This window comes from Anas acuta, chromosome 13, assembly GCF_963932015.1.
Source record: "Anas acuta chromosome 13, bAnaAcu1.1, whole genome shotgun sequence".
Lineage (NCBI taxonomy): Eukaryota > Metazoa > Chordata > Aves > Anseriformes > Anatidae > Anas > Anas acuta.
Window position 1 is genome coordinate 21,462,560 of NC_088991.1, and position 142,181 is coordinate 21,604,740.

The window sequence follows — 142,181 nt, forward strand, 5'->3', positions numbered from 1 at the left end:
CCAGCATAGAGCAAGTGCAAAATAAGCTCCCTCTAAAACACATTTCATGTGAATGTTCAATATTCAGCAGCAGCTGTTTTGTTTTCCAGATTTGCTCCTATTATATATACCACACTACTTGTTAATGTTGACACACTGACCTGTCAAAATGATCCCTGCTTGCTTATGGGTCTATTGAACCTGTTCAAGCATTTTTAGCAGGACAGCTTTTAACTTGGATCAGAGCTGGAAGAACTAAGCTAGGGAGCAAGGACACATGTAGATTTACTGGCACCTCTGTGGGGACAGTAACCTCCAAGGTAGCCAGTCTCAAATGGAGACAGAATAAATAGCACCTTCAGTCTCAGGCCAGCTGAGACATAGCTGGGCACTAGGCTAGCCCATGGCTCACTTACCACCAAACCGAATGGAGGTGGCACCTAAATTCTCCTTTCCTCTACAGAATGGCACAGGTTCACCTATGGACTCAGGCTTCACTAACTGAAGTCAAATTCCTCCTGGAACACCAGTGTGCACTTTCCCAGAGGTCTTACCCTTCAGTTAGCCCTAGCTCCCTCTCATTTAATCTTTTTCTCTTGCCTGCTGTTGTGATTTGAAAGCCTTCTCTCCCTCACTCACAGAGTAGCTGCTTGTAATCCAACTTCCCTCTGCTTCTCCAGGGCTCCACATTAACTCAGTGCTCCAGGCATTCCAGCTCACACAGCACAGGAGCAGAGCAGGAGGGAACTCTCAGTCTCTCCACTAACATTAAGTCAATTCTCCCCACTGTACTGGAACTTTGTCAAGTGAATCGATGCACTGGAACATAGGTCTTAGCCATAATAAGGAGAAAGAAAACTGGCCCATGTTTCCAGGTAGTGGCGTATAATGTGGATGATGATCTCAGCACTAACTGTTTCAGGCAAACCACCCTTTACTAGTTCTTTCCATCCAAGTCTTGGCTCCATTCATTTTGCCTGAGATTTAGATCTATTTTTGGAAGTGTTAAAAATATACAGGGAGTTGCCAGCCATTTTTATTCTAGTGCAGGAACATTATATACTGAAGACAGTAGTCATGTCTCCTGCTTGAATTGCTTTTTTTTTTCCAGATGAGCACCAAACCCTGGCACATAACAGTGTTGTTTAGGTAAGTGTAGGTAAGCTGTTTCTACGCTAGGACATGGAGTAGACTCAAAACCCAAACCAAACCAAACCAAAAAAAAAAACAATAACCACCCACAAAATCCAGAGCACTATTTTGCAGGAGATGCCAAGGTCTGAAGTATAATCTGGGAATGTTTATGTTACCTCTCCCACCCAACTGATTCACTCACAAGTGAAGGGAACTCCCTCCCACCCTGTTAACACTACGAGGTGTGATCTACAGTCAGGGTTGCATGGCTGTGGCAAGCAGCCCCTGGGCAACACTAACTCCCCCCCACATTCTGCAGTCAGTTCTTCTCTTTCCCACAGTTGAACACAATGACGCACCACATAGCACACACACGGACATGACAGATGGCATAATTTATTTTTCCTAGGCTTTTACTAAATACTCCGTTGCCATTGCATCTCTGATCCTAAAATGCAGAGAATTAAGGCATTTGGGATATTTGTTCCAGAAGAGTGAATAGGTAATAAAAAAGAGGAATGGATAGGTTGGATAAATAGATAGATAGGTGAATAGCAGATGGATAGGTAGGTAGATGCATAAATACATACATATGTACACAAACAGTTCATAGCTATTCTCCTCTGTCCCAGAAGTAGCTGCCATTCAGTAACAGACATAAGGAGAATAGTCCTGATTTGACTGCTCTCTTTCATGGTAATTCTCTCTTCATAGGGAACACAGACTTAACTTTTTAAAGTCCAGCCATAACATTTTTTCTTTGTCTTGCAATTTTTCTCTCACTCAACCCACTTCTGATTTGGAGGTTTCTGTTTGTTTGCTTGAGTGATTGATTTTAAGAAAAGAAAATCCCCTGAGTTAAAATGACAAGGAAAAAAGCCCCCAGAGTCAAAACTAGTCTCCCAAGCCCAAACATATTTTGAGATGATCCCCAAGCCCAAGGTTGTCTTTTCCCACCCCCACCAGAAACCTTCACCCTCAGCAGCGCTGGAGGTAGGGAGGAATAGCTGGTGTTTGTACAGTGCTTTGAAAACACATAAATCCTCTGGATAATTCTCTTTTAGAAACCACACAGCCATCAGGCTACCAAAGTTCCTCCCAGTGAAAGGCTAGTGCACAGCTAATCATTAAGCAAAATGGATGGCTCCTCAAGAGCACATGAAATATCAGAAGTCCTCACTGCTGCCAAGGAGCTAGATGATCTGTTTGAGGTCTGAGTCACAACATACCAAATTCGTGTTTGTGCATGGGTCTTCTGACTTTCTGTGATAATCTCAGCAAGAAGCAGGGACTGGGTCAGGCTACCTCTTCCCTGAATCACAGCACAAGGCTCCACTAACAGGTCAGCAACTCTCCCTGGGCTCAAAGTGCAGCATCCTTTCAGAGGGATGGCAGGGAAAACAGCATGCAGCTGCTCCCTACAGCACCAGTTACTGTCATATTGGTGCAGGGTGCAAAAGGGAAGGGAAGGGAAGGGAAGGGAAGGGAAGGGAAGGGAAGGGAAGGGAAGGGAAGGGAAGGGAAGGGAAGGGAAGGGAAGGGAAGGGAAGGGAAGGGAAGGGAAGGGAAGGGAAGGGAAGGGAAGGGAAGGGAAGGGAAGGGAAGGGAAGGGAAGGGAAGGGAAGGGAAGGGAAGGGAAGGGAAGGGAAGGGAAGGGAAGGGAAGGGAAGGGAAGGGAAGGGAAGGGAAGGGAAGGGAAGGGAAGGGAAGGGAAGGGAAGGGAAGGGAAGGGAAGGGAAGGGAAGGGAAGATATCCACACGTAACCAGTTCCAGGAGCTCAGGTTCATAAAAAATGCTGAGGATATTAAAAACTCAAGATTAAATCCTAAAAGCTGGTAATATTTCTTCACTATAACCTAATGAATACCAAATTCTTTACTGGTACAGTTCCAGAGTTAAAATAACAGAAATTTTGGCTCCACGTCTATGAAAGTGTTTAAACTACCATTAAACTCTAAAGGAAGATTTAGTTCTAAACTTTATGCTATATTGTATATTCTCACTGAAGTCCACACTACTGATGGTATTCAGTACTTTAAAACTACAAGCCAGTCTCTAGTAAACAATTAGGTATTGCATAAATCATGAGGTTTGGCTTTTTAAATAATTTTGTCATTTAATAGTTGTTTTTTTCTCCCTTGTATGTGACATATATCAACATTATAAAGAAAAAACATATTTTTTTCAGAAGTGAAGCTGAGATTCTAAGCTGGTCATAGGAGTCTAATGGGTAGATTTCTATTTCAAGTAAAGATTTTTATTTTAGATAAAAGCAGCAGAAAAAATGAGAAATTTGTCTCCAGCTCTCCAAGTTATTAATCAGAAGTTTTTTACTGTGTTCACTAGGAGTTGAGGAATGATGTAGCAGTAGCTTGTTGGGTTGATACTCCTCCACTGTGACATTTATTTATAATGGTGGACTTGGCAGTGCTAGGTTAAAGGCTGGACCAGATGATCTTAGAGGTCTTTTCTAACCTAAATGATTCTCTGATCCTATGATATGTCCACCTTCTGCTAAAGCTGATACCCGAAATGCTAACCAACTTCCATAGGCCTTGTTTGCCTTTGGCAGCAATGAAACCCTAATGCAGCTGTAATGGTAGGGTTTCCTTCAGTTCACATCCATGCTGCTTTTTTCCTCAGGGGATTCACACCAACAAGATTAAAATTGCATAGCTGAAATATACAAAGCCCCTTTTTTTTCTCTTTTTGGCTAGGAAAAATCAACAATAAGGAGAGCAGAAACCACAGCCCATTAGCTTTTTCTTTGCTTACTGGCATTCACCCACATGGTTGTGTTTGCCTTAGATTATTCTGCAATAGGAGCTGCTGACAATACAGGTGGAAGCACAATGGGCTGCCCCACAGCGCTCCTGAGGTGAAAAGAAAAACAGGGGGTTGCCTGTGTTCCCAGTGAAGACTTACAAAGTTACCTGCTTTGATCACTGATGCATGGAAGATCTGTTTATTATGGAAGTAAATAATTTTCTTTCACCTCCATACCTGTAGGAAGTAGCTTTATTTTTGCACTTGCAGTCATGTGGAGAGAAAGTAGGATTGTGAGAGGCCTCAAAATATTGTCCAGCAGTACCTGATCCTTGTTTTGTGGACCACTGGTGGACTGCAGAACATCAGACAGGCACACATTGTTTCACACAAAAGCAGACAAATTACAAGCAATATGGGAATGTTTACAGTTGAGCCAAACTGGTACTTTGCCTTTGAATGAAAAAATAAAAATAATAAATTTAAAATAAATAAATAATGGCAACACAGCAAGAAAGGATATAAGATTCTTTTACCCTTTGATTAAAACAATTGAGACAAACTGATCAAATCCAGTTCTGTGCACTATGGTGGGATTAACTACCTACCCAAATCGTTGAGAAATCTAGTACTGACCCAAGGCTTCATAGAAGTGTTGCCAAAACAGATTATTCCAGCCTTAAGGAGTTATTTTGCCTACATCCTGTGAAAGGCAACATGATATAGTGAGGGGCTGTGGGGAGGAAGAGAGAAGGTTAAAGATGGTGAGGAGGTCATAGATGTAATTACTGGAGACTGAGGAGGCTGAGCTTCAAAAGCCTTTCAGGGGAACTTGAGGTGGAAGACTGAAAAGTGTGATTTATCAGACAGCCTCATGGGGATCATCGTTCCTTTCTTCGTTCCTAGGACTGCCTCCTCTTTTCTTTCACTCATTCCTTTTTCCTGCACTGTCACCGTTTATGAAGCCTTATAGACCACTCATACTGTGCCTTTGAAAGCTGTTGACCTACAGGCAACAGAGGCAGTTCTGCATAGGATCTTCATCTTTCAGAAATCTGAGGATTCAGGAAGGTTTTAAAGGAATTTGGTTTGAATATTTTCAGTTCAAGGAAAGAAAAAAGAAGTATAGTGAGAAAGTCCATTGCATGCTTAAGGGCAGGCTGGTCAATTAGGAGGTGCTAGAGGGCTACAGGTTTGGCTATGGGCACAGTTTCTCTCTCTCTTTCACCGTCTGAATGTCAGCATATTTCCACATGCATTGTTTTGTGAAGAAAAATGATGTAGTGAGAGAAGGAGAGGGCATTCCCTGCACTTCCCTGAAGGTAAAGCCTCTGCACATTGTGTGAACACAACTGATTTGCTCCAGATAGTTTTTCAGTTCTATATTGAAAATGGGGCATGCCCCAGTCCCAGACTTGGCATGCAGATCCTGGCACTGCCACCAAAGGGAAGGGAGGACTGTGTTAAAAACTGAACTCACTTTGCCAAAGAGCTCCTAGGGCTTCCACTGTGCACTGCAGGGCCTTGCTATTTCATTGCCTGCAAAGTGGTCAGCACTGTCAGGAAGATTGAAGTAGGATAGTTGAGCTTGCCTTACAGGTAGTAATATGTAGTGGGCAGTTTTCTGAGAGTCCATTCATGTTTTTTATTTTTCCTATTACTTGATGCATTTGTAGTAGCTGAATGCCTTTCAGAAGAAGTATAGGACTAGGATAGCACAGGGTAGAACAGAATAGCTTGGAACAGCACAGAAATAAGCCTGCTCTTATCAGTGGTCATCATGTCCTCATGCATTCATATTTGCAATGTCAACATAGTAAAGATTTCAGGCAATGTCATTTCAGTAGGGATTTGATTTCAGCAACACAAATACACCATTAGAGCCATTCCCACAACAACCAACACAGGATCTGAGGGTACCAGCATAGCCTGCCTAGATAATTTGAGCTTTCTTGGAACATAAATATAAACCCTGCATTGCCCCACTACAACATGCAAAAACAGCGAAGCGCATCACTGCATCACACTGTGTTTCATTAACCTACTCCTGAGCTGACACCTTCCCTCTGAGGACAACAGATTGCTTTGAAAGAGTGCTTCATTAATTAGGATTACTGCAATTCTTCCTGCTTGCTTCAGTTTCCCAATTAATGCTTAATTACTGGGATGCTAACAGTCCTAATTAGCAATTGCAATGTACTTTGAGGGCCAAGAGTGGGAAGAAAAAAAAAAAAAAAAGATGATGGCATTATTCAGCTTCCCAGAATTCACTTGTTATTGTGGGTATTCTGAAGGATTGATAGGGAGCAACAGCTGCATTTCCTTATACAGAACTAATTTATTTCTTATTAGTCAAACCACTGGTCCCTGGGGAATCCTCTGAGCATGTGGAATCTTATGGTGGGAGAGCATTAAAAACACTGTTAGAAACACTAAGGACTTATAGTAATCACAAAAGGTTTAACACTCAGGTTTCTGCCCAAGATCCTGGATGCAGGGTGCCGATCCACTCCCTTTGTTCCAGCACTGCTGCTTGTGGTAAATAAACAGGGAACATAAAGCCTAGTTTCTCTGGACAAATAAAAATCAACAAGAAGAAAACAGATACTGATTACAAGTGGCTGGCTGACAAACACTGAGTAGCTGACAAACACTTTAAATTTCAGAACAAAGATGGCAAAGGTGTATGCTACTTTAACTGCACATTTCTGCACAGGTGATGCTCAGTCCACATGTCTGATGGCTGGTGCCAATATTGTGCAACACAGCAAGGAAGTTTCAAAGCAATGATATACTCATCATGTGTGAAATTCATCCTATCTGGAGACTTTTGAGCCTGACTTTTGGGACCTTTTATTTTTGGCCAGAAGAGGCTGTTCCTTAGATACATACAAAACATGCCAAAAAAACAGTGCCTTCCTACTTTTCTGGGGTGCTGAACAGCTGATCTCTCAAGACATTCCTTGGTCTTGGAAAACCTGACCCATTTCTCCCCTAGATATAAACATAGACACTGACTTACACAAACGCTTTTGGCTTCTGACACCCACTTCAAACAGAACAAAATTAAGAAGCTGCTTTGGCCACCACACATGACCACAGAAAACTCTTTCTTTCCCATTTTTTTCCCTGCTTTCCATGAAGATGCACATAATTTTGTATTAATTTAAATGGTATATGTCTCAGCGTTCAGAGTTTTCTATGCCACACGATACAACATATATCCTGGCTTGTCAACTTGAAAATGTTAAATAACCCCTTCCAGCCCCCAAGACCCAGACCTGCATGGTCTAACATAATTTATTAGTCCTACAACCATACCCTGCCATACTTGTTCACTCTCTTCCCTAGGCCTCTGCAAGCCTGCAGCAGATCAAAACACAAATACACTCGTAAACTACAAAGACTGAAAAGCCAACACCTTCCCTTTCTTCAACACCAACACTTTCTTTCAGATTACTCCTTGAGATTCATTTCTTGAACATAGACATTAATTTTATACCTATCCACTTGTCAAGTGAATCTTGCCCAAGGACTTTGGGACGCCTAAAAGATCATGTGTGATAACTGAATCTACATGTATATTCAAATTACCTGAATCTTCTTCCAAGTCCCATGAAAATGGCCTTAATCAGGCACGTTGATCTTCTGTTATCTCTCTGCTTGAATTTTGTTACTCACTTGTGTTCACATACCTAGATGCAGAGTGCCTTTGGGTTTCAGGGAGTCACAGTTACTTAACATGCTTATTCAGAGAAAGACACTGATCTGTACAGCCACACTAACCAAACAGAGTCCAAGGGCTCTCTTCTTAGGTAACAAGTGACTTTCTTTTCCCTTGTCTGTGATACCATTCAAGGACATTCACCATTTTGGATGCTAAGAACAAAATACAGAGAAAGTGTCCTGCTTCCCGCTAAGAAATGTGAAAGCTAGAGACACAAGAATCCAGCTTAATGAACTCTTTTAGTGAATATACAATACAGAGGTATAAAATCTTAAAATAGGCTCCTTTGGTAATATTTTTTCTTCTTCTAAGTTAGCAGATAGATGATGAAACAGCTTGAGAATGTTTTGCAGTTCCCTATTGTGACCTTTAATAATGTCAAACCAGCATTTACAACATTGTCTGGAGAAGTTCAACCAAGAAATCTTGGCTAGCTTCTTCAACACAGCCTAAACCTTCTGGTTTGTGCAACATTCATTCAAATAGATTTTTAGGCAGCTTTTAAAGAGTCATATTTCCTTTCTTCATTGATAGCTATGGGATTGTCCCTGGAAGGAGGTATATTTGAGGTATTGATCCCAAATCTGCCCTAATGTGAAGAACTAATATGTCTTTTTCATGTCTCAGTGACTACATCATCAACACTGGGGCAATGGTTTTCACTGTGAGTCTTAGGGCTTCAGGTAAAAATGTACATTGAATGTTGAACAACGCCCAGATAAGCTGTGGATGCCCCATCCCTAGAGGCATTCAAGGACAGGTTGGATGGGGCTTTGAGCAACCTGGTCTGGTGGGAGGTGTCCCTGCCTATGGCAGTGGGTTGGAACTAGATGATCTTTAAGATCCCTTCCAACCCAAATCATACTACATGTATGATTCTATTCTCTAGTACATTCTGGTTTGCCAAACCATATATGTAAAGTGTGTCAGTTTCTCTCTGTTGCATTTTCTTGCAGTTTCTACTTTACAGTATTTAGAGGAAGTAGACTAACAAAATATATAAGGCATTTATTTCTTTTCAGAGGACTTCCTTGAACACAGGCTAGGTTTCTGTGAACACTAATACCAGATCCACACAGTTCTGGATCACTGACAGTAAACCTTTCATCTGGAGCAGGCAAAGATATGTCTGCATGATTAGCCAGGTCATTTTGAGTTTTGCTGACTTCATGCTTTTACGCTAGCACTCTTCAGCAGAGATTACCTGACATAAATCTACAGGTGGACAGATGATGTTTGATCAATTTCCCTGGGACAAACAAATTCAGCAATGTTTTGTTGTTGCTGTTTTAAATAAATTTGAACCAGATGAAAGACCCTCATCTTGTCTCTCTCTTTGTATCACTAGGCTGAGGTGTTTCCAGTCAGATATTATAGCTTTAAAACTGGATTTCCTGCACTGATGAATGACTGCTCTTACAGATTCTCTTCCATTTTGTTTTTGCCTGGCTTTCCACAATAAATGTAGTCAAACTTTCCAGGATGATTCACTGTGGATATGAGCAGACATTATCCTGTACAAATCATTGGGAATCAAACATACGTTGCTGTTCTCCCACCCTGGTCCTCATAGTACATACTAATATAACTTCTACTTTGTCATTGTTACTAATCTGCTCTCTGCGTTACTTTTTATTTGTCAAAAAGGATCAAGTATTTTCATAAAGTCACCATGATATTACAGCACATTACTCTGCCATTTTTATCTTTGTCATACCCAGGAAACATGGCATCGTGCCACAAAGCTGAAACAGGAAGTATTTGTCATCAAAGGCTAGCTGTGTCAAAAACCTTGTGACACTAATCTGCCCTGCAGAGAATGTAAGTAGCCTGCAGTGAATACGTACAAAGTGAAGAGCAACATTGTGTAAAGCAAGTCATTCCTGTGCTGTGGGGATAAAATGAGACAGAACCAGCCTGAATCTTTTCCTACATGAGAAGAGATCGATATCCTAGAAAAACACAACATGACATCTTAGATGAACATTCACACCACACCAAACCCAGCAGCTACCGTCATACTGCAATCATCTGTCTATCATCAGGTACGCATCCCTGCTTCTTGTTCCTCTGCCATGTGGCAGGCTGCATGTTTTCATATGACTCAGCAAAAATCCCCGAGCCAAAACTAATGCATGCTAGATCTGGTAAATTCAATGCTTAGAAGAAGCATCCTCTCCTCCCCTCCATTGCCAAGCCAACATGACAACCTCAGCCCTCAGATGAGGTACAGAATAATAGAAGTAAATTCAGGGCCTCAGTGCCCCACAGCTATCACAGTGGTATCAGAACAATTTGCTCTTCTGGTGCCATGCTTCTGGGTTCCTAGCTCTTGATTTCAGTGGACACAGGGTCCTGTCATAGCTGTGCATAATCTTAAGTTCACTTAAGTTCCCAGAGCTGCACCCTGCGGTATTGGCAATGAATAGTAAACTACTTAATGAGTGATAGTCATCTTGTATATATAGCTTTGAAAGGAGCTCAGCATGGTAAAGAAATGAATGGCTTGGTTCTCCTATCCAAAAATAGAGCATGTGGGACAACCCACTTTGTATTCCAGTAAGTCCAAGTAATAACAGCAGAATTTATACACTGTTTTTATATTTACCCAGTAAACTGCAAGATTATTCTGTTTCTTTTTAATGTCAGTCCCAAGCATGCTTTATTTACTAGACTTGCTTTTATCATTCTTCTCTTGGCTGACTGGCTCCAGATTTCTAAAATATACCTCATGGTAAAACAAATATAATTTGCTGATCATATTTAGCAGTATGGAATTAGTATAAAACCACAATAAGAGAAAACATTCTATTCTGTAAGGTAGTGTTTCATTTAATCTCAGTGCTTCCATTTGTTTACATATAAAGTGAAAATAGTCATTTCTCCTGTTTCAAGAATAAAAGTTACACTATAATTATTGATGTTTGCAAAGCATTTGGCAGATGTGCAAGGGAGGGTATGAGTCTAAATGATTACAATTATAGTACTGTGATTCTGAATTTTATTACCCTGCTTATGAAAATACAAATTTTGCAGATATCTCACTGTGGTCTTCCTGAAAGGCTGGCCACAGAAACTGTGGCTGAAGGGTGTGGTGTGGAATCAGCCTAATTATTATGCCTCTCAGAAAAGCTGTGAGAACCCATCACTGTGAACCTAATCTGTTCTTCCTTACAGTGGTGCAGACTGAGAACAGTGATTCAGGATTAACAGTAACTGAGACAAAAATCTGCCCCTTTGAGTCAAATTCCAGGATAGTTCGTGTATCCAGGCTCAAAATAGCTTGGCTCTTCATTTTTCAGACAAATGCCTCTTGATGTAATGCACAGGAAAGGAGGAAGAACATTTCACTGGCAATATCTGCTATATTCAGGGTTAGCTTCACCTTTCAAAGTGATCAAATTTATTCCATATTGGTCTGTTTTATATAATCCACAGTTTTTGACTTAACTATCCTGTCTGTAGAGTGGAAGTAGAGGTGGGTAGTATAAAAAGTGGATGCCCAGAACAATGAACTGGCATGACTGTAGTGAGAGTGTCTGTGGAGGGGGATTTACCTCTGCTTGTCCTCAGCAGAAAGCATTTATTATATTTCAGCTCTGCTTCTCAAGCAGAGCCAGTTCCAGGCATCAATATGCCATGAGGCATAAACAGTTCCCCTGTAGGAAAAGTAAAAGCAGTTTTTCCTGTTTGTGAAATCCCCACATTGCCAAGAACAAGAAAGCTTTCGAAACTCGATCTTTGCTGCTCACAGGGCTTCACTGCCTTATAGGGTCTGAATTCCCTGGATTCACACTGGGGGCGGGCTGGGAATGCTGGCTTTTCCTCCTTCTGGGTGATTCTGGGAGGCCCGCAAATGATGTCATGGTACATTTTAGGCTACAATAACAGGAAATCATCAAGTGTTTATACTGGCAGACTGGGCTGTGATGTGATTTTCCTCCTGTTCCCCCCTCCCTGCCTTGCCCCCACCATTGACTTCCTTGGTATAACTGTTTCCTCCGATTAAAATACTACAACACTAAAGAGGAAAAGGAAAGTGGGGGAGGGAGATGGGAAGGCATATATTGAAAGGATGGTTCCCCCAGTATCACACACAGAGCATTCCCCCCCACACACACATGCACACACTGTGTTAGTACAGCAGCCCCTCCACAAGTCAGAAACAGCCCACTGAGGCACCAGAGGATACACCTATTCCAAGTTGCAGACATGAAACTCTCCCTTCCCTAGCACAGATGAGTCACTGAAGAGATCTCTTTGGCAAAATTTTGGTTCTGCATTTCTCTGTGGTGAGGGAAACTGTGCCACACAGATACAACTGAAAGTATATAGCACAGCCTGATGGACTCTGAGGAGGAGGAGGCTATATTTTCAGGGCGTGAGTCAGAGGAAGGATGCAAATGACCAGTACCCAGAGGCCATACCACAGCATGAGGCCCACATCAGTTTTAGTCAGAGGTGCTTGAAGGTGATGGTTTCAGGCTGAGTTTCAGGCACTGCTTGGGCCAGGGATGCACAGCATAAATGTTACATGTTCTTTTCTTCCCAGCTTGCTAAGACAGAGAGAAGAATTGGGAAGATAAAAGGAAATTTCCAAAAGACTAGGGATCCCTGTAAGGAAAAAGAGGATCACTTCCAGCACTGGCTTTGAGGCAGTTCAAGTTTCCCCAAAGGATATGACATGAATATATCCTTTCAAATCATTTTTACTGCAGTGGACTAGCAGAGGTCACACAAACAGCTCTAAACTGGTGGAGTAGGTAAGGGTGGCTGCCTCTAAAGCATATATCAGGATGGCTGGAGCTGAAGGAGGATCTATGAAGAGACAGGTCATTTACAGCAATGTGAAAGAAAGTCTGAGGTAAGAAAGGTGGCAAATATAAAAGATGTTTCTTGTAAAGGAAGATGTGTACAAGAAGCATATCTCAAGATAAGAGTGTATGCAAACTTACCCTTCTGCAAGGAAATGCTATAGACACACAGGAGCCTTGCTTGAGCTCTCCTATCCCTTGGTTTTCCATAACATGGGAATTTCATAGCTCGCAATCATAAGAAGGTCCTAGTGTGAGTCTTACATCTAGCCACCCTTGTGGCTAAAAGTCTTTTCCGAAACCTTCAGCAACTGTCGTAGATTTGCACAGGGTTTGCTTTCTGTTCTAAAATCCTCATTTTCTGTGTATGTGTTTTATTTTTATATTTTTTTCTTTTTAGTGTGTGTTTGCTGTGAGCTTGTATGACTACAGCCAAGGCAGCAGAAAAGGCATCCCCTGAAACCATATGAGTGTCCTCTCCATGAAACCCTCTGCTAGAGCCTAACTATGTACTTCCTAGAAACAGGCTCAGGTAAGTTGGGGGACATGAAAGTGGGACTTGCAAAGTCCATCTCCTAGCTTCTGTCCCATGGTAGGGTTTGCTGTCTTAATCTTGGCATGAATTCTACTCATCCCAAAAAAATTTTTTTTGAGTTTGCTTGATCATAAAGTGGCACATCTGTTTATCCTTGCTGAGACTCTAAGTGGTTAACCAGGCCTCAGGCACAGCTGATAAAAATGAAGACAGAAAATGAACAGCCTATGTGAGGCCACACTTGTCCCAGTTGATGGAGGTCATGGTATCTTGGCTGATGCAATTGTGTTCTTCCCTTTTCTTCTGCATCTCCCACTCCTTTCTTGTCTCATTCTGCAAGGTCTAGACATGAATAGGGCAGAAAGGGAGAGGGTATCAGATTAAACAATTTCATTTCTATTGTTTCTTTCTTTCCATTCATGCAACATCAGCAACACTGGAAGCTTTAAATCAGGCCAAGAAGTCACCCAGGTGGAAAAGCAAAAAGCCTGAGACAATCACTCGGCAAAACTAGCCTAGGCTGCAGGGTCTGTCTTAGAGAACCATGGCTCTGTTTAGAGCACTAAGAAAGCGTAGATCTTCAGTTCACAAAACTTGAGAGTAGAAAGACATTAATATCTTTCAGAAAAAAAAAAATATATATATATATATATATATATATATACAGTCCTTGTCACTGACACTGCAAGTGTAAGTGTGGTTGACAGCAGTTAGTGGAAGGAACAGGCACCATGAAGATGTGACTTCACTGTTAAGTTATTCAGATACTTAACTGTGATCAGTGGTGGGATGATACAGCCAGCAGTAAAGCCCCTGGTGCTGTGTCCCCATTAATGTTATTACCTGAGACAGCTAATTAGAGCTGTGAGGGAAAGACCATCCTAGCAATGCTCACGCATTCGTTATCCTCCAGCATGGTCCTATCCTGCTCTGTAATAAATAGGAAGCTTTTGCCCCAGGCAGACAGCTGGGATCTCAAGCCCACTTAAACATTTACTTCAGACCCAAAATTGCTTAAAAATAAGCATGACTTCAAATGCTTTGTTGGTGAGGGATCAAGTCTTTCCTCTTTAGCTATCCCAAAGACAAATTGCAGTGGTCTGCAACTGGCAAGTTGTATGGACTAATTAGCTTAACTTCAGGAAATGCTTTAAAGATGACACCAAGCTGAGTGGTACCAAAGGAAGAGATGCCATTCAAAGGGACCTGGACAGGCTGGAGAAGTGGGCCCATGTGAACCACATGATGTTCAACAAGTCCAAGTGCAAGGTGCTGCACCTGAGCTGGGGCAATCCCAGACAGGTGTACAGACTTGGAGAAGAACTCATGGAGAGCAGCCCTGCAGAGAAGGACTTGGGGGTTCTGGTGGACAAACAGCTTGACGTGAGCCAGCAGAGTGCGCTTGCAGCCCAGAAGGCCAACTGCATCCTGAGCTGCATCAAGAGAGGTGTGATCAGCAGGAGAGGTAGGGGATTGTCTCCCTCTACTCTGCCCTCGTGGGACCCACCTGGTCTGGGACCCTCAGCATAAGAAAGATGTGGAGCTGTTAGAGTGGGTCCAGAGGAGGACTACAAAGATGATGGGGGGCTGGAGCACCTCTCCTATGAAGAAAGGCTGAGAAAGCTGGGGATGTTCAGCCTGGAGAAGAGAAGGCTCCAGGGTGAACTCACTGCAGCCTTTCAATACTTAAAGGGATCTTATAAAAAGGATGGAGAGCAACTCTTTACCTGGGCAGGTAATGATAGGGTATGGGGGAATAGTCTTAAACTAAAAGACCAATTTAAATCTTAAATTTGCACAATAAGCTTTCACCAGTGATGCTGCTGGCAATATTCAGAGTAGCTGAGAACATGACTTGTTCCTCTGAAAGTGTTCTGAGCTGTCTGAGGCCCCTCTCATCCATTTCATAGGTAAAGTAAGTCTGATGGCTTATCCCTCCTGTGAACTGCATCATACTCTAAAAAAGCCTTTTAATGGCCTTTGGAGGGGAAGGGAAAGAAGTAGATGGGGTTTGACTTTCCTGTCATGAAGCACTTCACTCAGAAATGTCTTGCAAGGGACTTGTGACTACTTTGCCTAAGCCTTGGGGCAGTTTGGGTCCAATAACTACACCATGTTCAAAGCACAGAGTTGCTACATCCCCAGAACATTCAGCAGCTTGGAGTATTTGGGGATGCTATGAAGTTAACACGGCTAAAACCACCAGAAATTCTGCCCATGAGGTGCAGACAATATTCAGAAACAGTTCATGGGATTAGGAGACAGAGAAAAGAGGGACGGGAACATTGAGCTTTTAACTGCTTTCCAGCTGTCAGTCTGGGGTGAAGGTAGGCATTAATATCATATGATAGTGTTGAATGGCCGCTGTGTAGCAAGCAGTCCTCTGAAGTTTGGATCCCATTCATCTTGCAACCTCTGCAACTGTCTCAGAAGACATAAGATCAAATTGCATCAGCTAACTTGCTGCCACTCTGTGGTGAAAGGGGTGGGGAGGTGTAGCATGAAATCATCTGGAAACTGATGTAAGAAAAGGGTGTGGGACATAACATGCTTGCCTGCCTTGGTCAGGCTACCAGCTGCAGCTTCAGCAGAGCCTCACTTTGTTGTTCCCTCTCAAAGTCTGACTTGAACAAGAAAACTGGTAACCAGGATGGCTCATTTTGCCTTGGTGCAGAAGGCTTTATTCTTCTTTTCTCTGATGCTCCTGATGAGTGGACAACACTAAGCTTGAAGTGGTTGGCTGGGACATGAAGCAGCCACAAAACACAAACTGTTACAAAACCAGTTTGGAAATCAAGATCAGATGAAAGTGTCAAAGGATGGGGGAGTCTAGAAGACCTCATGACTATGAATTTATTTATTGTGCATGCCATCATAAACACCTTGGTCCTTAACCCACTGTAAGACAATTTAGGTTTTATATATATATATATATATATATATATATATATATATAAGTGAAAGAGGAAAGAGTTTTGAAATAGGATAAGAAAGCAAGCACTGGGGATGAATGTGGCAACCTAGGAAGATAGTGACTTCTAAATGCAGAGTGCATGGCATGGCTGGTTAAGGAAATCACCCACATAAAAATAACGTCAGGGAGTCCACTACAGTCCATTGCCATCCAGACGTGCCCATTGCACTGAGAATGATCACATTGCATACCTAGTATGTACATCCATGTGATAGTCTGAAGGTAAGGTAAGGGAAAAACAGACCTTGTGGACGTTCAAAGTTCTTTGTAGTTCAGTTTTATTCTCCTCCCATTGCTCCCATCTACTTCTAGATCACCTGTGGCCTGAGATGTGACATCCCACTCCCATCTAAGCACGACACAAGAGATTACAAACCTGATCAGAGATTAAAAGCTGAACAGCTTCCCAGCATGGCCAGAGGGTAGACCATAGAGGTGGCTAAGCCTCAGTACTTTTCCTTTGTTGGACTAAGCAGAAGCCATTCAGGGAATTGTCTCACAGACTGCCCTTATGGTGGATGACAACAGCAGGCACCTTACCAGTCAAACACAACTGCTCACAGTGCAACTAAGAAGTTCCACGAGAGAGAGGAGCATAGTCTACAGAGGGGAAGAGTCATCTGCTTTAGCAAATCTGTATTGCCAACAGCTGGTCATTTTTTCCCATCACCTTTGCACTGCCTGTAGCTGGTGTTGATGAGTTTCTCAGTAACAAGCAACTCCTCATCTTTCCATGCTGAGGAGCAGTGGGGACATGAAAGGAGAAGGAGCTGTATCTATTTCATGCTCAGCACAAGTTAGCAACACTGGTCAGCATGTGAAAGGGAATTTTCTACTGTGAAATCCAACACCAGGTTGTTTTGAAGGAACATGCTGTTTTTACTGATATTCTCCCCTCTCACCCTCCCAAAATATATATTATTTTTCTGATCAATAAATATGGAAGGGTTTTGATGAGCCCAAAATGCCTCGTTACACTTTTCTTATTTGGAATATCATATCTTTATTAATATATTATTGTATTTGTATGTTAACAACATGTGAGCATTTCCTCTTGTTTTGCCTTTATTGCAATCAAGTGGCTTTACCTAATCAAAATGAGACAAATAGATACTATCAAAGTGAAATGTTTTATGGTTTATATATTAGTAATATATAGAAAGCTGCTTTTTCAAATTATCTGCTGATTGGACAAACCTCAAAAGAGACAACTCCAGCTTGTAGCCAAGATGATTATTTCTGTGTTTGTCACTTTGTAAATTGTCTGGATGATTATTCTCTGAAATTAACTACATAATTCATTGCACTGTTCTCTAAGTTAATCATATTTTTAAGTCATTGTTTTTCTTATATACATAGTGCTTCAACTCTAAGAAAATGAGACACTTTCCTCAAGGACACCATAATACCTACATTACTAAGATCATGAACAAGGCACTGAAATCTAACTAAAACTTGGCAGCTTAATAAATGACAATTTTCTGTATGCTTCTCTTTAACTGAAGAACAAATATTGATGAAGCAACTCTGCTTGCCACCAACACCATGCAGTTTTTTTGAGATATTCTTAAAGTACATATTCTTCCTCAGTTAAACCAGTGCTAAATTCTCTGCAGGGATAGATCCAGGGGAACTACAATGATCTCTATGTAGCTATCACATTGACTTTGACTTAACATTGCTGCTGTAAACTCCTGTTTTATGACAAATAGGAGTAGACACTAAGTGATGTGACAGGAAAGTACATTAGAACCTAAGTGGTGTTGTGTTACAGAGTGGTGAAATGCCCCATTCCGATGTGATGTTTGTATTGTGCTTCCTGTGCAGAAATGGGTCTGCAGTACATGTTTTGAGAGCACCCTCTCCTGGGGGCAGCGGTGAAAGCAGCTCTTCTCAATTGCAGAAAATCTCTCATGTGAAGCGTGTTAAAAGATGCATGTATACCAGAGGAGCAGGACAAACTCAGATCAGCACTGCACAAAACAAAACAAAAACAAACAAACAAACAAACAAACAAAACAAAACACTCCAGCACTCTGAACCACCTCCTAAATTTGCACCCAGTACAGTGTAACTGTCCCAGTGGATTTGACTTGGATCCTTAAAATGGGGTCATTGCCTATGTTTATACCATGGATCATTTTCCCAGACTGCAGAGAGCTCAAGAACAGGCTTGGTAAACCTCTGCTAAACTTTCGCTATTAATGTGAATTTCTAAGAAGACAATGTCCATAGAAAATAGAACACTATTTTGATCCAATTAAGAATAATTCCTATGCAGCCCTATGTGTGGCTTTGTCCTGTTGGCCCTCTCTAGTTGGTGCTCAGCAGAGGTGAGTGGAGAACACCTAGAACTTCCTTCCATTTCCAAGGTGTTTTCAGCTTCTCACGTGCTTCTTGTTTAAATGTTTACAATGTTTTTTCGTTTTCTTTAGAAGAAAACTAACTCATTTTAATTGGATTGGAATAGGGGGAAATTACCTAGTGTTTCAATTAAAAAAAAAAAAAAATTAAAATGTTATCCTGAACAGAAAAATCATACTATCAGAAAAAAAAAAAAAAAATGCAATTAAAATACAGCCTAAATGAAATTTAAACACAAAACTTATTGTACATAGCAGTTTTTATTTACCAAACAAAATAATCTTAACACTTCACCCTGCTGTATAAACAACAAGATGTGGGCTCTTTTCCATACCTCAACGATATTTGTTATTTCAAAACAAAACCTAGGCAACACTATCCAGTTAAAAGATAAATATTCATAATTTATAGCTATGCCTTTATAAGGTAAATGACATTAAAACTGTGCTGAGTACTGCAGATTATGTTCTTCTTCTTGAACAGGAAAAAAATATATATTTTTTACTTGGAGCCTTTATGTAGGACTCCTAGACTAGATAAAAATGATAAAAATGTAGAACATGCTGTCTCCTCCTTCAGGGCTGTCTCACATATCTGAAAAGCATCAGAACCTACTGCCAAGGCCTCTGGCATCAGAAAGCATGTTCAGTTGCCTATTTCCTATAATACATCCCTTGACAAGCATCACACGTGAGGCTTGACCCAGCATCCCCTGAAGTCAGTGTAGAACTTCTGCTGACTTCATTGAATGCAGGATTAAGAGTAAGGACTACAAGGGTGCAGGCATTGCTTTGTACTTGCTGCACGGGTATTCACACATAATGATTCTAAGCAGGTTAGAGTAATTAGTCATTCAGAAAATCTGAGCTACATTGGCCTCTGTTGCGTAGCTGTGTAAAGAACAGTGTTATTCGAGATCCCTTCTAAACTTGTCTTTATCTGTAGATACCTCTCATTTAGCATACTAATCCCCATGTGAGAAATGAGCCAAGAAGTAGCATTTCATAATCTTACCTTTGCAACTCTGCAAACATAGGAAAGGAGAAGAGACTGGGAAGAACAGAGACAAATTCATTGAAAACATGATGTTTGGTGGCTAGTGTCCAAAGCTCAAGTCTCAGACGCCAGAAAACAAAACCAGCCAATAGCACAGAAGAGGTGCAGAGGCCCCAATCTCTCATTCGCTGCCCTACCAGCAGTCTCTCTCTGTGCTCTAGGGAAAAACACACAAAAAAGAAGGCAACAGCTGCCAGTACAGATGCACTTCTGACTGCTCGGCCACCCACTGCTCTCCTAACAACCTCAAAGGGCCAGGGTGTTTGGTGAACACATGGAGCTCAAATGTCTTACAACCAATTAGAGATTAAATTTGCAAGCCATAGAAAGGCAGATAGAGCATCATTCTTTCTTAGCTGTGCCTTATTCAAATTTAAAAATAACATAAAAAACAACAGAAGCAAACAACCAACAACAACAAAAAAGACTCAACTCACATCTTCTTGACACAATCCCTCCTTTTTAATTGGTTTAAAGAGCTTTTACTTCATTTCTGGATACTCCAAAGCTTTTGCACCCCTTCATTTGAAGTGCATTTTTTGGACGTTAATTACACTGGGAAGAAGTCTGGCACACAGTTGTTGATCCCAGACAAAAAAAAAAAAAAAAAAAAAAAAAAAAAAAAAGCATGTTGCACTGCACATTAAATTTGCACATTAAATTTCCTTTCTGTTGATATTCCAACACTGTTTCTAGGTATCACCTCTGCTTATTTCAATCCCTCTGGAAAGAAGTCAGGAAAAAGAATTTCCCTCTTCCCAGCCACAGCAAGATTATTCAGAAAGGCTCTGGGGGCTCCTTTTTCAGTTATGCAAGAGAAAAGCAGTTTCAGGTCCTTTTAGAGAAAGTACTATCACAGTTTACCTCCTGGATTTTCTTTATTTTAATCCACTACCTACATTACCCTGATATATTGAAATCTCTTTTCAAAGAGGTTTTCTGTCTAGGCCTTTCTAGCTAAAACAGCAGTCTGGTTCTTCGTTCCTCACCGGCACTTCACCTGTAGGTACAAGTAACCACATTTGCCTTAACCATCCAGATTACTAAAGCACTACAGGGACACCACAGACAATCCTGTCCTCTTCTCTCAGCCGAAACTGCAGAAACTGGTATAGCAAAATGCTGCCAATCTTGGGTGAGTCATTCAGGACAACAAGCCATCTTTGCCCACCACTTCCCAGTTTTGCACTGAGCAACCTTATGGCCAGACATCATAAACAAAGCAATAGCACAAGCATAATTCCCCTTTGATTCAGACTCTGAAAGCACATGAAGCATGTGAAATCTGTGCTAGTTCGGCCCTTCCTTCCATTTACCTCTATTACAGCCATCAAATTCTTCACATCTTTCTTGCTGTCCAGAGAGAGTAAGAATGAAAAACTCCTTTAAATTTAATCTCTGATACATCTCTGAGGATACAGAAGCAGGAACAGGTAGTCTGATCAAGTTTGATGCATCCTATCTGTTCCACAGCATTGCAGTATATGGCTTTTACAGGCTTTGCATTGCAGTTGACTTCTGAAACCCTAAAAGAATTTGGAAAGCAAAACGACACGATGTTCCTGTACTCTGTATAAGAGCCCTTGATTGCAGTAAACAGCTTGTGATTTCAGAACATCCTTTAAGCAGCTGAAAAGTGCTACTCAATTTCCAGAGAATAGGGCCCTGCTCCAACTTTTGTCCCTGCCTCATACCTTCTGAGAGTTCACTTTCACTGCATGAGACACTGCAGGAGTTTGGCAACAAATGTCAAATCTGTTCCCTCAGCCTTACAGTTCTTCCGAGTAATGAAACTTTTGTTTCTTTTTGACCTACCAAAGAACACAGCAGACTTTTGGGGATGTGGGCATGAGGCTGAACTGATGTATTATTCAAAGATGGCATTTTAACAGAACTCATTCAGCTTTGCTGGACACTGAACTGCTTCAAATGCTGATGACTAAATCCATATACTAATGAAGTCTGAGTAACCTTCTTATTTTCCAGTTCCAGAATTTCTGTAGCACTTCTGTCCCATAATCTTCTATATTTAACAAATATTTTGTAATGGGCAGAATTTCTAGATTTTTTTTCTATTGACTCACATGGAGAAGCACGTTCTGAACTATGCAATCAGGTATACTCATGTTAGTCCAAAGTAGCATAGGCTTCATTAGCTGCACTTGTGCTAGAATATAAAAGGAATTTTAGCTATCCAGTATAAGCAGAGAATGCTCATAAAAACCTGTTGAGGATGATTAACAGTTCTGCAAACAAAAACTTGCTTCTGAATATTGAATAAAAAGATTAAGCTACTCTAAAATCCAGACAGTCTTGGGGAAAGACAGAACCAATCTACAGAAGGGCCTGTAGCTACTCAAAACAATCCTCAGTACTGTTGAAAACAAGGGTCTGAAAGACACCTCATTTGGAAGAAAAGTCCTTTTGAGTATTTGTAACAAGCATATCCACCCAGTTTCTTTGGCGTCAGACATTCATTAAGCAAAACTGTTGATGGAAATTGTCTGTCCTCTTTCTCTTTCAACTTACTAACAGGTATTTAAACTTAAGAGGGTCACTGTTATTCAATATTTTCCTATATATGGACTCCATACACTAAAGAACAATGGAGCAAGTAATCCTGGAAATCACTTCCATGCACGTGAGGGACAAGAAAGTCATCTGATGTTTTTGCTTCTCCTTCTGACTGACAAAAAAACAGGCAGACTTCATACCTCCTCAGCCTTCAAGCTACGTAGCTGATTCCTGCAGAGAATGACAGACTGTTCTTTTGATTTGTGGGATATTTTCTTGTAAAGAAATAAGATATCCAAAAGTCTGACCTGCATGGTTTAGCAGCTTCAGCAAGTTTTGGCATTACCTGCTTATATTCTATATGTTATATAGCAAATGGGTGAATAGACTAAAATCAGGATAACACATTACACTTACCTTTTCTGAATGTCAGGCTAGGTAAAAGTGTCCTTTTGTACATTGCTGTATGTTCTTCCTCAACAAGATAACATGCAAGAAGCTGAGGCACTAACTACAACATCAGTTTGCTCAGGATCATAAGGCCAGTTACATCCAGCAACAAAATCTAAGTCTACCCTTTCATCAGATAACAAAAGTTAAACATTTACATTCAAATAGAATGTTGTACTGTCACCCTTCACAAACATTTTTTACCTCTATATAGGCAGAAAATAGTACTTTCAATTTTTTGCACAACTTTGATTTTATGTCAATGGGCAACATAAATATACAATAAAGCAAATATTTTCTTAGTACTTTTCAATTTCTGTGCTGCTAAAAATTAGAGATTCAGCCATTCCCCAACTTAATCTCTCAAATACATTTAGAGAAGAGAAACAATGCAGCAGACAATGAAAAATTACCTACAAACTGTTTTTCAAAGAAAACGGTACACTGCAGAATTTTATATAAGTGCAGCCATAAAATCAAAGCTTTTACTAAAGAAGGGGGAGGTGAGTGGTCGTCCCCTTATTTTGGAAAATCCATGTGACTGTAGCCCATCCGTACAATGATGATTTTGACCTCCTGATGTACTCAGCTTAAGAAAGGGAAATAAGTCTGGAAAAAAAAAAAAAAAAAAAAAACAGGTGGATACATTAATCTAGGTTACATTACATAAACCATGACACTGATCAAACTCCAGAACACATCTAAAACTTGTATTTATAACACACACTATACAATTCATTATGGACAAATGCAGGAAAGAAGCTGTACTGCAATTAGAATTTTACTGCATCAGCACATGCCTTTGTTTATTACTGTGTCTGAGGAGCACTATCTTAAGAGTTCCCTATCTGCTTGTTTGGATGCAGGTCCCTATTCCCCAGGCATGCAAAATGATTTTCCAAAGTGCCAATTTTTGCAAGTTACAGCTGCATGAAGAAGGCAAGGTGGCACTCTCAGGAAGGTACTATCTGAAAGAAAATATTAACAGAAATACTTTTTCTGTGATCTCATTTACAAAGCTTATTTACCACAGTAGTAGAAGGATTGGATTTTGGTCAATTTCTGCTGTAGCTCAACTTCATTTTTATCCACTGCTTTTGCTTAGTCTTTATTCTCCTTAGTAACAGAAAAAGAATCAATCAAACAAACAAACAAAAAAGGTCCTTTTTTATTATGATTACTAATTTAAAAAATGTTAAATTTAAATGACATCTAATGTGATTTGACTCAGATCACACACCAAGCTCCTGGTAGGGCTGAAACCCCCCACATCTTGTGTGTAATACTCTGTATTTTCCAACGGGTCTTCCTAAGTAACCAGAACCTAAAGCTTAGCTTTGCTGCTTGCAACGTCGCTGCAATCAGCTCCCACGGGCTTCCAGTTCCAGCACGTTTTTCCCATCCCACCTTGCAGTTCTGTCTTCTCCTGGCCTCTAACATAAGCGTGTTCCTGGGATGGCACAAACTGACCGACGAGAATCACAGAATCATAGCAGATCCTGAGTCCTGAGTTGGAAGGGACCCACAAGGACCATCGAGTCCAACTCCTGGCACCACACAGGTCTACCCAAAATTCAGACCATGTGACCAAGTGCACAGTCCAAACGCTTCCTAAACTCCGACAGGCTCGGTGCAGTGCCTGCTTCCCTGGGGAGACCGCTCCAGTGCGCAACAACCCTCTCGGTGAAGAACCTCTTCCTGATGTCCAGCCTGAACCCCCCCGCCTCAGCTTGACACCATTCCCGCGGGTCCTCTATCTGGTGACTAAGGAGAATAGATCGGCGTCACTGGTGCCTAGAGAGAACAGATCAGCGAGAGAAGAGGCGATTGAAACGGGCTGCCCAGGGAGGTGGTGGAGTCACCATCCCTGGAAGTCTTCAAAAGACGTTTAGATGTAGAGCTTAGGGATATGGTTTAGTGGGGACTGTTAGTGTTAGGTCAGAGGTTGGACTCGATGATCTTGAGGTCTCTTCCAACCTAGAAAATTCTGTGATTCTGTGATTCTGTGAAACAAACAAAAAAAACCGCGTCACAAGCCACACGGCCCAGCGCCCACCCGCCCGCAGCCCCTGAGCAGCCGGAAGCGGCGCGCCCCGCCCCGGGCCGGGGCGGCCGGAAGGCGGGCGGGGGGCGGGGGGCGCGGGGCGGGCGGTGGCATGGCGGGCGGGCGGCCGTGGCTGTCCGGGCCTCGCAGGCGGCTGAAGCCGCTGCGGACGGTGGTGGCGTGGAGGGGCAGGGCGGAGTGGGACCAGGTGATGGTGGGGCTGTACTGCGGGGACGGCCGCCTGCAGCAGGAGGCGCTGGATCGGGTCTCGGCCTGGAAGAGCCGGTACGGGCCGCGCGCCGGTGGGGAGCGGGAGCGGGGAGCGGGAGCGGGGACCGGGAGCGGGGAGCCGTCGCTGCCTCCCGGGCCGCCCCCCGCGGTCCCTGAAGCGGCCGTGCGGGGCTGCGCGCCTCGGGCTGCTTCGGCACGGCCTGGCGGGGCCGGCCGAGGCGGCGTGCGCGACCGCGGGCGCCTCGTCCTGCGGGGCCCCTTCTCTGGGCAGTCGCCTTCGGACACGCGGGTGGCGCCGGTAATAGCGCGGGGCCGCGGGCGCCGGGGAAGGCAGGAGCCCTGCGTGCCCGCAGCCTCCCGGACTCGTTCCGCTCAGGACGGCGCGCAGCGCTGAGCGCGGCCGGGGCCCCCGCGTCGTCTTACTGTGCGTTGCCTCTGCTGCACCGTAAAGGAGGCCGGTCCGGTTACAGCGACTCGTGCTGTATGAGTGCCGTGAGTGCTGACGTTTGGCACGTCAGTAGGTACTCGTTTGACCTGCCTAGGAGCAGCTGTGCGATCGCTGTTCCAAGTAAAAGTCTTCTGGAAGAAGCCTTAGTGTCTTTCTGCATACCTGTTCTCGGGCTGCTTAGTACCACAAAGCACAAAAAGTATTGTGAAGACTACCCTTTTTGTAGGGGGAGTGTATTCTTGCGAGGCTGCTCATCATTTCTTTAATTTCTAGGTATGGCCCCAAAATGCCTCTTGCAGTGGATTGTACTGCTGAACTGATTCGTTGCAAGGTTCTGGATTCATCTGGCAGACTGAGGTCACACGAGCTCATCCTGTCCTATGGTCTGGCCCTTGTAAGGTAGGACTCTGAAGGCCTACAAGGAAAAGAGAGATCTGGGCAGAGAGCGTTATTCAGCTGTCTCATTCCACTTTAGGTCTTTGGGACTCCAGCGTTGTACGGTTTCTGGGGGATTTGACCTGGGGTTCCAAGTTTCTTTGCAGCTTTTGATAAAGTTATTTATCTTTTCTGTAACCTGCATGCAGATTTGTCAACCTGATCACAGAAAGGAAACAGAAAATGGTCAGCATTCCGCTGAGACAATTAGCCATAGAGGTAAATATTCAATAAAAGTTAACCAATAACTTCTTTATGTACAGGGAGCGTGTATGTTGGCTATTAATAACATCGGGAGGAGTTGTCAGGGTCATTATTTCATAAGCAAAATAATGGATACAGATGCCTGTACTCTCCAACTGCAAAGCTCTGAAGGTGCTTGATGTTCTTTAAAGTCACATTAGGAGTAACGAAGTCTGGTGATGTTCACTAAAACATTTTGAATCCTGTATGATTGAATTTTTAGATGCAAATAGTCCCACTTGACATATATGCCACCTATTTTTATTACTGAGAGATGGAAAAAGAGCTAAGTCTATAGTTAATAAATTCAATTCTTTGAGAACCAAGATAATGCATTAAAAGCACTTAGTTATATTTTCAGGCATTTTCATCTTGTTATTCTCAGTTGTTTAAGGTGAGTTTCTGTTTGGAGGATGGAAGATTCAGGGTGTAGTGGTAACTTGAGTTCTTTTTTTGTCAGGTGCGCTGAGCATCGTTTCTGGGTTTGAACAGCAAATATTGACAGGGATGAGCAGATAGTATTTGAGACTCCTAGATATGCAGCCTTGTCCAATGACTCTATATGCGAAAGGAGATTTTTTTTTTAATTTGTTTTTTTAAAAAGGTGCTGCTACTCACTTCTTAACACTGATCAAACTTGCAAATAGAGACCTTAATTTTTAAGTCAGTTATCCATGGGAAAAATGCAAATACAACTCACAGTGTATATGATCTGAGTATTTCATATGATGTGATCATATCTTCATTACAAACTGTCATGGAGAACAACTTCTCCAGCGTTTGTATGGATGCTAGGCCCCAGGAGGACCGGGGTCAGAGAGGAGGGGTCTCAGCCCACACTTCAAAGGGGAAGCTGGAGAAGTTGTTCTCACTCAGGAAGAGGTTGTCTGCAGCTTTGCAGAGCTGCGTATGGTTAGGCCCAGTGCCATGAGAGTTGTGTGGTGATGCCTGTAGCTGCTTTTGCAGGTGGATATCCCCATCTGGGTCGTGGATCTGCGCCATGAGCTGACCCATGGGAAGCTGCCCCGCCTGGCTCTGTGCCGCAAGGGTGAGTGCCACTGTTGGAAGGTGTGGGAGGGCCTCGCCTGCAGTGCACTTAGGCAGCAGTGTCCCCTCAGGACGCATCACAGCTGGTACAGAGCCCTGAGGGAAGCAGCCCTCCCTACTGGGGCCCTGCTGAGCGGGCTGCGGACTCATCCTTATGGGGAGCATTGTGGTGTGAAACACCTGTGAGGGTGTGCCGCAGCCTTGTGGGGGTAGCTGAAGCATGCCCATTGAGTAGCATGCAGAAGAGGAGGGGAAACCAAGGCCACGGAGGGGATGTTGCTCTTCACTCTCCCATGCCTTCTGTTGTTGGGAGAGGTGAGGCAGAATTCCAGTTTTTGGGAAGGGGAAAGTGCAACTGGATGTAGCCAATGTTAGGCTTTCAAAAAGGACTGGAGGTTCTCTAACTCTGTGGGAAGGAATGACCTTCCATTTGATGGGGCAGGTGTTCAGAGGTTTTCTCTTTCCCCTGAAAAAAATACTGGAAACAGTAGTTCAGCCCTAATGTTTCTTTACAGTACATAAAGTTCACATCAGGGAAGGAGGTGAATGCTCTTCCTGATGGTTTCAATGTACCCGAGACTGTGTTTAAAAAAAAATTTTTTTCTCCCCCATTTTTTCTACTGCATCTCCCCCTAAAAAAGCATTTTAGGGGGAGATGCAGTAGGTAATGCAACCCTGAGTAAATGACCAGCTCATAGCCTATGAAGGAATTCCTGGGAATTTGGGGTTAAACACTGAGGAGGCAGAGAAATAACCTTCGGCAGGGTCCTAAATTGAATTTGGTAGCAAAATAGTGTTGGGTTTGTCTGTCTTTGAAAGGGTTTTTATTTCCATTCTATCTAAGGTATGCCTACTGTAGTCTGCACCAAAAAAATATATTTTTGCTTTAGACGTTGTGTTGGTAGCAGACCTATAAAAGAATTGACTTGTTTTCTCAGTAGAGTGCAACTGCTGGGACTTCGTTTCCACTTAAATGTGGTGTAGCTTGAGTAAGGAGTGTCCAATCTTTTTTGTTGCCAAAAAGGCAGTGGGTAGGTGTTACCAGGGCTGCAATACTGGATTGTGTGGGTTTTTGTTTTGGTTTGGTTTTCTAAACTCACTCACCTTTTCATTAATAGAGTAGCATGTGATTTCAGGGTTTGTTAATGGTGTTTCTTTTTGCAATGCGAGTTAGCAATATGCCACCTGCGTTTTTTTGTTAAATAGGAAAGTAAACCTCACTGAGAAGAGAGTGTTTTATATTCTCCGTTAGGTTGTGATGTTGTGCTGGACTGGCTACGAAAGACATATTGGAGCCGTCAGTTGGGCAATAATTTGTGTGAAGAAAGTGAGGAGGAGGAGGAAGAGGAGCAGGAAGAGGAGCAGGAAGCGATGGGAGCAAACACAGAATTGGACAATGACACATGGGAAGTTCAAACCCCACAGCATGAGGCCTGTCAGAAGCACAAGGAATTCCATGGTAGGTGTCCCTGGAACAACAGCAGATAAAAAGAATTAGATCTGTCCCATCCTAGCAAAACAGTGTCATCTTTGATCCCTGACAATGGATAAAGGTATACCTTCAGCTCACATTTTGGGATTGTTTTATGGATCTTGATGGATTCTGGGGTAACTGACTTTTCTGACCTAAGTTCACTGAATTAGTCACATAAAATCTTTTACTTTATTGAATATACAGTATCGTAATCAGTAACAGTAGTGACACAGGGATGGTTTAAGACCAAACATTGTGAAAGTTAATTCTAGTGTCGTGACAGCCATAATTTTGGGATTGAGATGGCTACCAAAAAAGTAGACTATGTGCCTTTTGCAGACCTGAAAACATTACCAGATCATAATTTGAGCAGGAGCAGAATAAAGACAGTTCAGCTAGTTTCTATGTACTTAACATGTAGGCAGGAAATCACTAGATGCCAGTAGTATGTTAAAAACAACAATAACAACAACAAACAACACACACACAAAAAACACAGGTTACTCAACCAGAGCATAAGCTGGTAAGACATAAAGTGCAAAAACAATGGCAGAAGTTTGGTAAACTGTTCCACTGATTGCTTTTTCATCACCAGAAGTCTCTGAACCCTACAATCAGGAGCTTTACTCAACAGATTTGATTGACTTACTGGAGGAAGCCTACTTATGTTTTTTTTTTGAGCTGTCTGCATTTATCCAACTTGTTTTTGTCCACTGCTAGTGATAAAATACTGAACCCCTAGTTCAACACCACTTGATAAGATTTCCATTGCCAGAAAAATCGGGAAGTTGCAGGAGTCTTCAGAGTATTGTCTGACTAAGACAGAACTGCAGCTCACAGCTCTAGAACTGCAGAACTAAGCAGCTATAGAAGCTAAGCAGCTTCTATATACAAGAAAACATTGCACAGTTAATCTATTCCCTGCTTAAACTATATATTTATGCTTATTTCTAGAAAAAGTCAGAGATGTGCTGATATCCTACAAAGATGAGCAATTTCGGGTAAGTATAGTCTGACCTTTTCCCTTTGCACAGACAGAATTCTGTTTTACAGGTGTTATTTTGTAGAATCATAGAATATCCTGAGTTGGAAGGGACCCCATTAAGATCATTGAGTCCAACTTCTGGATTATGTCCAAATTATGTCCAACGTTCGTCACTTAAAATTGCATTTAGAAGAATTTACAGTGTTGGTAGGTAGGTTGTTGATAGAATGCAAACATCAGAAAAAAAATCCTCTAAAGGATAAATTTAAGGCCTGAAGTCACTGAAGAAATAACTCTAGCTTTCAATTCATTTCTCACCTACTTTTTGAATACTTGAGTGTAGGATTCTGATGGGATTCTAGCGGTTGCATTATTCAGCCGTCCCCCATCACTAGCACCACCGGTTGTTTTGTCTTTAAAGATTCTCAAATATTCCATTTTCACACTGTCAAGTCAGAATGGAGAGTGTTATACATGTATTTGCTTGCAGTTTAAGTGTGCTTTAAAGTAACTGTTCATAGCCAAACACCTGTTAGATGTACAATTCTTTTCCTTGCCTTCTGAAAACATATGGGGAGATATGAGAGAATTCTTTTCAATCTGTATAGCTCTTTGGTATGGAGGGCTTGTCTTTTTCATTCATGCTTTCTTATTGCAAAGACATTTAATAAAGTATAACATAGCACAGTTCAACAGTAAAATGACTAGGCATGCATTGGACCTCTTCTGTCATCTTAGAGGAAAAAGTGAGAATTTCATTACTGTTCCTGAGCAGAAAAACTAATTCCTATTTCCATAAATTCAAGGGTGTTTTTTATTTTGGATTTGTATTTTTTGGTCACTTTCCCAGGATTACTTTGTTTTGAGGGTAATGCAAAGTAGGGGAGTAGGAAGAAAGATTGTGTAGAAGGAGAAAACCTGGGCTTTGCTTTATTCTTAAAACTTCAAACGATAAAAGTTCCTGCATTCTTTCTTCCCATACTAGCTTTTCCTTCATTCTTTCCACAGTTCTGGGTAGGTTAAGACATTTATAGGAAAAACACAATTGTAATCAAAACTAAGTTTGTTTTCATCCCCTGGCAACCATGGGAGCATTTAATGACTAAGGCTTAATGAAGTAATTCTATCTGCCGTCGAGGGGTTTATATATGCCGGCCTCTCTATCCCATTAACAGTTGTTAATGAAAGCACAGTACCCTAAGACAACCTCAGTTTGAACCAAGTAATCTCGATTTCTAGGCCCCTGCTTTATTCTCTAATCCATATTCATTTATTAGATTCAGCCAGATAGCCTTCCTTTTATACTGCTACTGCATTATATTCAAGGATGTAATACGTTGCTTATTTTTAGAGGCTCCTTGGTCCTACCACCTTTTCAATGCAGTTTTTTTCTGAGTATGACATGACTTATATTAATTTCTAATATACCCCTAGGAAAGGGAACTTTGTGAGTCTTTTTCAAGTGCTCTTTATGAAGTACATATCACATGGGCATCTGGTTTTCATAGCAGCGCCTTTCTGTTGATCACTGGAGTATGTTTTTTGTTAACACTTGGATTTTTCCTTCACTCAGGTTATGCAGACAGTCCAGTCTGTTTCAAAGTCTCGAGAATTGTGGTCTAATTCTTCTTCAGAGGTGGACTGGATTTTGGCTCAGATCAAAGACTTGATGCAAGAGAACAGGTACATCTCTGATAAGGAGCTGAGGTGAAAGGTACAGTGCAGAGCTGAGCCTGTACACCTGTTGCACTACCTTTTCACTGTGTGTTGTTTAGCTGATCCTGGAAAAGGCAATAGGTTGATTTCCTCAACAACATCTTTGAGCACTGAGTTGTTAATCTCTGTTCACGAATAATGTTTCTCATGCCAGATGGTGTCCCAAGTGTGGGGTGCTGTCTCTCTTTTTACTCTGCTGACCCTCAGGCATGTCAGCATCTTCAGTGTCTTCAAAAGCTCTCCCAAGAACCTTGGATAGACTTTGATTTCATAGTAACCTTTAGAATTTTTCAAAATTGTAGGGCGATAGTTGGCCTCTTCTATATTTCATATCCTTCTACTGCTACAGGGATACTGCTGGATCCTATTGGACCTAGCGTGCTGACACTTTGTTATTGCTGTATAAATTTGCATGAAGACCCTGTCCCACTCCAACAAATGTAATCAGCGTAACTCTAGAGGGGAGAGACAATCAAATTATAAACTTGAGGCATATCTTATGATGTTTTGAATATAAATATATATATGTCATGCAAGCTGCCGATTAGCTTAAGCAGTTATCAGATCTTGTGCCAAAACAAAACACTGAGAAAGTGACTTGCACCTTGCCCATCAGTGGCTGAGCATGGACAAATGAGCAAGAAGGCATGAAGTTTCTGTATTGAAAAGCATACTTATTGAACATGGGAATTCTATAACACTTAAACTGTTGCTAGAAGGTTGGAAGGTATTGGTGGAAGCAAGCAATTGCACCTGTTTCTGATTCTGATACCCTTTCTCTAAGCATCCTCTCTGTTGGCCACTCTCAGGACACTGATGGACTAAAGTCTGGTCCAGTGGAGCTGCTTTTATAAAGATATTTGAGCCTGGCATCAATTACATGATAGAGAGGAAACAGATTGCCACAGTACAAAACGAGTTGTGAAAGGTCTGAGTGAGAACAAGAGACTTCAATCTTACGTGAAATGGATTTGATGGGGTATGTTCAAGCAAGGGGTGTAATGTCTTGGTAACAGTTAAAAGATCTTAGAAATACCCTTTTCATATAATGAAACTGAAGTGGTAAAGATCTTAAGGTAGTCATGTAGTTGGGGTCTTTCCACTGTTGCCTTGCTGGCATGCTCTCCTATTAGTTTATGTCTGCAAGACTTAATTGTCATGACAGATGCTTTTGACTCCATTTGTGGCTTTGAGGCACCTGTGCTTCCAAGTAGTCCTAATTTAGCTGCGAAATACCATGTGCTATTAGATGAAGAGAGGGGTTATGGTAGCTTCGTTTTTGAAACCCTTGAAACTGATGTGATATGTGAGGCTACAAGCACTTGGAATACCCAGCCACTTTCCAGGGCTCTCCAGTACTTGTTCTTTACTACCTGCATAGCCAAACCGTGATAACATTTTTCCCTTTCAGTAATTTCAATTTTCTGTGTCAAGTACCTCACACGCTACATCTTGCTTTGAATTTCACAGGTGATTCTCAGAACTCTTTAGGCTGAATTCACCGTCTCATATGTTCTTAAACTGTTAGAATGGACAGCTAGTGAATGGGATGGGATTCTGAGGCAGGGCTATTGATTAAAACTTCACTAGTGGCTATTGGGACTATCGGGAGGGCAAGGATGTGAGGAAGCTGCTTTTGAGTTTTTTCAGTGAAAGGATAATGGTATATGTGAGTATTATGACATAAGATCCTAATATGGAGATACTGTTCACCCCAAATGTGTAGTAAAAAGAGGAATTTCTCTTTGGAAAGACTCGGAGTATTTCTCTTTGGAAATATTAACTTTAATAAAAAACACCACCAACGACAACAAGCTAATATAAATAGCCAATTTTCTGCTTTGCAGTAGACTGAGTATCTCTAGAGTGTTTTCTAACTCTTAAGATACTGGTAGCAGTCTGACTGGAGGTGGTACTTGTGTACAGCATCAACAGTTATCACAGCTTGTGGTAAGTAGCTTCTCTGCTGATAAGGTTGGTTGTACTTTCCCCTCACTTCTGAAGGGTACTCTCGAGCGAATAGCAAATACTCTGAGAGCAGTATGGCAGGAGGATCCCATGTTAGCCTGCTTGTGCAAGAGTTTGTTTTCCTGCGATTAGTGTGGCACCTCTGCAACAATTTAACAGGCTTGAATTCAAGTGTGGCTTTAAGCTGTTTTAATCTACTTCTGTGGACTCCCGTTCTATTCAGCGTGATGTAACCAGAATATATGCATGTATATAGCAGCGTTTTTTGCATGACCATACAAAATACTCTGGTCTGGCAGATGTAGAGAAGACGTGTAAAGTAATCATCCCAACCCCAACTGCACCTCTAGCTTGGATGGAATATGTGCACTGTCGTGTGCTGATGAGCAGCTTCTGTTTATATGCTCCAAAAGTGCATGCTCATAAATCTGTTCTTCTGAAAAGCTGTTAATCTGGCTGAGTAGTTAAGATACCTCAGTGTTGGTGTTGTGATAGGTAGGCCTGTGTCTTTCCATGTTGGTAGGTCAAACGGAAGGGTTAGATTTTTCATCTTTAAAAAAGACCTACTTGTGGAAATATTCGGGATAGCTGTAAATTATAAACGAAACATTTAATTACTATACAATGTGTTGTGAATTGCACTACTTTGCGTTCATTTCTTGAAGTTAAAGTGATATTAGGATTAAATTGTTTCTACATCCTTCTTGCTTCAGGTGAATGTGATATCATGGATTACAGGGCAGCAGTAAATTGTCATGCTTAGGAGAAGATGCGTCCAAAATTACAGCAGTTAGAAAATTTGTCGTCTGTTTGTGAAACTCTCAGCTATGCCTCAACAACTTAATTCTATTTTCCACTGACCGTTCTCATACCAAAGACTTACTTTATCTGTTCTCAATCTCTGTTTTTGCTTCAAGTAGGCCTGGTGCTGCCATGCTTCACCTTATTTAAGCCTTTTTTACACCTACTTCTCCCATTTTAATTTTACAAGATGAAAATTATTTGCATGAATTTATTTTTTTTCCCCACAATGAGAATGTGCACCTGTTATATAGCAAAGACTGAATATTGTAATGCAGTGAGATCGCTACCTCAATTACGCATTTAAAAATACCTGTAAATGGGCTGTGTGTCAAAGCTGAGCTTGCATGGGAGAGTGGAGGGTAGATCCTGCTAACTGTTTGTCTCTTGCCATCTTGGCAGCCTGCTGTTGGAACTATGATGACTTATTCAGGAAGTTTTGGAGTTTCTTTCATGCAGCAGGGTCATTGTCTCAAAAACACAGCTTGCAATGTTCTCCTGTCTGGATGCTTAAGGAAGAATCTTTATATGATATGACTGTTTGTTTTGCAACATGCATGTGCTTTAACAAAGAAGCCAGCGCAAGGCTGTATGCTGGTTCGCATTAGAAAGTTGCTTGAATGATATGTTTCCGCTTGAGAGAGAAACTGATTTTTCAATTAATCTACATTTTCTAATGAAGACCTCACCTGTTGGAAGAGTTGCACTGTGCTGCATATTTCAGAGTAGTAACAGTTCAAAGGCCCCATTGCATCTGAACAAAGCATTTATATGCTACACTAGCTTACATAAAGATGTCATTACCAACAAGTGCTAAATCCCAGTAAGAACAAGTTGAGCTTGTTGAATGTGACATACAATCAACCAAATCACAAGTACAGTCCTCTTATAAAGGGTGAGACAGAGGCTGATTGGAAGCCTCAGAATGGTAGAGCAAACTCTAGGGTTTGTCACTCACTCCCCTACTTCACCCCTGAGCACCTACTTCATCTCATGCTATTTTATTTTAGCATCCAGCTGCAACTTTTTAAAGAACACAAGCTGTTATATTTATAGTTAATGGAAGGCTGTGCCTATATCCATTGTTTTAACCACCTACACGTTTTCTTTAAGAGCCTGGAATTATTAAAAGTAGTTCCCAGAAAGGATTCATACATGTGCCTTCTGCTTATTAATCATAGCATGTTAACTGTATTGAAAATGAGACCCTGTTACACTGGTTTCCATCAACCTTCATATTGCAACATAAATACAATATTATGTCATGGGGTTTCTCTTAAGTGCAGATTCATCTTACTCTAGAGGAAATTCTCCATTAAATGTTCTTATGGGAATGGTCACAGATTCACTTAGTCCTTCTGAAGCTGAATAAAAGCTCTGCTTCTGTAGAGCCCTTTGCTACAAGTCTGTTCTCCATTTTTTGCCATGTGACATTTTTGTTTGAGAAGATGAATAGTGTTATGCTACCAAAGCAACAATGAGTGGGCAAGTACGTATAATCAAGTCACTTTTTACTTAATAAAAAAGAAACTCCACAAGCTTTCAGCATGTGTTTCTGCGTATATTTTTATATAAATGAGCACAGTGGTTTTTAGAATTTATTTATGAATACTGTTGTGGTAATTGCATCTGCTTTGCTTCAACTCTGCACTGAAATGCTGCAGTTGTCTTATTCGTTCTGTCACACAGAGTCTGTCATGTGTCACGAATGCAGCTGGGTTTGTGGGTCCTCAGTGGACTCTGTGAAGATGGTTTTCTGGAGAACTGACCGGTGGTGCTTTCTTTCTCAGCTGAAGACGGAGTTGTTCCAGCAGTCTCTTGTATTTCTGAAGATGTTTAAATTAAAGACCCTGAGAGCTTTTTGCTTTTATTTAGGAGAGATTTTTTTTTTCTTTTGGTATTTCACTCATGGGAAATAAACTAGCTGAGGAGGGAGGAAGGCTGATGTGGAATGTATTGACAATTTTGTGACTTCATTAGGTTTGGAGACCTGGATTATGGATTCGGGGATAACAGAGCTTATGAGTTCTCTTGAATACGTCAAGTGACTTACAAAAATAGTTTTCTGATTTCGACTACCTATGCATTTGCAGATAAAACCTTTTGTTTCCACTATCAACATAAACTGTAATTTTGTACTGTTGTTTTTGTACTGGGCGGAAGATTCCTGTGACACTAAAGCACCATGAGCTAACTGCAAAGAATCCTCTGCTGTCTGCTTCGGAGAACTTACCCAATGGACCTTTCTTAGTCGTGTTATTCTACTAAGATGGCTCTCTACTGAAGCTACTGTCTGCATGGATATAGCCTTAAATAGTTGGTGATGAGCCGTCATTACATGTAGGAATAATGATAATCATCCTGGAACAGTTTCCAGAAAAGAGAAGGATTAATTCTTGATTTTGTTCTCAGAAACAAATTACATTCTGCTGCCTGCCTTCTGATCTCCCAGCACATTATCTACTAATGACAAAGTGGCATAGTGTGTGTGTGTTTTCTTCTGCACTCAGAGCTCTTCAGCTCCTGTTTGTACCTGTAAAAACATATATTGTATCTAAGTCATACCTGCATGTTTAGATTTGTAAATCATCCCTTTTGGAGAAGACAAATTTTCTCACCCATTCTATACCAAAATCTGCCATGTTTGACACGGGTACTACCATTCCAAATCCAATGATGCTAATGGTTTCAGCAGTTGTTTCTGTGGAATTTGTTCAGTGCCTGAAAATGGCCATGTTGATGTTTATTCTGAGAAGTGTTTATTTTAGCACTGTATGTTTGCTTGGATAGAAAAGTTAATGGATAGAAGATGAAAACATGAACGGAATAACTCAAGCATATGGCTGTATATGGAGGCAGTGGGAATTTTGATTTTGTCCATTTTGTTGTGTTTTACTTTCAAGCATCAGTTCAGCTTACCTGGGTGGGTGTCCTCAGTTTCTCTCTTGTGTTAAGCCAACCTAGTAGTTAGATGGGTCCTTTAGCTAGAGAATTCAATGTTGTCAGGCCAACTGTAGTTCAAAGAATAGCTGTAATGGCAGGAGACATTCAAAAAAGAGTTATAGTTGCCATAGGTAATAATAATTGTGACCCTACTGTACTGAATCTGCTGAACAACTGTGAATAGGGTGTTAAGAAGTGCCCTGCCAGCAAGCCAGCAGGGTTGTTTTTTCCACTTAAATTTAATCTCGCTCTTGGTCCTTGGATCTTGACTGATCTGTTGGCTGGCAACTTGAATCATGCTTAAAACTGTAGGTATTTCAGTATGATAAATGGTTTATGACAAACATTCCTGGGCTATTTTTAAAATACCAATGGCAGATATTTCCCTCTGCACCTCAAGCAGAAATGTTTTCTTCAGGGTTCTGGTTCTGCTCCACTTGGTGTAGTTGCATATTCACTCCAAGTCTAATTGGAATGTATGCAGCCCAAAACAGACATAAGGTTTTAGTGCCTTACAAGAAGCTACATCACCTCCACACAGCTCTAGTTGACTCACAAACATGTTTCAGAACTAGTGTAAGTGGTGTTTTGATATGGATGGGACTAAGTGGCATTAATAAGATTCTGTGATTGCTCTAGGGAGACAGTGGCTGAAGTTCTTCTCAGTGATGGTTTTCTCATCCCAACAGTCGATTGCCTGAAGATGTTAAATATCAAGTATGAAGGTTAGTGTGTTGGGTACCACATAGCTTACATAAAAAGTGTGTAGCCAATGTTATGTCCAGTTTTGTTCTTTTTTCCTCATTATATTGAAATCTCTAATTTGCTATATAATTTCTTTTATTTGTCCGGGTCCTTGAACAATCTACTGCTCCCTAGGCCCTGTTATGGACATGCTTAGTTATTGCTTTTGTATAAATCTCTTACTATGGAAGGATAGCTCTTCCACACTGAATGCTACTTGGCCACAATGTCTTTCAAAGCTTGCATCTCTGCCCATATCCGTAATTGTTACTGAGTTAATGAACTCTCTCTAGTTTCCTTTCCACAATGAAGATATCAAACAAATGTAAGTGGTGGCATTCTGAGCCTTAGTCACTAGTTGCATCTGAACTCCATGCTGCTGACCAATTGTGCATGGAGTTTCTGAAAGAGAATTAGTTAGGTAGAGACAATGAAGAGAAATTGTTTATCTACCTGAGAGCATTTAGGAAAAATAGCTAAACAGCTTTCTGAGAATGATCCTCAAATGTCTGTGCATATATTACAGTTTTAAAGTTTTAGAAGCTTTTTGATTCTTTGTTGCTTTGCTCAATGTGCCTTCCTTTTGCAAGAGAAAGATACAGGATATCTCTTCATTATGTGTGAAATAAACTAGAACTGGCTTGGAATTAGTAAAGCAGAGTGAGGTTTTCCTGTGGTTTACTATGTGATTAGATGTAGGCATTGTATTTTTTGCTGTCGTTGGGCTATTGTATTTATTGTTGATTTGCTGCTTCTCTTAATATCCTAACATAAGAAAATAATGACTCCACATTCAAGGGTGATCACAGTACAAACTACTGAGAACAAGCAGCACACCAGTGGTACACAAAAAAATTACTTAACAGTGATTTTTGGCTTCTCTTTTTCCTAATTATTGCAGCAAATAAAGCAGTATGGCAATTCAGAATTCCTCAGACGTTATACTGCTTCTGGCAGCCCTTGCTGACAGGCCTCCTTTCCCGAAGTTTTACACAGACCCTAATAGACAAAATGTTTATGAAGTTAAAGGAATGTTCTGATTCTTCAGAACTCCGTCCTCAGTTCCTGATCAACTGGATTTCTGAGATGCTGACTAGCATTGCCAGAGTTAACAGTGGTGAGTGTGTAATATCTGTGTGGGAAAAAAAAAAAGTAGGAGTCTCTTCTGTACCATTGCAGGAATGGGGAGGGTGGTGGGTACTTTAGATTTTAAGTGCAATAAAATGATTAGTACATGTTGTCGTGTTAACTTAGAGCTTTAATTGTTGCATTTCTTACACTTTTTATGCTGCAGCTTATGTATGTTATGCATTTCTTAGCAACATTTTGAAATTACTATTTCTTTGGCAACTTGCTGTGGCTTCCTCAAGATACAAAAAGCTAATCTCTCCCATGAAAGACCAGTCCAGTACTTTCAGGAAATAACAGTAACAGAAATCAAATAAACATGTTATGTGCAAATTATTATGAGTTCCTTGTTCCCAGTTCTTTCCTCACTTAACATAACCCTAGCTTTACAATATACTTAGGTAGTCTTTCTGTCCTCCTTCAGTCCCATCTATGGATTTGTCATGCCTTTAAACTTACACAGAAGTAAAATAATATTTTGTTTTTTGTGCCTAACTCCTTAGAAATGTTTAAATTGGTAAACTGTATGTTTAACTCCAGAGAGTGGCACAGAAGAGCTTTGATTATTTGAAGTGTGTCATAAGAATTCTGTTAACAGGACTTTTGTACTGTGATATAGTATATACCTGAAGGAGATTTCCTGCTGGTTAATTTTGCTACCTCTTCTGCTGGTCTGGCTAGATTTTGCCATTATCTGTGGTAATTGGAGGTTCATGTTAGATGCTTTCAGCCAACACTGAGCATGTCTGTTACACACCAAGATACTGAGCATTAGCAGTCCACAGCTGTTAATTCTACTTACTGCAGAGCTATCTGGAATGATCTCAGATCCCAGAAACAGTATACTGCATTTACTAGAGACAATACTGTACAAACACAGCCCTGTGGCTTTCCTGTGTGGGATGCACAGAACAAGCTTGGGAAACTGCATCTCACTGTTGTCATATTTTGTGAAGCTAATTTAGCTGTTAGTGCATTGGCAAGTCCCTTTTAATGAGTTCGACATATTTAGTCAGTGTATCTGGTCTTGGACTTGGTTTGGAATGCCAGCTTGTGTAAGGATAAGAGCTCCAGTAAAAATGCAAAGGGATGAAGTGTGTACTTTTATGTGTTTTGAGCACCTTGTTTTTGTTACCTTCTTTGAAGGGAAGAAAAGACGCCGCTGTAACAAACGTGTGTATGTGAAGGAGCTGTTCCTCCACAAAGTTCCTTTGCAGTGGATAAGACTAACTGAAAATTGCTTGGAAGCTCCTTGCTGGGCAACCCCACACCTTCTTCAGTTGTAAGTTTGATCCTGTGACCTAGAAAAAGGACAGTGAACAATGTTCTCTAACAGCTTTGGCAGCTTCCCTGTGATACGCTGAGTTATGGCTATGTTCCTTTCCCTTCCTTTGCATCCAGTAGAAATTATGGCAGGTGTGTACTTGTGTGTACTTGAAGCATTGCATCCAAGTCTGGGGCCCCCAGCACAGGACTGGAGCACCTCTCCTACAAAGAAAGACTGAGGGAGCTGGGGATGTTCAGCCTGAAGAAGAGAAGGCTCCAGGGTGACCTCACTGCAGCCTTTAAATGCTTAAAGGGGGCTTGTTTAAAAAAAAAAAAAAAAAAAAAAAGCGACTCTTTGCTCAGATAATGACAGGACAAGGGCGGGGGAGGGGTATTTAGATTAGATGTTAGGAAGAAATTATTCATAGGGTGGTGAGGCACTGGAACAAGTTGCCCAGGGCTTGTGTATGCCTTATCCTTGCAATTGTTTAAGACCAGGTTAGATGAGGCCCTGGTCAACCTGATCTAGTGGATAGCAGCCCTGCCCATATCAGGGGGGTTGAACCTAGGTGATCTTTAAGGTCCCTTCCAACCTGAGCCATTCTGTGATTCTAGGTGTGTATAAAACCGTGTTTGTTGCTGCTAATCTTTCTATTGATTCTACAAGGAGAAGGAGGAGAACTTAAAAGAATTGCTCCTTTGGAATGAAATTGGAAATTCTGTGGATTTATTAAGAAAGCAGCTTAGAAGAAAAGTGATGTAGTAGCAGAGATGTAATTGCTCATGCGGGTGGTATGGGTTTAGCACAGGTGGCACCTTTTTCACACAAAAATAGCAAAGCACAAATTCAGTTAGAAGTATCCCACATCCTTAATTTTAATCACAAAGGAGGAGTATTCCAGCAGTCAATACTTAGGAATAATCAAACTTGCCTTTTAGTGGAGATACATGAGGAAGCTCGCACTTAAAAGGCTGCTCAGCTTGATAAGCCTTCGTTTAGAATCTCTTTTTGCTTTTAAAACTTTTACATTGCCCTTTTCCTTTCTAGGATCCTCACAAGCATGAGACCTCGTTTGCCACGTTCTTCACGGAAGAACCTTCTCTATCTCACATCCATTTACACGGAAGGAGGTGGTCCATTGTCCAGCCCAGGCCTCTTGTCAAACTACAGTGAACAGCCAATTTACACTATAGAGAGCTTACAGTGGAGGGTGAGGCAAGAAAATCAGGTTAAAAATGAAGGGCAGGCTGCAGAGAATCAAGAAGATGTGCTGGAGAAAGATGATGGTGTAGAGGAAGTAGAGGAGGAGGAAGAAGAGATGGTAACTGAAACAAATCATTTGGAAGGACTTGCTCATTCTGATAACATGGTGGCTATTGCTGAGAAAAAGGCAGCACTACAAGGGTCTGCATGGCAGATCATTGCAGGTAAAAACAGTTTTTATAAAATTTAATGTTTACAAGTGGTTAAGATGGTCTAAGTGAAATGCAGAGGCATGTCAGCCCTCTGGGCCTGACCAGAACTGAAGTGTGCTTCAAAATAATTTAAATGCCAAATCTCTGAAAACTGCTTTTTTCCAGTCTTCTGTTTATGTGCAAGTGTCATGTCTCCCTAAAAGCTCTTAAAACACTGTGTTTTTTTAAGAGCACATTGTTACTTCTTCCTTAACTTTTTTATCAGGCTTCTCCAATCTCAGTGTTTAAAACTTCACCATATCCAGTTGATGGGACAGTGTATATGCCAGCTGTAAATGGCAAAGACAACAAAGATATTTCTTAACCTTTATTTGTCAGAATTAGGGATATCTGAAAGCACAGTTGGACTGCATTTGAAAGCACCAGTCAGGTTCTTGGAAGTTCCAAGCTCCAGGCAAACTGCAATCATGACATGGTAGCAAGCAAGAGTTGGAAGCAAGGCAAGAAGTTTGTAGAGTGAATAATTATTTATCCAGTGTTCTCTTAGCTTCCATACGGTAGCTATACTTTCATTGGGATGTAGGATTCAACAGCTAAGAAAATTTTTGGGTGAGTGGTTTCTGGAGGGACTTAAAGGCAAGAAAAGGAGATGGTGTAGAGGAGTTAGAGGCAAAGTGGTGTTTAAAGAAAGAAGAAAAATGCAGCCATTGGAAGACAATGAACTCTCATACCCCACTCACAGGGAAGATTTCCCAAGTTTAAAAAAAAAAAAAGGAGGGTAAGATCTGCCTAAACAATTCAGCTTAGTTATGCTTATGTGAACAGCTTGTTAGAGGTGGATGTTTTGAGAACAGAAGCAAAATTGTCCTCTACATCAGTGACTTTGTTTCTGAGCAAGCAGATCTTTTGCCAAAGGAACACACATTGTGTCTTGAACCACAAGATTTTCTTGAAGATTGCGTTTATGTAGTTGGTTTTGGGTAAATTTAATTTCTGTTTGAATAACACCAAGGATGTGTAGTTACCATCCTTAAACAAATTGAAAACTAAAACTACTGTAATGACATGTGATACATCAGCTGTTTACTAGGTTGCTCTCTGAAGAGAAGGCTTAGCCTGTTCATTGTATATAACTCTACTTTGCCTTACATTTGAGTTGGATGTTATCAAATACTATTTCTGCACTTTTCAAATTGTGAAATTATAATGTTTAGAAACCACCGTTATATGTCAGGAGGTTTAGTTCTATTAAATGCCCAGGAAAGACATAAAAGAAAAAAAAAAAGAATAAATCTGCTGGTACTTTAAAGCAAAGTCTGGGTTTCTGGACAGATATCAGTTAACCAAAACAAATCGTTTTTGGTATTATATAGTGCAAAGGTGCTGTTTTGTATCTTCATGTGTGTGATAATTGCCTATTCCATTTACAGGAGTATGCAGAGTGAATATTTGTATAAACCTTTTCAAAGTGAATTTTAAATTATCATATAGTAATCAGTACATCAGTTTCATACAAAAGTATGCTTTAATGACAGAGGTAAGTATTAAGGGTTGCTCTAGAATAGTGGGAGGTTTCTTTCAATGGACATTGCCTCACAGTGGTTTGGATAAGCTGTACTATGTAGACAGCATGATCATGCCTGACTCCAGATGTGTTCCTTTTGTCTCACAAGGTGTAGAGACTTTCTTTGAAAGAGCTAATAAGGTTAGAAAGAAAGTTACTTAAAACTATAACTCAGTCTTGTTTTTGCTGAGTACCTGAGGTTGCTCGTGTTTGCTGAGTTGCATGAGATAGTATTTTTGGCTCTGGGGGGAGTCTTGCTTTTTGAAAATCTCTTTGGTGAGCTCGGACTTCTATTTTATGTACTGTGTTTTTACCCAGATGAAATACAATGGAAAGACTTTCCTCTTGGGAAACTCCCAGGTCAGACAGATGACCCTGATGGTCTCATGTTGGATAATTATTCCATGATGTCTCTGCTTGATCAGCCAGTGAGAGATGAGTGGAAGTCTCCCAATACAAAGTGAGTAATGTTATGGGCAAGACTTTGTCCCTGAACTATGAAATTTATTTATTTCTCTGTGCCTTGTGCTATGATGTGAAAAATTCAGGACTAGTTTTCAACCTGTTATGTGTGTGATAGCTTGACCAAAATATCTACCAATATTTGTTATATCTACTAACTGTGCTTCTCTCATGCATTTTTAAAGTAATGTGTGTGTTTGGAAGAACCTTTGTAGTGTTGATGTAATAACATAATAGTCTACTCTTCAAACTGTTTCAACTTTCACTGTTGTCTGATACTGTTAGTAAGATACAGTATGCTGATCCTCACGAGTTACTAACACGCAAGTACAGAGTTTTTAAAACAAGCTACTAAGAGCTGGTGCAGAGTCTGCCTAGTGATACACTGGGATAAGTAAGTTTAATAGGAAGAACTGTAGCCTTGCAATTAAAGCATTCAGGACTGGAAGCCAGGAGATGCAGCTAAGAATGTTAGCTCCCCAGCATTCTTACAGGCTGACCTTGGAGAAGTCATGTAGGCTCCCCCAGTGTCAGTCTTCACAGACTAGCTAATCTTGTACAGGAAGGGAGAGTCATTTTAAAATGTACAGTGGTCTGATGAAGCACTTTGAGGTGCAGTAGTGGGAAAGCTTGACAGCGAGGAGAGAAGGTTCAATAAGTCTTAAGTGCAAGCTGCTGCACCTGAGCCGGGGCAATCCCAGACAGGAGTACAGACTCGGAGAAGAACTCATGGAGAGCAGCCCTGCAGAGAAGGACTTGGGGGTTCTGGTGGACAAACAGCTTGACGTGAGCCAGCAGAGTGCGCTTGCAGCCCAGAAGGCCAACTGCATCCTGAGCTGCATCAAGAGAGGTGTGACCAGCAGGTCAAGGGAGGAGATTGTCCCACTCTGTGAGGCCCCACTTGGAATACTGCATCTGGGTCTGGGGCCCCCAGCACTAGAAGGATGTGGATCTGTTAGAACAGGTCCAGAGGAGGACTACAAAGATGATCAAGGGGCTGGAGCACCTCTCCTACGAAGAAAGGCCGAGAGAGCTGGGGATGTTCAGCCTGAAGAAGAGAAGGCTCCAGGGTGACCTCACTGCATCTTTTAAATACTTAAACGGGGCTTGTAAAAAAAGATGGAGAGTGACTCTTTGCACAATCAGATAATGACAGGACAAGGAGGGATGATTTTAAACTAAAAGAGGGGAGATTTAGATTAGATGTTCGGAGGAAATTCTTCACAGTGAGGGTGGTGAAGGCACTGGAACAGGTTGCCCAGAGAGGTTGTGGATGCCTTATCCCTTGGACAACCTGATCTAGTGGGTGGCATCCCTGCCCATAGCATGGATGGGTTGGAATTACGTGATCTTTATGGTTGCTTTCAACTCAAGCCATTCTATGATTCTGTGAAAGTACCCACAGGAAGTGGTTGACAGCAGATTACTTTGGTAACACCCGAGGAAAGAATTGGCTGTACATTCTTTGGATAGTGAATGTGCTTAGAGTTTGTCATCAGTGAATGCAAACCTGTCCGTCTTCTGTGTGCTTGAAGTGAATACTGTAGTCCACTGTCCTGACTACATTTTATGTCACTGCAGTCCCGATTATTCACTTTATTAACCCAACATGAAACAAACTCTCTTCTCCTCACCCTCCTCCACTGAAGTAAGAAACTGTTTTGCTTGTCTTTGCCCTGTTAGCCTGACACTGGACTTGTATCGTTGATGGACACAGTGAGACTGAAGTAGCTACTGTGACAACTCACCAGTGTGGTAGGAAGTTACTTTATGAAGGTGTAACTGTCATCCTTCTGACCTGAGGGAACATACACAGTACAGACCTCTGCATTCATCTCCGTCATTTTTTACTCATCAAATCTGAGAGCTGCTCATTATAATTACTGCTGTTCTCTTCCTCTTCTGGGAATGTACTTTTGTTCTGCAGTCCTGGGGCCTTTTACACTAACTGAAAGTGAAATACAAGTGACATCAGTGGCAATCAAAAGGTGATTTCCATCTTATCTTTTGTGGAAGCCTGCTTATGTTATCTTCTTTCCTGCTCTTTCTACAGGAAAATGTTGGTAGGATTATGAGATACTGCTGCTTAGCAGTTTGGAAGTTATTAACACAGACTCAGCAGGCTTCAAAACTCTCTTAATGGGGACTCAGGTCCTCAACCACAGTATGTTGCCATTGCCCAGTGACCTTTTCAGAGCTCCAGCCAATAATTTAAGTTGCAGATCTGACCTCACTGAGGAAAGTCAGGTTGCCATGGAAATAATGGTAGCATTCTATAAGGCTTTCATTATATCATCTCTGTTACTAAGTGACACATGTCCAGTTAAACAGTTCCATTGAAGATGTTTTCACAGGGTCATTATTTCACTCTTAGAAGTCAAAGGATCTTGAACGTTGTTAGCTTTCAAATAAATTTAATCACATACCCTGTGTGGGATTGGCCGTACATGTAGTTTAATTTTAAACCAAGGGATGCTTCAGAATATAAATGGATAGCAGTTATTTTCTTAAACATTTGATAGCTTAACTTCTAAATCAGTGATTCTTTCCCTGTAGTAGATGGGCCCAGTCTACTAGCTTCCAAAACAAATGAGAATAATAATCACAGTTACACAGTTTTCCCACTGCAAGGTTGTGCAGTGGGAAAAGCTACTGCATGTATTCATGTTTTCACATATTCTGAGTTGTCTTCAGATTAGTTTCCAGTTCTGAAGAGCAAGGTTTCCATTCTGACTCCATTCTCTTCATCATCTTCCCCAGAACTAGTCTACTCTTTTGTCAGCTCAGGCCTGAAGTGTAGGGGTAGGCTGCTGAGAGAGTATTGTTTGTATTTGATGGATCCAATCAAAATGTAGAATTAAAATCTTGTAGATTGCTACATAATAAAAGAAGATATAATCCTTTTCCGGTGCTCCTCTTTCTGACAGTCCAAATAGTTCGTGAACTACTTGGTTCTAACACCTCTACAAGAGACAGCACCGAATCTGTCTTTCTGCATATCAGGAGGTTAAATGAGTCATCCTTTTTGAGTCCTTTTGAACAGTGTTCATCACTGACCCATACTTTGAGCACTACATGAATTTCCTGTCAAGCTTTAAAGAGAGGAGGTAACCATTTATCTCCTGATAGTTTATCATCCCCCAAAGAAGAGTAAATCTATAGTAGATACAAACAGGAAAAATCTCACAGAATCACAGAATTTCTAGGTTGGAAGAGACCTCAAGATCATCGAGTCCAACCTCTGACCTAACGCTAACAGTCCCCACTAAACCATATCCCTAAGCTCTACATCTAAACGTCTTTTGAAGACTTCCAGGGATGGTGACTCCACCACTTCCCTGGGCAGCCTGTTCCAATGTCTAACAACCCTTTTGGTAAAGAAGCTCTTCCTAACATCCAACCTAAAACTCCCCTGGCGCAACTTAAGCCCATTCCCCCTCGTCCTGTCACCAGGCACGTGGGAGAACAGGCCAATCCCCACCTCACTACAGCCTCCTTTAAGGTATCTGTAGAGAGCGATAGGGTCACCCCTGAGCCTCCTCTTCTCCAGGCTGAACAAGCCCAACTCCTTCAGCCGCTCCTCGTAGGACTTGTTCTCCAGGCCCCTCACCAGCTTCGTCGCCCTTCTCTGGACCCACTCAAGCACCTCGATGTCCTTCTTGTAGCGAGGGGCCCAAAACTGAACACAGTACTCGAGGTGCGGCCTCACCAGAGCCGAGTACAGGGGGACGATCACCTCCCTAGCCCTGCTGGTCACACTGTTTCTGATACAAGCCAGGATGCCGTTGGCCTTCTTGGCCACCTGAGCACACTGCTGGCTCATATTCAGCCGACTGTCCACCATCACTCCCAGGTCCTTCTCTGCCTGGCAGCTCTCCAACCACTCATCTCCCAGCCTGTAGCTCTGCTTGGGAAAAAAAAATTGATTCAGCAGAACCTTTTGATGTCAGTCAGCCATGAGTCATGTTGCTTGCAACATGTTCCACATTGGGAATACGACAAATTCCTAGAACTTGCAGATCTGCTTCTAGTCTGTAGAGCCCTGGCACTTTCACTGTAGGCAGAAATGACAGAGTACTTGATCTCAGAGACTTTAAACATAAGCTGTTTGGTATCCAGCCAGGAGGCTCTCACAGGAGGTGGGGTTTCTGTATTTGTTCCTCGTTGGCTCAGTTGATTTTGCTATGCACAATAGATGGAATCATCATGACAGAGGCTGTAATGAAGTGTATATGGAGTAGTATGATTCACTATTCTTGTTTGTAAGCAGCTACTTGAATCCAGCTGTAGCATGTTCCCTTTCTGACTTGGGTGTTGTAGGAGTCAAGTGTTTGTAATCCCATTATATTTCTTGGAGTGGTCCCTAGAGTAATAGAAATTAAAAAAAAACAAAAACAAAAAAAACACCTAATGATTCCAGGTGCTGCTCTACAAGCAAAGGAATTCTTCCAGATGTAATCTTTGTCATACCACTGGTTTAGATGTAGATGCTAGAACTTAGCCATGCTACTGTCTGAAAATCCAGAGCACATATTAGTCAGTTCATTTGTTAATAAAAAATCACCAAAATTACGAATACATGTTTTTTTTTTTCCATCCTGCAATGGACATGAAGTAAATCCTTGCTAGTGTCAGTTCATAACTGGAAAGCAGAATGATAAAGCAAGAACCATGAACGTAAGTGCACCTGGTCATGCTGAAGTTTCAGTATTAGGTTCCTTTCTCTTTCTAGTTAGACTTTGATGCTTGCAGCTACTTTTGTGATGCTAGTTGTTGTAGGGAATCATATGAAGCAGTTCAAGTGTTGGCAGTTTTACAGTACTGGCAAGCAGTATTTCAGTGTTATGATTCAGTGGTGACTTGGTAAGGTTTTCAGTCTGTCCTTGACACATAGGCTGATGAAACATCACAAATGACTTTAGAATAAATGTAATTTAATTCTTTGGATTTGGAGGACATATAATGGAAGTAGGAAAAAGAAGTTTGAGGGTAAAACTTGTTAGGATTTTTGCAAATCCATTAAATGTGCAAAATTAGAAAGATGTTACTGATTTTCTAAAATTTGCTTTCCTTGATATGCTTGAAGAGCAAAGCATTGCAGAGTCATTAACATGGAAGGTGGAAATGCAGTGCTGGGGGTTAAAATGTGTGTAAAGATGCTTTGTGATCCTTGCCTGAGCCATCTGCAAAGATACATATTTAAAGAATCTTAAAAAAAAACAAAACAAAACAAAAAAACACACACCCACATGTCAACAAAGATATCTCAACACTTCGCCTCAGCAAGTTTCTGATTCACAAACTACTGGCAGGTAGGAGAGTAATAGGGGGAAGACTGTTCTCCTGTGCTCATATGCTCACTTATGCATTAGCTTTTGAACATAGTTGGAGACTGGCCATTCAGACCTTTAATTTCAACTAGTCCAAACACTTGTGTGTGCTAGAACTGAAGTGCAGTTAAATCTGTGAACCTAACAGCATGAGGCACTCTGGAATATCTCATAGGGATGCATTCAATCTCCCTTCTTCGTGAATGTTAGTAGTCTGGGAAATATGCATGGCTGTTATTTAAAAAGGCCTTTTCCTCATAATCAACTTGGGGTGTTCTCTTGGCTCCGTAGTGTAAAAAGCATTGGAAGATCAGATTTGTACTTGGTTATAAATAGCCTGCAACATGCAGGCTTAAAAAATGCATAGCTGTAGAGTTGCGCTAGTTTTAAGGATGAGAAAAAGACTCATACTGCTAATTAGATGCTGAAACGGATTCTCATACTTAAAAATAAAGAAAATGGTTAATTTATAAGCTGTTCTTTGAAACAGCTTCTTTTGTACTATTCAGTGATTTTTCACAGCAGGTGAAACACCATTTATCCATATTTCAGGTAGTATTCTCTAGGTTTTACTTCCCAGGACTTATGATTCCATTGCTTGCTACAAATTAGAAGGACTCCTTCCTTTCTGGGTCATAAAAGGAAGTGGCGAGTCACACAGAACAGCCATGGTTACAGGGAAATGCTTAGTCTACCTGTCTGTACACAGAGGAGCAAATTATGTTGCAGTAGGATAGAAAAAACTGTCAGGCAGTTGAAAATTTCTAAAGAGGTTCCTGACCTCAAGGCTTAGCTGAAGTATATAAATTTCAACTTGACTTTGGACCCTTCCTCGACTTGGAGAATGCTCTGCCTGTAGCCAGAACAGAAATGCATGCCCAGGCACACAGTTCTGTTCCTGGAACAGACAGACCTGATTTGCATTATAAATTCTTGCTCACATATGCCAAAATATTCCTCTTGGGATCTGCAAATGGACAGCTGGAAGGACCTTTTTTTTTTTTCTTTTTCATTTTCTTGGTGTTTATTTTGTAGGTAGATCAATTAATATTTCCTTCCCTTATCAGTTGCACTAGATTTCTTTTGGGGAAGATGCCTGGACTGCCTTTTGAAGTATGATTTAGTCATGGTGAGAACCCAGTGTATATTAATTGCAAACCAAAGTGTTACAAGTTAGGTATGTACATCTCAGTGCTACATTATACAGACTCAGATAAGCAAAGCAGGCATTGCTTTCCCCTGTGCCATTAATAATTGCTTTCCCTGTCACCTAAGATGCTGAGAGGAGCAATTGCAAAAGCTTTTTCTATACTCAGCCAAGAAGGTGGTTTTTGTTTTGTCCTCATATGCAGCTTCTGTTTGGCTGCTTTTTGAACTAGTGGTGAGTGTATAGTGTCACGCAGCTTCTATGATTAGAAAATAACCATGTAGAAAATGAAAATGCACATATCAGACTAAAAATAGTAAGCATTTCTCCATTCATCTGTGTAGGTGAAAAGGAGCAGAGTTTCTGGTACTCAGATCACAACCTGGCAGGAAAGGAAGAAGCTCAGAAGGATGAGGAAAAACTGATCTGTTTCTGTAGCTGGGCCTGGAACTAATCTTTAGTTTTATCAGGAGTGCTATAACATTAACTTGCTCATTCCTCTTATTTCTCTTCCATTGTAGCTTCTCCTTTTGCCAAAATCATCCGGAAGGTTTTCTTGACTTGCCCAGAGGCAGAGGGGGAGCAGAGTTTCTCGGTTACTTCTCATGTATTCTTCTGTTTGGAAACTTCATTCACTGCCTTGCAGCTACATGAGTTTTCAGCTTCCCCTTCAAATGAGTGGTATATATGGCATGTTGCAGAAGGGGTGTTTGCTGTTTGCTAATTCTTGGTAGTGGTCTCCAACTTCTCTGTCTGTAGAGAGCTTTTCTGACAAGCTTAGTGTTGTCATCATACTCACAGTATGGTATGAGAGACTGTAAAAATGTGATGGTGTACTTTGGAAATATCTATAAGATGCTTGGAATAAAGCATCTGCAACATAGGCAATGGGACACAGTCTTTGTAAAAGCTAGGGCTATCTTTAACTTTCTCTTTGGCTCCCCAGACTTATGGCAAATCAAAGTAATGAACTGCATTAAGGGTTTCCTGAAAAATACGGAAAAAGGACTCTGAACAAGTCACGTAGTAGAAGCATGACCTTTTGCTGCAGCCCTAATTCACCAGGTCAACAGATGAGAATGGAGCAGTACATTTAAGGCAGCAAATTATGTCAGTGTCTGTCCCCAGAGTCTCTGTCCTGGGAATGAGTGAAGTCATGAGTAATGAACAGTTAGCATCACAAAGAAGGAAGAATTATCTCATTAGCAGGCTGAATTCTGGGTAGTTTCCAACAGACAGAGAAAGAACATCAGATCATTACTGCTGGGTGCAGTATCTGTGATGTTTCTGTGTTGACTTTTTTTTACAAGGTCCCTGGCAGTGTTTCATCTGTGGAGGGGGTGTCTAGGGAGGTGTTCTGACACTAAAGGAAAAATTGTGTGTCCCTGAGGAGCTCTGAGCAGCAGCCTCTGCTATATTCCGGTTATTCCAGTACCAATCATTTGGAAAAGGCATTGAGTTTTTCAGTGTATAGCTTTTAAGTTGCTGTATAAATAAAATTTCCCAAACATCTCCATCTTGTTTACAGAAATGGTTCTGGTTTAACGTGAGACGTAAGTTCCTATGATGCTTAGATGCTTTGGAATATCTTGTAGAAATCTTGTAGAATCCTTCCTCCCTGGTCCCCAAAGTATTCTTCTGTGGGTTTTCTGGTGTGTGCTTTGCTGTTATCAAAGTTTGTCCTTAGGGTTTGCTGCAGCAACCTCAGAAGCTTTGAATAGCTGCTGTAATCCTCAGGTAGACGTTTTGTTTTTGTGGTAAGCGTATGTGCCTTTTGTTTACTCCCAGTGTCAGTTTTATGTGACAGCTGGGACAAAGTGGCAGTTGGCCATGACAGAGTTTCCTGAGAGTAGAGCTGCTACCTGCAATTGCTTTAGGGATTGTATCGAGATTTTCACTGACATTTCAGAAATGGCATTCATCGTTCAATGGTCGTGGATAACGGCTGGAATTTTTGTCCTTAGAATGAGATGCATAAGCAGGTGGGTGAAAGAGGGAAATAATGTGCTGAAGGGTAAAGACCTTAAAGTAGACAGGTAACATATTCATATCCTGGGGGATGCTAGGTTGTAGCTGGGACTGCATGAACTCTCCTTGAGTGTACATGAAAAACACGCAGATGCCAACCAGGTTTTCCCTTTTTCTTCTTCACAGTGTCAGATAGCAGGTTTCAACTGGCTCATTTATAAACATCTTATTTTTAAAATATAGCTTTTAACTTCCTATTCTCATAAAAATGAATTAAAGTGTTAAACCCTAGTCTGGCCTACCTAACAACTCAGTAGTTTTTTAAGTTTCTTCACATAGTAAAGTTTTGGGTAGGGAATGGTTTACCTGTGTTCTTCAACTGCTCTTTGAACCTTGAGCTTAAGGGTGCCTTATGTCTGAGAACACTGAGAAAAAAGAAAAAAAAAAAGTATTTGTTCCTTTGTGTGCTGTGTTAGTGAGTCATGGGGGACTCATCCCTAACTGGGTAACTTCTGCAAGGAAAAGGGATTTTACGTCTGTTTGAGAATAAGCCACTTTCTGCAGTTAGAAATGACTTAGCATGCCGCCAGTGAGACCAAACAATAACTTCCTTTAAACTTTTTTTAAATGCTCTAGATTCTGTGACTTCTGTGTCAAGCCATAGGAAGGGCTTGTTTCTGTGTGCAGACATACAAGCTTTGTAACATTTATAACAGATTGTTTTTATGTTGACTTCTTGCTGCATTAAAGTTTCACATGATTACCTTGTATTGTTAGCTGCAAAGGACAGATGAGACAAGAATTGTTGTGTGGTTGGTTATTTCTGGAGTCATGTCTCCCTTGCAATTGTTAGCAGATGGTAATCTTTCCATTGGTTTGTGTTTTGGTACCGTTGGTCCTCAGACTGTTCCCTCTCGTGAAGGAACTGGTTAAAAATTAAGGGCATTCCATCAGTTAAACGATCAGAGCTAAAAATGAGAAATAACATTTTAGTTTGGAAGTAAAACTTCTTAATAATTTAACATGCTAAGAAATTTACTTTGGTGATGTGAGCTTCTAAGTTAGCTCAGTGCTTATGTGGTTTATTTCTCATCCTCTTGCAGCTCTGCAGAATTGAATATTCCTGTGACAGGAGGATTGCTATGGACCCAGAATGACTTCCATAAAATAAAAAGTGGCCTTCAGCTTTTCTAAGACAGCAAAGTGCTCTGCAGCTTTCAGCATTGCACAAGATAAGTGACACGGAGGAACTAGTAATGGTGATATGGAAATAGCCACTCCAGGATTTTTTTTTTTCTTGAGGACTTACTACTTTTGACCATGTAAAATCAGTGTTTTATCAAAGTAAGTTCCATGTATAGCAGCTATTGTCTGCTTAATTACTGTCATGGGCTTCTAACTCTAGCTGATGTTTATGAAATATAGTTAGTATACTTCAGAATCCCTCACTATTCCTTAATTTTTTTTTTTTGTGGTTAATAAATGTCACCAACTGAAGGCAAACCTTTCTTTTTGTCCTTTTTTTTTTTTTCCTTCTTCCTTTTCATCTGTCCTTACTGGCCAGACTATTAAACCCTTTCATTTTCAGTGACACTAATATTGTCGTGTATGAGTTGGAATTATTTTGCCAGGATAAGACTGTGTTACAATTTTAATCTAGCAAGGATTTCACATGAAGCTCCAGGAATCAAGTGAATTACAGCATGGCTGAATGCACTTCAGTGCATAAACATCTTCAGCTTTTTTCTTCTCATAAGTTTTTTCAAGTGGTGCTCTTGAGGTCATGATTTTGCTGAGGTTGATAAATAATACTTTGGCCCTTGCTGGAAGCTATCATGATTACTGTAGAAATGGATTTGATTGTCATGCTAGAAAGTTGGTGAGAGCAAGGACAGCTATTTGTCTAAATTCAGCTTTCTTTACTTGTATTAAAGGTTCTTGGAACTTAGAAGCTTCTACAATAACCTGTCGACATGTTAAGAGTTTAAGCATTTTTATTTCAAGACTTCTCAGTAATAATCTGTTGGATTATATCTGCTAAAGGATAAAAAGAGCCTTTCTCTGAGTCAGTCTAGTAATTGGCAGTATTTAAAAAATACACAGAAGTAGGAAAATGTCAGTGCAATGTCGTGAAATGGCATCATTTTAGTTTCTTGGCATTACTGTTCTCATTATATCCTAATGATCCATTTAAAGAGACACAAAAAGGGACATACAACTTTAGCAGTATATTGGACAAGATAGAACTACAAGTTTAGAACAGCAAATACGTGGATGCCTTGGGCTGGCTATCAAGTAAAGGCTTTCCTAAGTGTCCATAATGTATTTTTTCTTTCCTGTTTTTTTTTTGTCATCCTGTCCTACTCCAGTTAGTCTTCCACCAGACAGCCAACAATTATTTAGAATGGAAGATATGTCGTACATTTCTTTCTTTAAAAACAAGCAGTACTGGTTTCACACAAAGCAAAAGAAAGCAAACTTCTTTTTCTGTTATGGAGGATTTCTCCTGTAAGCCCTTCCTCTTTTTAGTATTTTAAGTTACTTCTTTTACTCAGTAGTTCCTCAAGGTTATTTAGGAAATATTCAGTGAAAAGGATTTGTGCTTTTATTACTGTACAAAGTGGAGTATTAAATTTCTTAAAGTACTGTGTTTGGTACTTCTGAGACGTGTCAGTGCAATCATAACAGTTCAAAAAGGAAGGTGCAGTGCTGGCAAATACTGTGCTGTACGTGACCTTTTTTTCCCTTTGGTAAAGGTTTACTCAGTAAAGTCACGTCCTATTATAGTTTCTTTGTCAGCTGTAGTTACTGCCTTTTCTATCTGCCATCACCCCCACATAATGAATTACAGAATAAAGGTCCTGGGTTTCATCTAATTGCAGAGTCAAACAAAATAGCTAAATCCAGTGCTGTGAATAATTGTAGAAAAGAACAAAACTGCTAGCTGATTATATATATATATATATATATATACACACACACACACACGTGTATATATATGTGTATATATATACATATATATATATATATATATATATATATATAAAGACTTAAGGAGAAGCTGTAGTAATGGCATGAATTTTAAACAGCGTTACTGATGGGAAAGGTGGGGGAGCAGGCATAGAACAATGGAAAAAAAAATGAAGTCGTGAATGGCTGGAGAAAAGAAACATGTTTCAACTTCTATAAAGAAACAATAGTGTAAAACCTAAATAATTAAATGACAAAATTAGTATTAATAGCACATAATAAAATGCATAGATAATCTTAACATTTAAAGCTGACCGGTTCAAATGACATAAAAAGCAAGTAATTTAACAGTTAGTGTATTTGGTACTCAGAAGTCAATGCAAACAACAGTATGAAAAGCGAAGTATGATGCTGGCAAATACTGTGCCATATGTCACTTTTTCCCTCCTTTGATAAAGGCTCTAAGTAAAATTTCTTTTTCAGCCTGCTGTTTATTTTCATTACTAGAAACATGTTCTGAATGGGGACAAGAAAGGTGGTGTTTATGTATTTCTGAAGTACTTTGTTTTCCTTTGCTTGCGACTGCCTTCTCCCTATAAATTAACCTTTCCAGACAGGTTTTTATTGTCTGGTGAAAAACAAACAAACAAACCACCAAACAAACGTAAAACCTCCAAAGGGAAGCTACAGAAGGGATTGGAAGTAAAGTTCCATCTCCTATGGAAGACTGCTAGGATAAACCAAGAAAATAGGAATTGCTGAAGGACGAAGTTAGGGCCTTGGGACTGCCACATTCACAACCTCTGACCCCTCTTGTCCCTTGCCATCTTTTGAATTTGTTTTCAGTGTAAGTAACTGGATGGAATAGTGGAAACAGGATAACGTATTCCTGGCTCTTCAATTCTTTAATATTTTGTTTTGTGAATCCTAAAGGCAGCCACTCTCCAATTGACTTTGCTAGTACAAAGGGTTACAGCTAGCTGGCCATTGTGGGAACAAACATGGTGAGATGTTCAAGCAAACTCAGATACAGATAAAGATCATTTTACATCATTTTCCATCCACTTCCTTTAATTTTTTCACCAAACAATTTAAAGCAATTTTGAGTGAAAGCAGTTGTACATTGTATCATCTGCCACCCAGTAAGGGAAATTATTAGGTGTTTAAATGGCCAAAGAAAATTTGTTTAATACAGAAATTGACAAGAGAATGGGATCTAAATAGTATGGAGAGGGCTCTCCTCCGCTGTAAAGCGGATACCTTTATTCTTGTCCTTTTCCTACACAGATTCAAATGCAGACAGAAAATCTAAGCATTATGTATGATTTCAGAATCTGGGTATTTTTCCTGTAAATCATCTACAAAAAAAGAGAAATAATTTGGACGGACTGTGACAACTGTTTTGGGCAAAACAGTTCTTCAGGGCTCTCTCCTAAAAAGGGTTGAAAAATAAAAAGCTAGAAACAAATAAACCAGTGGCTCTCAGTTTTATTAAATAAGCAGGTTTATATGTATATATATATATAAAGTATAACGTATTTCATATATATTCAATAGTTGTGCAAACCTTTTACACAGAGCAGGGAGGTACAGGTTACAGCCTATATTTCTTTTGGATTCCTCTCAATAATTTCAATATGTTTACATAAATATCAAAGACCAAAATCATAGATATTGTATAAGGGCTCTTCAAAGGCTAAGCAAACACTGGCATGAGAGTAATTTAAGTAACAGTGCACTTGTATTTTTCTAGTTGAAATATTGCAAGAAATACAGTTAATAGCGCTCTGTCACACAGACTGCTATGGGGTACATAAGAAGGGTATTAAAGCTGAACACTTACCATAGTAATAATAATGAGATTTGACTATTCAAGTCTCATGATCTGACTAATATGAGTCCGGTATTAGTAGTGTTTCAGGTAAACCTTTGGCAAGTCAAGAAAAAGTAGTATTTCTGTGGAGCAAAGTGTCACAGAAATTATGTCTGTCCCTTCTTTTTTTTAGAATGGATTTTTTTTTTAATTACTGTAGTCAAAATATATCCTCTGAAATGTTCCTGATTCTAGTTTGGTATAAGTCACATGTATACATATATGCCACCAAGTATTTTCTTAAACAGACTTACTTGAATGGATTTATTGTTTGCATTTTCTGGCTTTATCATTAAGAATTCCAAAATGCCATAATTCAGAGTTTGAGGCAAATTGGCTTTAAAAGTATGTATGGAGGACTTGTCTAAATAGATGCTTTTGTGTTTTGTTACTTTTTTATGGAGAATTTTTCTGCTTGTTCTAAGCAACCATATGCCCACTATTTTCAAGTGTTTAAAATTTAAAACATTTTTACAAAAAGCTGAACATAAACAGACTCATGCTAGTGAATGAAATACATGCAGCTGCAGCTAGAGCATTGCACACTTACTACAGTGTTTTAGAAATACCACATAACTGGTTTAACACCCATTTTTCACTCATTTTGTCATTGAGACTTACATTATATTTGGGTCAACCAAAGCAACCCAAAGAGATTTATAAAATTTTACAACAATTAAACCATAACGTTTAATTCTACAGATGAATAAAGCCCACTACTGTAGCTCAATAAGACAACAACAGGACTAACGTTAGTCAAATATACTGTATGTACAACTGAATATATCACTAACATGTAATTCTTACAAAAACACATAAAATAACTTAGGCTGACATCTCATAAAGCATTTGATTTTTGAATCATGAATTTAACATTGTGAACTTAAGTGATAAATTATGTGAAAGTGATATAGCTAAAGATTAAAGATCAGTAATTCAGAACTCCTGAAGTGTGCCCTGGCCCTGCTAAAGTCTACTGCTTAACTCTTGCTGATTGAAACAGGCCAGGATTTCACCTTTCCATTTTCTTTTTTTCCCAGTTTCTCATCTAGAATTTTGTTAATTCTATGGATTTTATTAAAACATAGTTTCTGGAACTGTTCTCTTACAGTTTTAAAAACATTTAAATACCATGCTCTCAAAAAGAGCATTTATACAAAGTCTTATATTTACAATATAGACAGTTATGGTCATGTATTAATAAGATCAACTCTTCCATGTAAGAAGAAATCTAAGCTTACGCACTGAAGGTTAATTAATGTGTCAGTGTTATGAATTGGCTTGTAAACATATCTCAGAACAGATGTGGATGGCAAAATTATCACTTAAACTAGTTGATTAGGAAAGACTACGTCACATATAAAAGTTTCATTACCTCTAAGGAGGACTAAACAAGCACAAGATTTGCAAATTATTTCCACAAGGCTACACTGCCCAGTCTATAACTCTACGCAGGATGGATGCGAATAGCTTCTTAGAAAAAGACAATTTTGCCTTCGAAGTGCCTTTGGGAAATTGTATGCTGGGTTTGCAGTAGCATAGCATTCCCATTGTTCAGAATAATTCCTTTTTACCAGTAAGACCAAAGTTAGTGAAAATTAAAATAACTAGACAAGTCCTACAAAAACGAGTTTCTCCAGAAACCACCCACAACTTCATACAGTAACTTCTGCTTAAGCTTCCACATCTGAAAGCATCAAAAACACCTACCAAACCCTCTTAAGATAGCTTATCTTTATAATTGGAGAAAAAGGGAACAAACATTTTTCTACATACAAGTATTTAATTCCATGCAAGATGGAAAACGTGAGTGCACAATAAACTTCATTTTAAACCTAAATAATTTATAAATGAATCTGTTAAGAATAAAGCAGTGTCTACAGCAATTATATTGTTACATTTTAAACACATGCAGATGAGCTAACAGCAAGATTTTTACATAAAGTTTAGTGCAAGAATGTATCTGCTTAATAGACTAAAGATAATCATGTAATGCTTTGAGGTGTACACACAGTTTCTGTGCACATATTAAACTGGTTCTGAAAAGTTGTCCTTGTTTGTCTATAAACTACAAGTGCCCATTTTAAATAAAAAAGATTCATAATTACTCATGGGCTACTTCCCTGTGACACACAGTGTCACAAACATTGTGGTGAATATGTAATACTGAAGTTTATCTAGAGGTTTATGGGTTGTGGGTTTTTTTTGGTGTGTTTTTTTTTTTTTTTAAAACAGTTTTTATACAATCAAGAAAAAGAGATACAATTTGTATCAACAAACAAAAGGTCATTTCTGGTTATTTGAGGCACTGCTCTCAGCTGCTTATACCATGCAAGAGAAGAGAATAAGAATTAATTGCAAATTAAAAACAGAAAATGCTGGTTCCTAAGAAACATATTTGAATATTGGTCAAGAATTTTCTGTCTTCTCCAACTATTATAAGTGTCCAAAGTCTTATTTTTCCCATTAACCAACTAATTAAAACTTACTTGTTTTCAAACATCAAGTGTAAATACAAAAATCATCTGCAAGTTAATTAAATTGAAATACATAATGACATAGTCATTATATATGTTACCTGTTCCAATGGAAGAATATTTATCATGTGTGAAACGGTACAGTTATCAATTATCCGTATGTTAATTGTCATTGCACATGTTAATTGTTTTCTTTGCTGTTGGTTTGGTTGGTTTTTTTGACCTGACAGGAACACATGATAAATAGCCTGCAAGATACTGTGAATCAAACCAACCATTATTACAGTAACACAAATGGAGGAAATAATGTTTTGTTCCTCAGACAAACAGAGAACTAGAAAGCAGCATGCAAGCCATTATCAAAACACCAGAAACAACCCTGACTGCAGCCTCACGTTCCGTGTGTTTCACAGTAAGAAACATTTAGGCAGTGTCACACCTTCTCATGAAGAAACAAAAGGCCATAAAACCAGGCCTTCTCAACTTTCATGAAAAAAACTACAGTAGAAGTCAACAAGTCCTAGCTCGAGACATATCGAGTTAGTAATGGTTCAAAATGTTGCAATATACAATGGATTCAAAAAAGGGCGTTCAGTCAGTGCAGCTTAAAAAACAATAAACGCCTCTTTTGGAGACATTTAGCTACAAAGGTTCCCACCCTGAGCAAAATACCAGTTGCACAAGCAATGCCACACAGAATTATCTCACCTGTTGAAACAGGACTCTAGAAACCATCATGAGGCAAATGCACACCTTTGCGTGGAGCTGAAGAGCAAAACGAGGCCAACCTTGCTACAAGCCCAAACTGTAGCATCTCTTTTCAGGAAACAGCCTCTCACACTCCCTTCTCAAGATCTTGCATGTTAGTCTCATCCAAATACCATCCTTGCCTCCAGAAGGGCTTAGTTACTGATGAGCTTCCACGTTAACATTCAGTTCCTGTTGCTTGAGTCTGAGTAATCCAATTTACATAAAACTGACAATTTTCTTTTGTCTTCTCTAATCATCTAGAACAGCAGCTGTTCACTGCACAGTTGACAGGCAATTCTGAAGAGGGAAGCTACAGTTAAACATCTTTTTGTTTACTGAATGGTGCTCACACCTTCATACTCCTTAATCTTTTGGTCCTAATTTAATAAAGTATTTGGCTTCTGTTGGATTGAACTAACATACTGGACAATAAACTCTAGGGGAACAGTTTTGAAATTTAAGAAGTACCAACAATACTGACATTCAAAAGCTGAAAGCGATTCAACCAGTTTATCCTTCTACAAATTGAGTAATTTTTTTCAAGTTTATTTTTCCGCTATTTGATGTACCAATAGGCAGTGTCAAACGGCAAAGCTGAAACCCTAAAAGTCATCTGGGACTGTATAGAGCATGCTTTGAAAGGCCAATTAGGTATTTAGAATCAAATTGAAAGTGTACACTAATACATGCAATATAATTTCTAACAATAATTTTGTATTAAAAGCTTTGAGACACTGAACGTGACATTGTAGTTCTTAATGAGCTATCCATGCAGCAAGGTATGCATTTCCTGTAAAACACTATTAAAAATCCCTATATTTAAAATCTTAAAATTTACAATATAATCAACTCTTATATAGTGCCTCTATCTATATATATGATTGCTACTGTGTACAGGACTATATACTAAACTTATTAGAAAATATTTACAGTAGACTGGCCCACTCCCGTCTTCATTTTAATTCCAGTTCCTATGCACTGTATAGTTTCATTTATCCAAAAGAGGCTAAAGTAATTTAACGCCCTGTTCTTAATTTGGCAACAATCATAGCTGCCAGCTGTTGTGCATCTGTCATGTGGGGATTCTTTTCCATCACAGAAAGGACAATGCTTGGTGGAAATATATTGCAGAGGTTCTTGTATGTTTGATACTGGTGTTCTGGAATGATATGTGGTTCCCGTGGCTCACCACATATCCCAATCCATGGATTCCTCCAGAGTTGCTCCATCTTCTCAGGCATGCTTCTTACCATTACAGGTTCATAACACGGCTGCATGAGGTTGTTACTCAATGGATACGAGTGGTAAGTGTAAGAGTCTGATGCACATGGTAACGGATCCCAGCTAGCATGCTGTTCTCGACAGAGAGGTGGTCTTCTCTGCCGTGCAGGATTACTTTCATAAAGCCGTGAGTCAGAAATACTGTCCATTCTTGTCATGACCAAGGCACGGCTTGGTTGTGCAGTTGATGGATGAATATTTTGAGGCACAGGGTATTCTCCTGGACAACTGGACCGTGCTCCAACAACTGGATGCTGGGCATGCAGGCCTAAGTGGGAAACTGACTGTTTGCGAAGGGATTGCTTAGGCTCTTCAGTTCCGTAACTCTGAACTCTATTTAAGGCTTCATGGTAACCATGGGAAAAAGGCTGAAGACGATTTTGCGATGGCAGTCTATGGATCTTCACATTGTCTTCTGGACTGGCATCTGCTACACCCAGATACAAGTCATTGTAAGAGGAATAAGAATCATTACTTGTATGGCTTAAGCAATTGTCAGGACAGGGGCTTGAGTTTCTAGAATACATCCCCTGGTCCGTATCAGCCCCGTAATAATCTGTGTTATGCATACTACTTACGCTCAAGTTGGAGAAATCACTGAGTAAGGAATAATAGCCATGGTCCCCTAACGATTCGTATTTGGGATACTGGTCAGTGTAACTAACTGAGGTGCCATGGCTATTGGTGACTAGTATAGGAGGATATTGCACACTGGACATGTGTTCCAGTGAGGATTTCTGATGCGTGAACTGTGAGGAACCTGGCACCGGACTGCTTGCAGAACGAGTATTTAATGCACCAGCTGCATGGCTTTTTGGTGGAGGGAGCGTTGGTACACTTAATGCAGAAACCAGAGACGGGACAGAGCTGGCCTCAGACTTGCGGGCTACTGTTAACTTTTCCTCAGGCTCCACAGCTACTGATCTAATGCTTGGATCTGACTGGCGTTTGGGGGCAATGCGTTTCACTTCAGAACTGATCTCTCCTTTGGAGCTGGATGGCCCTGTGCCACATTTGGCCAAGGCTCCCTCACTCATAGTTTTCACAGCAGATAATTTGGCACTTATCCGAAGCTCATCCGCTACTGACCTTTGAGGTTGGTTTGCCCGTTCTGGGTGGTAATATTTACATTTGTGCCCATAGGTGCACTTTTTACCTGTAAGAAAAGTATTCGCAAGATAAATAAACCAAAGGTTAATTGATACTACTATCTTTCTCTTTAACTGTTTCTTACTTGTAATGTTTCTTTACTATAACTGTAAGGAATAATTATATAAACAAGTAATCAAACTCTGTTATTACCTATAGCCAGGTATATCACTGTGTCAAGGGCAAGACACATAACTTTTCTTTCTACTGCTCATGATTTCAATACTGACACCATAATCAATGCTATACAAAACAAACAGCACTCTAACATGGTCTGTATGGTTATGAATCTCCTTCATTGAATAAAAAACAGGAAAAAAAAATAGCAAAAAGCTGTGATATACACAAGCTATATCTGGTTGGCCTTAATTTTCTGCTATATTGTTTTTATTAATATTGGCATGACAGGTATAAAAAATAAATACAGTGCTTGGATGACAACAAGAAAAATAAGTTGTTTCTTTTTTTAAAGTAAAGAGATTATGTTAATTAATTGCTTGCTTCACCTACCTTCAAATACAGCAAATCAATCTGACTTAAGCACTTACCATAAGGACACGGTTGTTTTTTATGTTCAGGAATAACTGGCCTTTTCCTTAAGAAATTTTCAAGGCTTGGACCATGACGTCCTAAAGGATCATCAGGAGGCATAAATCTGATGCAAAATAAATGAAATGTGAAATTCAGCTTTTAACAAGGATTCTGAATTGGCAAATTTGCCTAACTTATGAAGAAAAAAAACATACTTGTCATTCACAAAAGAATACATTAGCAGTCGCTCCTCTATGAACTTCTTCCATTCTGGTTTTTCGTTCTGAAGATCCCTATAGTTGTCATTTGATACAATGATGCCATCTGAGTCAAAAGCAAGTTTTACTATGAATCGGTCATCATAGCAAACTACTCTTCTTCCTTGAACTCTTCGAGATGGGGTGAAAACAAGAATTTTTTCTTTCTCCAATTTACGTAAGATTTCTTGATCTGTAAAATAAGTTTAGTCAAGAAGCTTCTTTAAAGTCTTTTTTTTTTTTTTAATGCAGCTTTTATTTCTCTTCCTCTTTTCTGAAGTGGTATTTTGTAACTATGTGCATATATGGTCCTCATTATCATTTAAAAAAAAAAGAGAATGCCACTTTATTTCTGAGCTTTCAAAGCAATAGATAAATATTCAACATTTAACCTTCATAACTGCTCTGCTCCTCTGTAAACAACTATGTTCAGAAAGAGTGAGAAAACATACATGTCAAGAATTCAGTTGTTACTGTCTTAAACTATCTTTCTTGTTAGCCTAGAATAAAATATAAGTACTGTCTATAGGTCAAAGCACATTCTGCTTCTTCAGTGTTCAAGATAACACTATTAAATTAGTCCCTGGCCTTATACAGCTTATTTTTATACTAGCCCAGCAACTAAGAATCAGTTCCTGTATACTAAACAATGTTTGCTAGTGGAAAAATTAGGAATACCTCACTCAACAGCATTGACATGATCCATAAATACTACAAAACCTACCATTTTTTGCAGATGCAAATACCAAATGTGTTCTTCACCAGTGAAATTGTCTTATTTTCAAACAAACAATTGAGTTGTTGGGGCTCAACCCAGTTGAGTATTGTCCACAACCCAGTATGTAGTACCCGTTAGAAGGATGACGCAGTTCTGTTTTACTACACCACATTTACTTATTTAAACCAAGGGGTCAAAGAGAATCTTGATCCATTACCTGTAATTGGTGCATCAGGTCGAGACTGTTCTTTTCTCCATGCAGGTACAAACACAGTGATATCTTTATGTCCTTTTTCCAGAAACCAATCAACAGCTAGTTGAATTCCTCGACAGGAAAATCCTTCTTTATTTCCATGGCTGAAAAAAATGCAGAGAAACAGCAAAGACAAAAGTTACATTTGACTTTGGGTTTTGTTGTTCTTCTCCTTTCAAAGCTGCTGTGGTCTACGGATATAAAGGAAACAGAATTTGTAAAGACAAGTAAATCTTTTTATTAAACCAGCTTATACAGCTGGAAAATGACAGTTGTCCAGAGCTATTTAATCATCAGATTACAATGCTGATACTCAGGCATTAGAAATGGTGACATTTGACTGCTTTTTCTGCTGGTGAAATTTCTGCTTTTTCATTCTATTAGGTGACCTAATGAAAAATTATTACCTCCCCCAACAAATTAAGCTTACCTTAAGTAGCACCATAAAAAGATAGTTATAATAGAAAAGAAAGAAACTAACCATGCTGGCTGTCATGGGTAATATAGTTGCTTTTAAACATCTAGATTAAAAAAAATCTAGATGTTTAAAATCTAGCTTAGGGATATGGTTTAGTGGGGACTGTTAGCGTTAGGTCAGAGGTTGGACTCGATGATCTTGAGGTCTCTTCCAACCTAGAAATTCTGTGATTCTGTGAAAAAGAAAAAAGTTTACAAAAGTTTAATAAACATTCTGCTTTTTTCATTACTTTATATATTGATTTATTTCTCTCTCTTAGACAGAAATAATTAAGTTGTTGGAGCTCCTTCCTTTCTTCCCACCAAAATCAATAATTTGTTTTCTGAAACAAACTGGAGTCTCTGAAACTGCAACTAAGTGAGAAAAGGGGGTTTTAAAGTAGCTTTACATCACTTCATTTTACAAAGTATATTTACAGGCTTGGTGGAATCTAGTTAAAATTTTATTTATGAATCTCATTCAGTCTAACTCACAGGTGTACCTGTCTTGATTTGCTAAACATAAAACCTGATTCTTCAGTTCATTGTAAATCCTCTCGGGAAATAGTTCAGGAATACCTGAATAATACATGTACATGAGTACATATATTAAGCATTACATCCTTAGTATTTGGCCTCCGAGGAGGGCCAACCACATCCTAGGGTGCATCAAGCAGAGCACTGCTAGCCCGTCGAAGGAAGCGATTGTCCCACCCTACTCTGTGCTGGTGCAGTGTCACCTCAAGTACCGTGTCCAGATTTGGGCACCACAATATAAAGGACACAAAACTAAAAGATTGTTCAAAGGAGTGCAACAAAAGTAGTGAAGGCTCTAGAGAGCAAGACGCATGAGGAGCAGTTGAGGAGGTCCTTTGGTTTGTTCAGCCCAGAGCAGAGCAGGCCGAGGGTAGGCCTCATGGTGACCTTCAGCTGCCTCACGAGGGGAGCGGAGGGGCAGGCACTGAGCTCTGCTCTCTGGGGCTAGCAACAGGACCCAAGGGACCAGCATGGGGCTGGGACAGTGGAATAGGGGAGGGTCAGGCTGGGTGTTCGAGCGGGTTCTGCACCAAGGGTGGTTGGGCACTGGAACGGGCTCCCCAGGGCAGTGGTCACTGCACCAAGCCTGACATAGTTCAAGAAGTACGTGGACAACACTCTCAAGACACATGGTCTGATTTTTGGGTGGTCCTTTTGGGAACCCAGAGTTTGGACTCGATGGTCCTTGTGGGCTCCTTCCACATTTTATGATTAGGATATTTTATGATTCTACTTATTCTACACAGGTAAGAAAGACATACAGATTGCCTTATGTCTGGATTTCATATTTAGAATCAAGCCTGTTTTCTTTGCCCAAAAAATAGAGTGTAAAAGTAGAGTAGGCTGTATGGCCTGGCCCAGGAGGCTCCCAGAACACTGGAAGGGCCATGTGCAGTGATGACACCCCTCACCAGAAATAACCAGAGGCCTAGCTAGCAGTGCGAAATACAGGCGATGACTCCTCTATAGCAGCCCCACAGCATGTGGGTAGTCCAAGCAGTTGGCTGTAATTAAGGAGGCTCTGTGGCTCTATACAATGCCATGAATGCCTCCCACTACTTAAAGCAGTTGGCACTGGCTGTACACAAAGTGGCATCCAGTTGCTGTACCATCCTGTTCTAAGCTGCCCCCAAAACTGGGCAAGAAAATTCCTATACTGGAAATGGTTCTTTCTAGACACCTTTCATATACAATATATATAATTTACCTTCACGGCAAGGTTGCCATTTACATCACCAACGACTGCACTATTTATAAACATAAGAAGTATATTACCCTTTTCAGGTATTCTCAGCCTGCAGAGCAATGCTGCATAATTAAGAGATTTGCATGTTATTGAAATTCTCTTTAGTATTATTCTTTAGATAATCACTCAAATTTTACTTTAATAATCTCATTATTATTATTGGAAAAAAATCACGGATTACCAGTGTAGCAGGGTATGTGCTCTTCTTGGGCTCAAAATGTCATACAAAGTAACACTGAAATAGACTAAAGGCAGACAGGTATCTAATATCAATGGTATAACTAAGGCCTATGGTTCACCAGCATTTTCCAAATCCTTGCAACTTAAATTAATAATTTGTACAAAAGCAACAATGTTACTAAAACAATTTTCTTTAGATGTTGTACATTTCAGATTTTACAGAATTTAATATTCTTGTAAATTTTCATATGCCTTTTGTTTCAGAAACAGAGTACCAGTGCTAAGCTATGCAATCAGAGTACATGCACACACTTTTCTTTAGCTGCTGTCAGGAGTAATTCAAGCAGTACAGAGGCTGAAAAAAAAAACAAACAGAAAAAGAAAAAAAAAAGTTAAGAAAACCAGTATTGGTGATGTTGCTTTACAGTGACATCTTTTGGATGGTGTTGTAGTTTAATACTGATAGGCAGCTAAGTACCACATAGCTGCTCTCTCACTCCCCCTCCTTAGCAGGACAGAGAAAATGAGATGGAGGAATAAAAACCATGCAGGTTTGAGACAGGAGAAGTTTAATGAAAGAAAAGCAGAGGAAGCACAGAAGCAAAAGAAGGAAAAAAAAATTTGCATCAGCAAGTGATGTTCAGCCACTTCTAAGGGAGCAGGGCCTCAATACATGCCACAGTTGCTCAGGAAGACAAATGCGTACATAATGAGAGACACAGAATCACAGAACAGCTTGGGCTGGAAGGGACCTTCAAGATCATCCAGTACCACCCCCCTATCACAGGCAGGGACACCTCCCATCACACTAGGTTTCCTAAAGCCCCATCCAGCCTGGCCTTGAGCACTTTCAGGGGTGGGGCATCCACACCTTCTCTGGGCAGCCTGTGCCAGTGCCTGTGCCTGTGCCTTCAACACCCTCCAAGTAAAGAATTTCTTCCTTGTATTTCATCTACACTCTTTCAGTTTAAAACTACTACACCATTAAAACTCAATACACCTATAAAAATTTGAATTTTCTTAATACATAGAAAAAGAATCTTACCACAAATTCTTTTAGAGCAAAAAGCTGATACTAAAGGACATCTTCATAAAAAAAGAACCTCAAAAATCTTAATACCACTGATCACCAGACAGTTTAAACAACTCCCTTATAGAAAAATATACTTTCCTCAATGAAAAGCAAAAGCATTGTCTAGCTAACTGTGCGTTCTACAGACATGCTCCTAAGTGCCATGGGACAGAACTCTCCTGAGCTAGTGTTTACCCAAACAGCCATGTGCATGTGTCCACACGTGTCTGAATTTACAAGCACCATAGCTATGTGAGTCAGCATGTTCAGCTCATGCACAGCCCTGTACTGACACTGCTATATTGGCCTGAATTCCAAGCAAGCTTGATCAGCAATAGTTCAACTTCCCTGAAGTCCACTGCATATCATCAGCATATACTACATGTCATTTTTGAAAGAACAAGGTTTTCCTCTCCTATTCAGTTACCTCTGGGTAATAAAGAGGAATAATTTGCAACATCGTTCAAGGACTTAAAAAGGAATTAAACCCATCCACTCAAAAGCACAGCATAGTTAAATTGCTGGAACAACAGATTTGAGGGGAGAAGTTTGTTTAAAGAGGGGGTAGGGGGAACAGGGATTGCATATAAAGGAGTGACATCATATTTAAAAGCCTGGAGTAAAGACTCCATAAGGAAGATTCGCTCTCAGTGTAAATATACTATACAACTTAAAATGACTTTACAGTCAATATCAATTCTGCTCAAAAATATTTTTGTGATTTATTCTTTTCAAATGTTGTGACAGGGAGACCCACCTCATAGCCACATTGCTTCCATCAATGACGATTGGCCTCAAGTTATCACTGTTATCCACAACTTCATCTTCAAGTGACAATTCAGGGCTTGCTATTTCCTTTGGACAAGGGCCTCTTGGCACCAGAGTACTAGTGGTACTGCTGGCACTGTTCTGTCCTTCTGATTCACTTTTGTTGCCAAGTCTCACAAGTTCAGCCAGAACATCATTGATGAGCGCATCTGCTCCCAGTTTATTCAGTACAGCCTGGATCTGATCTCCTGCATACCCAAGTTTTAAAGCAAAATCCATTTTAGCTTGGTATTCCTTGTCCAAACTCGTTTTGCATTCGTCTAGCTTCAGGTCTTGTGTGATACTGCTCTGTGAAAAACTTGGGCGATCCAAACAAGGGGAGCGACAGAGTGGCCGATGTGGTTTAGTGGAAACCTCCTTTTCTCTCCACTGAATATTGCTACAGCTGCTTCTGAAGTATGGTTGCTCAGGTTCACTTTCTGAACTCGTCCATTCCTCGGATTCAGCACTGCATTCCCCAGCATCTTGTTCCACGTTTCTGTCTTCTCTGGAGTGCCTCTTCTCCATTTTCAGCTTCCCTACCATGGACCAGGCCGTCATCACGTTCAGCTTCCAGCCAGAGAGCTCAGAACTTCTCTTTCATTTCCAGAGCAACCTGGAATTCATACTCAATTGCATCGTGTTGGCTAGATAAAAGTTTACACAAGTCTGGAGCTATGCCTTGCTTACTATGTTCTGGCATAAACAACGCCAACATGAAGTTCCTTTAAAAAATAAAAAGATAAAAATTAGCTTTCATCGAATTCTGCAAAATACTTTACTATGCTAACTTTGTTTACAAGTCAATAGAGGTCCCTAGTCATTCAGATTTCCACATGAAGATTGATCATATAAAGCACATAATTTTGTTGTCTCTTTACACATGAAAAATTTATTTTCCTCAGTATTAATTATAGCTGTAATTACAGGAGTATCTTATTAATATTTACAGAAAAAAAAAGGAAAAGGGTGACCCATGACTTTCACTAGAAAGCTGTCTTTACAGCCTTCTACTGCAGAAACAGTTTGTACACTTCAGCAACAATTGTGTGGTGTTCCAGTACGCATAAGTTCTACCATAAGCCATTTCAGTCTCTTTCAGTAAGGTTTTACAATCAGAGTTGATAAGCCAAACTTTCGTAAGTTTAGTGTAAACTGGCTGCTAGACATGCAAAGGTAAATACAAACATGCAAAAAGGTTCTACGCAACAATAATCTTGCATTTTTTGTTTACTGTACCTACTACACTGAAAATTCCAAAATCAAGGATGGGTACTACATTTTGTCAAAAAGTCAGGATACATGCTTGTAATTCTTGTCTTATACCAGAGGAAAAAATGTTCAAGGAATCCTGTTGATAGGTCTGCAAAAGTAGAAGGTCAAGGTGACTTACGAAGTGCTGAACTGACGTCATGGAGACTTTGAAAAATATTTTTTTAAAAAGAATTGCAAAACATGTTTTAGAGAAAAGGGTCGTCTCAGACCTATAGATAAATACAGGTAGCTGGAGAAAACTGATGGAGAAACATGAAATAATAAAAGGAATTAATAAATTAGCACTAAAGGCGTAAAAGGGATTTCAGCTTCAACCAGCAACATTGACAAGCTGATGAAAGTAATTAACACGATGCCTTCTTTCAGACAGTTGCAAGCCCCACTCCTCTTTGTAAAACAGCAGACTGAGAAAACAGAATTTGGTGTGAGTAATGAAAAATAATGATTTAATTGTCATGATGAAGGCATTTATTTTAAATCCGGTTCCTCATTTTAATACATTTTGCTTCTGTTAAAGTAATCTCCTTAGGTAGCTACAGACAAAAATAAGAAAGAGTGAAAGAGAAAATGAAGAGGTACCCAAGTCTCAAAAGAGCATGAACTGTTTTAAAGCTACACCTGTAGTAGAGACTTCTGTCAGCAAATATGTAGTCTGAAGAAGCATGAGGAACATGATCCTGCATTTAAACAGCAATCACAAATGAAACCGTAGTACTGACCTCAGTTTTCAAATATACTTCTTTGTGTTCTGCAGAATTCTGTAAATGTAAGCTGTGGACACATTAAAAGGTCTTTCCCAGGATTGTAATGATAATTTTTGTGATACAAAATAAGCATGACTTCGGCACTGGAACACAGATCAGCCAAAGATGTCCTCCTCTAATAATGCACCTCACTGATGTAACTAAGAATAAATTTACATCTCTGTCATGCACTTTTTTAGTTTCCTCTCACATCTCTTCCACTCCTTCAGGATTTAAGCTAGCATTAAGACAACGAAGCTTTCCTCCAAAAAGTACTCAAACAAGCATGTGAATCATTTATATGCAAGATGTTACCAAATACACTTGTATTCAAAAGCTTTTAAAAAATCTCATTCCCATCTTCCCAAGAGACCAAAGTGGCTCTTACTTAGTTACTGCAGTCTACCAAAACAGAAAGCAACAGGAGAAATACTCTGTTAATGTACGTCAAAGGAGTTACTGTGCTGTACAGCATTGCTAAACCTAAGGTATGAAAACAAGTACTGGAGTCTGCATTGGAAGGGAAAAGGTGCATCTAGCATGGCTAAAATAAAACCTCTGACACTATTCATTTTATTATTTATTTGATTTTCTTCCTAAAAACAGAATCTTAGATTGTTCCACAGAGCAAAAATCATTAGACATTTAAATCAAGAGACTAATAATGGAAACGCTGACATGCACTAACATTTTAATTTGCTGAGATAGATATATATCTATATAAAAAAATATCTTGCATACAAGGTATTTTCAAATGAAAAAATGGTTTCTACTTTTTGCTGAAAAACGAGGACAGTTTACAAAGCATTATAAGACACAAAGAAAATGAAAGAATCAGCAGCGTGCACATAAGGCAGAGATTATTCATCCTTAGTTTAATATCCTTTCACTTTTAGGTGATAAGATGCTGAAAGTCACAGCCCCCTAATATACCACCCATCTCAAAAGGCTTTCCTCCTTCGCTACTTCTCTACACTAAATGGTGTTTTTCTGTTGCTTATGAGAAAATTTCAGAGAAAAACAATTTTAGAAGAGTGATAAAATTTGATGATCAAACCCACTAAAATGTCAAAGCATTTCCAAGACAGATCCTTATTGGCTTTAAAACTGTTTCAAGGTGAAAAAAGATTATTTGTCTATGGAATGCTTACATGGTAATTTTTAATTACCATAAACAGGCCAAGCAGTAAAAATCTACAAGACTGCACTCTAATTTACGCTCTTCAGTTATACATTTCACTTAGCTGTGGTAAATTTACACGCTGGTAGAGATGGGATATATTTACCCAGAATACAATGAGCTTCAACCAACATTTCCAGTGACACTACCTAATGTCTCAAAACACGTATCTACCTACAGACATTCTAGTTGTGATTTTAGACCTGAAAGGTAGGAGGTATTAAAGAAAATCTGTGTTTACTAATGAGCAATTATAGGCAAGTATCTTAGATTAAAATTTTATGATTGTGTGCTTTGTTTGCTTTGAGGAAAAAGTCTTTTATATTTTATTCAATTCACTGGTGACCTTGTAAAGTGGTTAAGAGGGAATTACTCCAATCATCAACTGTGAAATGAAAATAAAGGTTAAGAAGAAAAAAAATAAATAAATAAAGCACCTTCTGAAAATATAGGCCTAGTTCTTATATCATGCAGAGACCAGTCAGAATGAAGATTTTCTTGGATGAAGATTTGAAGATTTTCAGCTATACCTGGGTGGTTCTTAGGTAACTAAGGAAAACGGGTGACAAAGGTGGCTAGCTTGACTGATGACCATTAGCAATCTCAAAATTACTCCAAATAGTGACAAATGTAACAACTCTCACTCATTCATGCCCTTTTTGTGATGCACATATACATACAATAATCCACTTAAACTAATTTTTACAGGACCAAATTTACATTTTCTTACAAGTGCTTAGATAACACTTTAAGCTGCAAGCAAAATATGTTCCCACCCAACTGGAAATTAAATCAACTGGATCCACTTTAAAAGAGACCATGATTTTTTTCCAGTCAAAAAATAATCTGCTTAGGACTGTCACTATCACTTATGACTATTTATTCCACATTTAGATTTTTCAACTTTTTTTTTTTTTAAAAAGGCAACTGTAAATGTTTGTTTGTTTGTTTGTTTTCCCTCTTTCTTAGCTGGAAAACAGTATCTCTTATCTGCACATATCACCATTTTGTTGCATTCTCCCAGTTAGATATACATATCTTTAGTTTTCTGTTATTTAACATCATATAAGCACTTTATCAAAAATTTTATTTTTCCTTCCCTGAAAGTAAGCTCCTATTTTAACAAGAAGTCAACAGTTAGATCATAGTTAGACCTAAGTAATCCTGAATTCAAAAATAATTTAAAATATAAACACACAGGGAAAAAAAAAAAAAAAAAAAAAAAAAAAAAAAGTATGTAGGCATTGTAGCCTCAGGAAAAGCAAAAAGGTTTTCTCATTTTCTTTGAACAACCAGCACGCAAAGCTGTTTTCACAACATGCAATTTTTTCAAATAGTTTAGATAACCTGTTCTAGCATCAACTGCCACGTTACCAGAAAATGAGGGAAGCAGTCTCCAGAGTGCATGTTTACAAACTTACGCACTTTTGTTCAGAGAGCTCCTACAAAACCAGTCAGCTGGTACAGCAGGCTCTCTGTCCTTATCCAGTCACTTTGTCTGTGCAACTTAACTGTTTCCCTGCATCCACAGACTTGCACATGGTAGAATTTGTTCCCAAATACACTACATCAAGATTCTCACACAATGAGACACCTCATTGTCAGTTCAGGGGTACCAAAACTATAAATAAATAAATAAATAGAGTTACTGCACAGGACCAAGCCCTCACACTTTCCCACTGACCACTGGGAGAGGGCACCTGGGAAGGAAGAAACGTTGTGTTTCTCCCAAGCCAGAAAACGTAGCAGAAAGAGGAAATGAACAAAAAGAAAGCAGCATCAGCATTAACTACCACTACTTTAACACAGCCTTCTTCCTCACACCATCCAGATTAGAAGTCAGGTGTGTAATACCATCACTCAGTTACACAGAAAGCACCATGGTGTCTCCCTCATTTCTTCGCAGTCCTGAACAGTCTAACGTACACCCTGTCATGGCCCCTGGAACTCTCTATAGCCCACGGTTATTGGTATAGATTTACTGTGTTTTCACTAACTATGATCCAGACCACCCTCCCAAACAAGCCCATTCTCAAGCTGAGACAAGGCACACAAAGTGATGATTACTTGTCCTCAAGTTGCATAAGTTTTTTGTTTGGTTGGTTGTTGTTTTTGTTTTTTGAATAACTGTCATCTTATTCTGGAGCCCAGGATCGCTTCAGTACAGAGAGTATCTCTGCAGAGGATGTTAGCTTTTCAGTAAATTAGTGTTTTGATCCAACAAGCACATCAATCACTGTCACTGTCAATGCCAATGATCCAGGTCTAATCAGTACCACTATTCTGAAAAGGCTCAGATGCCCTATTCTTGGAAAACTGAGGTCTCAGCACTGTACCACCATATGTCTGAAACCATATTTGGTCCCAGTTTAGTTCTGACATCCAGTTAAGAACCTCTACTCACCATCATTACCTCTCCACCTACAGCATCAGCATGGCAAGCATTTAGTATATTATCCCTTCTTATTGGACCACATGCTTCTCCTTTAAATAAAGGAGTCATCTATTATGTTGGCCCATCAGGAAAATTATTTTCTCTTTTCTCAGTACCTTCAAACACTTAAGCACAGGGTGTCTTGAATTCACCACTTATGTCCATTGTACAACTGCTTCCTTTGCAACAGCCAAACTAAAGAAATTTCTGATTAAAAACAGTAAGTAGGAACTTACAAAATTGCTTTAACAGAAGCTTGATGCTGAGAGGAAACAGAATCAGGATCATTTAGGTTGGAAAGTACTCCTAAGATCATCAGGTCCACCCATCACCTAACACTGCAAGTCCACTGCTAAGCACTGTAGCTAGCCGCCACACCCACATGTCTCTTAAATACCTCCAGGGATGGCGACTCCACCACTTCCCTGGGCAAGCTGTTCCAATGCCCAGCCACCCTTCCCATGTAGAAATTCTACCTGACATCTACACTAATCCTCCTGTAGTGCAAATTGAAGCTGTTTCCTTGTGTCCTAATAAGTAAATAAAGTGATAACATTTTCAATCTCACTACCTCAAGTCCAAGAACGCAGAGAAGAGTCGTGGCCACCGCCGTTTATACCTTCTCGCAGGAAAGGTGAAATGGTGTTAAGCAAACAGAAGATTAACATTTTACCTTGACATTAAGTCAAGTCTAAGTCCTCCACTTTTTTTTTACTGCTTTTACAATTTGTTTTGGATATTTTTATTAAGCTTTTCATAATCAGCTTACTACCCCTCACTACCTCGTCAACTGAGATTCTTGTTTCATCATGTTTGCACTTATTGCCATTGAAGCCTAACTTAATAATTTTAAGGCACTTTTATAATTGCTAATGTTGTTTCTTGCTTCTCATGCTGCTTACAGGCTCCTAAATAGCACTTGTCAAAAACACACTATATACTGTACCAAGTAACCATGGTTTCTGTTCAGAAAACACTGAGCTGCTCCACAGCCCCAGCTCCAACCAGTAGCAAGGCTGATCACATAATCCTAGTAAGCAAAGAGAGCAGGGCACAGATCTGCACAGGCAGGAACATGCAGCACTCTCACAAACAGCACCAAGGGCTTCCCCTCTTGTTGCCTTTCCTGTCTGATGCCCATTAAGGTTCATTAAAGGGAAATGCATACAAACATACAATGCAAAATACTTTTTGCATTTCTTTGCCCCTTTAGAACTTTGCTTTATTTGTTAAAATATATGCATTTACATACATATAAAATATCATTTGCTAGTTCACATTATCCACATCCATAAAAAAAAAAACATTTCCTGGCTGTTAATCTTCCTGCTTCTTGCTTTAAATGACAAAGTTCAGCATTTTTTGACACATGTGGCACTGAATGTAGTTGTTTTCACATCTTTGACAGAGCTTCCAGTCAGCAGCAATGTATGTATGCAATCAACTTACTGGCATTTACACTAAAAACTGAATGCTGTAATAATACATATATATTTCTATACTGCACTTTTCAGTAATTCAAATACATAATCTTATAGTGGAATACTGACAATATTATTTTATTTCTGATTCATATTATCTGTTGGGGGTAGTACAGACTTATCTAGGGACCTCAGTCAGTTCCTATTCTATTCTAACCATATAGTCCCTTCTCAGATAAAATATAATCTAGAATTATGATGACAAATTACAAATGAATTAAACAAGTGATAATTTGAACAGAAGAAAAACTACAAGGATCATTTTGGTATTGTTGTGGGTCAGTTTTTCCAGGCAGCTTTAGTAGTAGTACTGTGTGCATTTCTGGGCACCACAGTACAAAAAGGACGTGAAACTGTTGGAGAGTGTCCAGAGAAGGGCTACAAAGATGGTGAAGGGCCTGGAGGGGAAGACGTACGAGGAGTGGTTGAGGTCACTTGGCCTGTTCAGCCTGGAAAAGAGTAGGCTGAGGAGAGACCTCATCACAGTCCACAACTTCCTCACGAGGGGGAGAGGGGGGCAGACACCAATCTTCTCTTTAGCGACCAGCAATACATGTAGGACCCGAGGGAATGGTGTTCAGCTTCAACAGTGGAGGTTCTGGCTGGATATCAGGAAGAGGTTCTTCAGTGAGAGGGTTGTTGCACGCTGGAACAGGCTCCCCAAGGACATAGTCATGACACCAAGCCTGTCAAGAGTTTAAGAAGCATTTGGACTGTGCTCTTTGTCATACGGTCTGAATTTTTGGGTAGACAAGTGTGGAGCTAGGAGTTGGACTCGATGATCCTCGTCGGTCCCTTCCAACTTGGGATATTCTGTGATTCTATGCCTTTGCAGGGACGCCAAAGGAGTTTAAAAGAAGGTTCTAAAGGGGCAAGTGAAAAGAAAGCACGTTTCTAACACACTTGTTTTGCAGAGACACATATGCACATCACAACAAGCAGCTTAGGGCAAAATGTCAATATGAATCCAGAGCCTGGATAAACAATTTGGTGGATTAACAGAAACGGAGGACTCAATCTCAGCCACCTCCCTGACCATAACACCAGGAAATCTTAGACCCACGCAGCCAGACTACTTCTAAGATAGACTAAGAAGTCTAAGGGGGCTCCTAGATTTCAAGCCTATATATCTAGGAGAAATGAAAGCACTATTTCAGCCAATTTCAGTTTATGTTAGCGGCTGAATGTTTATGAAGATTATCAAATTCTCCACAAGCCACAAGTTTGAGAAAAGGGAGAGATCTGTAAAAGAGAAAGCTATGAATCAAAGAAACAGTTCAAACCATTTGAATTAACTCCCCAGTAACAGGGTACAGAATAAAAACTGAAATCAAATTGTGATGAGACAAGATGAGACAAGAAAGTGAAGAAAGCCTGCAAACACGATACATCTCTATCAGACTCTGAACAGTAGAAGAGTGAACTGTTGATTACAATTAATCTAGTGTAAGCAATTCATGCATCACGTAGAATGAAATGGCAGCTTTCAGGCAGTCTTTGGCCAAGCATATGTAAGCTGTGTTCTGTTTCTGGTAGCAATAGGTGCTTTGCTGAGAGTTCTCTGCTGTGTTACTGCCTTTATGCTCACTTTGTCCTTACCCGCATAGAAAAAAGTTACTGGAAAAAACATTAGTCTTCTGCCTGTGAAACTCACCTTGTAGCTAATTTTCTACTTTTTTGTTTTGTTATGGCTTATACTGTAAACTTAGCACAATTAGGTTAAACTGTAAAGTCAGCACAGATGTATTAAGGAGTTATCACATGAGGTAAATTTAAAAATAAATATTCTACTTACAGGTTAAGACAGAACAAATATTACACAAATAATTTGAACAACACTTGATTTTGCTGATAATTACTAAATTGAGAAAAGCCTGTGTGCCTCAAAATTTTCTCAAAGATGGAATAAAAGCTCATATGGATCATAAACAAGAATATTAAACAAACTGAAATTTTAGTGGTTATTTAGTACAAGTTACATTCTCTCCAAGACAGCAAAATAAGCACAAACATTTAAGGAGAGAAACAAAAGATACTACAAGTTTCTTATCAGAGTATATTTTAACTATATATTAGAAAAGTATATTCTGCAGCTTTAAAAATCTTAGTCTCTTGATGGTCATTGCTAAGCAACCAAGTTTTCTTTCCTAAACACTTCTTTCAGCACAGTCACGACCAACTAGTAGAATTGGTAATGTGATTCAGAGGACCAGTCAGGCAACAGCGTCTCCATATTTTGTTCATAAAGCACCAAAATGTAAGCATCCATTTAACTTTGATGGTAATAAAACATAAGGAAAATGTCTGCTAGGTAATGAAGTATTGAAATGTTTATGAAAAACATTTGAGAATTACTTAACAATTACTATTCAAATGACAATGACTATGAAAGATCTTGTGCGAGAAATAGCTCTACTCAAAGCCTGCTGATTTCAGCAGAACCAAAAGAAACAGAATACAGGGTGAAATAATGAACTGATTTTTTTTTCATCCTTTATGAAACTGTATCTATCACCTCTGTGCTCTGAACCACAACCTTCAAAACCAAAGGGACAATTACATGATGCACAGATCTAATACGAGGAACAACTTTTAAATGAAAAAAAATATGTATTTCATTAACTTATTTAATCAACCTTAAAGCAGGTTTGCCTACTTTCTGTCATTGTAGATAGCAAAAACAGGGTTACAAAAACACAACCTGAGTATTTTCTCAAATTCTCTCACCTGGAAAAAAAGTACAGATTACAATGATTCTGTAATATTTATTTTAATTAGGGAGAGCAATGTGTGTTTGTTTCTTGTATATTTTGAAATATATGCAGTTAATAAATTATTTCTTATGGTACTTTGTGAAAAAATAAAAAAAAAAAGTAACCAAATAGTAACCATGTAAAACAGTAACATCTAGGGAAGTTCTATATGCACAGCGAGGAATAAATATCGCAAATTTCTCCTTTTATATTTCTTAAAACTGTCAAACACCTTCACAAGAAAAAAATATGTAAATCATTAAAAATGAAGCTATTCCCTCCTTTGCTTCATGATGAATTCTAATGTCTTAGTTTCTCTCTTCATTCTTCATCTCATTCTGCTATCATTAACGTGCTACTCTGTGCAGATTCGTCCCTGTAACACAGGCCTACAAGGAAGAGGCATCCTTCTCGAAGTCAGCCATTCTAAACAACAGCCAAGTCTTCAGTTACTGTGAATATTTCCAGATTATCAGAAAGTGACTGAACTACACAAAGACATAAATCCAAACTGAACATAATAACATGAACTTCAAAAGACAGTATAAACCTAGCACAATCGCAGGTTATTTATTCTACTGTGAATGACTGAAAACCCTCCTACAGTCTTCACAACTAAACGACAGGTAAGGCAGGCATACTATCCATTTACTGCAACCTCACCTTGTGATTACAGAATAGATGTCGCATAAGCCTGCTAACATAAAAACTTCCTGGTTACACACATACCAACTCCAGTAAAGTAACTAAAACCATGGAAACAACACGAGTAGAGGTAAAAAGAAAGAGAAGCGTTTAATTACGATTCAGTGTTCAGAGACACTAAATCCAACACGCTCTTCAATGCTGCGGAATGCTACAGCACGGACTAGCGGTTACTAGAAAGAAATGCTGCCAGAGCACACTTGGGTCGTTTTCCCTAACACCTGACTAATTGCCATTTTGAAGACACTACAATCTGGGTCTGAAACACAAAACAAACAAACAAACCAAATAGAAACACTGGAACCAAAACGCTGGCACAGGTTGCCCAGAGAGGCTGTGGATGCCCCATTCCTGGAGGTGTTCAAGGCCAGGTTAGATGAGGTCCTGGGCAGCCTCATCTAGTGGGTGGCAGCTCTGCCCGTGGCAGGGTGGTTAGAGCTAGATGACGTTTAAGGGCCCTTCCAACCCGAGCCATTCTAAGATGCTATCAAATGCATTAAACAACAGTCTTCAAGAGAATGACAGAACAGTGCTTATTATACAGTAGTGATCGTCAGAGGACATCTGAACTTGGAATTAGCTCTTTATTTTGAAAAATGCATTTTTACAATGCTCATGAAAAAGTGACAAAACTCAACACTAGTGTTTTCATGACAGTGAAGAAACAACCTCCTTGTGATCTTACTTCAGCAGTGTAAAAATATTACTCATTACTTATTGTTGCTTTTAATATTTTTGGAGGTAGTACATTATTGTATCTACTGATACAGACTTCATTGTCAGCTTTAAGCCACAAATAAAAATAAGAGCTTTTTCTCATTCTGGGTATATACTTTTACTCATCTGCTGGGAAAGATTCACAACTGAACAAGATCTTAGAATATTCTAAAATTAATGTTTTGGTATTTCAGAATGTATTTTTAAAAATGCAAAGAGCTGCACTGTGTGGACTGTGTGTGCACTTTTGGGTGCCACAATATAAAGGCAACTACCAGAGAGCATCCAAAGGAGCACTATAAAGATGGTGAAGGAAGGGTCTAGAGGAAAGATGTATGAGGAACAGCTGAGGTCCCTGGGTTTGTTCAGCCCAGAGCAGAGGAGACTGAGGGGAGGCCTCATGGCAGCCTGAAGCTCTCTCATTAGAGGGGAGCAGAGGGGCAGGCGCTGAGCTCTGCTCTCTGGGGGCAGCGACAGGACCCGAGGTGACAGCATGGAGCTGGGACAGGGGAGGGTCAGGCTGGGGGCTAGGGAAAGGTTCTGCACCCAGAGGTGGTCGGGCACTGGAACAGTCTCCAAAGGAACATGGTCACAACACCGAGTTTGGACAATGCTCTCAGACATAGGGTCTGATTTTCAGGTGGTCCTGTGTGGAGCCAGGAGTTGTGACTCAAACCTTGTGGGTCCCTTCCAATTCGGGATATTCTGTGATTCTACATTATGTGGAATTCTTTTGTCCCTGCTAAAATGAAAAAGGTGGGATGTGTTTTGCTTGTGTGTTTATACACCTTGACCGTACTAGATTTCCATATCATCCTTATTTTAAACAGAGATGTTAAGGATATATTACAGTTTACATACACATACCATAATGCATATGCTGTAATTCAGCAGGAATTAATCATTTTCACCAATTTATTTTTTGAATATTAGTAATGAATTATTTTCAGCCTGAAACAAACATAGTAGGTTTAACATAGTTAATTTTCATCCACTCTGCCAAGTGTTGCAAGACTGTAGAAAAACAGGACAAAATAGATTTTGTATAAAAACTACCAAATCATATTCGCCATTTTGAAATTAAAGTGACTATAAAATGCAATGCTTTTGCAAAAATGGAATCTTTGATAATTTATAGTGCAGTTTGAAGTGTAGCTCTAGGTAACATCAACAAGATCACATGTCTAAGCACTCTGAATTTATCTAGCAGGATTCTGCTTTTTATTCTTTTTAAAACTTTGTTTTTCACATTTTTTCTTGAGACTGTCTTTAGAGCTTTTGTAGTTAGCAAACAACACTCGTATAAACATCAAGCCATTCAAAGATGTATAGCACATATATTCTGATACAGCTTCCTTAAAAAGACTAAAATACATAGGCATGAGTTAGTAAAGGAAGATCATTATGCCAGGCTTTAACCAAGGTAAAAACATCTGTCTTTTGCCAGCATCAGCATTACTTACAGTACCTTCTTCAACAAAGAGTGAGGAACCTTTGTTATTTAAAAAGAACAGTCTTACTGTAAAATACTTTAAATGAACACAAGTTCAAATACTTAGTCTAATAAAGTACACCAACTCACTCATCCATGAGAAGATACGGTAAAACATAGAAGAGATGGTATAAACTGAAGACCTGAGCAGAGAACCACAGCTCATTTACATATTTAGAGACATGTGTAATCAACATTCCCAGAGCATGCACTAAGTCAAACTGCATTTGTAACAGAAGTATTAAAATGGCAGATTGGTTTTCAGTCCTGCAGTAATTACAGCCATATAAATGACAGCACTTTGATTCAGTTTAATGGATTTTTTTTTCTTAACTTACTATGCAATGTCAGCCTCAACACATTAATGGGAAGTTTCAACACTGTCATTTTGATGGAGAGAGAAACAAAGTTGCATGAATCAAAAGCCTAAAACAGTACGGTCCTTTATCAAGCAAACTCAGAACAACATCAAGAAGCATGTTTTACTTTTTGTACTCAGTATTTCTCCGAAATAAAACACTATACTATATTACATATTATATTACATAGTATATTACATATACTATATGATACTCATCATCTAAAATAAAGTACTAACATGTAACAACAACAGCAAATGTACTTAAAAACTATATTGAAACTATAGGTGAAAAACAGCCTGTTGGCTATGGATAAAAATAATTTTTTTAGAAGCTTATTCCTTTCTGAATCAATTCAGATACAGTATTAAAAAAAAAAAAAGAAGAAAAAGGCAGGTTTGCATTTCTGTTTCACATTCCACATAAGGAATGTGGCTTAGCACACTTGTGTTAGAGGCAAAAAGTAAGATTTTCAGTGTTGATTCACCAGTTAAGATGTACATAATTATCATTACCATCCAACCTTTAATATTCTTTCTTAACAATGCTGAGGGAACCCTGGCAATGGTACAAGAGGTTCAGGTGTGCATACAGGACCATCCATTTCACCATTGCTGAATGCAAGAAAGAGACTGGTCTTTTGAGCAAGGCATTGGAGTGACAATTTCATTCAGCACTGAATGAAATTCAGCCAGACACTCAGATGAGCATCTGAGAGCCACTACTTTCTTCCTAATCTGTGAAAGTTAATGAACACAACCCTAAGTCTTTATTGGTCTTTTTTTATTTTGTCCAAAATTAGATGAAATGCCACAATTCCAGTAACCAAGCCTAAAAACAAAGAATTTTCCATACCTATTACTGAGTTTCAGTGGGTTCAATAATTCAGATCTTTTCTAGCTGACGTTGATGAAAACTTCCTTGTCCAGCTTTGAGGAAAGGGTAACGAGTTACAGTTCTGCTCAACCACTCCATAGCAAGCAAGACACTAAACAGAACAGCACAATGCTCCTCCTCTGCATCAAAAATATGATCTCAAAGAAGATGCTCAGAATTTCATTTTTCTGCCTTTGATTATGTATCTACCTGGCAAGTTTTTCTGAAAAAATTAAAGCATATGAACAAACATCTGTAGCTTTTTTCCATAGCTAAGCTTTCATAAACGATTCAGAAATTAATCTAGAGGCAATGCCAGTAAAAGGAAAACATTACCCAGTTAACAGACAACAGGGAAATGAGTAAAACCATTTTGATTAGCTAGAATTTTGAGAAACAATGGCCACTTCTGAAAATCCAGAGTAAAACCTCTTTAACAGGTCATGGCAGATTTGGAATACTAAATAAAACAAGGTATTCTTTGCTGCACAGATATGCAATGAATCCCAAGGCCCCAAAGATGTTATTTTGCTTTGGTGAAGATCACAGGATTTAATTCAAAACACAGGATAGAAACAACGCAGTAGAAAAGAAAACCTATGTTAGAAGTTTATCCCTCTTCACATCACTCTTAGCATATTGTCGAGTTTTGTTAAACTGAAAAACAATAATATCACTATAAACTACGCCTCATTGCAATGTCTAAGATATTTCAAATTTATTTCAGTAAATACTTCAAATAATCACAGATCCCAGTATTAGAGTATACATAAAAGCAAGCTGTGTGTAGCACTACACATAAAAAGAGGATTTGAAATTGCTTAAGAAGAAGGAATACACCAAAAATCAAGTTGGTATTAAGAGACACAAAGTCAGCGTAGAATTTAAGCCTCATACCTCAGACTTCATTTATTTTGTGACACTCCTAAGTATGAATTTAAAGGGGTAGGATGGACATAGTTGGAAATATAAATGCAGGAAGTGGCTTTTTTCCATCTGTTTCTTAAGATATGTGATTTGTGCATGAAGTCAACCAACTTCTTCACCTAGGTAGTGCTGAGCACAAGACAAGTATTAAGTACAGGCCTGACTTCTGGAGTGAAGGAAAGGAAGCATTTCTTTTGCACCGGGTATTGCATTTGACTTCTTAAGACAAAGAAAAAAAGACAGAAAAAAAACACCACACCCTAGACAGTAAACATGCGTCCAAAAAAAGGGAGTCAGAACAATACCTGGTACCTCTTTCCACCAATCTTCTCTTTCCAATAATTTTAAGTAATTATGGCTAGCATATTTGCCACTGAAAAAGTCTGTTGTCCCTACCAAAGCAACATTTACGCTTCAGTTGACATCCTCACGTAAAATACGAGCAGAACTATAACCTCTCAAAAGAGCAGTTGTTAGCAGTTCCATATGAACTGAAATCATGGACTGAAATCTAAAACCAAAGCAATACTACGCTCATTCTTCCAATCCACATTCAGATAGGAAGCTGTTACCCTGCAGATCCATATGACTCATTAATGCTCTAGGAAGGAAAAGAAAACATAACATTGTAAGTGCAGCTAAGTCAAAGACACATCAAACATGTGATGCATTTTATCATTTTAACTTATACTGACTGTAATTTTGTAACTGAATATTTATAACTCTGCTTTGCTGGACTAAACCAACTCTTCCTTTAACCAAAAATCTCATTTAGTAACAAAGCAATCTTTGAGAAACCTGAAAAACAAAGTGCATTCGGTTTCTAAAGGCCTCAATATATTAAGTGGACCCCTACCTGCTATGCCATCCAACAGGAAGTGGGATGAACTCAGCAGCTAGCATATATGCTTCCTGATACACAACCAGGCTCTGCAGAAGCTACTAAAAAAAAAGCATCGGAATCAGAAAGACACCTCATTGAGTTAGCATCAAAGAGTACCTTTATGGAAAGCAGTAAGAAGGGTTTAAAAGTGACTTGTGGCTGGAGATTTTCAGACTTGCTATGCTGCTTTTGCAAAAACAAGGTCAGTCACTAATTAGGTCTGCTTTAAGCAGAGTGTTGGACTAGATTACCTCCAGAAGTCCATTCCAACCTAAATTATTCTTTTTTTCTAAGACTCCTTCATTCGTAATATGACAACACTGTTCATTTCCAAGGCAAAGAAGCCTGAAAATCATTTTCAAGAAGACTACAGGAAAAGCCTACTGTTCTGCTTTCAAAAATTAAAACAGCAGATCCCTATGCTCTGGCAACTGTATCTTACTCTTTACAGAGAGACGATCTACTCTTTAGAGAGAGACGATCTACATGTGGACTAGGCCTGAGAGAGAGGAAGATTCCCCCCCAGTCAGGACAACCTAGAAATCAGAAGGAAAAAAAAAAAAAAAAGACTTAGCAAAGAGTCTAAAATTAGTGTTTGAACTTAAGAAAAAGGAAAGAAGGAAAGAAAAGAGGGAAGAGAGAGGGGTGATCTCATGGTTTTTAGTTTAAAATTCTGACTTTGACTTTGTATGATTTGGCTGAGGTGTCTATGGTCTCATTAAAGGCGCAAATATATCAAATTTCTTGCGGATGCCCTTACTAAAAATAATTTTAGTTTGATTCTTTGGCTATAGCCTAAGGTTTAATATTCTGACTGTATTATAGCATTGTCCCCTAGAAAAATGAACAAGTAGACTCAGCTAATCAGAATTGATATTAATCTTGATGAGAGGACTCTCTCCAGATGAACTGAATGTGGAAAACAAACTCTTATATTTCAGCTAGGTTACCAACAAGTACCTTGGCCAAAGCTAGGATTTGTAAAAGCTTCAGTATAGTGTACTGTTATAGCCTAATGAAATTCCAGAGGAAGCCCACAACAAACGATATAGTCTAGATTTTATTTTGACATGGTGATTCAACCTGGTTTGCTAGCAAGCAAAGTCAAAAATAACTCAAGTAAGAATACGAAATACAACAGCTTCCTTTAAAACTGAAAGATACTTAGCTAAAGTACTATTTTAAATATAGAAAGAATATATATATTTGAGTTGAGACTGACAGCTAATGAAGAGTTTCTCTTATGGCCAATTTCATGAACAAGTTGCTCACCTCAGAACAATAAAGCTACATCTTAGGGGATCCTATACCGATTAGCTCTGCACTTCCACATGTGTTTCCTAAATCTGAAACATATCAAACAATGCTACATGTCATGGAACCAGTAAGCCTAGATTTTCAAAGCTGGCCATGGTATTCTTACTTCTAGATTAATTTTCTATGTTACCATAAAATACATCACATCAAAGATGGCTTATAAAAAGAAAAAAAAAAAAAAGTAGGGGAAAAAAAGAAGAGCTCCAGTGCTTATGCCCTTGATGTGAATAGTAACAGAGAGCAAGTGACAAAAGCAATTTGTTTTATTTCTATTATTTGCAGATCTATAACAGAACTATAAATGTTTAACAAAATGCCATCTCAGTTGCAACCTGTAAAGCGGTTAGGAAAGCCAGAAACAGTAGATGACTACAATGGAATAATTTGCATTGGAAAAGGCATCCCAAAAGATCAAAGAACAGAAAGATAGAACTTACTCACCACAATTGATGGTAAGAATTGACTTTCCTACTAGTTCATCCGCACATATTGTCACTGATACCCATTCACCCTCTTAACGTCTTTTGTTTCCATTCTTTTATTAGTGACTTTGGGTGCTGTTAGATTTTTGAAATACATCTTTAAGGGATTATTCACATGAAATTTAATAGCTTTACAGAAGCTTTAAAGAGGACTTCTGTTAAAACTCAGTAACCATTAGAACATTTATGAAGACAGGTCCAGAAAATATCAGCAGCTACAGGACCAATATACAGGTAATGTGATAGTGAAGAAAAAAATAACACATTCCAACCACGTTGAATTGTTCTAAATGTGAAAATGACCTTGACATCCCCACTAACCCACTTTTCCATCTAGACACAAAGATCATTTTGTAAGCAATGTTAGCTACACTCGTAAAACGTATCTTTCAGTTCTACATACCATAGTCCGTTTACAGAGTCTGGCAAGTAAAAGACACATTTCTTTAACAAAGGGTGCTTCCTGTACAAAAGCGACTACTTCATAGACAACTATTTAAATGAACAAACGCGCTGAGCATATGAAATCAGATGAATCTGGACTGCTGCACATTCCCAGGCACACCAAACTACTGATATGCTCAGCAGAAGTTCATAAACAAGCGGTACTTTCATTTTCCTTCTATTCCTCCTTCCAATTTATGACAGTACCTGCCTATCACTAAAATACAAGACTTAAAAAAAAAAAAAAAAAAGACAGTATATCACATGGAGGTCATTAAGCAACCAGAATATCCACATTTGTCAACTTAAGAAGACACAGTATAGCTTTGGCATTCCATTTGACTGCTTTGTTACTTGGGAAGGAAATATACAGGTCTTGTGAAACACAGCCTCAAAACAGAAAAGCAGAGAGCTACGAAAACCAACAGTTTTAAACGAGCTCGTGAGAAAGCTGCCTTAAACCTCACCTATCCTGCCGCAAGTCACCATCTCTCATTGACACTTGCGCTACAAGGAGAAACGGAAGGCTGTGAGCAGCGACCATCGGACACCCTCTACAGAAGTAATTTCCTCATTGGATCACCTTGCTTTTATAACGCACGTTTCTCGCTCCCCGCCTTATGCCCGGGCGCAGAGCACCTCCCTGAGCAGCGCACTGCCGCAGCCTTGCGCTTGGCATCGCTAAACGGCACCGCGCGCGTTTCCCGGTCCCGCAGCCCCCGCCCAGGCCCCTTCCGCCGCCAGGTCACGACGGGCTCCAGGGCCCCGCCCGCACTCCGCGGAGTGCAGGGCGCCGGCAGAGCACCAGCGCCCGCCCCAGGCCCCGCGCCCCCCGCCCGGGCACGCACCCGGCTCGGGCCGTGCGTGCGGACAGAGGAGGAGGAGGAGGAGGAGGAGGAGGTGGAGAAAGGAGGAAGAGGCCGCGCTCGGCCGCGGCCCGGCCCGGCCCGGAGAGCACCCGTCAGGCGGCAGGGGGCGTCCCGCCGGCCTCGCGGGTCACGCAGAGCGGAGCATCCCCCCCCCCTCCCCCGTTTTCTCCCCCCTCGCCGCGCCGCCGCCGGGAAGCGGTGCCCGGCGCCTGCTGCCGCCCCGCGCCCGCCCCCGCCCGCAGCCGGGGCCTCACCCGCTGTTGTCGCTGCAGACGCCGCCCGCGGCTCCCTGCGGCGGCTGGCGGCGGAGAGTCGAGGGGCGGCGGGGCTCGGTGCGGCCGCGGCACGGGCCCCACTCCGGCCGCTCCCGCCGCATGGAGGGGGGAGGGCAGGCTGGAGCGAGGGGAGAGGAGCGGGGGGAGCGGGCAGCGAGGCCCGGGCGGGACGGGGCGGGAGGGGGCTCAGCGGCGGCGGCAGCGCGGGGGCCGCTGCCTCCGCCTCATCCCTGCCCGCGCCTCCGCCGGGCCAACGCCGCTGCCCGGGCGCCGTCGCCTAGCAACCGCGCCCAGCCCCCGCCGCTGCGGGCGCCCGGCTCCTCGCGGCGCCCCGCGCGCTCCCGGCGGCAGCGCACGCGCCGTCGACGCGCGGCCGCGCGCACCGGCCTTCCGCTCCCGCCCGGCGCCAGGGTGCTGCCGGCGCGTGCCCGGCCCCGGGCCCCGCCCGCGGCGCAGGAGCAGAGCCGGGCCGCGCGGGGAGCGAACGCCTCAGGGCTGACGGAGACGGGGTGCTCTTAGGAGCCGGGGGCTGGCGTGTGACCGCCGAATTTGGAGCGAATGCCGTACCTCGGGATGCGCCATTTTGACTCCTGCTTTCTGAGGCCTGGCAGCGCCGCTCCCCGCGGTGCCCGCGGCAACACGCCCCCAGCCCCGCGGTACGCCGGCCCGCGGCCGGTCCTGCTGCGTGCTGCCGGGGGGGGATTTTCCATCAGCCTGCCGGCCGGCAGTACCAGGCTTTCTGCTAGCGCAACTGCAATTGCTGGGCATGCCATGTCTTTCACAAAACGTGTTACACGCTTTTTTTTCATGTCAGTCCGCACAAATTTTCACCTGCCCTCACATCTCCCAAGTTTCCCCTGGCAGCTGGACGACCTTATAAACTACTGAGTTTTATCTTTTGGAAAAAAAAAATCTTGCTTGCAGCTTGGCTGCTTTAACTCACTGATATTTGTCTAGAAAGATGTTTCAGATGCTCTGATGAAGATACAGAAAAGCTGACAAAATGTACAATATTACTGTATGTCACTTGTCACATAAATGAATCTATCACAGTGGCTCATTTTATAGAACTTAAAAGTTTATCAAGGCATTCTTTATAACGCGAAAACTTTTCTGTAATAATGAGCAATGTACACAGAATTTAATGGTATTTTTTAAAGTTAAACATAGTTTATAAAGAATATATATATATACATATGGTAATGTGTTAAATCCAGCACATGCTGAGAAAATAATAAAAAAATATATATATCTTTATATATATTCTTATATATAATAATATATTCTTATATTTTATTTATTTATATATATTTTATTCTTATTCTTATTATATATAAATTCTTATAAATATATATATATATATTTATATATATTCTTTGCAGAATTGATTGTTCTAGGAGGGATGATTACCTAGGGGGGGAAAAAGTCATTCTTGCAGTTGGAACTGTTCTGTATCAGACTTCTTGTCACAGTGGTATCAGTGTATGGAATGAATTTATATGAAATAGAAGTGTCTAATCTTTTTAAATGCAACAAAATTCAAACTGGTGCTCAATGGGTAGGGTAGTACTTAGGCATTGAGTTCGGTCTGCATACTACTAAAACTTGTTTTGAAATGTGTCTGCCTATTAGCTCTTGGTTCAAAAAGGATCAAATAGGAACAAGGATGAATTTTTCAGGAACAGATGACTGGGAGTTTTTTTTCAATGGCAGTTGTTTGCTTTAGTCCCACATCTCCCACTGAAAAAATCTTACCTGTGTGCTGGGAGAAAACTGATCATTATTTATATCTGACACATCAAAGTTTATACATAGCAGCAGAGTAGATGTGAAACATCAGTGCAGTGATTTCTGATAATTTAAAGAACTGTCAGACCTATTTTGTATACAACAAAAAGTGAAACGCAGAGAGATTAAGACACTTGCCCAAACCTACTAAGAAAAAAGTCGAACACCACCTTTTGAATGTGCTTGGACTGCCAGTATTAGCATCAGAGCTGAAAGAGTAATCCAGATGGACAAAACCTGGCCTTCTGCTCTGCCCATAAAACAGCATGCCTCATGACATACTGATTTTTCACTTTACAATCTGGAACAGGATTTTTCATCTCTATCTCTAGAAACAGTAGGGATCTCAGAGTGCACAATCAGGATACTGACCTATCTCTCCAGGGTACAATGCGCCTTTTGCTCACCTTGTTACCTCTGATAGCAGTGGTGAAAGTACATATTCTCCTCTTCCTCTTTTGTCACTTTGCTGAAAGTTTACACTGAAAAAGTTGTTCAGAAATTTGGCAGCAATAGCAGAAGCCTCATTTAAAGGACTGTATTCTTCATCAACGAAAAGAAAAATGCCACCACATTTCAAAAACCAGTGTGAGCTGAGAGGCTACAAAATGCCAAGCAGATTCACTGTACTTCAAAGGCAGCATAGGGAAGAGGGCACAGGATGACAGCCGTGCTGATTCCACAATTGAGGAAAGAGGAGGATATCTTACTGCAGCAGGCACTGATTTCATGTGGATGCTGAACTCAAGATAAATGCATGCTCCAAAAGACTACTTACTATTTATCTAGAGCCTGACTTAAGACCTAGTGAAAGCAATGGGAATTTGCCTACTGATATGAAATGGTTTTCCTCAGGCCTTCATTTCTTTTGAATACTTCTGAGGATTGTTTCTTCGCTTTGTTATTCTGCAGAGCTAATGGTTTTTAGTTTTGCACAAATGGTAAAGTTAACAAATTCCTACCATCATGTGTATAGCACACCTATATTTTTAATTGCTTAAAATGAGACCTAACATACCTCGCGCCCACATGGTTGACTTTTGTGTATTGAGTACAAGTGGTATTTCTTTGACCTTGCTTTTATATAAACAGGTTTGTGTAAATAAAGTAAGAAGAAATAAATTTAAAATAAGCTATATAAAAAAGTTAAAGTCTCACTCTTCTGGGAAAATGAAGGGGAGAGAACAACTTGCATAAAGCATGTGCAAGTCCCAGGAGATTGTCTCAAAAATGCTCCAATAATGTTTTAACGGGCAGAGTATTAAACAAGAATAGCGCAGACAGAAAAGTGATCTGAATTTTAACACTGGAGAGGTGGATTAAAGATTCTGTCCTGGAGGTAAGGAAGAAAGGGTAGAAAGAATTGTTCCTCAGATATTGTATATCTAACATCAAAAGTATCCCTACATTATTAAAAGTATTCTATCCCTACATTATTAAAAGTATTCTTAAATCCACATAAATTCTTAAATCCACACTGTAAGTATCAACCTTTGTGACCACTTTGAAGTAAGTTAGAGCTGCTATTTATTCATTACGTGTTCCAGAACTATGTCTGCAAGAATACATTTACAAAAATTGGACTTGTATAATGCAAATAAATCCTCAAATCATTAATTGGAAGATTCATAAGAGAATCTGAAATATGTTTTTTATAATGTTTGAAATTTTCAATATATTTCTTAATTTATTGTCTAGTGGAATTGTTAGAAAAAGAATGTAGATGTTTTGTGCAAGTCATCCTGAGTTTTTAACTCTCTTTAACTATTGATTATTAATTATTATTAGTGATAAACAGATCCATAATCTTTTGTCTGAGAAGACTGACCACAGCTGCCAGTTGCTCAGGCACGAGGTGAACCTCAACCAGTGCTTATCATGATCGCTAGTGCTCTGTGGCACATAAAGAGATTCTAAGACCAATTTTTAGCTTGGAACCAGCTATTTTACTTGGACTGTCTGAGTTCAGCTAGCAACTATTGCAATAATGCATGACATTCTGAGCTTTGTGTTGTTTTTATGACTTCATGCAAATTGATATTACTTCACAGGTGAGTATAAAAATGGGGTCCCTGCTCCAAAGCAGTGTAAATAGAAGCAGCAGCAAAATCACTCAGAGAAAACATACTGTCATAGAGAACAAGAGAATGTTAAAGACCAAGTCACAGAACGCAGGTAAACCAAAGAGAAAAAAAAATGTTCTGCTTACCCATGCTTAATGAAAAACGATAATTTTTGCTATTTTTAAATAAATGGAAATGTGAAAGTAAAAGCATTTAAAAAGATGACTAGATATATTAATATTATGAAAAAATAAGCAGGAAGCTGCAGTGCACTGGTGCTGATATCATCCATGAGTTCTGAAGTTTTCGTGACTGACTTGATTTGCCGGATTGCTCATTCCCACTGATCAGTGAAAGCAGGAAAAAAAAAAAAAAAAGCCAAACTGCAGCTCCTGTGAAGAGAGTTAGCTTCTCAGCTTCTCACACTGCCTGAAACAGGGTCTGATCTGCATCACACAACATTGATTATTCAATGTAATTTGCATAAGAAGAAAAAAATCCCACTGCAAACATTTGCTGCCTCAGTTACAAAAGGTTTGCTTAAACATCTTTGTTAAGCAGGGCAGGGCAGGCAGGGGAGGTATATACTAGCATAAATTCTTTGGAGACTGGCTGAGTAGCAGAATTCAGGAATTTAAGCCTATTCTTCCTTCCCGACAAGAACTCAGAAGAAGGTAGAGGGAATGTTAGCCTGTCACATTCCCTTCTACAAGCCTCCATCTCTTTTGTAATACAGAACATTTTGCAGTTTTACTGTTTGCTTTCATTTTCACGGCTGCTTTCTCATCAGATTCTCTGTATTTGTTTCAGACAATGAACATCATTTCCAAAGGTAGCAAACGCTATTTCTTTTGATCTTCCAAAGTGTTGAGATATAACTGATATCTTCATACCTTAAAAAATAATTCTTAATACACTGTAGAAGCTGAAGAAAAATAATTGCCTATCTGAGGAATGACTGACTCTATTCACCAACATGTGAAAAAGCAAAGTGCTCTGATATTCGTGGCTAGAATGTCCTTAGAATGGCAAATGGTCACTTTTCTCAATTTAGCTGTTTTATTTGCATTGTTACTCTTTTCAACTAAGACTGCTATGTGTAGTGGCAGAAATAAAAAAGAAAATCCTAAAGAACAAAATGTATCTCTTCTGAACTCCACATGCACTCATCATCACTCAGAGTACATACAAGAAAACAGCATGGTAGTAGTAATGGCTACAGCATGTTTTTATGTTTTACATCAAAATTACAAACACATCCAACGGTCATAGTGCTTATTCCATAATTCCAATGATTTAATGAAATGTTAATTATTGCATAGACCTCAGGAAGTCACCTTTTACTCTCTTTGCACTCCTAACAACCTTTGACATAAGGTGTGACAAACTGATTCCAAAAGTAGTTGCAGGAAAAAGGGCAGGAAAGCTCTGCTCTGCCTTGTGGGTGTTGTAGTCTTTCTGCTGACTATCTGCCTAGTCAGAAATAGGAAGCTGGACTCTAAGTCCCATAGCTCCCACTAGAGCCTACTGCACAGGCTCAGAGACCATATGCTCCGAGGGGGTGACTACATTGTGTCTATTGTATGGTTGTTGTTTTTTTTTTGTTGTTGTTGTTGTTTTTCCTTGGCATTTTGTACGTTTCACAGGAGGTTTAAATCGGGAGGTTTAAATCGGCATGGCAGATGAGCAAGAAATTATGTGCAAACTCGAGAGCATCAAGGAGATCAGGTACGTTTGCTTTGTGCCGCATCAGTTACTTGAAACAGCTTTCTCAGGGGAGTGGAGGAGTTGCATCGATCTGAAAGTACCTATTGTGCCCCCGAGGGAAAGCAAACCACCCCTGGGCTTTATGATAAGAGCTGAAATTGCATTTTTCTAAATAGGGCAGGAGCATCTGCAACCGGGAAGTGGCAGCAGAAGGTGCAGCAAAGGGCAATGATGGTCATACATTTCCAGAGAATTAGCTCAATGACACCGTAACACGAGAGGGAAGAATGTGGGGGTGGTGTTGGGCTGCAGGTGTTTTCTTTTAAGCATTTTGAAGTATTATTTCGCATTCCTGAGTCGCTCTGTCATAAATCTATTATTTTGCCTTGCCCACTCCCATCATTCCCTGGCAGGAGCCTTAACAAGCTGGGAAAGGAAGGGCAGAAAGCAAACAGAGCATGACAGCAAAAGCCAAGGATGGATGTGCCCCTGAGAATGGCATGTTTAAGTGTCTGAGCAGGACATGGATGTCTGGGCACAGCCAGGCAGAGACCAGTGGGAGGATGTGTGGCTGCTCAACTGTCAGGGTGGCCGATCTCCCTGGGCAGTCAGTGCTGGAGGTCAGCTTTAGCTGGGATTGCAGCCTGCGAGGGAGTGTGGAATTTGTGCGTGTGCTAGGAGGGGGGAGCATCGGAGCCTGTGCAGTAGCCAGTGTTTATCTGGTTTCTTTCTACTCTCCCTTTCCTGGGCAGAGATGTGGCCCTCTACCTAGAGGCAGAGAGATGGCTAAGGTGGGCAGGGAGAGCAAGAAGTCTTCCTACCTGCTGTTTCTGGCCACCACCCTGAAGTGGTGAGCAGGGCCACGTGTACTGGGGTGACAGAGTGCCGTGGTGGTGATGGATGAGGACATGACAGCATGGGCTTTCTCTGCCATCATCTTGAGAATCTGCCACAAGGCAGGCAGCTGTCTCTCTCTGCTTTTCTGTGCAACACGACACATGAAGAATTTGTACATAGTGTTCTTTGTACGGTGAATTGCAGAATGCCTCGAAGAAGGGCGGGAGTCATAAACAATGAACAGCAACATATGTGCCCATGTTGGGTGTATGTATTTTTCTGAGCTTTAGGTAGGACATTTTCACTCTTTGACACAGGACACTGATATTCAGGATAGGGCCTGAGCTGTCTATATTTAGCAGGAATTCATGCACCCAACAGCCAGAATGCATTACAAAGAAAGTGATTTGGTATGTAGCCAGGAGCTGAAAGGTGAGGTGGTGGTGGGTAACCCCAGAGTGGAAGGAAGTGTTTTGGGGCATGACAACTGAAGACAGGCTATCAGTGGGGATATTTGCGAGAGAAGCAGGGGACAAAGGTGCTGCTGCCTGGCCCTGCACGCACATGGCTGCAGAGACATCTTTCTGGCTGTTAACAGCACCTCTAGCAAGCACACTTCACCTGTGGAAAGAGGTGAATTAGGCAGCAATGTATGGGCCTCGGCCTTCTTCACTTGATACCATGAAGATGAACCAAGATCAGGCAAAAATTTTTATCTAACATCCCAAAACTACATGTAGAAAGAGATGGAATAACACATGCTTTTCAGAAAAAGAACAACACTTTTCTACGTAACTGTTATTGGACGGGCTCCTTTAAAATACAGATCTAAATATGGCCTATTACAGTTTGAGGTACAAATATTCTAACACTGGCTTTAAATATCTCATTAAATTATCTTTCCAGACAAAGTGGTATCCTATATTTGGAAATTTATGATGCATTCAATTTTATGACAGTATATTCAAATGGGACATTTAAACTGTAATTAGGACATTTTTTATATTAGTTTATGGTATAAGGTACTGTAAAGGTGACATTACTACCTTTATTGTACAATGAGGTATCAAGAAATTTGCTTGAATATATTTTAATTTAAAAAATCAAAAGCAAATCCTGCCTGCAGCATTCTTGACAATTTTGAGTCTCCTTTCACAAAATGTGTTCAAATAAACTACCTATTTAAAATGTCTTCTCATTCTGTGAAAAAAAAAATCATTCAAAATTGCTATAAGAAACTCTTATCTTTACAAAGCAAACACACCTTTGATGGATTTGGCAGGCTTTATTTTAATCTGCGTTCCATGTACTATTCTATAGGCAAAGGAAAACAAACAAACAAACAAAAAAGCCCTCACAATTAAAATCAAAGAAATTGCCAATTTCTGTAGCTGCACTCTGTCATTTATTAAAGGCAGCTCAGCTGGGTTTTTGATGGAATTCTGGAAAAAAAAAACCAACTATATTCTCAAAACCTGTATACATAGATTCAAAAAAGACATAATTTGCTGGAATTGCTGTTGTCAGTAAATGTATATATGTGCCACCAATCCAAACGTATCTGCACATGCTTATTGATATGCATTGAGTAGTTTCACAGAACTAACCTTAGTTGTAAAATTAAGCAAATACATAAAGACTGGACCTCAGTGTTCTGACTGGGAGGAGATCAAAGAGAATGAGAGCGAACTTACCCATCACAGATGCTATTTTCACTGCTCAATGCCCTACTGTGGTATTAAGTAGTCACTTAGCGCCTACCCTTACCATTGCAATCTAAGAACTTAAATAGAAGGGCAAAGAACACGAGAGAGCAGAATTCATTAGGCAGTGTAGAAATCACAACCGCAGTTTTTGTTTCAAAACATCACAGCATTTTGCTTGATGCTAACAGAGTTCTAATTTGTATGCACTTTTTCTTTCCTATACCAAAAGCTAATCATTTGGTCTGAAACAATCCCCTGCAATGCATTTGTTGTGGCAGTTTGGCAGAGCGCAGAGGCCAGTGACTAGTAACAGTGAGGAAAGTGATCAATTTCCATTTTCTCGGGTGAATGCATTCCATAAATACAAGAGAGGAAACAGGGATAAAACTGGGGACAAGTACTCCCAGTTTCAGTAATCAAAGCTGGTATTGCTAAGTATATGGAAACAACGAGGCTGAATGAAAACAGGAGTAGCTGGTTGGAGGATACTTTTTAGTGGGATATTGCCACATTTAAAATAGAAGACAGAGATGATCTCTTTTACTGGTTTGAGTCCAATATTCATGTTCAGACTAGTAAATACTCTTCAGACTAGTGAGTACTGAGACTGAGGGACTACCTCATTGCAGCCTACAGCTTCTTCTCAAGGGGAGCAGAGGGGCAGGCGCTGATCTCTTCTCTTTGGTGACAGTGACAGGACCTGAGGAAAGGGCATGGAGCTAGAACACGGCCAGTTCTGGTTGGGCGTTAGGAAAGCCTGCCCGAGTTCAAGAAGCCTTTGGCCAACACTCTCAAACATACAATCTGATTTTTAGCTGGTCCTGTGTGGAGCCAGGAGTTGGGCTCAATGATCCTTGTGGGTTCCTTCCATCTGAGGATATTCTGTGATTCTAGGACATTCCAGCTAACTTTGATAACTTTTGTGGTCCTCCTCTGGTCTGGCTTTAACAGGTCCACATCTTTCTCATGCTGAGGGCTTCAGAGCTGGATGCTGTACTGCAGGTGGGGTCTCACAGGGTCAGAATAGAGGGGGAGAACCAACTCCCTCTTAGTTCTGAATACGTTTTGAAGAAGTTATTTATGATACTGTTTTTATTTCTTGTAGCTTTATAAGCTCCTGAAATGAGAGAGAGAACAACTTTGACTATAATTCTTGAAATAGATAATGAGAGTTAGTTGTCCCAGGGACTGACCCAGCTTTCTGCCATTCTCTTCAGCAAATGGTGGAAGACTGTTGTGCCAGTTCCCTATGCCAGTTATGTTACTGAGGCAGTCAGTAAAAGGATTAACAAAACTTGGGGCATAAGTGTTTACTGTACTCATTGAGACTGATTTGGAGAACAGGAACAAAGGATTCAAAGGCACATGTGAGTCTTCCCAAGAGGGAGGGTGACAGGCAAGATCTGGTCGGAATAGTCAGAAGCAAGAATAGAATCTATACAGACACTTGCCATATACTTTAAAGAAGAGTCCTCAGGCTAGCTCTAAAATTTCTTTTGGCATCTTGGTTGGAGCAGGAGAAAACAGTAACTCTGTTAAAGACAAGGATAACAAGGAAGGTCAGAGGTGGTACTGTACAATTACCTGAAATGTGACATTGGAGGTTCTTGTTATAAACATTTAAGTGTTGTTGACACCTGGGTTATGGCATATCATATTCTAACCTAAAGTACAGGAAAAATAACTAAGGCTTCTTGGTTAACTAAATCACAGAATCACAGAATCACAGAAACAAGACCAGGAACAAGAACAGTTTGTTTGCTCTGTTCAGTGACTAGTACAACTGCTGAATCACAAGAGCAGTAGACTGTTCTGCTGCTTAAAGCTGTCTGATGACTGAAACTCACACCCCTTAATTGTTAGCTTTGCAGAGGGAGCAATGGACAGGGTTTCTGAACACTTTTGCAATGGAATGACAGATTGGCCCTTTTTTTTTTTTAATTAGAATGCAGGACACTGGTAGAAACATTTACAATACGTGAAATGTACGAGATTTTACAAAGAACCAAGAACTTGTCATGGTGTACCTACAAGTGGGATGTTGGTGGTGAATGTCATCTTGGGTTTTTACTACTCTGACATGTCATTGCTCTGGAATTTTCTTTAATCTGAACTTGAAGTTAGCATTGTAGCAGTTCAAATTACTGTCCACATAGTAGTAGTCAATGTATAGGATATTATAGTAACTTCCATTTCATTTTAAATATCTCAGAATCCTGTTTTAAATCTTTCATATTTTCTGGATTTCTCTACTTTGGAACTAGGTTTTAATCTCATTTAACTGATACAGTAGAACTCTCAGTACAAATTCTCTGAATCTGCAGTAACTATTACATTTTTACAATGTACTCTTAATTTCATATTTCTGTATACGCAAGTTTGATATAATCTCATACATTAGAAATGCTCAGCAAAAGAGCTGGGATTAGAATTCAGTTCTCTCATTGCACCTTATGTTTTTTCAGACATACTTAGTTTCATTCTTGTCTATTACTGCTACCTGCTTCTTCCATCTATTCATGTATAAAGTGACACCTTGACAAATATTTTGCAGTGACTTTATGTTGTCTCTCTATATTTGTAATTATCACTTGGATCCAGGAATAAGACTTTGCAGATGGAAAAAATAAAGGCACGACTGAAAGCAGAATTTGAAGCATTGGAGTCTGAGGAGAGGCACCTGAAAGAATACAAACAGGAAATGGACCTGCTGCTGCAAGAGAAGATGGCCCATGTGGAGGAGCTGCGTCTGATCCATGCTGATATTAATGTGGTATGCAACAGTCCAGCTGCAGGCAGTCTAAGACAGTTGTATATGAATCAAGCCACAGGTTGTAGAATTGCATGCAATGTGCAATGTGCAATTCACACACCAAACTATGATTGGTTGAATAATCTGGACTTTACAGCACCATCCTAGGATCCTACAAAAAGTGCCAATTAAATTTACTTCATGCTAATTGTTTTTTTCCTGTCTGAAAGGTGGGATATTTTATAATGTGAGCTTAGAAACCATTTGGACGAAGGGGTTATATTGCCAAGCCCATTCTAGCTATTACCTCACTATTAGTCATAGTAACATAATTCTGACAGTCCCATAGAAAACCATTCTTCCTGTTAGTCTCTTCTCATCCAGCAGCTGAAGGCAGCTAGCTGGGACTTTTGATTGCTTTTTGTTTTGGTTTGGTTTTTATGTTTTGTATTTTTTTTCTGAAGAAAAGGGATTTGGGGAAAACATATGGCATTTGTGAAGTTCTTAGCAAGAGTTTACCTTCATCACTGAGTAGAACTACCAAACATTACCAGAGTACAGTAAGAAGCACCAGCCAGAAGGAAATTAATACAATTATAATTAATTAATTATAAGAGAATCTATTTCAGATGGAGAACACTATCAAGCAATCTGAGAATGATCTCAACAAGCTCTTGGAATCTACTCGTCGCCTGCATGAGGAGTACAAACCCCTGAAGGAGCATGTAGATGCTCTGCGGATGACTCTGGGCTTGCAGAGGCTGCCAGATCTGTGTGAGGAGGAAGAGAAACTGTCCCTTGAGTAAGTCTCCAAAACAAACATTATCTGGGTTTATATTTATAAATCTAACTAATAATCTAGCTCTTAATTTTATTCTTTGGTTTTGTCATTCTGCTTTGGTAGGTGGAAGAAAGAACTTAACAGGTATGCATGAAAAGAAAAAGTTATCAAAAAGGAGATGTGGGAGCACATGTATATGATAACATTATTTTAATTTGTTGGAAGTTAGATTATTCCAAGCTGCAAACTCTACATATGATGTGTAAAAATTCGAGAGTTTTTGTTTGTCTAGATTTTATATTGTATATTGTTTTTTCTAACAAGGTATTTTTTTCCTGATTTTTTTTTTTTTTTGCTTATTTAGCAGAGATAGAAGACAATACAAGAAAGGCATACAAAGCAATTATTCTTCAGTTGATTTGTGGTCCTCCTAGTCACATTTGATTTTTTTTTTTTTGCTGCATGCATATGGCAGTGCCATTTAGACATCTACCTGTGACCATAAAAACTAAAAGTTTACCCTAGATGTGAAATAGATTTGGATAATGACATCAGTTTCATTTTTCAAGGCGTAACCTAGAAGGTGGCAGAATTAGCTACTATTCAAAGAGCAGTGTCCTTTGTTTAACAGATCAGTTTTAAATGCAATTGATGTTTTAAGAAAACTACATTTCTTAATGCCCAGCACATTTGGCATCACTTTAACTGACGCACAGTTTTCAAGATTTCTCAGGATTTCTTCAGAAATGCAGTTTTCTGTTCAAAGCAGCTTGACACCACAAAGAAATGTATAAATCTGTTGCATTAAAAATATTAACAGAATAAAAATAGAAATAGAGAGTTTGACAGTGGTACATCTAAAGCTGTTAAAGATTAAGTATGTACACTGTATATTTTCTAGCCTATTAGTTTTATATTTAGTTGTAAATCAAGATGCCTTAGAAGCTAACAGTCATTTCCATTCTTCTTAAATCTGTCTGATGTGCTCAAATGTAGAGGAACATACCAGCAACTCTATTTAAGAATTAGTCCAAGAGGTGTCTAAATGTAGGCAATTTGATTCTAATGGGGAAATGTAATAGAGAAATATGGTCCATTATATTTTAACACATATTATCCCTTAAAAATAATGAAATAGTCCAGAAGGTGTTTATTTTTATTTATTTATTTATTTTGGTCTAGCTACTTTGAAAAGCAGAAAGCAGAATGGCAGACAGAACCACAGGAGCCTCCCATTCCAGAATCTCTGGCTGCAGCTGCAGCAGCTGCCCAACAGCTGCAAGTGGCTAGGAAACAAGATACCAGACAGACAGCAACTTTCAGACAACAGCCACCTCCAATGAAGGTCAGGAGATGGAATGTGCTGTTTTTTCTCTCGTGTCATTGAAATATACAATCTTTATAAAATTGATCAGTAGTTACAAAAAGTAAAAATTATGCGTCCTGATTCTGATTTTTTTTTCTTCAGGAGTTCATATCAAAAGCAATCACAGCAGACTTAAACTAGTAGCACCAGTCATCAAGGGTTCACAAGGCTTTATTTTGACTCCTTTATGACCTAAGAATCTCCATAGAGATGCAGGCAATTCTCACTTTGTGTTTCATGTGAGAGAAAGGCATGGAAGAAAGATGCTGGGTAAAAGAAAGACCAATAGCTGGGAGGTAATCCACAATGGATACATATTAGAAGCAATGCACATATTTTAGGAGGAAATACAACTATTCGTGGTAGAAATTACCAGAGAAGGTTATTGATTCTGTACTTGTTGGTATCTTCAAATCAAGATTAATACGTGGATTAGTTCAACCTAACTGTAAGCACTTAAGTGAGGTGTACTACTTTGAACAGTCATACTCAGCTCTTTCTGTAGTCAGTAGAAACAGAAAAGTAATTGCATACTATCCATCCCACCCTAGTTTCAAAGATTCATGAACTAGGAACGCAAACTCAGGTATGTATATTTCATAGTTATGTACTTACTATCTAGAGTTAGGTCAGCAAAAATCCTTTCTGAGAGTAATACACTTCAGTCAAATGGAAGTTTGAGGGCTGAGTATGGAACAAAAAGGTAGAGTGCTGTATCTTGTGTTAAATATGTAGAATTAATCTAATCACCCTCTCTGCCTTGAATGCTGTGAAATTGCAGTCAGACGTCACTATAACTTCTCTGACTCAGTGAACTATTACCCTTGTAGACATATTTAAAGCACATGGAAAGCTTAAAATGAAATGGAATTTAGTTCTGAGATTATTAATACAGGCCTGACCCATGTGTTTACTGAACTGTAGTTTAAATACAATGAGATACATTACTTTTTCCTTTGGCCTGAAGTTACTGTACAGTCTAGAGACCTGGATATAAAATTTAGCATTGGATTGCCCTTAAAGGCAAGAAGTCTTGCCTTGGTTATTCTTTTCAGTATTGATACTCAATAACCCATGTATCAATGCCACTTAAATGTTTATAACAAAAGGCTGCAATGTCGCATTTCAGGCATGTTTATCGTGTCACCAACAAATTCATCGGAATGCACCCATATGTCCACTCTGCAAAGCAAAGAGCCGATCTCGGAATCCCAAAAAGCCCAAGAGGAAACAGGATGAATGAAACCCAGAAGACTGACAAGCAAAATGTGACCTCTTCCAATACCCTTCCAGTAGAACTGTAAATTTGGCCAGACTTTACTGAAGTGCAGACTCAAGTATGACCAACCCTTTGTTTTCTATCCAATGCAATGTAAGCACAATGTTCCTGTCCTGTCTTAATTTCCTTCTGGCCCTTAGGATTTAGTTTTAAGAAAATAAGTACTAATGGTGCTACAATCTTAACATTTCAGTCATTCCATCTTTTGGACTCATAAGCAACACAGAATTCTTACACAGCTATCCTAAATGCCAGACTACACCTACTGGCCAAATGTGATTACTACAAATGCTTTTATGTCTAAAAACAGATGTTACTAAAAGATTATTCTTATTTTCCTATTTTCTGATAATAGGAGACTATTTGAAATGCAGAAAAATCTGTTTGTTTGTTTGTTTCACGAAAGAACAATTTGTTTGCCATGCTGGTATGATTGTGTAGGCTTGGGTATCAAGTAGAACTTTTTTTTTTTTTTTTTTTTTAATATGGGACATGTTCAGGAAAAAAAGAAATGGTTTATACAAGAAATCAGTGTATTAAGGCCACAAGTGAATTTTGATTTACTGGAGTTTGATTGTATCGTTCCATCAAATTTGGCTTAACATTTGGAGGAGGGATCCAGTTATAGTCTGTGTGTGAAGTACTAAAAATTACATAATTTGTGTCATCTTTAGCATCTTAATGTGATATTATTTTCAGCAGTCAGAAGACTAATTTATTTAAATATAAGGTTTAAATGAATACATTAGTAGTCCTCCTAGGCTCTAGGGCAAACAAGCTCACTGTAGTTCTCTAGGAAACATGCATCAAATACCCCAAACTTCTACGTCCACAGACTGCAACAGTAGCCATTCTGCACGTCTCCCCTTCCTGGTTTCTATAGCAGAAATCTTTGGCAGAGGTATTATCTGTTGGATCACAGGGAAGTTCAATATCATGTGCTGGTAACAGTGTCAACTAAAAAATGATGTATTTCACTAGAACTGTCTGTTTTTTGCTTCTTTTTTATTTTTATTTTTTGGGGGGGAGGGGTTGTTTTTCTCCCTGACCAAAACTTCCCATTGTTGTATCTTTTAATAAGCCATTATGAGGTTAGTTTTATTTCATCCTGTATTTTTTTTTCTTGCTCTGCATGTGTGACAAAAGAACCCCAATTAGAGGATCCTGCAGACCCCTCCCTTTATCTCTGTCTTCCCTATTTCATCTGATGCAGCTGCAGTTTCTCCAACAGGGAGGGTGGCAGCAACCCAACTACAGAACAGGGCCTTCAGACTTACTTATTTCTAATTCCAGTTTTGTCACGAACTTTTTTGACTAAACTGATCTTAAGTGTTATATATTCTTTTCACTAAGTTCAGGAGACAGGGACTGCCTGTTTGCATTCAGCCTCTCTTTTTAGCCCATGTTTTCCTGTATTATTATGCTAGAATGGATATATTGAGAATTTTGCTTGTTAAAAAGGAAGGACAAGGAAGCCCCAGGTCTCTGGTAAGAACTTTGCTAAGTGCTATGGACTCTACAAATACACATAAAACACTTTTGCTGTCCAAATCACACACATTGCTATTAATTTCCAAACTCATCCATAAAATACGTGAATATTTTATTGAATATAGCCTTATAGCTTATGCCAAGTTCAGTCAGTATTCTCCCATTTTAATGTTTGATAGCCAAATAAATATCTGTCAACAGCAGAGGCAGAATATGGACTATGTTTCCCTGACAACATGTAAAAAGCAGATTCTGTGAGCTGCTTTACTGGGATTTGGTCTCTGAGTGATGATGGAGAGCATGACCCCATCCTCCCTTCACGAGAATGCAGTAGTGTCCTAACTATCCTTCTGCATGTTTCCAACACAAATACTGGATTCTGTTTTTAAATGTCAGAGAGGCCATATGCTGTGTATCCTACTCAGAGCAATTCCTACTGAGCTTAAAGGAAAACATACACAGAGTTAAAGAACAGCATATGGACTCTTTCCTCCAAACTGCACGCATGGAAGCAGCATACTTTTATGGTAGATATTGCTAAGTTTCAGAAGTAGTGACAATGGAGAGTGGGTGAATGGCTTGCAATGAAGTAGTGCATGAAGAGGCATAGATATGCAGAACTGACTTACAGTCCTGAAAGTTCCAAAATAGATGGGGTTAGTCCTAACTGTTCTTACTTTGCTGTTACTTTGCCAGGTTCTTTGTTTCTTTGGAGATCTCTAGAGCTCTAAACTGAAGCATGCTTAATGATTCCTAACATCATTCCTAAACACCATTTCCTAACTCTGTATTTTTACTTTTTTCTTTTTTTAACTAGTCCCTAGTGCCCTCATGTTTAACAAGTTTTTTTATGATTATCTTTAAAGAGACAAAGTGTATGACATAGTGTGTTTGTATCAATCACATACTAGTGTTTAGACATTTGTTTTCACATCCTTTATGAAGTTCAGTCACATGAATAGTTCTTGTTGCTGAGGATGAGTCAAACTACTTCAAGAAGACAAAATCCGTATTATTTAATAAGGGATACTGGGATCATAGGGAAGGGGGGAAGCAGTATCTTTCTTAGGGAACTGTTAATCTTTTCTCTCACAGATTAATTAAGAAAGGTAACTGAAGAGCTCTTCTTGTGACAACCTTGGCCCTTTTTCTCCCTGCCACCTTTCTCAAGAGACTTGAGAGATAATTATGAAATCCTGAATCCTTGTTCTGTTAATCAGAGAAGGAAGCTGTCTGAAGAACGGTTTTTACTATAAAACTACGGCACTTCTGCACTGTGAAGCAACAATGGCCTTTTCCTTTGTACCTAAAGTTTTTTTCAGGATATTTCTTCACTTGTCTTAAATTCATTCTTATTTAGCTTAGATTCTCTTGATAGCCACAAAGAAACCCCTCTTGTGGATGCTGAGAGGCTATTTAAGCCTTGAATAGTTTACAGGACTTTTATATTACTAACCTTTGGTTTGACCCTGGCTTTGTCATTCCCTTTTCAATGAGTAATCAAATGATAACAGAATCACTGGACTCTTCTGTTGTAGATGGTTTCCAGGGCTGTTCCCTACTTCCTCACTTGCTTCAAATGGTATAGTCCTGTTCTTTTGCAACCAAGTGGCACAGAATTCACAAGCCACCACCCTGCCATAAGATCACACTAAAAGGATGAGAGCATTGTACTGTGTTTAATGACTTCAGAAGTATTCACACCCAGGTCAGGGTTGAGTAGTTGTTCAAACTTTAGTGCCAAGGACACCGTTATCTGTAGAGAAAAGCCAAATTCTAACACTTGCGCTTACTGAATTTTAACTTTAGCTTTCTAAATAGCACACTTGTGGCTGACTGAACCTGCCGATGGCTTCAAGTTACAGAATCTGCTTGTGAAAGAATAGCAATAGAGGTGCTGTTCTAAATACCCAACTAATCAAGAAGTCAAGACTTTTTTATTACTTTAAATAAATAAATGAAAGTGCTTTCTCTTATCTTACAGTTTTGTAAGTCCTCCAACATAGGTTTTCCATGTTAGCAGTTAGATATTTTAGCAATACCTGGAGTTTCACTGGCTTCTGTGTTCTAAATATTTTATTCTTCTGACCAGGAGTAACCTGTTAAAGTTGTCTGTACAGTCCTTTTTAATAAATGTTTGTTACATGTCATGCTTTCTTCATGCAGAGTATTTTCACAACTGTTATTTGCTTTTGCTACTGAGAAGCAGCTGTATCCTGAAAGGTAAATCCCAGATCTCTAATTTTACAGTATGCAATTAGCCCCAATTCCGTTATACCTTCATAGAAACTTTATGGTCATAAATATGGGGAAAGAAATACCTGTGAGCTTAGAAAGTAGAAAGGAAAAAGAAATAGCAAGACAGACTTTAACCTAACCAAAGTTCTCAGTAACATTTATTGAACACAAAACACTGTGTGCTTAGGCTCCAAGATCTCTGCAAATGCATAACAGTCACAGAAACGACATCCATTTTCATGTTTGTTTGTTCTTTCTTCTTGGTCTCACCCACATGACCTGGGCTTGGCATGGCGAACGGAAGTGCTAAACCTTGATTGGGAAGGTGAGTGGAGAAAAGTTGAAAAACAGGAATGTTTTTTGGTTTGGTAGTCTATTGGTCGACCTCTGTGTGTCTCTTCAGGTGATGAAGAAACTAGCAACATCCTTGTAGTTTTCTGTGGTCCACACTGAGGATGGATTCTGACCCCTGAGAATTAAGTCAAGGGGTAAATACTGTGTGTGTTGGGGGTGGTTGGCAGGGGGAGGCGGGGAGTTGCCTAGCAGATTGTCTATCTGACGTCAGCAGCAGAGCAGGTCAGTTGACTACCATTTTGCTTCTGAGGAGGGTGTTGCACTGGAAGCAGCTTGGCTGGTGTGTCATTCCTTAGAAGGAACCATTCAAAGGAAACAAAGGAGAAAAAAAAAGGGTGGGAGGAGGAGAGAGGAGGAGGGGTGGTATTTAATCCCCACCAGAAGAATTCTTATTAGTTTATGATTTTGATTGCTTTTCTTAATAATTATAGGGGGTGGGGAGAGAGAGAGAGATGATGCATTTTAAGCTTATCTAAGTAATGGGTTAGTGATAGGACGGAGGGAAAATCAGCATTCCCAATTAATCCAGAACGTCTCTCGAGTTCTGTCTCGCAACAATTGTTGTATTTGCACCCAGATGCCTAGAAACACTGACGAGGCCTTGTCCCCGATTGCTATTCTGTTAGCAGCAGTAACTGTGTCTGGATTCTCTAGAATTCTAAAAATGACGCATCATACTCAGTCCCGGGCAAGAACAGATTTTGAAGTTGAGCTCCCTACCCATAATCCTGGCTACAACATAGCATGTTGTCAAAGCTGCATTTTAAACGACACTGACAAAAACTCACGGGACAATAGTAGTGACCCCTGGGTATGGAAATGTTATCCATGAAGTAGGGAATTATCCGTACTGTACCGAGTATGGTAGCTACGGGGATGCTAATATACACAATGCACACCAGATACAACGGGAGAATCCCGTAACCAAATGGCCTGTCCCGAATGGCAAGGGGTGGAAATTGCGATTCTCAGGAGATGTACTAAGAGTCTTGGGTTCCTTTTCTGCGTTCCCCCTAAGGTCTTGGGTACATTGGATTCACCCTGGGAAGGACATATTGCTCAGGGCAGTTATTTCCTACCTGAGACAACGTGGGGTGTGTTCTGCTGTTTTCACTTGTGGTTTTCAGCACGGTTTACACTGCTTCCGTTATTGAGAAAATGGTTTGGGAAGATGTGTCTGCCGTTTCTCAAGATTTTCTGCCACTGCCTGCTGGCAGAAAAAATCAGTAATGCAGGTGGAGCCATGTAGGACTTCCCCGAGGTAAGCCTTCAACGGACGGGGACCCTAAACTTGTGCACTGAGCATTCAAGACAAATGTCTGTGGCACAAAGATCAAGGATGACTTCTCAGAGGTAAGCAGCTTTCCCTTTGTCTCCCCATCCTCTCAGGAGCCGTCTTTACTATGGTTGTACACACTGCAGGCTCACAACACTCGTTTTCTCCTCTACTTAGTATTCCTAGTCCCTGACTGGTGGTGGGTCAAAGTCTACGGGTTGATGTGTTTCCAAATTGAAAGAGATGAGTACATCTATTTAAGGTGACATCTAGTAGGATCGTTTAAAGTGAATTAATCTATATAGTAGTAGGTGCCTTTATTGCATGCAGCTCTTCTTCAGGTGAGTAATTCTTATAGCATAAGTAATTCTTTTCCCATGTTTCATTCATGGTGTTTGTAGCGTGCCTCTTTATGTGTGTGTTTGGCCTGGAGCTGTCCTGCCTGGCAATTAGTGATGGTAGCTAAAGCGGAGTTCCATCAGTGCAATAATCCATTGTCCTGACTGTTTTGGAAAAGACATCTGGTCTGTCTCTGGGCGAATACTCAAGCTCTGGGCGAGTACTCAAGGGCAGCTGGCACAGAGTCTTTTTGCTTTTTTTCCAGCAGTAGGTAAACATTAGGAGGAACCAGTCAAAGGAAACAGCGCTTTCTGGAACCGTCAAGTTCTTGTTCGGCAACTTAGTGACTGGTTTGATCTACTTCACAGGTGTAGAGGCAAGTGGACTGCTCTTTTGAAATAATAAAATTAAAAACATAAAGTTTGTCAAACATGGCAGTGCATGTTTGCAGTCTGTTTATTGCTTTTGCCAGTGGTAGATAACATTTATAAGGAATCGGTCAAAGGAAAGAGTGCCTTCTGGAACTGTGACGCTCTGTGTTGGCAACTCGATGACTGGCTGGACCTACTGTCCATCTCCAGAGGGAAGCAGATTGCTGTTTTGAAATTAAAAAATACTAATAAAAAAAATAAAAATATGGTGCTGCTCTATGGTGCCCAGAGGACTGCCACTCTGCATGGCAGTTAAAAAGAATGTGGTTTGGAGATGGAGAGCGGCAGAGGTAAAGCGGCTGGGAAGAGAGACACAAGTATTGCAGTAGGTAGGCTGTGGTTATGAGGTGCCTCAGGATGTGCTTTTTGTCTTGTTTCCGCCCTTCCCTCGTGCAGCCTTGGAGAGATGAAGTCCCCATGGTGTGGAGTGGTGCAAAAAGGTGAGAGGGTTGTCAGCCCGGTCAGTTTCCTTCACCAATGCTTAGGCAAGTCTTTAAAGAGAAACAGCCTGGTTGCTTGTGCTGCACCCTGTTGAACTAAGCCAGACCAAAAACAGGGCTGCTGTTCCTCCTGCTCTCTTTGTCTCTTCTCATCTTGCAAAGGAATGGTCCAGCAATTCGGGTTAATAGGGGATAAGAGAACAAAGGGGTTTCAGAATAACTGCTAACTGTTATGACTATTGCATGGGGCACTATGCAAGTCTCTGACATCCAGCCAAGATGGAGAAAGGAGAAGGACAAGGGAAAAGCCTGGGAGGAAGACTATGAGCCTTCAGTACTAGAGACCCCCAGAGGGACCACCAGAGACTGGTAACTCATGCGCCAGTGGGCGGGTTCGGATTCCAGGAACTAATTATAATAACCCTGCCTTTTCTATAAGTAGTAATGAATATGTATTAGCCTAGGAGCATAAAAAACAGCCGCCTGATGTAACTTGTGTGCGTCTTGGTGGAGCAGAGACTCCCGGTGCACCCAGTGCTGTTTGCTTACCTCTTTTCATTTAATAAATTGTAAACTTTGATTATAATCCTGTTTGGGACTTAGTCATTTATTACAACAACCTTGTAAAATGCAGACAACCAGAATCCTTACCACCATTAGGCAGAAATCACGGTGTAAGAAACATTACCACCTCGAAGAGTAAAAGCCTCAAAAGAAATGTGACTTGTAACAGACCAGCAGCTGTGTATTTTCTGTGAAGCACCAGATAGAGTATGAACCTGGATTGCACAGTTAATGGGAAAACAGGGGAGGGTCCTGGTCCTTGGGAGGGGAAAAAAAAAAGTATATAAACTGTGTATGGAATTAGTAGGCGCCCTCCTGCTTGCGGGACCCCCGCCACTGTAATCTCAAATAAAAATGCTACTGTACTGAGATCCTCTCCTGAGCCTATGTTATTTTCCAAAGATTGATTCACGATTTTAAGGTTTCAGGGATAGGGCACTAGGGTTGGGTTTCAGGGTAAGCGTTCTCAGGGTTTATGTTTAGGATTTAAAAGTTTTTATGGTTGGAGTTTTAACAGTTAGGATTTTAGGGATTTGGGGGTTAGGGTTTTAAGGGTTTCAGGGTTAGTATGTTAGGGTTTTAGAGTTTTTTGGGTTGTAGCGTTGATAGGTTTTTTAGGGTTATGGTCTTAGGGTTTTATTTTTGGTCAGTTATTTAGGGTTAGAGTTTTAAGATCTTTTTTTTTTTTTTTTTCAGGTTAGGTTCTCCAGGGTTAGGGTTTTGAGTGTCTTAATGTTTTGAGTTGGCTTTGGGTTTTGAGCATCCTATTTTTTGGGGTTTGGGCATCTTAATTTTGTGGGTTTGGGATTTGAGCGTCTTAATTTATTGTGTTAGGGGTTTTAGGCATAGGTCTTCAGGGGTTTAGTGTGGTAAATAGTTTGAGTTAGGTCAGTAGGGGTTTCGAGGATTTTTAGGGTTAGGGCTTGAGGCTTTTTTGTGTAAGGGTCGTAAGGGCTAGGGTTACAGTGAGTGCTGTTAAATGGAGTTCTCGAAAACTCGGCCTCTGATTGGCCGTGCCGGCTGTCCAGGGAATTCTGGTAGGTGTAGTTTTCCGGCACCAGGCTTCCGGAAGGCCATGTTGAGTGCCCAGAGCATGTCGGGAAGTGTAGTTCTCGGGAACTAGGGTTAGGGTTAGAGGTTGGGGTAGGGGTTAGTGTAAGGGTTAGGGGGTTAGGGTTAGAGGGTTAGGGTTATGGGTTAGGGTTGTTAGGGTTAGGGTTTTTTTGGGATTTTTAGGGATTTTTTTTTCTGGGGATGAAATGGAATTAATTTTGTTGGTGTATAATCTGTTCTGCTCTAAATAAAAGTTTGAGCTAATTCCAGTTAAGAAAGTTCCAGTTACTTGCTGGGTCGTATTGTCCTTTTAATATTCAAAGCTGCAGCAAAAGCATGGGGATTGTTGCTTCTAGAAACACCCCAGTTCTCTTGTCTGCACTCTGCATGCTGTTGAGCTAAGGCAGATTAAAAAATAAATAAATACAGGAAACACGCACACAAAAAACCAACAATAACGAAAAAAACACCATTGGCTGACTTGTTGTGAATGCAACGAACATTTAATCCCTTTGTTTTCCCAGGTGGAGTGGATGATACTGGCTGCACTGTTGGAGCTTGGACTCGGAGAGGAACAGGTGAGCACAATCGTACGTTGCATCAGCAGTAGTCAGCATTGTGGAGAAGGTGAGCAATGGGGCTGGCGTCCTAGTGAATGCTGTTACTCTGTTTTTGCAGCTGATGATGAGCCTGGCAATTGACTAAGATGACAATCGGTGCCTGTGCATTTCTTGAGGCGGAGGGACTTTACCATGCAGCAACCTGAGAGCTAAGTTGGGGGGCACCTGGTATTTGCATATCTGGGGTGGCTAATGGGAGCTGGGAGCCAGAGCAGCATGGAGCGTGCTGGCTGAATAGACTTGGTGCCACTGTGAGGGTGGTTGAGGCTGGGTCATGTTCAGGCTGCTTGTGGCTGGGTCACCAGGCTAATAGAAGCAGCGGGATTATTTTGTAGCATGAGTGCGTGCGCCAGGCAGGACAGTTTCCTTCTGTTCATCTGTCTTGTAGTGTTGCTTCTGCAGTGTCTGTTCTGTGCTTCTCGGGTCTTGATATCCTCCTGGCTTTTTAGACCGGACTGACCAGACAGGCGACTTGGTAGCGGTGCTGAAGGGCCTCAATGCTTGTTTTGTCATCATGGCTCTGATCTGAGCACTTCTTGTCTTGCAGTCGCTGCTTGAAATGCAGATCTGTTTCAGGTCTTGTGCATCATATTCGGTTTGAGATCGCATTTGTTTCCATCCTCACTCTTGCAGAAGTCATCTGGGCCGCATCAGGAGCTCTTGCGTGGGAATTGAGTTCCTAAGCGTCTTCTTAGGGGGGTTTTCACTCCCCATCCTTCTGGTCTCTTGTCTTGAAGGCAGGCTTTTTAGGCCTCCGTCATCCCAGTTCTGGCAGTTGCTTCCAGTCGCGTGTCGTGACATTTGAGTCTCCGCAGGGTTACTCTTTGTTTCAGTTGGAGACTCAGGTGTAGATAATGAGGGTGGTGCTCTGAGGACACCCTCCCTGTAAAGACACGGGGCGAATGCGAGGAGGAGGCGGAGCTGCGCCAATGAGCGTGGAGCGAAGGGCGGGCGCAGAGGCTTCGTGGGCGGGGCACGCGGCCGGCGAGGCGCGGGGAGGGAGAGGCGGGGCGCGGGGCGGGGCATGCAAATTTGTGGCGGGGCCCAGCCAATCGGGGGCGCGGGGCCCCGAACGGGCCGCTGGGAGGCCCCAGCTACGCGGCGGCGGGGCGCTTGGGGGTCGCGGCTGCGAGCGGAGCGCGGGCGAGGGCGGGCGAGAGCGGCGGGTTGAGGCCCGGGAGGGCGGGGGCGGGCGGTGGAGCAGTGGCCGTGAGGTCGGGGTGGTGGGCGCGGGAGCGGGCGGCGCGGGGCCGGCCTGGTGGGCATCGCTTCTCGGCCTTTTGGCTAAGATCAAGTGTAGTATCTGTTCTTATCAGTTTAATATCTGATACGTCCTCGATGAGAGGACTTTATATTAAACGGATTTTTGGGCTCGGGAGTTGGATCCGGAGCTTGCTCCCTCCGCTCCGCGCATCGTCCCGGTATTGCAGTACCTCCGGGAACGGTGCACCTCCCTCGGGAGGTTGCTGTGGGTGTGCAAAGATAGAGCTGGTCGGTGGGGGGTGGGGAGACGCGCGGCGCTTCCGCGGCGCGGGACGGGGCAGCGGCCCCTGAGCAGCTGCCGCCCGGCCGCCGCAGGCTTCCCGGCTTGGCGGAGGGCACGGCGCGGCCCAGCGCGTGCGCTCGCTTCCCGCCTCGCTGCCCCTTCCGCGGGCCGGAACGGCTCCCTGCCCCCCCGCCAGCGCCTGCCGCCCCTTGGCACTGGGGAAGCGGCCGTCTCCAGCGGCCGGGGCGGCAGGTCGCATACTGCGGCCGGGGCGCGGCGGGGGCAGCGTGGTTCGGAAGGTTTTCTTTGGCTTGCAGCTGGGGCTGGCGAGAGAGGGAGTTAGGAGAATCTGATCGGGTAGAGAGAGAGCGCTGGCAGCATGCAACTAGGATGCTCCCTGCTGTCTCTGCCGACTATGCTGCGTTGTGCAAAGTAACTAAAGCAAGAAGCCTCGGGCCCCTTGCCGAGGTCAGTCTCTTCATAAGAGTGGGAGCCTGTCTTAAGAAACTGGCAGAAACCGGTCCTGCGCATGGACAGGAGCCAAGGAGCAACCGACTCTGCGCAAAGACAAGAGGGCAGCTAGCGGGGACGACGAAGAGCCACCAACCTTCATCCCCATGACCCCCGACGACCGCCACCGGGAGACACTGCGCGAGCGCGGGTGGGGGGGTGCTTGTGGAAATGACTTCTCGAGCTGCTTTTAACGTGAGGCGGGGACGGGCTGTGAATACGTGTAGGCGCACTGTGAAACTTCGTGCAAATGAAACTCTGCTGCGTATAACCGCGGCAAATCGCCGCGTCCAGTGCACACGACTTTGGCGGGACTACCCCCCCCGTGCTGCCCAGCGCTGAATAAACAGACCTACTTTTGCAGTCTTGCTGATTGTGGACTCTGTTTGCCGCAAGTCAGTTTGGCGAGCCAGCCAGGAGAGACGTTCTGCTCGCTCGGCTGCGGGATCGGCTGCGGAGTGGACGCCCCTAGGTGCACCCCGAGCATTTTCCTCGGGGGAGCCTCTGCTCTGAGCCGCTCACCGCGGGAGCAGACAAAGACCTCCTGAGGCCGCGGACAAACGGTCAGCTTTACAGTACAGGAAGGGCCCGTAAGTCGTACGGGTGGCCGGGGCGGCTGGTAAGTCACGCAGAGACGTCTGGCGTGCAGCAGAGTCCCCGTATGGGAGGAGGGTACGCTACAGGCTGACCGATAGAGATGTCGGGGGGGGGGGGGGGGGTCGCTGGCCGATCGAGCGGCCGCTAGAGATCTTGGGAGTAGACGGAGCAAATGCGAGGTTACCGCTGCGTCCCAGTTTTGGGAGCCAGGACGGACCTGCTAATGACCGCATCAGAAGCAGGAGAAGGGTGAGCGGGCCTCTCGAAATTGTGACAAGGTTACCCGGGTAATAGCAGCAGCTGCTGGGGGGATGTTAACTGGAGTGGTAGTAATTGCGTGTCTTATTTGTAGGTGTCTGGGTATGTCACGTTGAAAGCATTGGCGTAAGTGCGTGTGTTTGAGACAAAGTGCTGTTGTGAAGTGACTTACGAACACGTTTGGTTGTTGTTTTAAGTGATATTTTCTTGTGGTATGAGCGAGGAGTGCAGGGCGCCTCTTTGCGTGACGGCGTGATTGTGCTGGGTGAGCGAGACGCAGCATCGCCGCGAAGCGAGTGCGGCGTTCCGATCCGCGGTCCCGTATCCTCCGCGAGGGGAGCAGCCGGGGACGAACAAAGCGCACGACAGAGCGAAAGGAAGTGCTGTTTGATCCAAGTGGTGTTGACTGGTGGTGCCCAATATATGCGCCCGGCGGTGCATCTCGTCATCCCACAGCTGCCTGTGTGCTGAGGCTGGGGGAGGACTCGACGAAAGTTGGGGTGGGCGGGTGAGTGCACGCAGGCACGGTGAGCCCCGTATGCGAGGAAAGCCCCACACGTCTGTGCGCGTGCTGTCATTCTTCATGAATCCGAGCGACTCTTCCTGTAACGCCCTTGAGTCGACACACGGCAACTGCAGACAACATACAGCATTATACAGCAACTACAGCAATTGTACAACCCAAAGGACTACCCACTCGGTGCACGCGGAGGTGCAAGCATGGGTGTCGGTTTCCTAGTAACGGGGTGACTGGAAGGGTATTTTTTTTTTTTCTTCCGTCCTTCCGTGTAACAAACGGCACTCCTGGCAGGTGAGCAATTCAAGCAGCCGCAGCTTTAAGCACTGGTGCGGTTCAGAGGGCAGGGTGCGGGTCCGATGTCCCGCAGAGCCCCAGAGCGCCCGAAGGAAGGACACGGAGGTGCCGTGGGGGAGCCGGGGGAAAGCAGAGGGGGCCCGCGCGGGTCGCTTGGCGAGGAGGCGGCCGCGGCGCCCCCCGCGAGCCTTGGCCCTGCCGCGCGGCGCCGGCCCGGGCGGGCGGCTGCAGGGCGGGGCCGGGCCGCGGGGCGGGGTCGGCGGAGCTGCCCCTCCTCCGCGCCGGAAGGAAGAGGCCCCGGGCGGCGGGAGCATTGCCGGGGCAGCGCCGGTAGCGGTGGCGGCGGCCCAGCAGCGCCATGACGTCGCTCCGCGCCTTCACCTGCGACGACCTGTTCCGCTTCAACAACATGTGAGTGGCACCCCTCCACCCCCCGGGGCCGGCCCCGGCCCCGGCCCCGGCCCCGGCCCCGCAGCCCGGCCGGGCCCGCGCTGAGCGTCTCTCCCTCTCCCTCCCCGCAGCAACCTGGACCCGCTGACGGAGACCGTATCCTTCCGCTGCCGCCGGCCGCCTGGCGGGAGGCCTCGGGGGGCGCCGCGCCGCTGTGGCTGTGCTCCTTAACTGGCGGCCGCAGTACGGGATCCCCTTCTACCTGCAGTACCTGGCGCACTGGCCCGAGTACTTCATCGTGGCGGAGGCGCCCGGCGGGGAGCTGATGGGTTACAGTGAGTGCCCCGGAGCCGCAGCGCTCGGCGGGGGCTCCGGCTGCTCTCGGGCCGCGGGGCGGGCGCGCTGCGAGCGGCGCTGAGCTCCGGGCGCGGGCTCGGGCTTCCCTTCGCCTGCCGAGAGCCAGCCCTGGGCCGGGGAGCCGAGCCGAGCCTTGCCTTGCCTTGTCTTGCCTTGCCGCGGTGGCGTTCGCCAGCAGTACCCGCTACTCGGGCTGTCTGCCGGTTCGCCCTCCTCGTTATCGCTGCCCCGGCATCCCGGGAGGCCTTTGCAGAGACTGGGGAAATGGCCCGTTCTACGTGTTGAAGCCTAAAGCGTTGGTGCTGTGAGTGACGGGTGTTTCTGAAGTACTGCATGCGACAGGAGGTTTGGAGGGTTGTTTGCAATCTAACGCTTGTGTGGTGCTATGTAGAAACAAGCTCCAAAGACACCCCCGCTCCCCACCCGACCCCTCCCCCCAAAATAACAAACAAACAGAAAAACCCACCTCTTTTGGCTACATGTAACGTGTTTTCAGGGTCTAAGCTGTCTTTTGCCAGATTAGCAAAGCTGCCCAAGTTCTACCCCCTCAAAGCATCCAGAAATTTCCTTTAGTTGCTAGGGTGATGAACTAGTTTTTTGGCTTGTAGCCCTCTGTTCTTCCATTATTCTACTCAGACCCCGAATTCTGCTCGTTTAAAGACTCGTGAGAATTGCTTAAGGCTTTTATTTAGAAGGCACTCCTCAAAAAACAAGTTTTGAAAAATGATTTAACTTTTTTAATGCTAGTCAAGAGACAAGTGTAAAACAAGCAAAATGATGTCTGATGCAATGAAGCAGAACTGATGAGAACTATCTGCATTGTCTGCGGTAGGTGAAGTTGGGTGTCAGAATAGGTTCTGTTAGCATGCAGTTGGGGAAATCAGGAACTAGCATCTGGGGGTCTTTCAAGTAGAGCTTGGAATCCAGATGGAAATGTGACCTTCAGGGGCCTTGCCTGCCTCTCTCTGAAGCTCTGATATTTGACCTGTAACCGTACAGAGTTGCTAAGTCATAGAGCGATAATACAGACATGCCTTGTTCAGCTTTTTGCCACAGTTGTTGCAGCATGTGTTCATATACTCCTCTGTAACGATGTACACCTGGGGTGCGTTGTCCCAGAGGTGCTGCTGTGCTGATACTCTGTCTGTCCGCAGTAATGGGTAAAGCAGAAGGCTCTGTGGCCAGGGAAGAATGGCACGGACATGTTACTGCTCTCTCTGTTGCACCAGAATTTCGACGGCTGGGTTTGGCTGCCAAGTTGATGGAACTATTGGAAGAAATCTCAGAAAAGTGAGTATTACCCTTCTCTTTAAGCTGATCTTGTAAAGTGTTCTTTCTGTAGACTTTTGTCCCTGGTTTAGGTATTTGTTTTACATGAAACATACCCAGACTCCCGGACTTCTCTATTAAATAGCGCCCCCAACTGACTGAAATTCCCTGTAGTTAGAGAACAAGAACTAAAAACTTTGCTCGGCATTTTAAAATGTCTTGGTTTCTATGAAAGCTCACTTGCCATGATGAATGGGAAGTAGTCTAAATTTCAGCAAAGATACAGTATAAAGTATCCTTTTCTTGATATTTTTTGAAGTTCTTTTCCTACCAACAGTGATTTCCACAGTGCCCCCAACATACTTGTTTAGTGGCTGTGGGCTTTGTGCGGGTTCCCTTGGACACAATATTATGCAAATGTAGTGCTGCAGACAGTAACTTAGCTTATTTTCCATCTCATGCTGGTTTACTCGTACCTGCAGAAAATAAACACATTAGGGAAATGTCCCTAGCTCGTGCCAGTAGAGCAACCCTGTTGTGGTTGGTTGAATCCCCAAATTGCTTGATTCTTTGAAGAACTTGCATACTGAGGGCTGTCTCCTATTAGGCAACTGAATTGTGAGACTGATTTTTCTTCCCCTGTTCATTTTGAAGGGGGCAATCCCTAAGCTAGTGCAATGTAAATGCATCTAAAATACGGATTATAATTAAAATAATTATATATATATATACACACACACATACATATATATATTTATATTCATATAATATTATATATATATAATTGTTGCCGACGGAAGGAAGACCCAGCACATCAATATGAGTGAACAGTGAACTTCAACTTCAATGGATAGCTCAGTCGTCTTTTATCTAGTTTGAACATAATCAACTCATACATATTGCAGAAACTAAGCTCAGGATTGGTTAACACTTCCCGGGCTTTTCAGTCTGGTCCTCCTTCTTTTGGCTACCTGTCCCACCCTAGGGACTTTCCCGATCGCCCCAAGGGCATCGTGTCCTTGAGCCTGATTGGCTCTCAGCCAGCTGCATACGTGCCAAGGCTCATGTGAGTTGAGTACGGTGCTTCACCAGCCCATTGTCTCCCAACTGCTCAACATTCACATGTCCTGCCTCACTTAACGATTCCTCCACATATAATTATTCATATGTATATATATATATGAAAATGAGGCTTCTGTGGGTATTTGGCTGGCCCTGTTCTTTTTGTTAATAATTCTGAGATGGTGTAGAAGATTGTTCATGTGACCAAAAAAAAAAAATAACTTCTGCCAATACTGGGCTTGTCCCGTGCTAAAAGGAGTGCATCAGTTATTACAGCGTGAAGCATACCTGATTAGTGTATTGCCTCATCAGACCTGTTCTTGGTTACATGTTGTGGGTTTTTAATTGGAAATATATTCACCTGCTCGTTCTTACTGTGTTTTGTTTATTTTTTAAAAGAAAGGGCGGATTTTTCGTTGATCTCTTTGTGAGAGTATCAAATCAGGTTGCGGTAAACATGTATAAGCAACTGGGCTACAGTGTGTACCGGACAGTGTTAGAGTACTATTCTGCTAGCAATGGAGAGCCTGATGAGGATGCTTATGGTAAGTACTTGTTCTACCCCACGTTGAATGGAAAGATCCTCTTGTGTGTCCCAGGGTTGTCCCTGTGTTTTGTTTATAGGGAAAAAGTTAAGGTGGTTGTTGTTTAATGGGATTTTACTTCTTCCTTTAGATAGCTTTTCCTGCTGAGGATTAATATCTGTTAAAAAACTCAGCCTTGTGGTTTGCACGTTTCATTGTATCCACGGTAAAATAAAATACCAGATGAGTAAGCTATCAAGTACAAAGACATGTTATTCTGTGAGTAAGGATAAATAACATTCGGTTACTTATCTAATGGAAAGAATGCTCCTGGCAGGTGCCTGGACTTCTTCCTGATGCCACTGGGAAGAGGAATGGCTGTGCTTTCCTTCTTCCTTTCTCTTCCCTCCTTTTCTGTGACAGTCCGTCCCCCCCGTCCCCTCCCTCCCCCCCCCGCTTTTGTTTTGTTGTCCCTTGATTATACAGACTTGAGGAATTGTTTTTCTCAGCCAATTAAAATCTTACAGAGGCTAATGGTCCACAGTGACAGAGAATTGGGTGGCCTTTTCAATTTAAAGGATAAAGGACGTGGAAATTTCAAGTACTGTGTTAACAAAACAGGAGTACTAGGTGCTTGTTATTGCAAGGTATTTTTTCCTGTAAGTGTCCTCCACGAAAGCTTCTTTGGGCTTGCTGCGTATCTTTTCTGTTCATCCATTCATCGTTTCAGATTAAAGTAACATACAAAATACAAAGGCTGTGGACAGACAACTACAGTTGTTACAGATGACTTAAGTCATGTTTGCCCTTTTAGCCTGCCATTTTCTTGACATTCAGCTGAATTTTGTGCCGCACTAATGATTTGAATTGTTAACATTGCTGCCAAAATCAGCTTGATTGAAAGTGATAACTTTCAATCTAACTGTAATAGGGAATTCGCTTAGTATGGCTTTGTGCAACAACTCTTGTTACAACAACATCTTTTTCCTCTTGCTACAGATATGAGAAAAGCTCTTTCCAGAGATACGGAGAAGAAATCTATTATACCTCTTCCTCATCCTGTGAGACCGGAAGACATCGAGTAACTGTAAACCATGATTCTAAGGCAACATGCTAAGAATTTTGGATTGCTTTTCTGTCTACCCCCCAAAACCTTACAGATGAGAAAACATAGCCGCAATGTTTTTTTTCTCGTGAAATACCAAAAGCAATATTGAGAAGTTTACTTACACAGTCTTTATTGGTAATAGCTGCAGACTTCTGAACTTCCCCTAGTGAATTTTCTTTTCAAATATTGGTAATGCAGAGACTATTAAATGGAATCACCTGGTGACATGGTGCACGGTGTGTGTTTTTTACTTTTCTCAAATCAAAAATTATTGGCCAGTAATAGTAAAACTCCTAAAAATGCCATTATTCATGACCAGTGAAAACATTATTGTACAATACCCAGGAAGAGGGACAAGGGGAGGTAGTGTATTAATACTTTTGTAGAAACTACACCTGTTACGGACAATTTGGACATTTTGTTCGAGTTCTGTGGCACAAGGAAGGGCTGAACTCAATTTGGTCCACACTCAATTTGGAAAATCCAGGCAAATAAAGAACTCAAGGAGTCCCATCTACGGAGGACCTGATTCAAGACCAGTTCTTCGTACCATACATAAACATGGAATGCTGCATCCACTGAAATAAGCCACAGTAGGGGTTTCTTTTGTTCTCATCCGATACTGCAGGTATTTAACGTCAGGGTGGAACGCCACCTGCTGGTCGGAAGTAACTACTGCAGGCGGCCGAACGCCACCCATGCGCGGTGGCACCGGAGGGCGGCCTCTGCCGCCACCTGCTGGTGGAAAGAGAATACTGCAGGCGGCCGGGGGGCGCGCATGCGCGGTGGAGCCCGCGAGCGCCCTCTGCCGCTACCTGTTGGTGGGAAAGGGGTTCTTTTGCCTGCACTCCTCATGCTGTAAACTAGGGATAGGGGAAAATAAATAAATAAATAAAAGAACACAGCTGCTGCTCCTGCTCTCTTTCTTGTGCTTTGCCCCCTCCTCTTTCCCAGGTGATTGGGTTTGGGTGCTGGGCGGGGCCAAATGTTATACGAGCCCTAGGCATGCTATCAGAGAGCTCCTTCTGTCTGGGCTGCTCTTTGGGGTCGGTGCTTTGTTTATTCTTCTGTTAGCTACATGCAGGGTTCTTTTCGTGGGTCAGAGTCTTGTACGATATTTTAGAGGAAACCAATCTAGTAGTACGTGCATTTATTGCATGAAGCTCTTTGGAGGTGATTAATTGTTATAGCACTTTTATGGATAGGATGTCAATGTTATTTTGTGTGTTTGCTTTGTTGTTCTAGGTCCCTCATGATTTTTGCAGGGTTACAGGGCAGATGCCACCAGGTCTACCCCTTTTGTTGTTTTTGTTTTGTTTGATTTATTTTTCTTATTTTCTTTTTTGGAAGGGGATTTGGGATGTGAGCGTCCTATTTTTTTGGGTTTGGGATTTGAGCATCTTAATTTTGTGGGTGTGGGATTTGAGCGTCTTAAGTGTTTGGGTTAGGGCTTTTAGGCATAGGACTTCAGGGGTTTAGTGTGGTGGATAGTTTGGGTTAGGTCTGTAGGGGTTTCGAGGATTTTTAGGGTTAGGGCTTGCGGCTTTTTTGTGTAAGGGCGGTAAGGGCTAGGGTTCCAGGGAGTGCTGTTAAATGGAGTTCTCGACAACTCGGCCTCTGATTGGCCGTGCCGGCTGCCCAAGGAATGCTGGTAGGTGTAGTTTTCTGGCACAAGGCTTCCAGTAGGCTGCGTTGAGTGCCCAGAGCATGCCGGGAAATGAAGTTCTGGGACTCTGAACTTTCGGTAGGCCATCTTGAGTGCCCAGAGCATACCGGGAAATGTAGTTCTGGGACTCCGAACTTCCGGTAGCCCATGTTGGGTGCCCAGAGCATACAGGGAAATGTAGTCCTGAGACTCCGGGCTTCCGGGAGGCCATGTTGGGTGCCCAGAGCATACTGGGAAATGTAGTTCTGGGCCTCCGAACTTCCGGGAGGCCATGTTGGTTGTCCAGAGCATGCCGGGAAATGCAGTTCTCGGGAAGTAGGGTTGGGGTTAGGGACTAGGGCTGGGGCTAGGGTTAGAGTTTAGGGTGAGGGTTGGGGTTGGGGTTAGGGTTACGGGTAGTGAATGCTGGTTCTCTGTATTTGCAGATGACGGTGAGCGTGTTTAAACTAATTCCAGTTGAAGAAGTTTCAGTTACTTGCTGGGTGACAGTATCGGTTCAACATTAAAAGCTGCAGCAAAAGCAAAAGGGGATTGTTGCTTCTAGAAACACCACAGGTCTCTTGTCTGCTCTCGGAATGTTTTTGAGATAAACCAGATTTTAAAAAACAAAGGAAAAAAAAAAAACATCTGCTTCTTTTGCTCTCTTCCTACTGTCTTGTGCTTTGCCCCTCCCCTTTTCCAGGTGATTGGGTTTGGGTGCTGGGCAGGGCTGAATGCTATATGAGCCCCAGGCATGCTATCAGAGAGCTCCTTCTGCCTGGGCTGCTCCTTGGGGTAAGTGCTTTGGTTTTCCTTTAGTTAGTTGCAGGGTTCTCTAGGCAGGCTGGAGTTTATAGATTTCTAGAATTTTTAAGTGCTTGGAATTCACTTAGGAGAGGGATGTTTAATAGAGGTTTCTGGCTCACTGTTTTTTGGGATGGTGGGTTGCTCTTCTGTTTTTGAGCTATATTTTAATCTCTAGATGTGTAAACCCACTTGTGTAATTTTCCAGAGGACTAAAATCAGCTTGATTGCATGGTACCTGTGGCTTGACAGCGTAGATGCAGCATTACCAAGAGACTGAGCAGGGTTGTATCAGAGTCACCTTTTTTATCTGCAAGGGGTAAGTCTGTGATTACCCCTGCCGGGGCTGCTGTGTGCGCATGTCTTTTTGGCATTTGTGGAGCTTGTGTTTTTTTTTTTTTTTTTTTTTTTTTTGGCGTGTGTGTATGTTCTAACTTTTTGTTTTTTTTTTTGAGGGGTGAATAGTGTGTGTGCTGAGCGTGGTTGGCAGGTGGATGTGGGGAGCTGCTCAGGACTGGTAGGTTTGGTTTCTCGGAGTGTGCGGCATCCTTCCTGTGTGATGCGACTGATTGTTGGGCGGGAATGTTCCAGCTTTTGTGTGTGTTTTGGGCAATGTAGCTTGTGTAGTGTGTGTTGTGTGGCCCGGGTGGAGCTTGCTGTGGTGCTGTGAGTGAACAATCTCAGTTAGAGCTGGTGAGCAGCTGAAGTACCAGAGCAGGGAAGAGAGAGGTCTTGCAGGAGGTACACTGTAGCAGTGAGGTGCCTCAGAGTGTGCTTTTCTCCTGTCTTTGCAGTTACTTTGTGCAGTTGTGGAGAGGGAAGGGAAATCCTCATGTCATGAAGCACCGAGGGAAGGTGAGTGTTGTCAGCCTGGTCATCCCTTATCCGAAGCGAAGGGAAGGTTGTTTGGTGTTTGGTTGTTTTGGCGTATGATCTCTTCTGCTCCTATATCTTTCTTTCTACGTAAAAAATAAATAAATAAATAAGTAAACGTTTGAGCTATTTGCAGTTAAGAAAGTTCCAGTTAATTTCTGGGTCGTATTGTCCATTTAATATTAAAAGCTGCAGGAAAAGCATGGGGATTGTTCCTTCTAGAAACACCCCAGTTCTCTTGTCTGCAGTCTGCATGCTGTTGAGCTAAAGCAGATTTCAAAAAAAAAAAGAAAAAGAAACAATAAACACACACACAAACAACAATAAAATTCTACCAATGGGTGATGTGTTGTGAACACAACAATCATTTAATCCCTTTGTTTTCCCTGGCGGAGTGGATGATACTGGCTGCACTGTTGGAGCTTGGATTCGGAGAGGAAGAGGTGAGCAGAACCGTATGTTGCATCAGCGGTAGTCAGCATTGTGGAGAAGGTGGGCATCACGGCCGGCGTGCTAGTGAATGCTGGTACTCTGTTTTTTGCAGCTGATGATGAGCCTGGCAATTGACTAAGATGACAATCGGTGCCTGTGCATTTCTTGAGGTGGAGGGACTTTACCATGCAGCAACCTGAGAGCTAAGTTGGGGGGCACCTGGTATTTGCATATCTGGGGTGGCTAATGGGAGCTGGGAGCCAGAGCAGCATGGAGCCTGCTGGCTGAATAGACTTGGTGCCACTGTGAGGGTGGTTCAGGCTGCTTGTGGCTGGGTCACCAGGCTAATAGAAGCAGCGGGATTATTTTGTAGCGTGAGTGCGTGCGCCAGGCAGGACAGTTTCCTTCTGTTGGTCTGTCCTGTAGTGTTGCTTCTGCAGTGTCTGTTCTGTGCTTCTCGCGTCTTGATATCCTCATGACTTTTGACTCTGGACTGACCAGGCAGGCGACTCGGTAGCTGTGCTGAAGGGCCTCAATGCTTGTTTTGTCATCATGGCTCTGATCCGAGCACTTCTTGTCTTGCAGTCGCTGCTTGAAGTGCAGATCTGTTTCAGGTCTTGTGCATCATATTCGGTTCGAGATCGCGTCTGTTTCCATCCTCACTCTTGCAGAAGTCATCTGGGCCGCATCAGGAGCTCTTGCTTGGGAATTGATTTCCTAAGTGTCTTCTTAGGGGGTTTTCAGTCCCCATCCTTCTGGTCTCTTGTCTTGAAGGCAGGCTTTTTAGGCCTCCATCATCCCAGTTCTGACAGTTGCTTCCAGTCGCGTGTCGTGACATTTGAGTCTCTGGTAGGGTCTGGTGCAGAGCACCTGTTCTGACTTGCTGTTGCCATAGGGCTTTCCCCCGGGGGTCACTTTTTCTTGCGCCTTGTGTTGTGTGTTTTGTTTGTAGTGTTTGTGGCGTGCCTGTGTGTGTACGTGTTTGGTCCGGAGCTGTCCTGCCTGGCAGTTAGTGATTAATGTGGCAGTGCATGGGTGTACTAATGCATTGTCCGGACTGTTTTGGCAAAGACATCCGGTCTGCCTCTGGGCACGTACTGAAGGGCAGCTGGCACAGTCATCTCTGTGGTGTTTGGCAGACTGGAGGGGGGAGAGTTGAGCTGCTTGCGAGCAACTGCTCGCATAGCACTTGAACGGTGTGCTTGAGGAGGTCTGTTGAATCTCGAAAGCTTACAGATATGGGGTTTTGAATTTTTTATTTTTATTTCTTTCCTGTCCCCAGTAGAGCGTAAACCTTTGGAGGAACGTGTCACAGGAAAGAGCTCCTTCTGGAACTGTTCAGCACTCGGTAGGCAACTCGGTGACTGGCTTGATCTACTTCTGAGGTGCTGAGGCAAGGGGGCTGCTGTTTTGAAACGATAATATTGTAAATGGGGTCCCTTTGTGTTGTGGAGGGATGGGTGCTAATGCTGGCAGCTGAATGATTGATTCTCTTGTGTCTGTTTTCATTTGTTTAAGGTGAAACACAGTGTACAACACGGGACTTGACGACCAGAGCTGCTTTTGGCAAGGTGAGCGATGAACAGATGTAGCAGGTACTTTAGGGGTGCAGTTGTCACTGCAGTTACTTAACTACACAAAGTACAGTAAAAATCCTGTTTATATTTCAGAGGTGTATTGTAGCTGGCTTAAGAGAGCGGATGGAAGCATCTGCCTCGAGGGCAGGTGAGGAGGCTGAGGTAAGGGAGCAGATGAGAGTAACTGTCCTAGCTGTGCTGTGGCTTTGGATGCTGCTTCAGCCTATGCTTTTTTGTTTCACATTTGTCTCACACAGGCTCAGAGGGGTCAAGCTGCACTCTGAAGAGCAGCACGAGAAGGGCGGGCTGGTTGTGAGCTGGATTGGAGCAGAACTGCCAAGTAGCACGAGGTGACTGCGAAGGGTCTTGCTTTGCAGGTGCCATGGCAGGCTCTCCACAGAAGCGGTTGAGGATTTGAGAAGAGGTTGCAGCTCATCAAGGAGCGACACGTGCAGGGATGGCTTGAAAAGGGTATGGCTGCTTTCTCTTCTGTTTATCAGGTGTCCCAGGCAACGTGGGCTGTGGTGTTAGTCTTTAGAATCGGAACAAAGCAGGTGCTGATTGCGGTCTTCTTTGGTAAGCAAAGTGGTGCCCGAAGCCCTGTCCTGTGTAGCCTGAGCACGCCTCGCTGAGGATGAAGCTTGCTTTCCAGCAGTTCCCAAAGCTGTTGAAGCTGAAATGCTGCGTCTGTTTTTTTTGTGTTGGGGTTGCACCTTGGTGAGTGCAGGGATGGGTTTTAAGTGGGTGCAGCGGAGGGCCTGGCCCCAGTGTCCCGTAGTGTGTTTTGACCCACCAGCATAGCCACTTGGTTCCCAGATATCCTACTGAAGTAAGTGATTTTTTCCTGTGAGTGGAATGGAGTTGAATTATTTTTTGGCTTGTAATCTGTTCTGCTCCTAGATTGTTCTTTCTATGTAAATGAAAGATCGAGGTAATTCCAGATGGAAAAAGAAATCAGTTGCTTACTTGGTTGTATTGTCCTTTCAATGTTCAAAGCTGCAGCAAAAGCATGGGGATTTTTGTTTCCAGAAACACCCCAGTTCTCCTGTCTGCACTCTGCATGCTGTCGAGCTAAGCCTTATAAATAAGTAAATAAAGCACAGCTGCTGCTCCTCCTCTTTTTGCTTTTTTGTGCTTTCTGTGCATGCGACCTCTGCCGCCACCTGCTGCTGGTGGGAAAGGGGTACTGCAGGGTGCCGGGGGGCGCGCATGCGCGGTGACGCATGCGGGCGCCCTCTGCCGCCACCTGCTGGTGGATGTAGTGGGATTATGTGGCAAGGTTTTGGTAGCAGGGGGCCATAGGGGTGGTTTCTGTGAGAAAGATCTAGAAGCTGCCCCATGTTTGGGAAGGGCCCCATTGTTTTCCAGATCTGAGCCAATAAGCGATGTTGTTTTGCGCCTCTGTGAGAGCATATTTAAGACAGGAAAAAAAACGCTGCGCCACACAGCAGCTGGGAGAGTGAAGGGAGTGAGGAACGGCATCGAGGTCAGTGTAGAAGGAGGGGGAGAGGTGCTCCAGGCGCCGGAGCAGAAGTCCCCTGCGGCCTGTGGTGAGGACCATGGTGAAGCAGGATGTCCCCGTGCAGCCCACGGTGTACCACGGTGGAGCAGGGTTCCACGCTGCAGCCCGTGGAGGAGACCACGGTGGAGCAGGTGGCCCTGCACCGATGGAGGCTGCCGCCTGTGGAAGACCCCTGCCGGAGCAGAATCCGGGCCGGACCTGTAGCCCGGGGAGAGGAGACCACGCAGGAGCAGGTGACCTGGCAGGAGCTGCTGCCCGTAGGGGAGCCAGGTTGGAGCAGTTTTCTCCTGAGGGATGGACTCCGTGGTACAGACCCATATCTGGAGCAGTTCTGGAAGAGCTGCTGCCTGTGGGAAGCCCACGCTGGATCAGTTCATCAAGGACTGCATCCCGTGGGTGGGACCCCACAGCACAGGGGACGAGAGTGACCGAGAAGGAGCGGCGGAGAAGAAGTGCTGTAGACTGACCATAACCCCCATTCCCCCGTTCCCCTGCACCGCTCGGGGGGAGGAGGTGGAAGAGGGTGGATGGGGGGGAAGGTGCTTTTGGTTTCTTTCCTTTGTTTCTCACTTCTCTAGCTTGTTAGTAGTGAGCAATAAATCTTACTACCTGTCTTCTTATGCTGAGTCTATCTTGCCCGTTCCAATAATTCTTGCGTGATTTTCTCGTCCTTATCTCAATCCTTGAGCCCTTTTCACATATTTTCTCCCCATTCCTCTTTGAGGAGGGGGAGTGAGAGAGCGGCTGTGGTGGAGCTCGGCTGCCCACTCGAGCGGAGCCACTACAGTGGCAAACGAGTACTGCAGTCGGCCGGGGGCACTCGTGCGGTGACGTCCGCGGGCGCCCTCTGCCGCCACCTGCTGGTGGAGAAGGGGTACTGCAGGGTGCCGGGGGGCGCGCATGCGCGGTGGCACCCGCGGGCGCCCTCTGCCGCCACCTGCTGGACACAATGGGGTACTGCTTGCGGCCGGGCACCGTGCATACGCGTTGCTTATTACGTCTTTTTTTTTTTTTGATGTGTAATTTCCTACGCTCCTAGATTTTTCTTCATATGTAAATGAAAGGTTTGAGCTAATTCCATTTGAAAATATTTCATTTAATTTCTTGGTTGTATTGTCCTTTCTATGTTCAAAGCTGAGGCAAAAATACGGTAAATTTTGCTTCTAGAAACACCGCAGTTCTTTTGTCTGCACTCCGCATGCTGTAAACTAGGGATAGGTGACAAATAAATAAAAAAATAAATAAAAGAACACAGCTGCTGCTCCTGCTCTCTTTCTTGTGCTTTGCCCCCTCCTCTTTCCCAGGTGATTGGGTTTGGGTGCTGGGCGGGGCCAAATGTTATATGAGCCCTAGGCGTTCTATCAGAGAGCTCCTTCTGCGTGGGCTGCTCTTTGGGGGTCGGTGCTTTGTTTATTCTTCTGTTAGCTACATGCATGGTTCTTTTCGTGGGTCAGAGTCTTGTACGATATTTTAGAGGAAACCAATCTAGTAGTACGTGCATTTATTGCATGAAGCTCTTTGGAGGTGATTAATTGTTATAGCACTTTTATGGATAGGATGTCAATGTTATTTTGTGTGTTTGCTTTGTTGTTCTAGGTCCCTCATGATTTTTGCAGGGTTATAGGGCAGATGCCACCAGGTCTACCCCTTTCGTTGTTTTTGTTTTGTTTTGTTTTTCTTATTTTCTTTTTTCGGAGGGGGGGTTGGGATTTCAGCGTCCTATTTTTTGGGGTTTGGGATTTGAGCATCTTACTTTTGTGGGTTTGGGATTTGAGCGTCTTAAGTGTTTGGGTTAGGGCTTTTAGGCATGGGACTTCAGGGGTTTAGTGTGGTAGACAGTTTGGGTTAGGTCTGTAGGGGTTTCGAGGACTTTTAGGGTTAGGGCTTGAGGCTTTTTTGTGTAAGGGCGGTAAGGGCTAGGGTTACAGGGAGTGCTGTTCAATGTAGTTCTCAAAAACTCGGCCTCTGATTGGCCGTGCCGGCTGCCCAGGGAATGCTGGTAGGTGTAGTTTTCTGGCACAAGGCTTGCGGTAGGCCGCGTTGAGTACCCAGAGCATGCCGGGAAATTTAGTTCTCGGGAAGTAGGGTTGGGGTTAGGGACTAGGGCTGGGGCTAGGGTTAGAGTTTAGGGTGAGGGTTGGGGTTGGGGTTAGGGGTTAGGGTTACGGGTAGTGAATGCTGGTTCTGTGTGTTTGCAGGTGACGGTGAGCGTGTTTAAACTAATACCAGTTGAAGAAGTTTCAGTTACTTGCTTGGTGACATTATCAGTTCAACATTAAAAGCTGCAGCAAAAGCAAAAGGGGATTGTTGCTTCTAGAAACACCACAGGTCTCTTGTCTGCTCTCGGAATGTTTTTGAGATAAACCAGATTTTAAAAAACAAAGGAAAAAAAAAACCACAGCTGCTTCTTTTGCTCTCTTCCTACTGTCTTGTGCTTTGCCCCTCCCCTTTTCCAGGTGATTGGGTTTGGGTGCTGGGCAGGGCTGAATGCTATATGAGCCCCAGGCATGCTATCAGAGAGCTCCTTCTGCCTGGGCTGCTCCTTGGGGTAAGTGCTTTGGTTTTCTTTCAGTCAGTTGCAGGGTTCTCTAGGCAGGCTGGAGTTTATAGATTTCTAGAATTTTTAAGTGCTTGGAATTCACTTAGGAGAGGGATGTTTAATAGAGGTTTCTGGCTCACTGTTTTTTGGGATGGTGGGATACTCTTCTGTTTTTGAGCTACATCTTAATCTCTAAATGTTGTCGATGGAAGGAAGACACAAGCACTCAATATGAGTGATCAGTATGCTTCAACTTTACTAGATAGCTCAGTCGATATATATTCGGTACAAGATAATTAGCTCATACATGTTACAAAAGCTAAGCTCATGATTGATTATTGCTATATCCTGTTAGTGCAGACAGCTATAACCACAAGTTCTCTTTTTAGAGCTAACTATAGCTCCAAGGACACTGTATTCCTTGCTCCAAGGACACTGTTCTTCTATCCCTTTTACAGCTGTCAGCTGCAAGCCTTATGTTTTACGGTTAGCCTAATCTTATACTAGCGGTGTGCGGTATTTGGCAAGATCGTCCTCATCTAATTGCTCAATGTTTAGGTGACCTCTACCCTCAAGCCATTCCTCTACATCTAAATGTATAAACCAGCAGTAGGTAAACATTAGGAGGAACCAGTCAAAGGTAACAGCGCTTTTTGGAACCGTCAAGTTCTTGTTCGGCAACTTAGTGACTGGTTTGATCTACCTCACAGATGTAGAGCCAAGTGGACTGCTCTCTTTGAAATAATGAAATTAAAAACATAAAGTTTGTCAAAGGTGGCAGTGCATGTTTGCAGTCTGTTTATTGCTTTTGCCAGTGGTAGATAACATTTATAAGGAATCGGTCAAAGGAAAGAGCGCCTTCTGGAACTGTGACGCTCTGTGTTGGCAACTCGGTGACTGGCTGGACCTACTGTCCATCTCCAGAGGGAAGCGGACTGCTGTTTTGAAATTAAAAAATACTAATAAAAAAAAAAAAAAATATGGTGCTGCTCTATTGCGCCCGGAGGACTGCCACTCTGCATGGCAGTTAAAAAGAATGTGGTTTGGAGATGGAGAGCCACAGAGATGAAGCAGCTGGGAAGAGAGACACAAGTATTGCAGTAGGTAGGCTGTGGTTATGAGGTGCCTCAGGATGTGCTTTTTTTCTCGTTTCCGCCCTTCCCTCGTGCAGCCTTGGAGAGATGAAGTCCCCATGGTGTGGAGTGGTGCAAAAAGGTAAGAGGGTTGTCAGCCGGGTCAGTTTCCTTCACCAATGCTAAGGCAAGTCTTTAAAGAGAAACAGCCTGGTTGCTTTTGCTGCACCCTGTTGAACTAAGCCAGACCAAAAACAGGGCTGCTGTTCCTCCTGCTCTCTTTACCTCTTCTCATCTTGCAGAGGAATGGTCCAGCAATTCGGGTAAATAGGGGACAAGAGAACAAAGGGGTTTCAGAATAACTGCTAACTGTTATGACTATTGCATGGGGCACTATGCAAGTCTCTGACATCCAGCCAAGATGGACAAAGGAGAAGGACAAGGGAAAAGCCTGGGAGGAAGACTGTGAGCCTTCGGTACGAGAGACCCGCAGAGGGACCACCAGAGACTGATAACACATGCGCCAGTGGGCGGGTTCGGATTCCAGGAACTAGTTATAATAACCCTGCCTTTTCTAGAAGTAGTAATGAATATGTATTAGCCTAGGAGCATAAAAACCAGCCGCCTGCTGTGACTTGTGTGCGTCTCGGTGGAGCAGAGACTCCCGGCGCACCCAGTGCTGTTTGCTTACCTCTATTCATTTAATAAATTATAAACTTTGATTGTAATCCTATTTGGGACTTAGTCATTTATTACAACAGACAACCTTGTAAAATGCAGACAACCAGAATCCTTACAACAATTAAGTGGAAATCACGGTGTAAGAAACATTACCACCTCAAAGAGTAAAAGCCTCAAAAGAAATGTGACTTGTAACAGGCCAGCAGCTGTGTGTTTTCGGTGAAGCACCAGGTAGAGTATGAACCTGGATTGCACAGTTAATGGGGAAACGGGAGGGTCCTGGTCCTTGGGAGGGGAAAAAAAAAAAAAGGTATATAAACTGTGTATGGAATCGGTAGGTGCCCTCCTGCTCGCGGGACACCCGCCATTGTAATCTCAAATAAAAATGCTACTGTACTGAGATCCTCTCCTGAGCCTATGTTATTTCCCAAAGATTGATTCACGGTTTTAAGGTTTCAGGGTAAGCGTTCTCAGGGTTTATGTTTAGGATTTTAAGGTTTTTAGTTTTAGGGTTGGAGTTTTAACGGTTAGGATTTTAGGGATTTGAGGGTTAGGGTTTTAAGGGTTTCAGGGTTAGCGTGTTAGGGTTTTAGAGTTTTTTGGGTTGTAGTGTTGATAGTTTTTTTAGGGTTAGGTTCTTTGGGTTTTATTTTTGGTCAGTTATTTACGGTTAGGGTTTTAAGATCTTATTTTTTTTTCAGGTTAGGATCTCCTGGGTTAGGGTTTTGAGCGTCTTAATATTTTGGGTTTGGGTTTGGGATTTGAGCGTCCTATTTTTGGGGGGTTTGGGATTTGAGCGTCTTAATTTTGTGGGCTTGGGCGTTGTGAGCGTCTTAAGTGTTTGGGTTAGGGCTTTTAGGCATAGGTCTTCAGGGGTTTAGTGTGGTGGATAGTTTGGGTTAGGTCTGTAGGGGTTTCGAGGATTTTTAGGGTTAGGGCTTGCGGCTTTTTTGTGTAAGGGCGGTAAGGGCTAGGGTTCCAGGGAGTGCTGTTAAATGGAGTTCTCGACAACTCGGCCTCTGATTGGCCGTGCCGGCTGCCCAGGGAATGCTGGTAGGTGTAGTTTTCCGGCACAAGGCTTCCAGTAGGCTGCGTTGAGTGCCCAGAGCATGCCGGGAAATGTAATTCTGGGACTCCGGACTTCCAGGAGGCCATGTTGGGTGCCCAGAGCACACCGGGAAATGCAGTTCTCGGGGACTAGGGCTGGGGCTAGGGTTAGAGCTTAGGGTGAGGGTTGGGGTTAGGGTTAGGGCTAGTGAATGCTGGTTCTCTGTGTTTGCAGATGACGGTGAGCGTGTGTAAACTAATTCCAGTTGAAGAAGTTTCAGTTACTTGCTTGGTGACATTATCAGTTCAACATTAAAAGCTGCAGCAAAAGCAAAAGGGGAGTTTTGCTTCTAGAAACACCCCAGTTCTCCTGTCCGCACTCTGCATGCTGTTGAGCTAAGCCTTATAAATAAGTAAATAAACCAGAGCTGCTGCTGCTCCTCTTTTTGCTTTTTTGTGCTTTCCCCGCATGCGACCTCTGCCGCCACCTGCTGGTGGAAAACGAGTACTGCAGGCGGCCGAGGGGAGCTCATGCCCGGTGACGCCCGAGGGCGCCCCTCTGCCGCCACCTGCTGGTGGAAAAGGGGTACTGCAGGCGGCCGAGGGGAGCTCATGCCCGGTGATGCCCGAGGGCGCCCCTCTGCCGCCACCTGCTGGTGGAAAAGGGGTACTGCAGGCGGCCGAGGGGAGCTCATGCCCGGTGATGCCCGAGGGCGCCCCTCTGCCGCCACCTGCTGGTGGAAAAGGGGTACTGCAGGCGGCCGAGGGGAGCTCATGCCCGGTGACGCCCGAGGGCGCCCCTCTGCCGCCACCTGCTGGTGGAAAAGGGGTACTGCAGGCGGCCGAGGGGAGCTCATGCCCGGTGATGCCCGAGGGCGCCCCTCTGCCGCCACCTGCTGGTGGAAAAGGGGTACTGCAGGCGGCCGAGGGGAGCTCATGCCCGGTGATGCCCGAGGGCGCCCCTCTGCCGCCACCTGCTGGTGGAAAAGGGGTACTGCAGGCGGCCGAGGGGAGCTCATGCCCGGTGACGCCCGAGGGCGCCCCTCTGCCGCCACCTGCTGGTGGAAAACGAGTACTGCAGGCGGCCGAGGGGAGCTCATGCCCTTTGACGCCCGAGGGCGCCCCTCTGCCGCCACCTGCTGGTGGAAAAGGGGTACTGCAGGCGGCCGAGGGGAGCTCATGCCCGGTGACGCCCAAGGGCGCCCCTCTGCCGCCAGCTGCTGGTGGAAAAGGGGTACTGCAGGAGGCCGAGGGGAGCTCATGCCCGGTGACGCCTGAGGGCGCCCCTCTGCCGCCAGCTGCTGGTGGAAAAGGGGTACTGCAGGCGGCCGAGGGGAGCTCATGCCCGGTGACGCCCGAGGGCGCCCTTCTGCCGCCACCTGCTGGTGGAAAACGAGTACTGCAGGCGGCCGAGGGGAGCTCATGCCCGGTGATGCCCGAGGGCGCCCCTCTGCCGCCAGCTGCTGGTGGAAAACGAGTACTGCAGGCGGCCGAGGGGAGCTCATGCCCGGTGACGCCCGAGGGCGCCCCTCTGCCGCCACGTGCTGGTGGAAAAGGGGTACTGCAGGCGGCCGAGGGGAGCTCATGCCCGGTGACGCCCGAGGGCGCCCCTCTGCCGCCACCTGCTGGTGGAAAACGAGTACTGTAGGCGGCCAGGGTCCGTGTACGCGCGTTGCTTATCACGTCTTTTTTTTTTTTTGATGTGTCAACGGCAGCGGTTTTGGGGTTTCGGTCTGGGGGGTGCTGACATGTCCCCCCCGCACTCCCCCAGGCATCCTGGCCCTGCAGCTGCCCCCGGGGGGGCTCGACGCCGAGTTCTACAGGTGAGAACCAGTCCCCTCCGCCCCCTAAATGCGCCCCCAGACCCCCCCCAATTTATTCCCCCCCCCCAGCGCCTGCCTCCACCTGGCCGAGATGCAGCGTCTTGTGCGGGAGGCGCTGGCGGAGCGCGAGCGGCTGCTGCGGGCACGGGTAGGACGGGGGGGGGGGCACCAAGGGGGGGGGGTCCATGGGGCTTGGGGGGACCCCAAGGGGGGGGGGAACCAAAATGAGGGGGGAACCAAGTGTGCGGGGTGCGGGTTCCGGGGGGACACAGTTGCGGGGCGCACCGGGGGGGGGGAACCAAAGTGAGGGGGGAACCAAGAGTGCGGGGTTCGGGTTCCGGAGGGACACATTTGCGGGGCGCACCGGGGGGGAACCAAAATGAGGGGGGAACCAAGTGTGCGGGGTTCGGGTTCCGGGGGGACAAATTTGCGGTGCGCACCGGGGGGAACCAAAAGGAGGGGGGAACCAAATGTGCGGGGTGCGGGTTCTGGGGGGACACTTTTCTGGGGCGCACCGGGGGGAACCAAAAAGAGGGGGGAACCAAGTGTGCGGGGTGCGGTTGTCGGGGGGACGCCATTAGGGTTAGGGTTGGGGTTGGAGTTGGGGTTCGGGTTAGGTTAGGGTTAGGGTTAGGGTTAGGCCTCCCCCTCCTGGTGGAAAAGGGGTACTGCAGGCGCCCGGGGGGAGCTCATGCCCGGTGATGCCCGAGGGCGCCCCTCTGCCGCCACCTGCTGGTGGAAAACGAGTACTGCAGGCGGCCGAGGGGAGCTCATGCCCGGTGACGCCCGAGGGCGCCCCTCTGCCACCACCTGCTGGTGGAAAACGAGTACTGCAGGCGGCCGAGGGGAGCTCGTGCCCGGTGACGCCCGAGGGCGCCCCTCTGCCGCCACCTGCTGGTGGAAAAGGGGTACTGCAGGCGGCCGAGGGGAGCTCATGCCCGGTGACGCCCGAGGGCGCCCCTCTGCCGCCACCTGCTGGTGGAAAAGGGGTACTGCAGGCGGCCGAGGGGAGCTCATGCCCGGTGCCGCCCGAGGGCGCCCCTCTGCCGCCACCTGCTGGTGGAAAAGGGTTACTGCAGGCGGCCGAGGGGAGCTCATGCCCGGTGACGCCCGAGGGCGCCCCTCTGCCGCCACCTGCTGGTGGAAAAGGGGTACTGCAGGCGGCCGAGGGGAGCTCATGCCTGGTGACGCCCGAGGGCTCCCCTCTGCCGCCACCTGCTGGTGGAAAACGAGTACTGCAGGCGGCCGAAGGGAGCTCATGCCCGGTGACGCCCGAGGGCGCCCCTCTGCCGCCACCTGCTGGTGGAAAAGCGGTACTGCAGGCGGCCGAGGGGAACTCATGCCCGGTGACGCCCGAGGGCGCCCCTCTGCCGCCACCTGCTGGTGGAAAAGGAGTACTGCAGGCGGCCGAGGGGAGCTCATGCCCGGTGACGTCCGAGGGCGCCCCTCTGCCGCCACCTGCTGGTGAAAAAGGGGTACTGCAGGCGGCCGAGGGGAGCTCATGCCCGGTGACGCCCGAGGGCGCCCCTCTGCCGCCACCTGCTGGTGGAAAACGAGTACTGCAGGCGGCCGAGGGGAACTCATGCCCTTTGACGCCCGAGGGCGCCCCTCTGCCGCCACCTGCTGGTGGAAAAGGGTTACTGCAGGCGGCCGAGGGGAGCTCATGCCCGGTGACGCCTGAGGGCGCCCCTCTGCCGCCACCTGCTGGTGGAAAAGGGGTACTGCAGGCGGCCGAGGGGAGCTCATGCCCGGTGACGCCCGAAGGCGCCCCTCTGCCGCCACCTGCTGGTGGAAAACTAGTACTGCAGGCGGCCGAGGGGAGCTCATGCCCGGTGACGCCCGAGGGCGCCCCTCTGCCGCCACCTGCTGGTGGAAAAGGGGTACTGCAGGCGGCCGAGGGGAGCTCATGCCCGGTGACGCCCGAGGGCGCCCCTCTGCCGCCACCTGCTGGTGGAAAAGGGGTACTGCAGGCGGCCGAGGGGAGCTCATGCCCGGTGACGCCCGAGGGCGCCCCTCTGCCGCCACCTGCTGGTGGAAAACGAGTACTGTAGGCGGCCAGGGGCCGTGTACGCGCGTTGCTTATTACGTCTTTTTTTTTTTTTGATGTGTCAACGGCAGCGGTTTTGGGGTTTCGGTCTGGGGGGTGCTGACATGTCCCCCCCGCACCCCCCCAGGCATCCTGGCCCTGCAGCTGCCCCCGGGGGGGCTCGACGCCGAGTTCTACAGGTGAGAACCAGTCCCCTCCGCCCCCTAAATGCGCCCCCAGACCCCCCCCAATTTATTCCCCCCCCCCAGCGCCTGCCTCCACCTGGCCGAGATGCAGCGTCTTGTGCGGGAGGCGCTGGCGGAGCGCGAGCGGCTGCTGCGGGCACGGGTAGGACGGGGGGGGGGGCACCAAGGGGGGGGGGTCCATGGGGCTTGGGGGGACCCCAAGGGAAGGGGGGGAACCAAAATGAGGGGGGAACCATGTGTGCGGGGTGCGGGTTCCAGGGGGACACAGATGCAGGGCGCAGCGGGGGGGGGAACCAAAGTGAGGGGGGAACCAAGTGTGCGGGGTTCGGGTTCCGGAGGGACACATTTGCGGGGCGCACCGGGTGGGAACCAAAATGAGGGGGGAACCAAGTGTGCGGGGTTCGGGTTCCGGGGGGACAAATTTGCGGTGCGCACCGGGGGGAACCAAAAGGAGGGGGGAACCAAATGTGCGGGGTGCGGGTTCTGGGGGGACACTTTTCTGGGGCGCACCGGGGGGAACCAAAAAGAGGGGGGAACCAAGTGTGCGGGGTGCGGTTGTCGGGGGGACGCCATTAGGGTTAGGGTTGGGGTTGGAGTTGGGGTTCGGGTTAGGTTAGGGTTAGGGTTAGGGTTAGGCCTCCCCCTCCTGGTGGAAAAGGGGTACTGCAGGCGCCCGGGGGGAGCTCATGCCCGGTGATGCCCGAGGGCGCCCCTCTGCCGCCACCTGCTGGTGGAAAACGAGTACTGCAGGCGGCCGAGGGGAGCTCATGCCCGGTGACGCCCGAGGGCGCCCCTCTGCCGCCACCTGCTGGTGGAAAACGAGTACTGCAGGCGGCCGAGGGGAGCTCGTGCCCGGTGACGCCCGAGGGCGCCCCTCTGCCGCCACCTGCTGGTGGAAAAGGGGTACTGCAGGCGGCCGAGGGGAGCTCGTGCCCGGTGACGCCCGAGGGCGCCCCTCTGCCGCCACCTGCTGGTGGAAAAGGGGTACTGCAGGCGGCCGAGGGGAGCTCATGCCCGGTGACGCCCGAGGGCGCCCCTCTGCCGCCACCTGCTGGTGGAAAACGAGTACTGCAGGCGGCCGAGGGGAGCTCATGCCCGGTGACGCCCGAGGGCGCCCCTCTGCCGCCACGTGCTGGTGGAAAAGGGGTACTGCAGGCGGCCGAGGGGAGCTCATGCCTGGTGACGCCCGAGGGCTCCCCTCTGCCGCCACCTGCTGGTGGAAAACGAGTACTGCAGGCGGCCGAGGGGAGCTCATGCCCGGTGACGCCCGAGGGCGCCCCTCTGCCGCCACCTGCTGGTGGAAAAGCGGTACTGCAGGCGGCCGAGGGGAACTCATGCCCGGTGACGCCCGAGGGCGCCCCTCTGCCGCCTCCTGCTGGTGGAAAAGGGGTACTGCAGGCGGCCGAGGGGAGCTCATGCCCGGTGACGCCCGAGGGCGCCCCTCTGCCGCCACCTGCTGGTGGAAAAGGGGTACTGCAGGCGGCCGAGGGGAGCTCATGCCCGGTGACGCCCGAGGGCGCCCCTCTGCCGCCACCTGCTGGTGGAAAACGAGTACTGCAGGCGGCCGAGGGGAGCTCATGCCTGGTGACGCCCGAGGGCGCCCCTCTACCACCACCTGCTGGTGGAAAATGAGTACTGCAGGCAGCCGAGAGGAGCTCATGCCCGGTGACGCCCGAGGGCGCCCCTCTGCCGCCACCTGCTGGTGGAAAAGGGGTACTGCAGGCGGCCGAGGGGAGCTCGTGCCCGGTGACGCCCGAGGGCGCCCCTCTGCCGCCACCTGCTGGTGGAAAAGGGGTACTGCAGGCGGCCGAGGGGAGCTCATGCCCGGTGACGCCCGAGGGCGCCCCTCTGCCGCCACCTGCTGGTGGAAAACGAGTACTGCAGGCGGCCGAGGGGAGCTCATGCCTGGTGACGCCCGAGGGCGCCCCTCTGCCGCCACCTGCTGGTGGAAAATGAGTACTGCAGGCAGCCGAGAGGAGCTCATGCCCGGTGACGCCCGAGGGCGCCCCTCTGCCGCCACCTGCTGGTGGAAAACGAGTAATGTAGGCGGCCAGGGGCCGTGCACGCGCGTTGCTTATTACGTCTTTTTTTTTTTTTGATGTGTAATTTCCTACGCTCCTAGATTTTTCTTCATATGTAAATGAAAGTTTCGTGGTAATTCCCGTTGAAAATATTTCATTTACTTTCTTGGTTGTATTGTCCTTTCTATGTTCAAAGCTGAGGCAAAAATAGGGTAAATTTTGCTTCTAGAAACACCGCAGTTCTTTTGTCTGCACTCCGCATGCTGTAAACTAGGGATAGGTGACAAAAAAATAAAAAAATCAATAAATGAACACAGCTGCTGCTCCTGCTCTCTTTCTTGTGCTTTGCCCCCTCCTCTTTCCCAGGTGATTGGGTTTGGGTGCTGGGCGGGGCCAAATGTTATATGAGCCCTAGGCGTTCTATCAGAGAGCTCCTTCTGCGTGGGCTGCTCTTTGGGGTCGGTGCTTTGTTTATTCTTCTGTTAGCTACATGCAGGGTTCTTTTCGTGGGTCAGAGTCTTGTACGATATTTTAGAGGAAACCAATCTAGTAGTACGTGCATTTGTTGCATGAAGCTCTTTGGAGGTGATTAATTGTTATAGCACTTTTATGGATAGGATGTCAATGTTATTTTGTGTGTTTGCTTTGTTGTTCTATGTCCCTCATGATTTTTGCAGGGTTATAGGGCAGATGCCACCAGGTCTACCCCTTTTGTTGTTTTTGTTTTGTTTGATTTATTTTTCTTATTTTCTTTTTCGGAAGGGGGTTTGGGATTTGAGCGTCCTATTTTTTGGGGTTTGGGATTTGAGCATCTTAATTTTGTGGGTGTGGGATTTGAGCGTCTTAAGTGTTTGGGTTAGGGCTTTTAGGCATAGGACTTCAGGGGTTTAGTGTGGTGGATAGTTTGGCTTAGGTCTGTAGGGGTTTCGAGGATTTTTAGGGTTAGGGCTTGCGGCTTTTTTGTGTAAGGGCGGTAAGGGCTAGGGTTCCAGGGAGTGCTGTTAAATGGAGTTCTCGACAACTCGGCCTCTGATTGGCCGTGCCGGCTGCCCAGGGAATGCTGGTAGGTGTAGTTTTCCGGCACAAGGCTTCCAGTAGGCTGCGTTGAGTGCCCAGAGCATGCCGGGAAATGTAGTTCTGGGACTCCAGACTTCCGGGAGGCCATGTTGGGTGCCCAGAGCACACCGGGAAATGCAGTTCTCGGGGACTAGGGCTGGGGCTAGGGTTAGAGCTTAGGGTGAGGGTTGGGGTTAGGGTTAGGGCTAGTGAATGCTGGTTCTCTGTGTTTGCAGATGACGGTGAGCGTGTGTAAACTAATTCCAGTTGAAGAAGTTTCAGTTACTTGCTTGGTGACATTATCAGTTCAACGTTAAAAGCTGCAGCAAAAGCAAAAGGGGAGTTTTGCTTCTAGAAACACCACAGGTCTCTTGTCTGCTCTCGGAATGTTTTTGAGATAAACCAGATTTTAAAAAACAAAGGAAAAAAAAAAAAACCACAGCTGCTTCTTTTGCTCTCTTTCTACTTTCTTGTGCTTTGCCCCTCCCTTTTCCCAGGTGATTGGGTTTGGGTGCTGGGCGGGGCTGAATGCTATATGAGCCCCAGGCATGCTATCAGAGAGCTCCTTGTGCTTGGGCTGCTCTTTGGGGTAAGTGCTTTGGTTTTCCTTCAGTCAGTTGCAGGGTTCTCTAGGCAGACTGGAGCCTATGGATTTCTGGATTTTAAGTGCTTGGAATTCACTCAGTAGCGGGATGTTTAGTAGGGGCTGCTGGCTCACTGTTTTTTTTGGGATGGTGGGATACTCTTCTGTTTTTGAGCTATGTTTTAATCTCTAGATGTATAAACCCACTTGTGTAACTCTCCAGAGGACTGAAACCAGCTTGATTGAATGCTACATATGGCTTGGCAGCGTAGATGCAGCATTACCAAGACACTGAGCAGAGTTGTATCAGAGTCACCTCTTTCATCTGCAAAGGGTAAGTCTGCGACTACCCCTGCCGAGGCTGCTGTGTGTGCATGTCTTTTTGGCATTTGTGGAGCTCGGTTGTTTTTTTTTTTGTGTGTATGTTTTAACTTTCTGTTTTTCTGAGCAGTAAATAGTGTGTGTGCTGAGCGTGGTTGGCAGGAGGAGGTGGGGAGCTGCTCAGGACTGGTAGGTTTGGTTTCTAGGAGTGTGCGGCATCCTTCCTGTGTGATGCGACTGATTGTTGGGTGGGAACGTTCCAGCTCATATGTCTTAAGCAATGTAGCTTGTGTAGTGTGTGTTGTGTGGCCCGGGTGCAGCTTGCTGTGGTGTTGTGAGTGAACAATCTCAGAGCTGGTGAGCAGCTGAAGTACCGGAGCTGGGAAGAGAGAGGTCTTGCAGCAGGTACGCTGTGGCTGTGAGGCGCCTCAGAGTGTGCATTTCTCTTGTCTCTGCAGGTGCTTTGTGCAGTTGTGGAGAGGGAAGGGAAATCTTCATGTCAGGAAGCTCTGAGGGAAGGTGAGTGGTGTCAGCCTGGTCATGCCTTATCCGAAGCAAAGGGAAGATGCTCAGGTGTTTCCCTGTGAGGGTCCGAGGTGAGGCTGATTGGGATAGAGGAGCAGTGTGGCAGGTGGGTGCTTGCAAGCACCGCGGTCATTGTATCCTTTTGTGTTCCCAGGTGGCGTGGGTGATGCTGGCCGCTCCTTTCAAGCTTGGACCTAATTTGCAGGTCCAGAGGCAAGTGGAGTGCTGTTTTGAAAGGATAAAAGTAAAGATGGGGTTGCTTATGTTGTTGAGGGATGGGTGCTACTGCTGGCAGCTGAATGTTTATCTTCTGCCTGTGTCTTTCCCTTGTTCAGGCTGAAATGCAGCGTGCAGTGCGCAGTGCAGGACGTCTCGACCCAAGCTGCCTCTGCAGTGACTCTGGTGTGTGATGAGCAGAGGTAACTGTTGTTTTTGGGGTGTGGTTGTCACTGCAGTTATTTTCCTACATCCAATAGAGTAAAACTCCAGTTTGCCTTTTAGAGGTGCTATAAGTGGGTAAGGAGAAGAGATGGAAGCATGTGCCACGTGGGGCAGGCAAGCGGCTGAGGTACAGGAGGGGATGAGAGTATGTGATTTTTTTCTGGGGATGGAATGGAATTGATTTTGTTGGTGTATAATCTGTTCTGCTCTTGGATTTTTCTTTCTAAGTTTAAAAAAAATAATAAAATTTGAGCTAATTCCAGTTAAGAAAGTTTCAGTTACTTGCTGGGTTGTATTGTCCTTTTAATATTCAAAGCTTCAGCGAAAGCATGGGGATTGTTGCTTTTAGAAACACCTCAGGTCTCATCTGCACTCTGCATTCTGTTGAGCTAAAGCAGATCCCCCCCAAAAAAAAGAAACAGGTAAACAAAAAAAAAAAAACAAACACACACACACACAAATGAAGAACAAAATAAAACACCATTGGTAGACTTGTTGTGAATGCAACGAACATTTAATCCCTTTGTTTTCCCAGGTGGTGTGGATGATACTGGCTGCACTGTTGGAGCTTGGATTCGGAGAGGAAGAGGTGAGCAGAACTGTATGTTGCATCAGCAGTAGTCAGCATCGTGGAGAAGGTGGGCATCGTGGCCGGCGTGCTAGTGAATGCTGGTACTCTGTTTTTGCAGCTGATGATGAGCCTTCAGTTGACTAAGATGACAATCGGTGCCTGTGTATTTCTTGAGGCAGAGGGACTTTACCATGCAGCAACCTGAGAGCTAAGTTGGGGGGCACCTGGTATTTGCATATCTGGGGTGGCTAATGGGAGCTGTGAGCCAGAGCAGCGTGGTGCCTGCTGGCTGAATAGACTTGGTGCCACTGTGAGGGTGGTTGAGGCTGAGTCACGTTCAGGCTGCTTGTGGCTGGGTCACCAGGCTAATAGGAGCAGCGGGATTATTTTGTAGCGTGAGTGCGTGTGCCAGGCAGGACAGTTTCCTTCAGTTTGTCTGTCCTGTAGCGTTGCTTCTGCAGTGTCTGTTCTGTGCTTCTCGGGTCTTGATATCCTCCTGGCTTTTGACACTGGACTGACCAGGCAGGCGACTCGGTAGCTGTGCTGAAGGGCCTCAATGCTTGTTTTGTCATCATGACTCTGATCCGAGCACTTCTTGTCTTGCAGTCGCTGCTTGAAATACAGATCTGTTTCAGGTCTCGTGTATCATACTCGGTTTGAGATCGCGTCTGTTTCCATCCTCACTCTTGCAGAAGTCATCTGGGCCGCATCAGGAGTTCTTGCTTGGGAATTGATTTCCTGAGAGTTGTCTTAGGGGGTTTTCAGTCCCCATCCTTCTGGTCTCTTGTCTTGAAGGCAGGCTTTTTAGGCCTCCATCATCCCAGTTCTGGCAGTTGCTTCCAGTCGCGTGTCGTGACATTTGAGTCTCTGGTAGGGTCTGGTGCAGAGCACCTGTTCTGACTTGCTGTTGCTGTAGGGCTTTCTTTTTGGGGGTCACTTTTTCTTGTGCCTTGTGTTGTGTGTTTTGTTTGTAGTGTTTGTGGCGTGCCTGTGTGTGTATGTGTTTGGTCTGGAGCTGTCCTGCCTGGCAGTTAGTGATGGCAGTTAACGTGGCAGTGCATGGGTGTACTAATACATTGATGGGACTGTGTTGGCAAAGACATCCGGTCTGCCTCTGGGCACTTGCTGAAGGACATCTGGCACAGTATATCTGTTTGCGAGCAACTTCTCGTTTACCTCTATTTATTTAAAAAACTGTAAAATTTAATTGCAATCCAGTTTGGGACCCAGTCATGTATGACACCAGGGGGCTTGTCCAGGAGGGCTTTGGTTCTTGGAATCTTATTTGATGTAGGAGAGGTGCCCCAGCATTTGGTGGTTGCTGTTCGAGTCTGGTCGGGACTAATGGCATCTCGAACCTGAATACAGGTCAGCTAAGGTTTTGATTTTTTTTCAGCTCCCTTGCTGGCTGCAGCAGTATATTTTGCCCGTAATTCTGCGTGTGAAGATCTGAATGAAGACAACGGAGTCGTAAGTGTTTAAAGCGTATACTGTTCTGTTGGATGGGTTTTG

General features: G+C 42.9%; 4 protein-coding genes, 3 long non-coding RNA genes and 1 other non-coding gene across 25 annotated transcripts; 7 read left to right on the forward strand and 1 right to left on the reverse strand.

Moving 5' to 3' along the window:
- The first annotated feature begins 2,268 nt into the window (after positions 1-2,268).
- LOC137863705 (uncharacterized) lies at positions 2,269-17,532 on the forward strand. Its single transcript, XR_011101052.1, has 4 exons — positions 2,269-2,455; positions 9,329-9,652; positions 12,822-12,953; positions 16,243-17,532. It is a non-coding gene; the product is annotated as an uncharacterized lncRNA (long non-coding RNA).
- A 6,907-nt stretch (positions 17,533-24,439) lies between these two features.
- LAS1L (LAS1 like ribosome biogenesis factor) lies at positions 24,440-64,787 on the forward strand. Of its 3 annotated transcripts, none has more exons than XM_068697038.1 (14): positions 24,440-24,643; positions 25,311-25,436; positions 25,622-25,691; positions 26,682-26,763; positions 28,015-28,221; positions 29,191-29,237; positions 30,795-30,904; positions 37,289-37,374; positions 38,295-38,510; positions 39,668-39,803; positions 40,836-41,215; positions 43,086-43,227; positions 61,003-61,048; positions 64,671-64,787. In XM_068697038.1, exons 1-14 carry the CDS (start codon positions 24,471-24,473, stop codon positions 64,770-64,772), a joined length of 1,923 nt encoding a protein of 640 aa, XP_068553139.1. In that variant the 5' UTR covers positions 24,440-24,470; the 3' UTR covers positions 64,773-64,787. The 3 variants fall into 3 exon arrangements, with proteins under 3 accessions (XP_068553139.1, XP_068553141.1, XP_068553140.1); XM_068697040.1 differs by lacking the exons at positions 61,003-61,048; positions 64,671-64,787 and adding exons at positions 44,913-44,984; positions 52,778-53,177 and having other exon boundaries at positions 24,443-24,643; XM_068697039.1 differs by lacking the exons at positions 61,003-61,048; positions 64,671-64,787 and adding an exon at positions 52,778-53,177 and having other exon boundaries at positions 24,445-24,643.
- Positions 56,117-88,026, reverse strand: ZC3H12B (zinc finger CCCH-type containing 12B). Of its 7 annotated transcripts, none has more exons than XM_068697035.1 (6): positions 88,011-88,026; positions 68,182-68,956; positions 63,898-64,037; positions 62,921-63,155; positions 62,723-62,829; positions 56,117-62,181 (listed from the first exon to the last, which is right to left on the reverse strand). In XM_068697035.1, exons 2-6 carry the CDS (start codon positions 68,790-68,792, stop codon positions 60,761-60,763), a joined length of 2,514 nt encoding a protein of 837 aa, XP_068553136.1. In that variant the 5' UTR covers positions 68,793-68,956; positions 88,011-88,026; the 3' UTR covers positions 56,117-60,760. The 7 variants fall into 7 exon arrangements, with proteins under 7 accessions (XP_068553136.1, XP_068553129.1, XP_068553134.1 ...); XM_068697028.1 differs by lacking the exon at positions 88,011-88,026 and adding an exon at positions 87,423-87,910; XM_068697033.1 differs by lacking the exon at positions 88,011-88,026 and adding an exon at positions 87,148-87,335.
- A 4,928-nt stretch (positions 88,027-92,954) lies between these two features.
- On the forward strand, positions 92,955-109,224 carry ZC4H2 (zinc finger C4H2-type containing). 9 transcript variants are annotated; one of them, XR_011101027.1, is made up of 8 exons: positions 92,955-93,022; positions 98,146-98,317; positions 98,926-99,098; positions 100,260-100,422; positions 101,573-101,815; positions 105,380-105,436; positions 105,756-105,776; positions 105,855-109,224. XR_011101027.1 is itself a non-coding variant. In XM_068697041.1 (5 exons), exons 1-5 carry the CDS (start codon positions 92,970-92,972, stop codon positions 101,684-101,686), a joined length of 675 nt encoding a protein of 224 aa, XP_068553142.1. In that variant the 5' UTR covers positions 92,955-92,969; the 3' UTR covers positions 101,687-105,363. The 9 variants fall into 9 exon arrangements, 1 of the variants encoding a protein (XP_068553142.1); XR_011101029.1 differs by having other exon boundaries at positions 105,420-105,436; XR_011101024.1 differs by having other exon boundaries at positions 105,380-107,796; positions 108,248-109,224.
- A 1,208-nt stretch (positions 109,225-110,432) lies between these two features.
- LOC137863676 (N-alpha-acetyltransferase 20) lies at positions 110,433-119,128 on the forward strand. Of its 2 annotated transcripts, XM_068697042.1 has the most exons (6): positions 114,437-114,604; positions 114,715-114,739; positions 114,828-114,918; positions 116,095-116,230; positions 117,671-117,816; positions 118,795-119,128. In XM_068697042.1, exons 1-6 carry the CDS (start codon positions 114,552-114,554, stop codon positions 118,878-118,880), a joined length of 537 nt encoding a protein of 178 aa, XP_068553143.1. In that variant the 5' UTR covers positions 114,437-114,551; the 3' UTR covers positions 118,881-119,128. The 2 variants fall into 2 exon arrangements, with proteins under 2 accessions (XP_068553145.1, XP_068553143.1); XM_068697044.1 differs by lacking the exons at positions 114,437-114,604; positions 114,715-114,739; positions 114,828-114,918 and adding an exon at positions 110,433-110,535.
- On the forward strand, positions 111,793-111,983 carry LOC137863989 (U2 spliceosomal RNA). Its single transcript, XR_011101248.1, has one exon. It is a non-coding gene; the product is annotated as a U2 spliceosomal RNA (small nuclear RNA).
- An 8,806-nt stretch (positions 119,129-127,934) lies between the features above and the next one.
- On the forward strand, positions 127,935-130,449 carry LOC137863677 (uncharacterized). Its single transcript, XR_011101030.1, has 3 exons — positions 127,935-128,304; positions 129,467-129,510; positions 129,671-130,449. It is a non-coding gene; the product is annotated as an uncharacterized lncRNA (long non-coding RNA).
- Positions 130,450-137,488: 7,039 nt separating this feature from the next.
- LOC137863678 (uncharacterized) lies at positions 137,489-140,375 on the forward strand. The gene is made up of 3 exons (XR_011101031.1): positions 137,489-139,145; positions 139,591-139,651; positions 139,812-140,375. It is a non-coding gene; the product is annotated as an uncharacterized lncRNA (long non-coding RNA).
- Positions 140,376-142,181: the final 1,806 nt, after the last annotated feature.

Bases quoted from the DNA above. Each gene is read 5' to 3' on its own strand.
- LAS1L (XM_068697038.1), top strand. From the start codon at position 24,471: ATGGCGGGCGGGCGGCCGTGGCTGTCCGGGCCTCGCAGGCGGCTGAAG. The intron at 26,764-28,014 runs GTGAGTGCCACT...ATTCTCCGTTAG, and splicing joins CCTGGCTCTGTGCCGCAAGG to GTTGTGATGTTGTGCTGGAC. The intron at 28,222-29,190 runs GTAGGTGTCCCT...GCTTATTTCTAG, and splicing joins GAAGCACAAGGAATTCCATG to AAAAAGTCAGAGATGTGCTG.
- ZC3H12B (XM_068697035.1), bottom strand. From the start codon at position 68,792: ATGACGGCCTGGTCCATGGTAGGGAAGCTGAAAATGGAGAAGAGGCAC. The intron at 62,830-62,920 runs GTATGTTTTTTT...ATTTTGCATCAG, and splicing joins TATTCTTTTGTGAATGACAA to ATTTATGCCTCCTGATGATC. The intron at 62,182-62,722 runs GTAAGTGCTTAA...CTTTTCTTACAG, and splicing joins AAAACAACCGTGTCCTTATG to GTAAAAAGTGCACCTATGGG.
- ZC4H2 (XM_068697041.1), top strand. From the start codon at position 92,970: ATGGCAGATGAGCAAGAAATTATGTGCAAACTCGAGAGCATCAAGGAG. The intron at 99,099-100,259 runs GTAAGTCTCCAA...ATTTTGGTCTAG, and splicing joins GAAGAGAAACTGTCCCTTGA to CTACTTTGAAAAGCAGAAAG. The intron at 100,423-101,572 runs GTCAGGAGATGG...GTCGCATTTCAG, and splicing joins AACAGCCACCTCCAATGAAG to GCATGTTTATCGTGTCACCA.
- LOC137863676 (XM_068697042.1), top strand. From the start codon at position 114,552: ATGACGTCGCTCCGCGCCTTCACCTGCGACGACCTGTTCCGCTTCAAC. The intron at 114,605-114,714 runs GTGAGTGGCACC...CCCTCCCCGCAG, and splicing joins CTGTTCCGCTTCAACAACAT to CAACCTGGACCCGCTGACGG. The intron at 117,817-118,794 runs GTAAGTACTTGT...CTCTTGCTACAG, and splicing joins GCCTGATGAGGATGCTTATG to ATATGAGAAAAGCTCTTTCC.